Source organism: Podarcis muralis, chromosome 13 (genome assembly GCF_964188315.1).
Source record: "Podarcis muralis chromosome 13, rPodMur119.hap1.1, whole genome shotgun sequence".
NCBI lineage: Eukaryota > Metazoa > Chordata > Lepidosauria > Squamata > Lacertidae > Podarcis > Podarcis muralis.
This window is the reverse complement of record NC_135667.1, coordinates 35,854,695-35,998,021: the sequence shown is the minus strand read 5'-3', so window position 1 is coordinate 35,998,021 and position 143,327 is coordinate 35,854,695. Positions and strand designations below refer to the sequence as shown.

General features: G+C 46.7%; 3 protein-coding genes across 6 annotated transcripts; all 3 read left to right on the top strand.

Moving 5' to 3' along the window:
* Positions 1-17,337: 17,337 nt before the first annotated feature.
* On the top strand, positions 17,338-24,951 carry LOC114582651 (goannatyrotoxin-Vere1-like). The gene is made up of 4 exons (XM_028703839.2): positions 17,338-17,470; positions 18,051-18,238; positions 20,924-21,025; positions 24,401-24,951. The coding sequence occupies exons 2-4, from the start codon at positions 18,051-18,053 to the stop codon at positions 24,423-24,425; spliced, it is 315 nt and encodes a 104-aa protein (XP_028559672.1). The 5' UTR covers positions 17,338-17,470; the 3' UTR covers positions 24,426-24,951.
* Positions 24,952-33,282: 8,331 nt separating this feature from the next.
* LOC114583732 (goannatyrotoxin-Vere1-like) lies at positions 33,283-40,546 on the top strand. Its single transcript, XM_077917379.1, has 3 exons — positions 33,283-33,414; positions 38,778-38,965; positions 40,396-40,546. The coding sequence occupies exons 2-3, from the start codon at positions 38,778-38,780 to the stop codon at positions 40,493-40,495; spliced, it is 288 nt and encodes a 95-aa protein (XP_077773505.1). The 5' UTR covers positions 33,283-33,414; the 3' UTR covers positions 40,496-40,546.
* Positions 40,547-64,764: 24,218 nt separating this feature from the next.
* Positions 64,765-139,846, top strand: MPP2 (MAGUK p55 scaffold protein 2). 4 transcript variants are annotated; one of them, XM_077917378.1, is made up of 13 exons: positions 64,765-64,919; positions 79,129-79,237; positions 95,161-95,261; positions 106,477-106,629; positions 109,528-109,677; positions 110,670-110,897; positions 126,274-126,405; positions 126,834-126,939; positions 127,919-127,987; positions 128,084-128,245; positions 130,248-130,450; positions 131,002-131,130; positions 132,958-139,846. In XM_077917378.1, exons 2-13 carry the CDS (start codon positions 79,207-79,209, stop codon positions 133,132-133,134), a joined length of 1,641 nt encoding a protein of 546 aa, XP_077773504.1. In that variant the 5' UTR covers positions 64,765-64,919; positions 79,129-79,206; the 3' UTR covers positions 133,135-139,846. The 4 variants fall into 4 exon arrangements, with proteins under 4 accessions (XP_077773504.1, XP_077773502.1, XP_077773503.1 ...); XM_077917376.1 differs by having other exon boundaries at positions 95,161-95,279; XM_077917377.1 differs by lacking the exon at positions 64,765-64,919 and adding an exon at positions 71,108-71,241 and having other exon boundaries at positions 95,161-95,279.
* Positions 139,847-143,327: the final 3,481 nt, after the last annotated feature.

Sequence of the window (143,327 nt, the reverse complement as noted above, 5' to 3'; positions counted from 1 at the left end):
CAGTGTTTTTATCTGTTTACAATTTGTCTGTAAATATTCAATTAACCACTTCCATTCTTCTGGTAAGTTTCGCCATTTCTGCATATTCCACAAGTTTTTGGATCCATTCTTCATTTGCTGGGACTTCTTATTCTTTCCATTTTGGGGCAAGTAACATTGTTGTCACTGTATGAATAAATTTCTAAACAATTTTGGTAGTTCTATCCCTATAATTCCAAAGAGAAAGGCTTAAGGTTTTGGGTTTTTTTTTACAAAAGTTATTTTAAGCATCCTTTTCATTTCATTGTATATCATTTTCCAGTAAGCCTTAACCTCACTACAAGGCCACCATAGCTATCCTGTTTCTATCCTGTCATTTCTTATAGAAATGCTGCATGCTGGTGTGCCCCAGCCCCCTGAAAAAGAAACTAGCTTCAATCAGAATTAAGAACAACCTGGAAAAAGGCAACCCAAACGATCAGTTGGATGCAGCGACTCTCCTATGAAGGTTGCAGTGTTTGGGCCTTTTTAGGTGAGCAAAAAGTGACAGGATAGGAGTTTAGAGGATTATTCATGGAACGGAGAAAGGGGATAGAGAAAAGTTTGTTTTCTCCCATGGACATCCAAGGAATAATAATAATAATAATAATAATAATAATAATAATAATAATAATAATTTTTTTTATTTGTACCCTGCCCATCTGGCCGGATTTCCCCAGCCACTCTGGGCAACTTCCAACACATATAAAAACATCAAGCATTCATAGTAACAATCTGATCCAATGCAAAAAGTCACAATAGCTTTAAAATAAACAACTTATATCAAACAAAGCGACATTCAACAAGCCATCAGAATCTAATAGTAAACAGTAAAATTAAACACCAGCAAATGATAATTAAACAGCTTACACTTATCAGCCACAAGAAAGAATTACCAATCTCTATAATTAATTTTTAAAAACCCAGCAAATCGCAATGCATAAAATACCGCAAAGCACACAAATGGATCAAACTGAGGAATGAGGACACACACAAAACTATTAAAAATGCATCTATCTATCTCTGAACTCCTCTCTTCCCAGCTGCTGCTGCTGTTGCTGTTGCTGCTGTTGTCGAAATCATGGTCAGGGAAAGGCTGGGTCGGGGAAGGCAGATAGAAACGCCATTGCCTGATGAGGACTAGAAGGTCTCTCTCCCCTCACAGTTCTTCCTCTGGAGCAGAACAGCTCTCTTATGAAGCCTCCCGGGGCCGGAAGCTGAAGGTTGGAAAATTCAGGACAGGTAAAAGAAAGCACACAGCACGTAGCTGAACTATGGAACTCCCTCCAGCAGGAAGCAGCACTGGATGGTTTTAAAAGAAAACGTAGCCAGATGAGTGGGGTATAAATATATTATTATTATTATTATTATTATTATTATTATTATTATTATTATTATTATCCACTGTGAGAACAAGATGCTGGACTAGATGGGCCATTGGCCTGATCCAGCAATGTTCTTCTTATGTTCTTAATATCTTTACATTGTTAGCTGTGTTTCACGCTGGTAATGTGCGCACAGCCTTGGTTTTTGGCAGACCTCTTCGCACCCTCTGAATCGGCAGCTTCCCTATTAAAGCGGAACGTCACCAAAACGCTGCACATAGGAGAGCTCTGTTCTTCCAAGAGAACCAGCCAGTTGGCTGGAGAGAAACGGGGATCAAATTCCACGGAGAGCAAAACATCTCCCAATGGCAGTAAGGTAACTGTAGGCTCTGGACATAATGGCCTTATGCCATCCTCCCTTCCATGCACAAATACACTTTGCGTGGCTAGTTCCCGACCCCCCCCCCCCGATGGAAATAAGGACACATGATGCAATTATTAAGGTTAATGGGCTAAAAAAAGGCCACAACTTTATTGGTTACAGGTGATGAGCGGTATTGGCTTAGGCATCGGTCCTAACCAAGTATATCCTAGGGGCTAAGGGAGCTGGGCATGTTTAGCCTGGAGAAGAGGAGGTTAAGGGGTGATATGATAGCCATGTTCAAATATATAAAAGGTTCTCATATAGAGGAGGGAGAAAGGTTGTTTTCTGCTGCTCCAGAGAAGCGGACACGGAGCAATGGATCCAAACTACAAGAAAGAAGATTCCACCTAAACATTAGGAAGAACTTCCTGACAGTAAGAGCTGTTCGACAGTGGAATTTGCTGCCAAGGAGTGTGGTGGAGTCTCCTTCTTTGGAGGTCTTTAAGCAGAGGCTTGACAACCATATGTCAGGAGTGCTCTGGTGGTGTTTCCTGCTTGGCAGGGGGTTGGACTCAATGGCCCTTGTGGTCTATTCCAACTCTATGATTCTATGATTCTATGATATCCAACTTCAGCCCGTCTGCTTGAAGTCCGGGAAGGGTTAACCACCAGTTGGGGGAGTCCTGCTGATGCACATCAACTAGGAACCCCCCTGGGGTCACCGATAGGGGGTATGCCTTAGGCTCTAACCTCCCTAGGCTTCGGATAGGGCCACGCCCCCCGGAATCCTTTAACGGACTGCCCTTCAATATGCGGGGCAGGTGATGGCGCTACCTCCCCTCTTCCATCTACAGAACTATACCAATGCCTAACCGCCAATACCCAGAAAGTTGTGACGATTTGCTACAAGGTAGGCGAAAACCAAGTGGCTGGTGTCAATTTGCCAAGTGGAAAAATTCCTACCAGGTTCCTCAGTGGTGACCAACCAAGGTCCATAGCAAGGTCAAGGAACGAAAACCTACAGGGTGTGAAAAACAGGAACAGCTGGCGGGTGGCAAAGAGGGAGATCACGATTGGCCGGCTAGGGGGGTGACGCGGCCGGGAATCCCCCCAATTGTGTGGGGCTGGCCTCCACCCACCGTGCGCATGAAGGGGCCGTGAAGCCCACAACCCCACCTCCTCCTAAGGGCAGAAGTGGCTTTAGCAGGTACTGTGTACTTCAAGATATGGTAAACAAGCCCTGATGTGTAGGGAGGGGCATCCTCATGCTGCTGAACGGGGGCCCTGGGCTTCTGCCCCACTCCCAAGTCCTGCCCTGAAGCTGCCACTACTCAGTAGATGTTGCAGTCATGTTCTGCAAGCTTTCAACTGGCATATTTGAAGGCAAGAGGGCCTTCTCGGCAGTGGCGCCTTCCCTGTCAAGGAGATAAAGAACTACACAACTTTTAGAAGACATCTGAAGACAGCCCTGCATCGGGAAGTTTTTAATGTTTGATGTTTTATTATGCTTTCATATGCACTGGAAGCTGCCTAGAGTGGCTGGGGTATAAATAATAAAATTATTCCTCTACCTGGGACGCGGGTGCCGCTGTGGTCTAAATCACTGAGCCTCTTGGGCTTGCCAATTGGAAGGTCGGCGGTTCAAATCCCCACGACAGGGTGATCTCCCATTGCTCTGTATCAGCTCCTGCCAACCTAGCAGTTTGAAAGCACACCAGTACAAGTAGATTAATAGGTACCACTGTGGCAGGAAGGTAAATGGCGTTTCCGTGCGCTCTGGTTTCCGTCACAGTGTTCTGTTGCACCAGAAGCGGTTTAGTCATGCTGGCCTCATGACCCAGAAAGCTGTCTGTGGACAAACGCCGGCTCCCTCGGCCTGAAAGTGAGATGAGCACCGCACCCCATAGTCGCCTTTGACTGGACTTAACCGTCCAGAGGTCATTTAGCTTTACCTTTTACCTATAACTCAGGTATGCCTCAGAACACGGGAAAGGTGCCCATTGTTCACTCGCTAGCCTAGCTTAGGGTGACCAAATGCCCAGAATCAGGGGGGCCAACTTGAATAAAATATTGGGGGCCCCAGGTATGACCCACCCCACATAACCAATCACATGACATGGTGTACACACACCATTTGAATGGCAATTCCCATCAACGTTTTTTTGGGGTGGGGCTGACCACCTCAAATATTTTATTGGGGGATCCTACACCCAGAATGGTTGCAAGCAAGTTAGATGGTGTTGTGTGCCTTTAATACAGTGGTACCTTGGAGGGACGCGGGTGGTGCTGTGGGTTAAACCACAGAGCCTAGGACTTGCCAATCAGAAGGTCGGCGGTTCGAATCCCCGCATTGGGGTGAGCTCCCGTTGCTTGGTCCCTGCTCCTGCCAACCTAGGAGTTCAAAAGCACGTCAAAGTGCAAGCAGATAAATAGGTACCGCTCCAGCAGGAAGGTAAACAGCGTTTCCGTGCGCTGCTCTGGTTTGCCAGAAGCGGCTTAGTCACGCTGGACACATGACCTGGAAGCTGTACGCCAGCTCCCTCGTCCAATAAAGCGAGATGAGCACCGCAGCCCCAGAGTTGGCCACGACTGGACCTAATGGTCAGAGCTCCCTTTACTTTTTTACCTCGGGTTAAGAACTTAATTTGTTCTGGAGGTCCGTTCTTAACCTGAAACTGTTCTTAACCTGAGGTACCACTTTAGCTAATGGGGCCTCCCACTGCCGCCACGCCGCCAGAGCACGATTTCTGTTCTCATCCTGAGGTAAAGTTCTTAACCCGAGGTACTATTTCTGGGTTAGTGGAGTCTGTAACCTGAAGCGTCTGTAACCTGAAGAGTCTGTAACCCGAGGTACCACTGTAATTAGATAGAAAGGAGAATTTAACAGCAGACAAGCTGCATTTCTGCCACTTTGCCCTCCTCCACAGCCATTAGAGGCACGAGCCCCCAGCCATTCCCATAACACAATCCTGAGCATCTGGTCACCCTAACCTTCCTGGAACGAACTAAATCCCAACCGTTTGTTGTAGCTCTGTTCCTCTTGGCTGTTCCCCCTGCCACCCACCGCCTGCTTTTGCAAATGAGTTTGGGGAGGGAGGGCGGCTGAAGAAATGCAATACTAGGAAAAACGAGAGCCCCAGCGGGAGGTTAGATTGAGAGCCAAGCCATGCTCTGATTGCCTACCTTTATTCCTCAGTACCTGGCCTGCTCTCCTGCCATGCCTTGGAGAATAAGGCTGATTGTGTTAGCAGCTTTCATTTAGCCACCCTCCTGCTAATACAGACACACCTGAGCGACTAAATGGGCTCCCTGCTTTCTGTACTTATTACTCAGAATGTTTTGCAACTGAGCCGCCACGCTTGGCTTCGAGAGAGAGCTCCAGAGGTGGATGTGCCTCGCACACGGATGAACAGACACTAGTCTTGTTTACGCTGCCTGTTCTCCTGGGTACAATATGGGGGGGGGGGTGATGTGCGGCAGAAGGACACAGCAGGAAGTGCAGAGTTCTTGGCTCAGGGCTTATGCACAGACAAGAGGGGGTAGACTGCACCCATCCTTTGTGCTCTTCCTTCCTGGCCTTGGGTTGCAGGCAGCCAGAGAATCAGGGAAGAGAAGAGAAGAGAAGCCTCTCGATTTCAACCTCAGCTGCTGCTCTCTAAGCCACGCCTCTTTCCGTTCCCAGCCTTGCTTCTCTGTTCACCTTGCCCCTAGATTACAGAGTCGGAAGACACCCTAAGAATCATCTAGTCTCTGCAATGCAGGGATCTCAGCTAATGTCTGAGCGTCTCACCAGACACAGGAGAATAATTAAAGCAGGGGTCAGCAACCTGCATCCTGTGGGCCACAAGCAGCCCACGGGGGTCGTTTAAACGGCCCCCGAACTGAGTTGCCCGCTCGGCAAGTCCCCATGCGCTGTGGTAAACCAGTGCAGCGCGGACTGGCAACTTGCTTCCGCGGCGCCATAAATCGCATCTGCGCAGACACTAGAAATCACATCTGTGCAGACGTGATCCGGCGCACGGAGCGATCTCCGTGGGAGTGAACCGTCCCAGGCGAGGTAAACCTCGCTGACCCCTGAATTAAAGGCACAACGAATAGAGACACCTTCACAACAAATGCGAACCTATTTCTTTAACCATGTTGATGACCAGAATCAGGACCCTTTTATACCAACTGCTCAAAATTCTCAGTGGAGGGGTTACATTAAGTAGTATGTTTGGATGTTGAATGTGTACGTCTACGTCGAGAGACAACGGATAAAACAAACACCATTAGCTGTACTGCTGGATAAGGGTTTAATGGTTATTGTATTTGTTTAAAAACAAATAATAGACTTGGATTTTGATTTTTTATTTAAAAAGGAACATGTAGCTGTCTCATGCAGGGATCAAACCTGCAACCTTGGTGTTATCAGCACCATGTTCTAACCCAGGCAAAGGCAAACTCCAGCCCTCCAGATGTTTGTAGCTGAATGGGAATATGTTTTCCCCTCCCAATGTTTTAGAGTAAGCCTACCTCTTGCTTTTGCAACAGGGAAGTCCCTCCCTGCTACAGCATTAAAAAAACAACCTGTACTGCAAAGAAGGATCCCATCATTACTGTGCTGGGCCCGGGTGTAACCGTGAAACATGGTCCAGGACCAGTTCAGAATCCAAAGATTCTGCTAGGAGTCAGTCTGACAGGGCCAAGGAAGGACACAAGGCACGAAACCAGGCAAGGACAGGTACAGGATCTCAGGCAGGATCTAGCATACAGCAATGTTGCTCCTGCAACCTGGGGCAGGGTCTGACAGCCTTTTATCTTTGTCGGGGTAGTGGCCGGTCCTCATCCCCCAGCGACTCACCTCCCTGTTTCACCCGAAGGCGAGCACTCCTCCAGGGAGTACTCAGGTCTCTCCTTCTCTCAGACCTCAGTCTCTGCAGCTCGGGAGACATCGGTGGGTTACTAGACCCAGGGGCCGCCTCAGCCTCCCCTGACCCAACTGGTAGTGGAGCAGCTGTAAGTGATGGCCCAGCTGAAGGCAACGAGGTAATCCCCGCATCTGGAGCCAGGGCAGGCTCAGGCCCCTGACTTGGCCCAGCTGGTGTTTGTTGCAGGGGAAGCTGTGCAGGCTGGGACTCTTTAGAATCAGGCCCCAGACTAGGTTCAGATGATGCCTGAGGCAAAGGATCCGGTGCAGACTGAGACTCCTCTGGTTCCGAGTCCGAGCCCAAGTCCCAGGCCATCACAATTAAAGTATCTAAGGAACTTGGAGGGGGACTTGTGGGGCAGGCTGTTGAGGATACTCACAATGTGGTGCCTTGCCTGTAGGAATGAGTGGGTATATCAGGTTCAGCTTCTCTCACTGCCACATTGCTCCCATTTTAAGTTCAGTTTTCCACATTTCTGCATCCGCTGGTGAATATTTTCATGAAAATTCATCAGTCTCCCCCAACCCACATTTTTACATGCCCCATATACTTTTGCAATAATGTTGTTGTTGTTTAGTTGTTTAGTCATGTCCGACTCTTCGTGACCCCATGGACCAGAGCACGCCAGGCACTCCTGTCATCCACTGCGTCCCGCAGTTTGGTCAAACTCATGCTGGTAACCTCGAAAACACTATCCAACCATCTCGTCCTCTGTCGCCCCCTTCTCCTTGTGCCCTCCATCTTTCCCAGCATCAGTGTCTTCTCCAGGGAGTCTTCTCTTCTCATGAGGTGGCCAAAGTACTGGAGCCTCAGCTTCACGATAATAGAATGCAGTATTACATGTCATTCCCCCCCCACACAAATACATGCATTTATAGGCACACGTGACCTTATAACATGGATTTTTATACACGTTTTGTGGCCAGAGACCTGAATTGCAAAATTCGGAGAATTTGAAGAATGACTTTGCATTGGTTCCCGTGTTGTTTTGGAAATGGCTCCTCCATCCCTGCTTGCCTCTCACACACCATGCAATGGGAGCTTACAAACACTACAGTGAGAAATGATTGTGTGGAAGATATGTGCATGCGTGAACATAGATCAAACTAGGGAAATACTCACCTAGGGAGAAATAGCACATTTTGTGCACATGCGGAGGGCTTCTGCTGCTGGGCTGCTTCTAAAGAACTGCCAAGAATGTGTGGTCAGTTACCTACGCTGGTGAGAAGGCTATGAGCTTATCAATGGCTGCAATGAAGGGATGCGGAATGACTATATCTATGTACGACAGGGTTTCATGGAAAGAAAGGCAATATTTCTGAGGAGCATGGTGGTTAACTGCTGGCGTATGCGCATGTGAGCAGGCAGATGAGTTTGCATTGCAGCCAGTTCTGTGGCTCCCAATGACCTTGAAGCTCATGCACTGCACACCTCCATTGCCTGGGGATACACTCTCCCCGCTGCGCACATGAGTTTTCTTTCGGGTGAGAGGAGGGTCACTTGGCAACAGTGTCGGTGGCATTGGAGGAAGATTTCTGAAAACTGGGTACTCTTCTGAGGCAAGGAAGGGGCATGGCTGAAGAAGCTTTCGATATTAGGAGCTGGCAGACCTTGCTGTACCACAAGGTCTCGGCCCAGTATACCTGAAGGAGCGTCTCCACCCCCATTGTTCAGCCTAGACACTGAGGTCCAGCGCCAAGGGCCTTCTGGTGGTTCCCTCCCTGTGAGAAGTGAGGTTGCAGAGGGCCTTCTCAGTGGTGGCGTCCACCCTGTGGAACGCCCTCCCATCAGGTGTCAAGGAAATAAACAACTATCTGACTTTTAAAAGACATCTGAAGGCAGTCCTGTTTAGGGAAGTTTTAAATGCTTGATGTTTTATTGTGTTTTTAATATTCTGTTGGGAGCTGCCCAGAGTGGCTGGGGAAACCCAGCCAGATGGGTGGGGTATAAATCAATTGTTGTTGTTGTTGTTCCTTTACAGTGATTTCTATCTGTAATTATATCACTTTAAAAGATGCATACAGTTGTGCCTTGGTTGCCGAATTCCTTGGAACTCGTACGTTTCGGCTCCTGAACGATCAAAAACCGGAAGTGAGTGATTTTCAGAAGCCGAAGGTCTGCTGTGGCTTCCGCGGCTTCTGATTGGCTACAGGATGCTCCTGCAGCCAATCGGAAGCCACACCTTGGTTTTTGCACAGTTCTGGGAGTCGAGCAGACTCCAGGAATACATTCTGTTTGAGAACCAAGGTATGGCTGTATACTCAATCATTCAACCATTCTAGAGAGAAAAGGGCTAATTTTCATGAAACATGTTCCTTTTTTTGGGGGGGGGGGATAATTTTTATTTGATTTTACAAGTGTAAGGACTTTTAGACCAGTGGTCAATCTAGCTCAATCTAGCTTACACTGACTGACAGTATCCCTCCAGGGTTTCAGATGGGTCTACAACTAAGCTATGGCCCTTCCCAAGAAAGCTAGCTCAGATGCAGTGAGAGACCCTGTCCCATCACTGGGGTCATCCAGCTTCTAAGCATCATTCAGCTTCTGTGTGTGGAATGGGAAGAAAGCACCATCTTGTCCTCCCACAAGTTTTCTCCAGCCTGATTCACTTGTAGACCCACTTTGTCCAATTCGTCACTTCAGTTTTTGAGGGACTGTTGACGTCTGAGATTACAGCAGCATCCAATTTTCCTTCTTCAGCTGGAGCCATCAGACGACAAGCTGGCAAGTTCCGCGGTGGTTTATATGACTACGACTAAGCGATCCTTTTATTTATTTTGGCGCAGGCTTCAGAGAATGGATTTGTCAGGGCTGTTCTGAGCAGTAAGTGATATCCGTGATAGGATTTGTCAGACGGGCCTCGTCATCTCTCCGAACGGTGCGTCTCGCCCGCAAGGCTGGTTTTCCATCCATCATGGAGGCTGGGGCTATCTCTGCCTTCTGAAAAGACCCCTGGGGGACTTTGTAAGGAGGAGATCAATATTGCATGATGTCCACTTAAAACGACAGCAAGGGAAATGAAAGGAGGACAGGGTGCGCACGATAACCTTCCAGCCGATCCTTCCCTCGAGCAACCTCTGCGCATATGCGCTACTTTGAATCCTGGTCCAGGAGTAACTACAAAAGTGAAACCAGGCTTGCTCTTACAAAAGAATTAGGACAGGCTGAAGGAACTGAAGAGATGTTGCCTGCAGAAAACAGAACTTTGTGTGTGTGTTTCTTGGAACCATGTGGAGAGGTGTGCCCTCTAAGATTTCCAAAGATGTAAAGAAGGAAGTCAAGTTTTGAAATGTTAAAATGACTGTGAAACTATTGAAATGTATATAACTGAAATGTATATAACTGTATGGGCCTATGGCCGTAATAAATGTAATGTAAATATATAACTGAAAATTAAATACTACTACTACAACTAGGGACGTGGGTGGCGCTGTGGGTAAATCCTCAGCGCCTAGGACTTGCCGATCGTCAGGTCGGCAGTTCGAATCCCCGCGGCGGGGTGCGCTCCCGTTGTTCAGTCCCAGCGCCTGCCAACCTAGCAGTTCGAAAGCACCCCCGGGTGCAAGTAGATAAATAGGGACCGCTTACTAGCGGGAAGGTAAACGGCGTTTCCGTGTGCGGCTCTGGCTCGCCAGATGCAGCTTGTCACGCTGGCCACGTGACCCGGAAGTGTCTGCGGACAGCGCTGGCCCCCGGCCTCTTAAGTGAGATGGGTGCACAACCCTAGAGTCGGACACGACTGGCCCGTACGGGCAGGGGTACCTTTACCTTACTACTACTACTACTTTGTTGTTGTTTAGTCGTTTAGTTGTGTCCGACTCTTCGTGACCCCATGGACCAGAGCACGCCAGGCACTTCTGTCTTCCACTGCCTCCCGCAGTTTGGTCAAACTCATGCTGGTAGCTTCGAGAACACTATCCAACCATCTCGTCCTCTGTCGTCCCCTTCTCCTTGTGCCCTCCATCTTTCCCAACATCAGGGTCTTTTCCAGGGAGTCTTCTCTTCTCATGAGGTGGCCAAAGTATTGCAGTCTCAGCTTCAGGATCTGTCCTTCCAGTGAGCACTACTGATGATAATAATTCCTACGGGACTGCCTCTCCTGGTATGCCCCATGGAGGACCTTAAGGTCTGCAAATAATAAGACCCTGAAGATCCCAGGCCCCAGGGAGATAAGACTGGCCTCAACCAGAGCCAGGGCCTTTTCGGCCGTGGCCCTGGCCTGGTGGAACGCTCTCTCACAAGAGACCAGGGCCCTGTGGGATTTGACATCTTTCTGCAGGGCCTGCAAGACGGAGCTGTTCCACCAGGCCTTTGGTCGGGGTTCAGTCTGATTCTTTTCTTTCTGTATAAGAGCAAGCATTAAAGAGGCCTCCTAGCCCACACACAGGTCCTTTATAAGACCAGTGGTAATAGTTGGTCCTCGAGAATATTAACCACTCTCAATTTTACCCGTGGACTGCCATCTGTCCAGATTTTAATTTGCTCTGAACTAATTTTAAGACGTATTTTAATTAATTGTTTGCCTATTTTATGTTTTTATGTTCTTTGTATACTGTGTTAGTTTTATGATGTTAGCCGCCTTGAGCCCAGCTCCGGCCGGGGAGGGCAGGGTACAAATAAAATTTTTAAATAAATTTATTATTGATAATAATAATAAACCTGGCTTATCCAGGTTCAGACCATGTGCATGGCTTACAAGCCAATTTGCAGTTCTAGACCAAGTATTTAGGAACATTTTATCAATTTTTGTAACCTAAGTTTTTCTGCCTGTGTTTTCTTGCTGCTGTGTGGAAAAGCACATGAATCTGACCTTTGAAGAGTTTGTAAGTAACCATTTTTAACTTACCGAGCATGTGCTAAGGGAAGAAAGGGAAACTTTGGAAAGAAACTTAAAAGGGGTTATTTTAAAGGTCCAACAGCCTATAATTCCACGCTTTACTTTGGTGCATGTTTTATGATTTTAAATCTCTGCTGGGGTGCTCTCACCAAAGAGTACTTGCCCCAGACCTGGATCTAGACATCCAGTGAATTCTCCTGTTGTTCTTTTAAAGTAAAAATACCAACAGGCAATAAGTTATTGACTTCTTAGCACCACATCTCTATTCGGGTAAAAATTGCACAGAGCTCCACCATATTGCATAATTCAGGGTGGCATGATAATGGCGCTTGGCCCCGTGGCCTGCAACACCGATGCCCTGAAATATTAACCACTAAAGCTGCAATGTTAATGAAACGAAACCACAAAAGGGTAACTAATCAGTCCATAAAGCGAGGATTTGGATGACTATTGATTAGGTGGGGAGAAATTTCTCTGATGCAATCAGAGTTTTAATGGGAGATTGGACAGCAAAGCAATGATTAATGAACAAATCATCCGTCCTTCTAATTAAGAGGAGTGAGAGGAGGCCGGTTGGCTGCCTGATGACGTACGGAGTTGAGTGCCTCACCGTGAGAAGGTGCACAAGGGCAAAGTTGTGTGTGTGTGTGTGTGTGTGTGTGTGTGTGTGTGTGTGTGAAGCTTTTGTGGATGTCTGAAAACCTGGGGGTCGCAAGCACATTTATTAATTTTTTTACCAACACATTTTAAAATGGGTATTTAAATATGCACTTTAATGCAAATTGTTGTGCAGCTTGGGGGTGGGGGAAGATTCATAGAGTAGTTTGGAAATGGAGATCAGTGGATTTATGTGTAAAAGTAACAAGAACTGGAAGTCAAAAATATCTCCCACAGTGGAAAAACTTGAAACTGCTACTGTGTGCTATATTAATGAATGAAATTTAACTTTCCTTTAGGCACCTGTGATGAAGAAAAGCCAGGCTAAACCTCCAAGAAATGAAAGTAGGCCTGTGTCAAAATGTCTATTCTCACCTGAGCCTTTTCTAGCCACCATCCCCATGACAATTCTAAAACCTCTTCTCTGCTTGCTGTCCTCTGTGTACATTCATTCAGCCATAGCCGGCCCTATCGTTTGATGCAGGCAACTGGTTCATACATTGACCAAAGCAGCCACCCTTTTCCTCAGCTTAAAGGTGTTCAACTGAATGAGAGATGCTCTTGGTTTTCTCGTGAGCCAAAATCTGCGAGGGAGGCCATCTCTGATTTTGCACATGTTGTCCACTTAGATCAGGCTTCCTCAACCTCAGCCCTCCAGATGTTTTGAGACTACAATTCCCATCATCCCTGACCACTGGTCCTGCTAGCTAGGGATCATGGGAGCTGTAGGCCAAAAACATCTGAGGGCCAAGGTTGAGGAAGCCTGACTTAGATAGAAAGATCAATCAACCAGTCTATCCAACTATCTATTCATTTATCTATCTATCTATCCATCCATCCATCCTCTTTCTAGTTTTCTAGTTTGTGTGTCTATATATACTGTAACAGATGGGTAGCCGTGTTGGTCTGCCATAGTCAAAACAAAAAAAATTCCTTCCAGTAGCACCTTAAAGACCAACTAAGTTAGTTCTTGGTATGAGCTTTCGTGTGCATGCACACTTCTTCAGATACCATCAGATACCAAAATATATACTGTATTTTTCTGTGTGTAAGACTACGTTTTCCCCTAAAAAATAATGTCAAAAATTAGGGGGGCGTCTTATACACGGATATATCTTCCCCCATTTTTTGAAATCTGAGTTCCCCAAAATAGGGGGCGTCTTATAGATGGAAAAAATACGGTATTTGTCTGTCTGCCATCTCTCATCTATCGTCTACCTATGTGTATGTGTCTATCTTGTCATAGGTGTGTGTGGTGCTTATGGAATATAAGGTCTCTGCCCTGGGAATCTTACAATCTAAAAGTCAACACAGGAGTAACAACAGAGGGAGAGCAGGGAAGCGGTGGCAGACGTAAACAGGGAAGCTATATGCCGTTGTTTCAGTTGTAGGCTTAGTTACATGCTGAGCTGCAGCAGCGTAAGGTTGCCAAATCCCAAAGGGAACAGGGTGCTCCTGCACCTTTCAGAGTTGCACAGGGAATTTCCACTTGTTTGGCAATTACGTCTCTTGCCTTGCTAACTCATGAATGGGATCCTCCATTAGATTTTGACCCTTGCTAGATCCAGCAATTGGAAGCGACTCAGGCATCATGCACTGTAACTCTCCCTTGCCCAAAAAAACACACAATAATGTTTTGGAAATATGGGGATGAGATGGATGCTTGCCCATCCAGTGAAACTTAAGACAGCGAATGATAGTTCATTAGGTATAGCTGGGCTAGAGAGGGCGTGATTGCGGAACTTTTCAGAAGTACAGTGGTACCTTGGTTTTAGAACAGCTTAGCTTATTAACAACTTGGAAATAGAACGCTGCAAACCCGGAAGTACGTAGGTGTTCTGGTTTGTGAACTTTGCCTTGGAAGCTGAACATGTTCCGCTTCCTGTCGAGTGTCTTCCGTTTGTAAATTGAGTTTTCCGCTGCTAATCAGAGGCTTCCTGTTAAGTCTGTTGGCTGTTGAGTCCCGAAGACCCATGCAACACAAAGGTGATATTTGGAGCTTTTGTTTTTGCTATTTTTTGCATTTTACTTTGCGTGGCTTTTTCGTTTTTGTGACTGTGACTTGTTCTTTGTTTTATGGGACTGACTTGTGCCTGTGGCTTGTAACTTCATTTCTGTGACTTGTTTTGATGACTGTGTGGAACCCAGTTCAGCTACTGAATGATTGATTGTGTGACTGCAGAAATGGATAAAAGCCCCACATCCAAACAATGACTATCATCAGGGCAAATAAGATGTTTTTTTAATCATCTACAATACTGTCTTATTTATTTTATAGTACAGTACATTGATTATTGCTTTCATTTTATGGATCAATGGTCTCATTAGATAATAAAATTCATGTTAAATTGCTATTTTGGGGTGTTTTGAAAAGTCTGGAATGGATTAATCCATTTTGCATTACTTTCTATGGGAAAGCGTGCCTTGGTTTTGGAACGCTTTGGTTTTGGAACGGATTAAGTTTGGGAACCAAGGTACCACTGTATTGGAGACTGCATGTTGTCATTATGCCTAGGGAATAGGGGTGGAAGGATCTCTCAAATTTGATTCTCTCCATTTCTCATTTTTCCAATGTTAAATTCAGTTGTCCACATTTCTGCAGCAATTTGTGCTCCCACCACCGCTCCCCGGGCTCTGAGACTTCTACCCTTGGTAGTTCCCCAGCTGGTTCCTTTTGTTTGCATTCCTGTGGTTTTTTAGAATTTGTTCCTGCAATTGTCAGAGGTTCTCTGTTGCAAATGACCACAGTCTATTGATATTCAATGAGATCCAGCAGTTACTTGCATTTCCAATTTTTCTCCATGGTACAGATAGGTTGGTCTGACACGAGGTAGTGAAGATTATTTGCAAACGCAGAAATAAGTTTAAAGTGTTACAACTGCAGGCAATACATATTGTGTCCCTAGAAAACCATCACCATAAACGGCTTATGAGATGTTGTGAAAGATCTATGTTAATTTACCCCTTTGCCATTCCCAGGAAACAATTTTTCGTTCCTTCGTCAGATAAGGTTTCTGCTAATTAGAAAATGCAAAGGGCGCCGGCCTTTGAAAGCTTCTGTCATGCTTGTTAACCTATAAAGTGCCAGTGCCGTAGCGTGGGGGGTGCAGGGGGGGCCGGCCGCACCGGGCGCAACATCTCGGGTTAGGGCAAATCCACAGGTTAGGGGGCGCAAATCCACGGGTTAGGGGGCGCAAATTACTTGCCTTGCCCCGGGTGCTGACAACCCACGCTACGCCACTGTAAAGTGCCACAATATACTTTTCTTTTTGCTGCAATGGACTAACACATTGAAACCCCTCCTGGGCAATCTTCTAAATGACAAATGCAAGTTTGCAACCTAGGAAGATGCCCAATTTTGCAGCAAAATAATAATCACAGACTGAATGAAATGAAATGCAGTATCTTGTTATAATGACGCCACTTATTTACTTGTTTAGGTGATCTAAATAAATTTATAGATTCATTTATTAAATGTATGGTAAAGGTAAAGGTAAAGGGACCCCTGATCATTAGGTACAGCCACGGATGACTCTGGGGTTGCGGCGCTCATCTTGCTTTATTGGCCGAGGGAGCTGGTGTACAGCTTCCGGGTCATGTGACCAGCATGACTAAGCCTCCTCTGGCGAACCAGAGCAGTGCATGGAAACGGCGTTTACCTTCCCGCCGGAGCTGTACCTATTTATCTACTTGCACTTTGACGGGCTTTCGAACTGCTAGGTTGGCAGGAGCAGGGACCAAGCAATGGGAGCTCACCCCGTTGCGGGGATTCGAACCGCCGACCTTCTGATCGGCAAGTCCTAGGCTCTGTGGTTTAACCCACAGCGCCTCCCGCATCCCATTAAATGTATACCCTCCAACAAATTATTAGCGTAGGTTGTCAACAAATATAAAAAACACACAGTAAAGGGACATAATAAAGTGTCAGGGACTGGGTACTTTTTATCATATGTGGTGGACATGTGGGGAAGTAAAAGCTTTCTGGGAAATTATATATAATGAGCTGAAAAAAATGTTTAATATAACTTTTGTTTTAAAAAAGGAGGCTTTTTTGTTAGGTATTATAGATGGAGAATTACCCAAAGAAAATAAAAGACTGTTTAAGTATGCAACAACAGCAGCAAGGATGCTCCTAGCCCAGGGATGGAAAGAAGTACTGACCAGAGAAGAGTGGGAGACCAAGCTGATGGAATATGCAGAAATGGCAAGACTGACGGGAAAGATCAGAAACCAGGAAGATCAAGTTTTTCTAAAAGACTGAAATAATTTTTTTGGCACATTTGAGAGACCGCTGTAAATAGTTGAAATCATTGGCAGGAATACAAGGACTCTTGTAAAGTAACATGAACTTTGGAAACCATGATTATATAATAGATAGATTACATTAAAAGATGCAGAAACAAAATATAGAAATGGAACCCATGGAGGGAAGGAAGGAGGTCTGAACACTGAGTGCATATAGAAGCTCAGAATATTCGCACAGCATCCTACTGAAATTTTCCACCAACCCCCTATATTTTGACATGGCCACCCTAGCCAGATAGAAATGTGGCAAGTCTGTGGCTGATGGATTTCAGCACCCTCTCTTCTCCTAGTAGACAGCTAGACACCACGGTGAAGTTTACAAGCGGGGCAACGTCCCTCTCCTCTCATCAGACAGATCACCGGAAGAATCCCGGTCCTGAAAGTTAAACTTTGCTTATCAAGGCAACAGAATACTTGATCTGAACCGATCCTTGCCTCCCAGCTCTTTCATATGCTTGTGCATGTCACAATATTCACCGGCACTGAGACCAACAGGCTTCTTCTTTCCCTGTGTGAGTGAAGCCTGTCTCCTAAAACTTTGCATCTTACCAGTTTCGGGGGATGAGCACAAACCTGAAGCATATATATGCCTTCCTCCTTCAGTGTGAGATCTTAGGACTGTGTGAAGCCCCATTATCCTAGTCCCCCCCATCAGAAGCTCCAGTGATTTAATCGGACAAAGAGCTTGGCTCAGGTCCACAGTCGCTGCCTCTCTAAATTCTGCCCCCCCACTGTCAAGGTTCACCCTGTTCCCCGTTCAGCTTCCCCCTCCCTTAGCAAGTGCAGCGCCTGTTCGCTCAGCAATCAAGGTGGCTGATTCAGAATCGCATCGATCAACACATGATGGGTGAGTGAATGACTGAACGAGGAGGGAGGGGAGGAGCCTCCCCCTCCTTAATTTACCCACCTAGCAAGGATATAAACCCCTGGCTGAGAGAGAGCTGCTAACAGAGGCATCAGCAAGAAGCAACTTGAAACTTGCAGAAGGGCTGGCTGAATCCTACTTGCATCCCTCTACATCTAGCTTTGCACCTGTTCCTACCTCTTTTTGACAGTGAGTATCTGGGACAGGAAATTGTTGGTTTGGATGGGGGGGGGGAGTCCCTTCGATCTGCTGCTGCGCTTCTTTTCAGGGAGGGAAATAAAGTTGTGGGGACTAGGGAATAAAACCGAAGCATGACTTAATTTCTAAAAGCCGAGGGTTGCTTGGGGTTCCTGAACACAACAGGATGGCAGGTGTTCTGGGGGCACATGCTCCTCTTCTGTTTGCTGTTTCCTGACATTTTAGTAGCAGGTGCTTCGAGAGACCGAGCTGCTATGCTGAGCTTTGGGATCAGGGGTCAAAAGGGAAAGAGGCTGTTTCAGGGAACCGGACATTCTTCTGGTTGAACATTTGACAGTGACGTGTTTGTACGCAGTTATGTCCACACTGAGCATCTGCCGGTGTTCTGTTTTCCGGGCAGTTTAGGAAAGGCTGATGGCCATGCCAGATCTCAACAAGGTGGCAATGTATTAATGTAAAGCTGGCCTTTCCACAAGGGACTATGGGATGCTTTTGCAGGGCTCACCTGGCAGCATTGGGTTAGTTCAGGCTGCTTAGCAGGCTTTGTGCGTTCTCGTCTCTTTCCTTCCAGATGGTGGCCTCTCTGAAGCCCTGGCCTCTTGTGATCGCCGTGACCCTGTGCGTCCTGTTCTGCCTGGGGACCTTAGTGGATGCCTACCCTCCCAAGCCGGAGAGTCCCGGAGAAGATGCTTCCCCAGAAGAGATGGCCAAATACTTCTCAGCTCTCCGGCATTACATCAACTTGGTGACACGGCAGAGGTGAGCAGGGTCGTGTGGGTCTGGGTGTGCAGTAGTGGCTTCTTATGTACCAGGGAAATGAACACACATAGACACACCCACACACCACCCTGCTGCCTGCCTGAATGTTGGTGGGGAATGGGCATTGGGTGAAGAGGTCCAAAGGAATGGAGGAAAGGCTTTAGCTCCCTGCCAAGTAGAGCACACATTCTTAACATTCCCCAGGTGAAGGCAGCAGAGGGAGGGAGTCAGGGCAAGGCTGCTGTCTGGGACTGTATCCAGCTCACTAGCATCCTTGTCTGTCATCATTTGTGAAGCTGCAAGGAAGCCACAGTGAACCCTTTCGAAAGATGACACCTTTCTTTAACCTTAGACTGTTCCTGTGCCAGGTTTCATTTTTTCTGTGTTGTGAAAGCATGCTAACAGCATACCCTCCAACATTTCTCCAATGAAAATAGGGACGTCCTATTTACTACTACTACTAATACTAATACCCCTCCCATCCAACTGGCTTTGCCCCAGCCAATCTGGGTGGCTTCCAAAATACAGTCATACCTCAGGTTGAAGTCGCTTCAGGTTAAGCCCTTTTGGGTTGCACTCCGCGGCAACCCGGAAGTAACGGAGTGCGTTATTTCCGGGTTTTGCCACTCACGCATGCGCAGATGCTCAAAATGACGTCACACACATGCGCAGAAGTGGCGAATCACAACCTGCGCATGTGCAGACGCAGGTTGCATTCACTTCAGGATGCGAAGGGGGCTCTGGAACGGATCCCGTTCGCATCCAGAGGTACCACTGTATATAAAAACATAATAAAACATTAAATATTAAAAAAACCCTTCCCTATACAGGCTGACTTCCGATGTCTTCTAAAGGTTGTATAGTTACTTGTCTCCTTGGCTCGAGGGGGGTCACATGACTCCATACCCTCCAACATTTCTCTGATGAAAATAGGGACGTCCTAAGGAAAAGCAAGACATTCTGGGTTCAAATCAGAAATCGGGAAGGCTTCTGTAAATCTGAAAAATAGGGACACTTGGAGGGTCTGCAAACAGTTTTTATCTTCTGATGAGTGAGTGTGTAAGTTAAGAAGGCCCACGAAGCATGTTCTTAAACCTTATTTGCCTATGCAAATTATCACTACTTTGTCGAGTACGTTAACTATGGTCTGTGCGCCCACAGAGTGTAGCTTTTCATTTGCAGAGATTGCTGAGCCCTGCAGCTTTTAAAGGCAGCCAATCAAATCAGCAGCCCAGCTGCTTAAAAAAAAAAAAAAAAAGCCCATTTCAACACCTCCACCATTAGCACCAACTGCCTGGTACAGCCCATTAACTGTCATCTCCTAGAAACTTAATTGGAAATCCGACCCAGGAGGCGATTAGCAAGCCCTCGCCCCTCTGGGTTGATTCATTTTGTCTCCATGTCCTTCTTGAACTCCTGACCCAGTTCTGAACCCAGGGGAGCTGTGGATCTGATTTCTGCAAACCACGGAACGGCAGCGCATATATTCCTGTGGGGGGAAATGCACAAGCCTTTTAGAATCCACTGATAAATGCCCACCTTTGCAGGGAGAGTCACACCCTAAGGGTCAGCTCATGTAACCAATCTTCTCTGTTGTTCTTCTCTGACCAGCCTTCTTTGGGGATGTTCAAACACAGGCAAGATTTGCAATGCAGGTTTTGCATTTGAGTTGCATTTGAGTGCCCAAATCATTGTATTGGGAAATTTTTAATGTTTGACATTTTGTGAAGTCTTTATACGTGCTGGAAGCTGCCAAGAGTGGCTGGGGAAACCCAGCCAGATGGGTGGGGTATAAATATTATTATCATCATAATCATTTTTAATTTGAATACCGCCTTTCTTACAATACTCAAGGCGGTTTACAAGCTGAAGAAACAAAAAATGTACATCTTATAACAATCTAATGCAATATTATTATTATTATTATTATTATTATTATTATTATTATTATTAAAGGTTGTTTGGGGCTACCTGAAGTTTCTACCCTCTGCTTTGAAATTCCTTGCCAATAATAATAAAATAAATAATAACAATAAAATTATTATTATTAATAATAATAATAATAATAATAATAATAATACAACAACAACAACAACAACAACAACAACAACAATTTCTTATTTATGCCCTGCCCATCTGGCTGGGTTTCCCCAGCCACTCTGGGTGGGTCCTAACAGAATATTAAAAGCACACTAAAATGTCAAACATTAAAAACTTCCCTAAACAAGGCTGCCTTCAGATGTCTTCTAAAAGTCAGATAGTTGTTTATTTCCTTCACATCTGATGGGAGGGCGTTCCACAGGGCGGGCACCACCACGGAAAAGGCCCTCTGCCTAGTTCCCTGCAACCTCACTTCTCACAGGGAGGGAACCGCCAGAAGGCCCTCGGAGCTGGACCTCAGTGTCCAGGTAGAACGATGGGGGTGGAGACGCTCCTTCATGTATACTGGGCCCAAAGGTGTAGACGTGAGTGGTGATGCCCCAGTAGCTCATTCTGTACATGCTTAGAGGCATTCCTTTCTTATCCTTGCTCCATCTGTTGCAAGTGCAGTGTGGGGCTCCTGCCTTGTAGCTGCTGAAATTAGGTGACGGGGAGAGGAAGAGCAAAAATCTGGACATCTCTCCAAGGGAACTTCTAAGATGGCACTAACTCAGTCCTTCCTCTCCATCCCTTTCTCTACACAAGGTATGGCAAGAGATCCAGTCCAGAGAGCTTGATGTCTGAACTCATTTTTGGAGACAGCAGCAGCAGCAGTAGCAGCAACAGTGACCACAACATGAGATCACGGTGAGTCCTCCTAGCATTGCAGGGCATAGCCCTTTTTAGAGTACCGAAAGCCACTTGTACCTGACATGGGTCCTATTCTTTCTAGAGGAGCGGGTGGCGCTGTGGTCTAAACCACTGAGCCTCTTGGGCTTGCTGATCGTAAGGTCGGCGCTTCAAATCCACACCACGGAGTGAGCTCCCGCTGCTCTGTCCCAGCTCCTGCCAAGCTAGCAGTTCGAAAGCACACCTTTGCAAGTAGATAAATAGGTACCGCTGTGGCGGGAAGGTAAACGGCGTTTCTGTGCGCTCTGGTTTCCGTCACGGTGTTCCATTGCATCAGAAGCAGTTTAGTCATTCTGGCCACATGACCTGGAAAGCTGTCTGTGGACAAAGGCTGGCTCCCTCAGCCTGAAAGTGAGATGAGCGCTGCAACCATAGCTGTCAACTTTCAGATTTGAAAATAAGTGATCAGCAGCCTCGAAAATAAGGGTTCAGCAGCCTTACCTGTCCTGGGGACAGTCTATGGGATATCTAAAAATCCGGGATAGCAGCGGGAAGCAGCGGGAAATGGCGCTGGAATAAGGGAATTTCCCGCAAAAAAAGGGAAGGTTGACAGCTATGGCCACAACCCCATAGTCGCCTTTGACTGGACATAACTGTCCAGGGGTCCTTTACCTTTCATTTTTACCTATTCTTTCTAACCACGACAACTTTTAAGGATTGCTAAATAGGAAGGAAAGAACATGCTCTAAATGCTCAGATACTTTTCTGTGTGATTACTGTGATGTCTAATCTGTAGAAGCAAAGGTGAGTTTAAGACTCAGACTTGCTTGGAAGCCACCTCCATCTTGACCCAGTGCAATGTTTCCCCTCTGCCCCCCCCCCCCACAACCCCCCTGAAAGATTACTCATCACTAGGAAAGCAGCATTCTGCACTTATCCAAACGAACCTCCCTGCTACCCCATGCTAAACTATAATTATTTATTATGCTTATGTGCCACCTTCACCTCAAAGCTGGTGCATGTGATTCAATTTTATCCTCACAACAATCCTGTTAGGTAGGTTGGGCTGAGAGGCAGTGACTGGCCCAAGGCCACCCCAACAAGCTTTGTCGCTGAGTGGGGATTCGAACCCGGGTCCTGCTCCAGCATTCTGACTGTTACACCATGCTTTCTCTGAAGTCAAATGTGGACTAATCCCAGGAATCATGCACTGCGGATTCAGAGCCGTGCGTGATCCAGTGCAATTATTCCATCCGTTTATCTTTTATGGCCCTTATTTCAGATCTAGCACATCCAAGGGCAACACTGAAAAAAGGTTTATATGAAGCATATACAGTGGTACCTCGGGTTACAGACGCTTCAGGTTATGCGATTTCGGGTTGCGCTCCACGCCGAACCCGGAAGTACTGGAACGGGTTACTTCCGGGTTTTGGCACTCGCACATGCGCAGAATCGCTAAATCGTGCTTTGCGCATGTGCAGAAGCACTGAATCACAACCCGCGCATGTGCAGATGTGGCGCTGTGGGTTGTGAATGCTGTGGGTTCTGAACGCGCCTCCCGCACGGATCACGTTCGCAACCCGAGGTTCCACTGTATTTAACAATGCAATATCATTTAAGCCAGGCTTCCTAAACTAGCTTCTTTGGGGACTGCAGTTCCCATCATCCCTGACCACTGGTCCTGCTAGCTAGGCATGATGGGAGTTGTAGTTCAGAAACAGCTGGCGACCCAAGTGTCAGGCGTCAGAGGAACCAACCCCCACGGCAGGTTGCCAGGAACGGATAAGAGAAGGAAAAGTCCTTACCATCTGCTTCTCATTCAATAGTCACAGAGAGAGGCTCTTGGAATAATGGCGTTGCCCCGAGTAAATCTCCACCTCCCTTCTCTTCCACTTCCCCATTCATCAACAGCACTCCCCCCCCCATGGTCTCCAAGACCTTTGCTCTCCTACTTTTAAGGCCTGCCAGGTTCTAGGAGGTTGTGGGTCTGGAATGCTTTCTGGTGATAATCCCACACTTGCCTATTCAGAATCAGAAGTAAGTCATAGTTTAGTGGAGCTTACTCTCTGGAAAAGGGGTATTGTCAGGCAGCAGAGGAACCAGCCCCCTCGGCAGGTTGCCAGGAACTGACAAGACAAGGAAAAGTTCTTACCATCTGTTTTTATTCAATTTTCACAGAGAGAGGCTCAGGAATGTTGCCTCTCAGAATTATGGTGTTGCTCAGAGTCAAACCCCACTCCCTCTGTCCCTCACACTTCTCATGAGTCATCACTACGGGTGCTGAAAAGTGCCTTTGGCCAATAATAATAATAATAATAATAATAATAATAATAATAATAATAATTTATTTATATCCCACCCTCCCCAGCCAAGCCGGGCTCAGAGCGGCTAACAACAGTAAAAATAGCACCGTTTACATAAAAACACAGTCAATTAATTGAAATACATTCTAAAATCAGTTCAGAATCAAATTAATGGCAACCGTTGGGCTAGAGTTCTATGAAGATTGCAGAAGAAGAGAGGGGGTCAGACTGTGCCTTGGCCAGAGGCCTGGTGGAACAGCTCTGTCTTGCAGGCCCTGCAGGAAGATGTCAAGTCCCGCAGGGCCCTAGTTTCTTGTGACAGAATGTTCCACCAGATTGGGGCCACGGCTGAAAAAGCCCTTGCTCTGGTTGAGCTCTTTGCTCTCCTACGTTCAAGGTCCGCCATGTTCTGGGAGAGAGAGAGAGAGTGTGTGTGTCTTGAATGCTTTCTAAAGACATGGTATCCATGAGCTGTCACCCTTCTTCTTCTTCTTCTTCTCCTTCTCCTTCTTCTTCTTCTTCTTCTTCTTCTTCTTCTTCTTCTTCTTCTTCCTCCTCCTCCTCCCCCCCTCCCCTCCTCTCCCATTATTTCCCAACTATCCCCCTCATCTGCCTCTGAGCTGTGACCTCCCTCAAACCCCAGTTGTAATTCTGAGAGCCAGTGTGGTGTAGTGGTTAAGAGCGGTAGACTCGTAATCTGGTGAACTGGGTTCACGTCTCCACTCCTCCACACGCAGCTGCTGGGTGACCTTGGGCCAGTCACACTTCTTTGAAGTCTCTCAGCCCCACTCACCTCACAGAGTCGGACTTCTGGTAGTCATAAAGCGGGATATCAAATCCAAACTCTTCTTCTTCTGAACTGTCTTCTTCTCCTCTGGAAGGGTCAGGCTGGGGAGGCAGTCTCCACCATTCTCCCTCTTCCCAGTCCCTAACACCAAATTTTGGGAAACCCTGGTTTAAAGCACCCACCCTGTGATGTGCCATTGCTCTGGATGGATTTGGAAGGGTGGGTGGCCTTGTTTTTGGGACAGGAGCAGCGAACCTCATTTCTTCCCCTGCAATTGTGTGATTCTGCCTTTGCTTCCTGCAGATTTGATGATTCCTATGGGTGGTGACGACCTTCGCACACCTCGGCCGATGGCCCATCGGCTGCCACTTTTTAGACGTTCCAATTCTGTGGTGTCATTTTGCGGTTATTTTATTTTAAAGAAAAACAATCAACCCGTGACGAGAGCCGAAACTTTTCTTTGAAGAGACCCTCTCCTCTCCCCCACTTCGATTTTCTTCACCTCATACTCGTGAGGCTTGGGGAATCATTTCCCCTCCCCAGACAACACTACAACCAAGCCATGCCTCCGTCTTTCCATAAGCCAGCAGGGGGCGACACAAGAGATCTTCGTGTCTGGGGACAAGGTGGGGATGGGGGTGGGCTGCCTTTGTGGTGACCTAGGTTGTATTCGTAGTGACGTCTGTGTTGACTCACCAGTGCAAGAGCCTACTATGTCTACTCTGGGTTGATCTTTTATTTTATACACCATTTGTGCGCGCGTGTGTATGTGTGATTATGGGTGAATGTATGTAAATGTATGCATTTTCAATGAATTTTTCTCTGTATCCACAATAAAAAGCAAGTTTAATGGAGACTCCTCCTGGAATTTTCCCTTTTTTATGCTCTCTCTCTTAAAAAAATATTATTTTGATTACATTTCCCCAATTAACTTCAAATCAAATAATTACATAACATCTTTGTTTCACGGATGGGCTTCCCACTCCCACTCCCATAGTGTTTTTATTCAAACTCTTTTCTTTCTTTCTTTTTTGAAATCTTTTTTATTTGATTTCCCCCCAATACAGAGTTATAAGAATCTAAATATATATCCATATATAGAGATTTCTCTTAATCTCAGGACTCCCCCTCCCTGGAGTCCCATTTTAAACGTTTAAAACTGTATCTTTTCCCAAACTCTAAGTTTTATATCAATCCGTGTTGTCCATGGTAATTGTTACACTACAAGTGAAATCAAAGTCCTGCCAAGGTTTCCATCTGCTTACAGTGGTCTCTTAAATAACTTATCATTTCCCCCCATTCTTTTGTAAAAATGTTGTCCTCTTGCTTCCTGAGTTTTCCAGTCAGTTTTGCCATCTCGGCATTGTCCATCAGCTTAGTTTACCATTCCTCTCTGGTAGGGACTTGGTCTTCTTTCCATCTCTGGGCTAGCAGCATCCGAGCGGCTGTTGTTCCATATATTAAAAGTCTTTTCTGCTCCTTTGGGATGTCGGCACCTATAATTCCTAATAAAAAGGCTTCTGTTTTTTTTTTTAAAAAAATAAAAGTTAATTTAAACATATCCCCCCCCCCATTTCATTATATATCATCTCCCAGAAACCTTTTACCACTTTACAGGTCCACCACATATGATAAAAAGTGCCGTCTTTTCCTTTACATTCCCAGCTGGTATTTGTACTTGTCCTATACATTTTTGCCAGCTTAGTTGGGGGTCAAATACCACGGTACAACATTTTCATATAGTTTTCTTTCAAAGTACAATGCTACCTCGGGTTACATACGCTTCAGGTTACATCCGCTTCAGGTTACAGACTCCGCTACATTTCAGAGCATCCTTAACAAACCACAGTCCCTGGGATTCTCTGGGAAGCTGCAGGTAGACTCAGGGGCTAACTGATGGTTGCCATTTTATCCATGAGCATAGGAGCCAACTCCTAGGGGCCGAGGGATCTTTGCCCCCCCAATAAAATATTTGAGGGGGCCACTCCCCAAAGTTGAATTGCCATTCAAATTGTGTGTGTGAAACCGCATCATGCAGCCAGTTATGCAGGGTGGAGCTTACCTGGGCCCCCCAATATTTTGTTCAAGTTGGCACTCCTATCCATGAGGGAGAGACAGAGGTACGATGAGGTTTTAACAGGATGATTCCAGATGAGTGTTTTAATGTGGGGTCAATACTCCTCAGGCAACCTCCCCCTGCTATAATTAGATTTTATTCTATTTCTTTCAGACACATATACTCCACTCAAACCCATTCATGACGATAGTTGCTAAATAAATACGCCGTGTATTTCTATAATGCCCAAAGAACAAGTCTTTACGAGTCAAAACACGCCTGTCATGTTTTCTGAAACACATCTTCAGAGAACAGCCTTCGTCCTCAGGATAGCAAGGTTTGGGGCAACCATATACAGTGGTGCCTCACAAGACGAAAATAATCCGTTCCGCGAGTCTCTTCGTCTAGCGGTTTTTTCGTCTTGCGAAGCAACCCTATTAGCGGCTTAGCGGATTAGCGCTATTAGAGGTTTAGCGGCTTAGCGGCTATTAAAGGCTTAGCGGCTTAGCGGCTAAAAGGCTATTAGCGGCTTAGAAAAAGGGGGGGGGGAGCGGAAAAAATCGCAAGACTCGCAAGACGTTTTCGTCTTGTGAAGCAAGCCCATAAGGAAATTTGTCTTGCGAAGCAACTCAAAAACGGAAAACCCTTTCATCTAGCGGGTTTTTCGTCTTGCGAGGCATTCGTCTTGCAGGGCACCACTGTATTTGAATTTCATCACTGTGGTCCAGCCAGTGTTTGAAAGACATATATCCAGTTAGCACAGCATGATATTTCGGAATACAGCAGCGTCACATTATACACATTGTCTGCATTTCAGCGTTGCGAAGCCACACACGATGGTTTGTTTATTACGGTAACTGTACAGCCTATTGGCCATAGGCCAGGGATTTAATCTTTGTGAAGTTTTTACATCGTTTCATATCTATGTTGTAGACATACATGATGTTTATTTAGTACCTTGACTTTATTTGCTCTTTTGTATCTATCGATCGGTTCAGGAAGGTTTGCCTTACAATGACAGAGCACAATACAACAAGCAAGAACCAAATGCACCCAAAAAGTCATAAAACATCATTTGGTGACATAAGAGTACCAGCTGCTGGTAAGGGAAAATGTCATCAGCTGTGACATTTCCCATCACAATGCCTGTGATGCAGAGTTAAGTCACCCTGGGTAAAATTTCCCCTTAAGGTTACAGGATCCTTTTAGGGTGCGAATATTTATTAAATTTAGGGATGCTGGAGAATTCTGGAAGGTTCACAGGCTATGAAGGGCTTGCTCACCAATTTATTGGCAGCTAGGAACGGGGCAAGCAGAATATAAAATGGAAGAATGACATAAAGAGGTGTGGGATATAGCTATTCATTATAAATTAACATGTGCCATTAAGGTAAGACGAGGAATATGCAGGAGAAATGATTTTGAGGAAATATGGAGGGGTTTTTTTTTAAAGAATTTGTACTGTTAAAACAGAAAGGGGTCAAACCATCGCAAGAGGTGTTGAAATTTTGGGAGGTTGGATAGTTACAACAGAATGATCTCAGTGGTGGGGTGCACATTTTTGTTCTTATTTATGTATGCTTATTACAGTGGTGCCCCGCAAGACGAATGCCCCGCAAGACAAATGCCTCGCAAGACGGAAAACCCGCTAGACGAAAGGGTTTTCCGTTTTTCGATGCGCTTCGCAAGACGATTTTCCCTATGGGCTTGCTTCGCAAGATGGAAACGTCTTGCGAGTCTTGCGATTTTTTTCACTTCCCCCCCTTTTTCTAAGCCGCTAAGCCACTAATAGCCTTTTAGCCGCTAAGCCGCTAAGCCTTTAATAGCCGCTAAGCCGCTAAACCGCTAATAGCGCTAATCCGCTAATCCGCTAATAGGGTTGCTTTGCAAGACGAAAAAACCGCTAGACGAAGAGACTCGCGGAACGGATTATTTTCGTCTTGCGAGGCACCACTGTACCTTGTCAAAATAAAAGAAGAAGAAGAATTCAAAAGAAAACAGAAACAGGGACAGGAATGGCTGATGCTCGCTTACTCAACCCCTGTCCAGAATCAAAATCAATCCCGCAAACGCAATCGGTATTTGCTGTTGCTGCTGATTTCATCTCACAAATTATTCACAATTAATTATGCCTTCCTCTGCATTTGGATCATGTTTCCTTGGCATTGAGATGAGCAGGGGTGGAGCAACATAATGATGACATAATTTACATAATGAAGCTGAGGGGGTTTATAGCAAGACCTGCATTCATGGCCACATGGAACTGGAAGAAGGTTTGAAGGCTTTGTTTAGAGGTTATGGTATTCCCTCACATAGAGGATGTGGACAGGACAGAAGAAACCATTTTTTAACCACTGTACACAGATTATAGGATGATTGGAAGGGAACAGACATAGGAGTTATCAGAGACTGGGATGTTCCCTTCAGGCCAAAGTATGTTCTAGCGCATGAAGAAGAATTCAAAGACTGATGCTGCTGCAACCAAACACCTTGAAACTTTATTTAGATGGTAGATTGGGAAAGGTTATGGAACCACCATGCAACGTTTTGTCATATGTGGTGGAATTGTAAAATAATAAAATTATTGGGAAATGATTTGTAATGAAATGAAGAAAATGTTTAAAATAACTTTTGTTAAAAAAAACCCAGAAGCTTTTCTTTTAGGCAATACAGGACAAGAATTATCAAAAGAAATGAAGAACTCACTTATGTACGCCACAACAGCAATGATATATAATGAACTGAAAAAAATGTTTAAAAGAACTTTTGTTACAAAACCAGAAACTTTTCTATTAGGAATTATAGGTACAGACGTTCCAAAGGAGCAGAAAAGATCTTTTATGTACGTGACAACAGCTGCACAGATGCTACCAGCTTCGGGATGGAAAGAAGAATGGCAAACTAAGCTGATGGACTATGCAGAAATGGCAAAGCTGACTGGAAAGCTCAGGAACCGAGAGGACAAAGACTTCAAAAAAGAATGGGAAAAATTTATAATCTATTTAGGAGACCATTGCAAGCAGATGAAAACATTATCAGGATTTTGATCTCACTTGTAATGTAACAAATATTATGGACAATATGGATTGATAGAAAATATAGATTACAGAATAATATGCAGTTGTAAATGTTGGCAATAGGACCCGTGGAGAGGGTGGGGGGAAGTAACGAGAATCAGAGTAATCACGAGTAATTCAGAGTAATGGATGGATACTGTCAGAGCTGCCCCTGGTCCCAGCTCACAGAGGACCAACGCCAGTCCGTTGTTATATTAAATAGTTTTTATTGAAGTTCAGTTTCTCATTTACAGCCACGGCGCGCAGCTCTACGTCTTAAACCCTAGACCGCCGAAGCTCCGTCTGAGTCTCCTCCCCCCAGACACCAGTTTAAGACCCTAGCTTTGCTCCACCTCTTTCTCTGCTCCCTCTTCCTCTGGGTCCGCCTGTCCGCCGGGGTTTTCCCCTTTCTAGACTCTTCTGACGCTGACTCCCCCGAGTCTTCCCCCTCCCTCCGGTGGGCTTTAGGACCTGGTTCCCAATCCGGGCTTTCTGCTGTCCCGCGCGCCTGTACATTTGAACTTGGCGCGCGCGCCCAGCCTGCCACCTTCCTTCTGACCATTATACTGCTCCTGTCGCTGCTTGCCGGAGGAGACGCTGACTCTGACCTATGGGGCTCTTCCCCCCCACTACGCTCTGGTGGGGAAGCTGGCCCTGATTTCCAGCTACTGCTTTGGGAGTCTCCGCTGGCCCCCTGCTTCTGGTGTGTCCCCCCTGGGACCCCCCTTGCCCTGGCCATCGGCGCACCCTTCTGGCAATCTTCTGATTCACTGGAGAGGCTTATGGAATCTCTCGGGTCACTGTCATTCTGCCCTCCGCTGCCCTCGGATTCTTCCCCTTCGCTCTCCATTTCCTCTCTCCCCTGCGCCTCTGCTCCTGAGCCCCTGACAGATACGTATTTGCATTGTTATAATTTTATATTTGTAAAATCAAATAAAAATGATTTCAAAAAAAGAAACTTTAGAGGAAGGCTGGGGAAATTCAGACTGTCTAGTCCTCTAGTCCAGTGTTTCCCAACCGGTGTTCCGCGGCACACGAGTGTGCCGTGAGACGTTGCCTCGTGTGCCGCGAGATGCCTGGAGGGAGGCGGGCGAGTCGGGCGGCGAGAGGCGGGGCGGCGGCGGCAAGGAGAGGCCGCGCCTCCTGCTGTTGCCTGGCGCTCCTCCTCGCAGCCGGAAGCGCTGCCTGGGTGCCTCCGCGCGACTCTGCCTCGCTGGGTTTGGTCTCCCAGCAGAGACGGGTCACACGCGCCCCTCCCTCCCTCCCTCAGCCTGCGCGGAGGGAAAGCCAGAGAGAGGCATCGCTCCTGCGCGGCGGGAGAGGGAGCAGCCGGAGCGATGCCCCAAACGAACGCATGGGACCGGAGGGGAAATCCTCTCCGAGGCGGATTGAGCGCAGCTGAGAGAAGCCTTTCGAGGAGCTGCCGTGTCCCCTGGAAACCCCCTTCCCAGCTCTGCCTCAGCCGCCGCCGCCTCAGTTGCCGCCGTCCCTCAGTCCCTCGCTCTGCTGCCTCCTCCCACCCCCAAAGCTTGGAGGTTCCCCAGCAAGGGGGAGGGAAAAAACTTTCACTTTTGTGCGTCCCTCCCGGCGTGACGCTGCGCGCTGACGTCACGGGGCGGGGCTTTAATGGTGGTGTGCCGCGAGATTTTTTTTCAGTAAACAGGTGTGCCGTTGCCCAAAAACATTTGGGAAACACTGCTCTAGTCCTCCCCAGACCACATCTCTCACCAGCCCTGTTCCAGTACCCACTTAAAGTGCTTTTCATTGGCTGAGTCCTTGAACTGAATCAGGCTGATCTGGGGCAATCCAGGCTTTGCTAGGCAGCTAGACTGGTGACTGGGAGTGGCCGCTGAGACCATATAACACCAGTCCTGAAAGACCTACATTGGCTCCCAGTACGTTTCAGAGCACAATTCAAAGTGTTGGTGCTGACCTTTAAAACCCTAAACGGCCTCAGTCCAGTATACCTGAAGGAGCGTCTCCACCTCCATCGTTCTGCCCAAACACTGAGGTCCGGTGCCGAGTGCCTTCTGGTGGTTCCCTCATTGCAAGAAGTGAGGTTACAGGGAACCAGGCAGAGGGCCTTCTTGGCCCTGTGGAACGCCCTCCCACCAGATGTCAAGGCAATAAACAACTATTTTACTTTTAAAAGACACCTGAAGGCGGCCCTCTTTAGGGAAGTTTTTAATGTCTGACGCTGTATTGTTTTTAATATTCGGTTGGAAGCTGCCCAGAGTGGCTGGCGAAACCCAGCAAGATGGGCGGGGTATAAATAATAAATTATTATTATTATATTATGTGGGGAGAGCCCTGGACCACTTCAGTACAACACAGTCAAATTCTGCATAGACCACTTTCTTTTGATGCTTCTAGTCAGTGCTTTTTTTCCTGGGGGGACGCATACCCCTAAACATTTTCTGAATCTAAGTTTGGCCTCATTGAGGGGCAGGAAAATGAGAGTACACCTAAACAAATTTTTTATAGAAAAAAAGCACTGCTTCTAGTGCCCTTCATCTGAGCACTCAATGTGTGCAAAATGTTGTAGCTCATGGAATCTTGGAAGAATTCATTCTCCACCTTTGAAGTATTTCTTCTGAGTAAGAATTGCTCTCTTTGGCCACTCAGCATCTTCTCTCCTAGGGCTGGACAAATTGGTCCATTTCAGGTTTTCTTACTTTCTCATCTTCCCAGTCTCAAATTTGGTTTTTATGCATTTACACCGCAATCTGCCAATAATTTTTTTTTTTATTTTTTTAAAAAGCAACCTTCATGAAAATTTGCCAGCATTTTAGGGCAAATTCCTCCCAATATACACATTTTTGTATGTAGCCATGAATAGTATATGCATTTCGGCAGTTATCTTCACAAATATATGCATTTTTGTACGTGTTGGACAACAGCACCACAAAATTCGAAGAAGTGCAAATTTCAGTGGATAGTTGTGTTTCAGCTTCAAAAGCCAGGTAGTGTTACCATGCCCTTTGTCAGGGAACTGCCATCGCAGCCAGGAGTGGAGGAAGGGCCCAGCAGGGAAAGAGGGGACTCAGCGGCCGGGGAAGGAAATCAGCGTTACACCAGGGAGAAAGGCGGGCAGAGGCGGGCTTCGGAGAGATGGCTCCAGGACTCTTCGCCAGAGACCAGCAGGGAGAGCAAGGGTCCTCCACTGCCCACACCCACCCTGCACAGAAGACTTCCGCGCAGGGAGGCTAGGCGGAGACTATCCGTCAAGGAACTTTTATGTTGGAAGAAGTTCAGGAAACGCCCACCGACGGATTCTGCCAGTGACTGAGACAGACGCGGAATCAGGACTGTCCAACCAGGGAAAGGTTTATCCAGGCAACCTCGCCGAGAGTGGCGGCAACTTACGCACGAGCAACCCCCAATTCCCATTACACCCTTCACAATGTGCCTGTCACAAGAATTGTCGGCGCTGAGACTAACAGGTTACTTCTGCTATGATGTAAGCAAAGCCCACCCGCCCCCTTTAAACATTGCAGTTGATCAGCTTATATTGATGCTTCTCTTAAACTTTGAGAGTACAGTGGTACCTCGGGTTAAGAACTTAATTGGTTCTGGAGGTCTGTTCTTAACCTGAAACTGTTCTTAACCTGAAGCACCACTTTAGCTAATGGGGCCTCCTGCTGCTGTCGCGCTGCCGGAGCACGATTTCTGTTCTCATCCTGAAGCAAAGTTCTTAACCCGAGGTACTATTTCTGGGTTAGCGGAGTCTGTAACCTGAAGCGTCTGTAACCCGAGGTACCATTGTATAGCCCCTAACTCTATAACCAGAATCTCTGTATGAATGTATAAAGAGCTATCATCCTAGCTCCATCAATGTTCCACAAAAGTTCCAGTTATTCAATCCTGCAAAGAGCTCGGCTCAGGAACACAGTCGCTGTGTCTATACATCCCCACACCCTGCCTGGGTTGAACTGGTTCTCCTTCCTGCTCCCCCCCCTTTACTGGACGCAGCTTCCTTGCAGAGTAATCAAGGTGCCTGATACAGAATTGCATCGATCAACAAAAGATGGGCGAGTAGGATGGGGAGGGAGGGAGGAGCCACCCCCGCCTTAGTTTACTTACCTCCCAAGGATATAAACCCTCGGCCGAGAGAGCGCTGCTAGCAGAGGCACCGGCGAGAGGCGACTTGAAATTTGCACCCCTCGGCATCCAGCTTTTGCACCTGTTTCGACCTCATTTTGACGGTGAGTACAGTGTGGCAGGAAAGCAATTGTGCTTCAATGTGTTGCGCTTCTTTTCAGGGGGGAAAAGAAAGTTGTGGGGAGTAGGGAATCAGAGGCTGGCTGAAGCACGACTTCATTTCTAAATTCTGGGGGCTGTTTACGGCTGACAAACACAAGATGCTCTGTGCGTTTTGGGGCAGCCGGTTCCACGTTTAGATGTGAATGGGAGGAGATCTGATTTTAGAAGCAAAAGAAAATAGCAGCTGAGGAGTGCAGATCGTCTCATTGATCTTCTTCTCCTTAACTCCCAGAAGCCCCTCTTTCTAGCCATTTTCAACCAGTGGAGGGCTTGGATATTGGAACTGATTCTGGCTTAGGGGAGAGGGTCTTGGGGAGAGAAACTGCAAGGGAGAGGAGACCAAAAGAGGGAGGAGGGATATCACTGGAGTACCATTACCATCAGCCTCAACCAGCATAGCTTATTGCCAGGGATGGTGGGAGCTGCAGTCCATCAAGATCAGGAGGGTCACAGGTTCCTCATCCTTGTTTTAGGTAAAGGTAAAGGGACCCCTGACCATTAGGTCCAGTCATGACCGACTCTGGGGTTGCGGCGCTCATCTCGCTTTATTGGCCGAGGGAGCCGGCGTATAGCTTCTGGGTCATGTGGCCAGCATGACTAAGCTGCTTCTGGCGAACCAGAGCAGCACACGGAAACGCTGTTTACCTTCCCGCCGGAGCGGTACCTATTTATCTACTTGCACTTTGACGTGCTTTCGAACTGCTAGGTTGGCAGGAGCAGGGACCAAACAACGGGAGCTCACCCTGTCGCAGGGATTCAAACTGCCGACCTTCTGATTGGCAAGTCCTAGGCTCTGTGGCTTAACCCATAGTGCTACCCACGTCCCATCCTTGTTTTAAGGATGCTTAAAAGTCCAGTATGGAGAGGGTTTGCCGTGGAAAAGTATTCTTGTCTCCACTACACTGTACAAGGAGCTATTGTCTGGATAGGTAAATCTCCAATAAACTTATGGCCAAATGTGATTTGAACTCTCCCACGCAGGAAGGGAGAGAAGGTCAATTCAGTTTGTACGTCAAGCTGAATCAATCAAATCCACACTTTCCGAAACAATGTGAGACTCAAAACACAGCCACCCTTCAAAATCCGTGCTCTTTTAAATTTTGCGATTCAGTTCTAGAAACAAGAACCAAAGTTTGCCAAAATGGAAATATTAGGTAGGAAAATCAACGTATTTGCGGAAATGAAATGTGTAAATGCATTCTATTAGGAGAAACTGCTTTTATCAAAACCGCTTACCAAAATACGTTTTTAAGGCTTCATTTGCACTAAAATCTGAATAATTTTTATGAGGGGTTTTTTAAAAAAAAATGCTGCAGAAACATGGGGAACTGAATTTAAGATTAAGAGAAACTGAGAAATGAGAAACTCAGGAGGACTGAAATCAACAGACCTTTCATTCATACTCCCATCTGAACCCAACACACTCTCTCTATTATCCAAGTGCTTCCTTCAGATTCTGCACTTTATATCCTCCTGTTCTGCTCGCTTTCAGTCCAGTCTGCTTCTTGAATATTAGCAGCAGATGCTTCAAGACACGGAAACCTTAACTGCTATCTATGCTGAGCTTCAGAATTGGGGCAAATGTGTAATGAATGTAGAGAGAGGGCATATCCATAGGCGCCGACTCCATGGGGCCTGAGGGGGCCCGAGCCCCCTCAAAAATTTTATTGGGGGGGCAGAGCCCCCCCAATAATTTAAGAAAATTATTCAGCAGCGCCCGGCAGAGCAGCCCTCTCGGCCACGGCAGCCCGGCTCTCCCAGCCCCCGGGGGCCGCCCTCCTCCCTCGCCTTGGCTCCCGCGGCCGGCGAGGGGAGCCCGGGCCGCGCGCGGCTGCTGCTGCCGCCGCCTCTCCTGGGGGCGCCGCCTCCCCGGGCGGGGCCGCTGCAGAAGGGTGAGTGGCGAGGGCGGGACAGGGCCGCACGCTCCTTTCCTTGGCTGCCCTCGTCGCGTGCCTTGGCTCCCCGCCGCCACCGCCAGCCTTGCGCCCTAGCGCGCGCGCGCCCCCCACCGCCGCTGTGGCTGCGCTCCGCAGACTGGCCGTTTTATTTGGCTTTGAAAGCCCAGCAGCTGCAAATCAGGTGCTCTCCCCCGACCCGCGCCCAGCGCCTCTCCCCTTTCTCTCCCGCTTCTCCCTTTCCCAAGGAATCTGAGAAGACCTGCGTTTAATGAAACGTGAAGTGTGAAAACTTCCTGAGCTGCAGAGGCGACTCCTTAATGATGTTCCCAGATGTGGCGGGGCTGGAGAATGGGGTGAAGGCGCGCAGAGGCGCATGCCGGAGAGGGAGAATCTCACCTTGCCGCGGGCACCGCTAGGGCCCGGGTAATGGGGGGAAAAGAGCTCTCCAAGCCGCGCGTAATTACGCACCGCAGAGATTCTGCCCTTGCAATGGCCAGCTTCCACCTCGCTCTGGAAAACAACCAGTCCTTGTTATCTTTTTTTTTTTTAAATTATTATTTCTTTTCGCGCTGGGGACTTGTTTCATGGGGCTGAGGGGAGGGGAAGAGTCCGATCACTTGTTTAGAAAACGAAAAAGCGGGGGGGGGGGGGGAGCGGGCTGCCAGCACCTCCGAGCTATTCCGGTGAAATTCAATTTGCACTGAATTCTAAAGATCCTCTCGCCGATTCTCTTCCAGGCTGTTACGCGCCGCAAAGACAGCTTGGAGGAACAGCCCACAAGGCAAAGCTGAAACTCCTTCCCTACCACAAAAGTACTTTGTATTGGACTTTGTGGTTGGAAATAATTTCACTGGGTGCCCACCGGATACCCGAGCGGTTGCAGGGAGAATGGGGCTTTGGTAATCCTGGTCCCTAGTTAATTCTGAGAGGGTGTTTTTCGGTTTCCCATGTGAGGGACAGAAAGGATGAAATTTCCACCCTATCTGACACAGCCTCATAGAATCATAGAATCATAGAGTTGGAAGAGACCACAAGGGCCATCGAGTCCAATCCCCTGCCAAGCAGGAAACACCATCAAGCACTCCTGACATATGGTTGTCAAGCCTCTGCTTAAAGACCTCCAAAGAAGGAGACTCCACCACACTCCTTGGCAGCAAATTCCACTGTCGAACAGCTCTTACTGTCAGGAAGTTCTTCCTAATGTTTAGGTGGAATCTTCTTTCTTGTAGTTTGGATCCATTGCTCCGTGTCCGCTTCTCTGGAGCAGCAGAAAACAACCTTTCTCCCTCCTCTATATGACATCCTTTTATATATTTGAACATGGCTATCATATCACCCCTTAACCTCCTCTTCTCCAGGCTAAACATGCCCAGCTCCCTTAGCTGTTCCCAGTGGCGTAGCGTGGGGGGTGCAGGGGGGCCGGCCGCACCAGGCATCTAGGGGGGGGGGCGCTCGCACTCAAGTGCTAAAATCCACGGGTTAGGGGGAGCAAATTACTTGCCTTGCCCCGGGTGCTGACAACCCACGCTACGCCACTGCTCTGCTGCTATAGCTATTCATCAGTATGAATATTTAACTTCAAATCGCTATTAGCATGCCACATTTTCCATGCAGTCATTTTAGCCTGCATTTTGGCAGAACAACACGACTTGCAAAAAAACATAAGATTCTGGGCATGTTATGTAGATGGCATTTAGTCCTTAGATGGGCCTTATCAGGGTGAGTTTCGTTTCTAAAACCTGCTTTACGATAAAGCTTATTCTCTCAAATATTTAACCCAAAATCCAGAGGGCAATGAGATCATCACTTCTCCATTCTCATCACCTTCATTGCCATCTAAAGAGCTGCATGTTCCAGGTGTTTTGCGTACATTTAGTAAAGTGTAGCTTGTTTTCCTTTTTAAAAAAGCAAGGTGAAAATAATACCCCATGGCATCCCTCGCGCACCCGCAGCGTTCCTGTCCGGGGAGGCGGCACCCCCAGGAGAGGCGGCGGCGGCAGCCGCAGCCGCGCGCGGCCCGGGCTCCCCTCACCGGCCGCGGGAGCCAAGGCGCGCGACGAGGGCAGCCGAGGAAAGGAGCGCGCGGCCCCGTCCCGCCCTCGCCACTCACCCTTCTGCAGCGGCCCCGCCCGGGGAGGCGGCGCCCCCAGGAGAGGCGGCGGCAGCAGCAGCCGCGCGCGGCCCGGGCTCCCCTCGCCGGCCGCGGGAGCCAAGGCCCGCGACGAGGGCAGCTGAGGAAAGGAGTGCGCGGCCCCGTCCCGCCCTCGCCACTTACCCTCCTGCAGCGGCCCCGCCCTGCGGGGAACTTAGAAAACTTCCCGGGGCAGGACCCCGGTATGGGCCCCCCCAATATTTTTTATGTCGGCGCCCCTGGGCATATCTGTAAGCAGGATGTTCTGGAGCAGGGCCTCTGCAGCATGAGGTGCTTATTCCCACACGGAACATCTGCTTACGTTGTGCTTTCCAGGCAGTTTAGGTAAGCCTGATGCTTAGTACAGTGGTACCTCAGGTTAAGAACTTAATTCGTTCTGAAGGTCCGTTCTTAACCTGAAACTGTTTTTTTTAATTGGTTTTCGCATATTACATGACAATACAGATGTACCAAAGCCAACACCATTTCTTCCCCATCCCCCCATACATTTACATTTATATTTCCTCAATCCATCATATTATTCTTTTCTCCTTCCTCCCACTTCCCTCGATTTCCTCCACATTATACAATTTACAATAATCTTTGCATTCGGCAATATTCTCAAATCGTCTATATATTCTTACTATCTTTCCCTACTAATTTTTCTTCCATCCAGTACTTCACATTTTAATTTAGGCATATTAGCATGTCTTTTCCCCCAGCAGTATTTTGCCATAAATTCACCAAAACATTTCCACTCCTTTTAAAATTTTTGATTCAACTGATTTCTTATTATAGCAGTTAATTTTAAAATTAAATATTCATTTAGTTTACAAATCCATTCCTCCTTTGTGGGTATAATTTGTGACTTCCACCTAGCAGCAAGCACTATTCTAGCAGCTGTACTAGAAACTGAAACTGTTCTTAGCCTGAGGTACCACTTTAGATAATGGGGCCTCCTGCTGCCGCCACGCTGCAGGAGCACAATTTCTCTTCTCATCCTGAAGCAAAGTTCTTCACCCGAGGTACTATTTCTGGGTTAGCGGAGTCTGTAACCTGAAGCGTCTGTAACCTGAAGCAAAGTTTTTAACCCAAGGTACCACTGTACACCAGATCTTGACAAGTTGGTGACATGTAAGACCGCTAACGTAATGTAAAACTGGTATTTCCACAAGGGACTGGAAGCACGGGGAGCTTTTGCAATGCAAACCTGGCAACCCTCAGTTAGCTAAGGCTGCTTTTCGGACTCTGTACATTCTTGTCTCTTTTCTGCTAGATGGTGGCCTCCCTGAAGTCCTGGCCTCTCATGATCGCTGTGACTCTGTGCATCTTGTTCTGCCTGGGAACCTTGGTAGAGGCCTATCCTCAACAGCCAGAGCACCCTGGAGAAGATGCCTCCGCTGAAGAAATGGCCAGATACCTGTCAGCGCTCCGACACTACCTTAACCTGGTGACAAGGCCAAGGTGCGGGTTGCTTTTAAAGTGGTGCAGTGATGGTCTCTGGAGTGGTGTCTGTGAGCCCTGTCTACACACACACACACACACACACACACACCTCCTGCCTGCTGAATGTTGGTGGGGAATGAGCATTATGCGCAGGGCTCCCAAGGAAGGGAGAGAAAAATTCAGCCTTCTTCCATCCTGAGCACATTTATTTAACATTCCCCAGGCAAAGCCAGCAGTGGGAGCGACTCCCTATGTGGGTGAGTGCATGAGTCAGAGCAAGGTTAGCGGCTGAGGCAGTACAGGTGTCCCTGGGGATGTGGGTGGCGCTGTGATCTAAACCACTGAGCCTCTTGGGCTTGCCAAGCGTAAGGTCAGCGATTCGAATCCCTGCGACGGGGTGAACTCCCGTTGCTCTGTCCCAGCTCCTGCCAACCTAGTAATTCTAAAGTACGCCAGTGCAAGTAGATAACCAGGTACAGCTGTGGCGGGAAGGTAAACGGCATTTCCTTGCGCTCTGGCTTCTATCACGGTGTCCCGTTGCACCAGAAGCGGTTTAGTCATGCTGGCCACATGACCTGAAAAGCTGTCTGTGGACAAATGCCAGCTCCTTCGTGAGGCCTGAAGCGAGATGAGCACCACAACCCCATAGTTGCCTTTCACAGGACTTAACTATCCAGGCGTACTTTACATTTTTTTTACCTTATAGGTGTCCCTCCACATACGCAGGGGTTATGTTCCAGGCATCAGTGAAATTGTGTAAAGTGGGGAGCACTCTTTAAACACCTTTTAAACGCTCTCTTGGCCACTCTCCCTCAAATTGATTCAGTAGATTTTTTATTGTTTATTACCAATGGCCATCACAATACAACATAAGCACAAATCGCACAACTACAGAATGAAAGATCCTGTGTGCTCCAGACCAAGACAAACCTAAAATGCCCAGATTTTAAATCCAGACCAAATGCAGACCAAAAAACACTGCATCCAAAAATATCCACAGCTAGAACTGAAGCTCTGGGTTGGCAGGAGGCTAGAAGACACATGAGATAGCTGCTGCTGTGATACCCCGCACATCAGCTATGGGGCGGGGAGGCTAGGCAGCCTAAACAAAGCCCCAGTGGTCTCTTCTCTACCCTCACTAATGTCCTCTTCAGGCTCTGGGGAAAGACTCCTCACCTCCCTCCCACAATTTTGGGGTTTGAACTGAATTTTTAAATTATTTCCCAGTGGCCGTGCATGAATAAAATGCGTATCAGTGTGTGTGGGGGGGTGCTAGCGTTGAATTCCTTGCCATGTATGTCTGCTGTCATTAAATAACAGGAAGGGGGGGGCCTGCCTCACGGCTGTGCAAATCAGAGGTAGGGTGGGGAGGAGTAAAAATCCCTTTTTCTGTCTCCAAGGGAACAAATAGGATGGCATTAACTCAGTTACTCCTCTCCCAACTGAAGGTTTGGCAAGAGGTCCAGCCCAGAGACCTTGATGTCTGAGCTTATTTTTGGAGACAGCAGCAGCAACAGTGGAGCGAGCCATGATGGCCGGTCAAGGTAAGTCCTAGCAGCAGAGGGTGCAATCATTTTTGCAGCAAACCTACCCAGGACCTGCCTGTTTCTGACCCGGAGCCAATTCTCTCTAACCACCACAACCTTGCTAAAGGGAAGGGCAAGCTCTAGGCTTGGAGACACATTGTGTTTTCTGTGTCATCTACTGGGATGGGGAGGAACATCCCAAGGGCCTCATAAATAGAAAGAAAAGTGATTCTCAAGAGATTGGAAACCACCTTGTCTGCTCCAGGAGCAATGTGTTCTAGACCTAGAACGTCAAGATTACCCAGCAATGGGGAAGCAGCTTTCTGCACATATGTAACCCTTTTCCAAGCTACACTGCAGACACATAGAAGAATCCCAGGAATCATGTAATATAGATTCAGGGCCATTCATGATTCAGTTTAAGCATGGTATCATGGTATCTAGCATGGTACCATCCGTATTTTATGACATTGGTTGAGATCTAGAGCTTATCCTAGCCCATATGCTCAAGCAAATCATGGAAGCATAGAGTTGGAAGGTACCCTGAGGATCGTCTAGTCCAACCTCCTGCAATACAGGGATATGCAGCTGTACCTTAGAATCATAGAATCATAGAATGATAGAGTTGGAATAGACCACAAGGGCCATCGAGTCCAACCCCCTGCCAAGCAGGAAACACCATCAGAGCACTCCTGACATATGGTTGTCAAGCCTCTGCTTAAAGACCTCCAAAGAAGGAGACTCCACCACACTCCTTGGCAGCAAATTCCACTGTCGAACAGCTCTTACTGTCAGGACTGAACCTACAACCTTGGCATTATCAGTACCATGCTCTATCCAACAGAGTTATCCAGCTGATAATGCAATGCAATGCAATGCAATGCAATGCAATGCAATGCAATGCAATGCAATAAAATAAAATAAAATAAAATAAAATAAAAGGTGTTGTTGTTGTATTTGTTAGAATTTATGTACTGCCCTATACCCAGAGGTCTCAGGGTGGTTCACAAAACAATTTTTTTTAAATTACTGGAATCAGTTAATCATGGGAGTTTCGCTATCATCTATCTATAATTTGCTCATGAGTAAAAACAATATTTCTGAAGCAACCAGCATTTTTGAAGCCACAATGTATGCAAAATATATGCTTGCTAAGAAACCATTTTTTAAGCAGTTTGTGCACGCCTGGTACACCAACGCTCTGGGTTCTGCAGGTAAATGGTCTTGGCCTTTAGGACAGGGAGCAGCAGCGGATTGTACTTGAGCTTCTTCCTACAATTCCCTGCGTTCACAACCATTTCTTCCTTTTTTCCAGGTTTGATGACTCCAACATGTGGTAATGATCTCAATGCTTCTCAGCCAGTGGTCCATCTGCTGCTTCTTTTTAAACAGGCAAATTGTTGTGTTCATTCTGCATTTCTCAAAACCAATTAAGCTGTGATGATTTAAAGAGTCCATTCCCCACCTCAACTTTCTCCATCCAATACTGAAGAGGCTTGGGAAATAAACTCTCACTGCACCCCCCTTTTCAAGACAACAACATTGCAATGAGCCAGGCCTCTTTCTTCCTACAAGCCAACAGGGGGTGCCAGAAGAGCGCTTTGTGACTGGGGGCACAAAGGTTGCCCCCAGCCCTTGGCAGCAGCCAAGGTTGTAAGACCACCCCCCCCCCAGTGCAAGCCCTCATTATGTCTACTCTGGGTTGTCCTGTGCATCATGTGTGCAGGTGTGAATAGGAGTATGTGTGTGTGTAAATGTATGTATTTGAAATTATTTCTGTTTGTCTCAAGAATAAAAAATCAAGTTTGATGGAGAAGCTTATTGCATTCCTCCCTTTTTTCCCAACCAACTGAAGTGGGACAGTCTTTGGGTGCTGGGGTAAAGAAACTGCTACAGCAAATATACTATCGGCAAAACCAATTTGGTGTTTCGCAACTTTCTGACTAGTTGCAGGACTTTAGCCAGACCTAGCAGAGTACACGCAGAATCCACGGAAGCAATTGGCGACTTGGCTGCAGACAGGATGGATGAAGCAGGAACCAGGAACTTGTAGTTAGGTGTTTATTATATACAGCGGACTACTTAAAGGAACAGAACATGGATCTTAAGCTATCTCTCTCTGACACGACTCACAACTCCTACACTCACTGACGCACTGAACTCTGAACACGAAACTCTGAACTAACACATTCCAGTTAGTAGGCCATTAATTATCACTCCCTTGAGAGAGCTTGACCAATCAGGGAACGGTCTCCATGTCTCTGTTATCACCAGGCAGACTTACTCCTTCAGATTGCCTTCTGGCTGGCTGCCAAACCTTAATTGACTCTGTGTGAGTAGCTGCACCTACACAGTTTCCCAACATATACTAGAGAATTCCAACTGGGAAACAGAATCCTGGGATACCATTTTCCAAGTCATGCCAAAATGTCCTCCAAGGAGAACCCTTTCTCTACTGCAGAGAAAGCCTCCGGTTCTACCCTTTGCTTTCTGTGCCCATTTTCTATGTCCAGAGAAGCTTCCGACAGAGGAGAGCATTAAAAAACACCATTCCCTGCTTACTGTCTGAAATAGAATGAACCATCTATTCTGACATCTCGTTCTGGTGACTGGGTAGGCCGGGTTCTGTCCTTCATGTATGGCCTGAACAATGGTCCCCTCTCTACTTCCCCGCACCCCTTTAAATATTAAAATCGGTCACCTTTCCCAGTGGTGTAGCGTGGTTTGCCAGCACCCGCAGCTACACAGAGGGGGTGTGTGGGATGGAAATGGTCTCGATTGGTGTTTATTCCCCTTCAGCACTAAAGCTCAAGTTTCCTCAGGGGAAAGCAGCCGGGCAAATGGAGGTACGCAGAAGCCCAAAGTCAAGATTGGCTCCCAAGGTGGCCTACACAGCTCTACCACAAAAACACACACAATCTAATTTATGCCAAATGGTTATAACCAAACCGTTTCCAAAAGGTGGCTTAGAATATCATATTCTAAGACATGCAACCAACCAGCAAACCATGGAAGAACAGCAACATCATCAAAATCAGAGGTCAGCAAGTTTTTTGTGGCTTGGGTCGGTTCATGGTCCCACTAATGTCGCAGTGGGCCGGAGTGCGCGCGCACGCACACACGCTATTTCCGGTGCTTCTTCCGGTGCGGAGGAGGTGTGTACAGCTTCCCATTGGCTGCAGGAGCTTCCTGCAGCCAATGGGAAGCCAGCTAGCATCGTGGAGGGTGGTCCCCGCTCTGCTCCGTGCCGGTTTAGCGAGGTGTATGGGAGTCGACTGAGCGGGCGGTAGGGGTCCCTGAGAGGGTGGCAGGGGCCCATGGTTAAATGATCCCCCGTGGACCGCTTGTGGCCCATGGGCCTTATGTTGCCAACCCCTGATCAAAATATAAGAAACTCAGTTAAATATCTAGAATTAGTACTTTATAAAATAGTGATTAAAAGGGAGCAGCATTGGCAGATTAAGTTGACAGATTATGCTGAAACGGCCAAAATGACCAGAAGAACCAGAAATCAGGAAGACCAGAATTTTAATAAGGAATGGGGAAAATTCATAATTTATCTTAAAAACCATTGTAAACAGTTAAAAATCGTCAGCGGGATTGGAAAATCACTTGTAGTTTCATGGTGAATTTTGGATATAATGGAGATGCAAAAGTTTTGGATTATTAGAAAAGATGCAGGAGGAAATGATTAATAATAGGACCCCCACAAAGGGGAGGAGGGGAAAGTCCAGGTGGTTCTTTGGAATCTTGATTTTATGCTGTATGTTGAATACGTGATTGTAAAATTGTAATCTGAAAAATAAAATAAGATAGATAGATAAAGGTAAAGGGACCCCTGACCATTAGGTCCAATTGCAGATGACTCTGGGGTTGCGGTACTCATCTCGCTTTATTGGCCGAGGAAGCTGGCGTACAGCTTCCGGGTCATGTGGCCAGCATGACTAAGCCGCTTCTGGCGAACCAGAACAGCACCCAGAAACGCCGTTTACCTTCCCGCCAGAGCGGTTCCTATTTATCTACTTGCACTTTGACATGCTTTCGAATTGCTAGGTTGGCAGGAGCAGGGACCGAGTAACGGGAGCTCACCCCGCTGCGGGGATTCGAACCGCCAACCTTCTGATTGGCAAGTCCTAGGCTCTGTGGTTTAACCCACAGCGCCACCCGCGTCCCTAGATAACAGCAAAATTCACAACTATTAATGAAAGGTGCAGGAGCCCTTTTGCATCTGTCCACCCCAGAGGTTTGAAAAGAGATGTCCTTCCCAAGGGTGGAGGGCCAAAATTCTGAACCCTTGACACTTACACTTTCGTAACTTTGGAGTCTAAGTTTATACTTGCTAGACAGTTGACGCAAGGGGAGAAGAAAGAATCAGACAGTTGACACCTGCTGGAAATCGGACAGCTACTGCAAGGACAAAAAATAAAATAAAATGCCCTTATATTCTGGATGCACTGCTGGGATTCTGGGACTTCATGAATAACTGGGGTGCCACCTGCTGGATGCAGGCAGCAGCAAGGAAGTTCCATTCAGCTGCAGCGTAACATCTTATTCTTAGAAGAAACAACACTAAAAGTCACCAAGAGGGCCAGGTTGCAGCAAACGGAAACAGATGTTTCTTAGCATGACGTAAGCCCAATTCTGTGGTCTGTTGCAGTCTCAGACTGGAATTAAGGAGGTGCGATGGAGCCATGATTAATTTTAGACGATGCTCAGATTGCACCCAAAGTCTACTGGGGCAAAGTCGCGGCGGCTGGTCTCCTTCTGAAAACACAGCAGCCAGCCAGCAGTTATTTAAATCTGCCTCTGGCATTAATCAGCTTTCAGGTCATAGATAGCAACATCTGTTTCTCTCCCTTTCTTTTGTTGAACCCGAAGAAGTACACCCCCGCTTGGACCGCTTCGTTGGTCCTGTTAAAGATCTGTTCTGCAAACACCTTTCCGAAGATGGAAGGGAAACTTAGATGAAAATTGCGTCAAAGGTCTTTCTCTAAAGGATCAAGGGGTGGAGGGACCCCAAACAATCCCCCCTCAAAGTCCGTCTTGCTTTCTTGGAATCCGCTGCACATGTTGCCAAATTCAACGTTGCTTTCTCCATTTTTCACCCAATGTGTTTGTCTTCAAGGTGTTTAATAGACAGACATTTAGCACACCTTGACCTAAGTGAAATTATTGCATGTGTGGAAAGAGGTTTCCATGCAGGGATCCGCTGCGCTTGACGTGGGAATGGGAGAACTGGTCAGTTTTGGTCTCTCTGTTTCTCATTTTTACAATCTTAAGTTCAGTTCTGTGCATCTGAACATCTGTTAACTTTTTTAAAAAATTCATTACAAGATTTGGATGGCTGTGTTTGTGCATTGTTTCAGAAATTGAAAATTATTTACGTAGGCTTGCTTATATATGTGAACTGAAGTGGATTTCTCCGCCCACTCCTACTCCATATATATATATATATAGAGAGAGAGAGAGAGAGAGAGCGCACCTCTTTCACAGGGAGCAAAACCCAGAAACCTAGCAACACATGCATAATTATACAAGTAGCTCATAGATATGTTCACGTGGAAGTTTTTAGGTGAAGCACTATGCACTTCCATATGCTCAGCTTTATGTGGTTTATACAGTTCTCTGAATCTTAGCACTGTGGATCCCTGGTCTTAGTGCTGTGGGAGTCCCAAAATACAAAGGATTTTTTAAAATATAAATTTTATATATATATATATATATATATATATATATATATATGCAGGTTTTGGTGTCCTCGGGTGTCTTCCCGTGTAAAAGTTGGGGTGTCTAGGCGACGTTTCGACGAGGTCTCACTCGTCATCTTCAGGCTGGTGCTTTCGGCTTCTTGTTACTGGAACAGAGAAGCCGAAAGCACCAGCCTGAAGATGACGAGTGAGACCTCGTCGAAACGTCGCCTAGACACCCCAACTTTTACACGGGAAGACACCCGAGGACACCAAAACCTGCATACCTATACCCGTGAAAATCTACGAAAGCAAATATATATATATATATATATATATGAATGGAAATGGTTTATTGAATATTTACAGATAAATTATAAACAGATAAAACATTGGCAGGATTATTGTAACAATCTGCAGTTTTATAAGAGTATATATTTAAAGAATATGAATAAATGAGCAAATTAAGTTAATTTGGATAGGCAGAAGATATTAAAAAATAAATTTAAGGACCTGCAGAAAGCAGGGACTGGAAGTCAAGTTTTGAAATGTCAAAATGAATGTAAAACTAGTGAAATGCATAAACTTGAAAAGTATAAAGAAAGAAATAAAATGGAAGAAAGTCAGACATATTCATATTGAAAGCACATTCATTTCTCACCCCCTTTAATATATAGCAAAGCAGAGTCTTTATTGGCACCAGGATATCTTTCTCTCCCAGGGCCATCTGGATTGCAGCAGGAGAGAAAAGAATTAAACCAACTGCTGCATTCTAAAACCAGAAAGATTGCCTTGTAGAAATTAATTGTTCGATTAAACCAACACAGCCCCCCTAAGTGACCCATATCATCACATATAAAAAGCTGTAATCCTGTATATGCTAAGGTAAAGGGACCCCTGACCATTAGGTCCAGTCGTGGCCGACTCTGGGGTTGCGGCGCTCATCACACTTTTTTGGCCGAGGGAGCCGGCGTACAGCTTCCGGGTCATGTGGCCAGCATGACTAAGCCGCTTCTGGCGAACCAGAGCAGCACACGGAAATGCTGTTTACCTTCCCACCGGAGCAGTACCTATTTATCTACTTGCACTTTGACGTGCTTTCGAACTGCTAGGTTGGCAGGAGCAGGGACTGAGCAATGGGAGCTCACTCCGCCATGGGGATTCGAACCCCCGACCTTTTGATTGGCAAGCCCTAGGTTCTGTGGTTTAAACCACAGCGCCACCCGCGTCCATCAGGGGGTAAATCTCATGGGACTCAAATGGAAGAGGTTTTAGAGGTTGTGACCTATGAAGCAGATCTCTTTGGTTTTATTTCATTATTTGCCTTTGGTTAGCTACACCCAATGTGTGTGGGCAAGTTGGCCCTGAGACTATTATCAGTCTATTTTTTTGGTAATAGATCTAGCAGGACCATGAAGACACGGTATGATGAAAGCTTACCTTTCCCTCTTCCAGTCTAAACAGAAGTTGTCTGTTTTGTCGTTACTACTCTATGGACCTGAAGAACAGAATAAAAGTCCAAACCAGAAATTTGCAGGTCCTGCTGTGAAAACAGCTTTTGAGGAATGAAGTTGAGGGAAGCCGTAGGCAAGTGGTAGGAACTGAACATTTCACTTTGCACCAAGAAAGAGAGGTTTGCTGAGGGTGAAGGATTTGGCCTCTGAGACTTAAAAATAGTAGCCCTCTCTGAATGATTACCACCTGGCGGATTACTGCAGGCAACATATCTCCTACTTAGGCTTGGGGAGGAAATTCAATTCCATTTGCACCCCACCTATCAAATGTGCCATTTCCAAAAATTAATGAAAACTGAAACACAGCCATCTTTCGAAGTTTTCACTCCTCTGAATTTTGCGATGCAGCTCTCCAACCCAACAATGTTTGCAAAAATGCAAATACAGTGGTACTTCGGGTTAAGAACTTAATTCGTTCTCGAGGTCCATTCTTAACCTGAAACTGTTCTTAACCTGAAGCACCATTCTAGCTAAAGGGGCCTCCCACTGTTACTGCGCTGTGGCAGCACGATTTCTGTTTTCATCCTGAAGCAAAGTTCTTAACCCGAGGTACTATTTCTGGGTTAGCGGAGTCTGTAACCTGAAACGTCTGTAACCCGAGGTACCACTGTATCAGGAAGGTGTAAATAAAAATTGGCATATTATTGAAAATAACATACAGTGGTACCTCGGGTTAAGTACTTAATTCGTTCCTGAGGTCCGTTCTTAACCTGAAACTGTTCTTAACCTGAAGCACCACTTTAGCTAATGGGGCCTCCTGCTGCTGCCGCACCGCCGAAGCATGATTTCGTTCTTATCCTGAAGCAAAGTTCTTAACCTGAAGCACTATTTCTGGGTTAGCGGAGTCTGTAGCCTGAAGCGTATGTAACCCGAGGTACACACCAAGAGCTATAACACTAGATGCTTTGTACTTCTGTTTTTTTCCCCTTTCCCCCTTTTAAAGGCGATTCTTTCCATTTTATCTTCAGGTGGACCAAAAACAAATAAGTAATTAATCATTCGCATTTGGGGGGGGGAACACCCACAATCTAGTTCTTGCCAGCAAAATGTTTTCAGGAAGGTGAACTGTCAGGGGAGGGACGGAACTCACTGGTTGCAAAGGGCTATTAAGAGTGTCCCCTTTACGCTGTGAGGGGGAGGTGTGAGGGAAAAATAAAGGTATAAAAATCCCCCAGGAGCTGCCACAGATTGAGACCGAGAGGAAACACAGAAGGACCCGCCCAGCCCAGCACATTCCTGTTTCCAGCTTCCGAAAGGCTCAGGGTAAAAACTTGGTGTGGTTGTGATGAAGTGCCTGGGACCAATTTCTCTATTCAGTTGTCTTGCTTGGAGGAAATTTCCTTTCAAGGCTCTTGAAATCCTGCTGTGCAACCTGATATTTTCCTGGTTTGTAGGACAGGAGGGAACGACTACAGTGGTACCTCAGGTTAAGAACTTAATTTGTTCCGGAGGTCCGTTCTTAACCTGAAACTGTTCTTAACCTGAGGTACCACTTTAGCTAATGGGGCATCCTGCTGCTGCCATGCGATTTCTGTTCTCATCCTGAAGTTCTTAACCCAAGGTACTATTTCTGGGTTAGCGGAGTCTGTAACCTGAAGCGTCTGTAACCTGTTTGGGTTTTCTCTCTCCTTTCTTTGTAGCTTCTGCTGGGGAAACGAGTCCAAGTAAAAGCGGGGAGTGTTTGGCACTAGTGACGGAAAGGTCTTGAAAGGTGATAAAAGTATTTTCTTTTTCAAAAAGACCGTATTTTTCGCTCTATAAGACACACCAGACCATAAGACGCACCTAGTTTTTGGAGGAGGAAAACAAGAAAAAAAAATTTCTGAATCCCAGGAGCCAGAACAGCAAGAGGGATCGCTGCGCAGCGAAAGCAGCGATCCCTTTTGCTGTTCTGGTTTCTGGGATAGCTGCGCAACCTGCATTCGCTCCATAAGATGCACACACATTTCCCCTTACTTTTTAGGAGGGTAAAAGTGAGTCTTATAGAGCAAAAAATACTGTAATTTTTATTGCTTTTCAATGACAACAATCCAATAATAGCCTCATTATAACAATGCCAAATTATAACACAATTCATAATACCAATCATTGAGGTGCCAAATTATGCAAATTAGGTTGCCCCCCCGCATGCTAGAATTAACGGTTTGATGGTTTTCTTTGTTTCTGCATTCCAAAATCTTATAAATTTCAATTACGCTCCAGTCCAAATACCAATCCCTTATATCGCAACTGCAGTTTTATCGACCTCCATTTGTATTGACACATGGAATGATTTCTACAACTACAGTTGAAGCATTCAAACTCTCTCCTTCCTGTGGGTGACAATTATTCTGTCCGTAATGTTTCTTTCTTTTTTTTCTTGAAAAGTTTTTATTGTTAAAATAATTCAGCATTAATGCACACATATTGCGAATATACAAACGTACAAACATACATTTCATACAATCCTTAAAAATGTTCAAACATACCTACACTCAATCCCACAGATAATTCCTTTTCCCTTCACCATCCACCACCCCTCACCCCACCTTTGTGTTAGACTTCCAATCTACTCAATTGCAATTTATTTCCACTTCTATTACTTTCTTTCACACACCTTTAACCTAATTTCATGCTTCTTTTTCTATTACACATTGTTATCCATCTTATTTAGTATTCCAGTATTTAAAACGGAACTTGTTTATTCATATTGATTTTTCAATATGGTTTTGCATGTATCCTTTAAACACCTTCCAGTCCCTATCTATCTTCTCCTTTGAGATCCTTCCAATTTCTCCCATTGTTTGGATATATTGTAGTACTCCAACATTCTACAATACAATATTCTGTCCGTAGTGTTTCTTCCTGTCCTTGTAATATATTATCTCTATCTTTTGCCAGCCGTTGCTGCTCTCCATCACGCCTTGGGCGGTGCTACTTATTGTTTCGGAAGATCTCCTTTGCGCCGTCCCTGGTTCGTTGCTTGCAGTTACAAAAGTCATACCGTCCCAGTGAATTTTCTGTTTTCGCCATCTTTCTCTCAGCTAAAAGTGTCTTGCTTGGAGGAAGTTTCTTTCCAAGGCTCTGTCACCTGCTGTGCATTCTGATACTTTCCTGGCTTGTGGGGCGGGAGGAGATGACTATAGGATTTTCTCTCTCTTTCCTAAGCTTCTGCTTGGGAAACAGGTCCAAGGAGAAGCTGAGAGCATTTGGCACTAGTGATGGAAAAGTCGTGGGAGGTGATAAAAGTATTTCCGACCATTGTGAACTATCAAGTGAAGCCTGCTGAGGGTGGAGGAAAGGCTTCACAGACAAGTCTGTGGGCTTCCATGAAACCTCTGGCTAGCCAGAGACGTGAACAGAAGGATGGGCTTTGATCTGGTCCAGGATGGCTCATAGCTCATCCTTTTGCACTGCATTTTCAGAGCACAGGTCCACGCTTGGAAGCTTTGTGTCCAGGCGGCATTCCCACCCCCCAGGGAAAACCTATCTTTTACCGCTAGATCTGAGAAAACACCATTCTGCGGAAAACCCAGTTGCCATTTGCTCTAATCAAACGTGGGTTTTTCTGGAAGAAAGAAAGAAAGAAAGAAAGAAAGAAAGAAAGAAAGAAAGAAAGAAAGAAAGTGTTCAGACACAGAGCTTTAAAGCCTGCAACTGTGCCTCAAAACATAGCACAAAAGTCAGAGTGAGCCCTTAGGTTCACTGTATCAGATGCAAAAGGATAAGGTTGCCGTAATGTTTATGAGTCTTAGAACGGGTACCGAGAAGGAGGCTCAATGCTGCAGAACATGTCCAGCATTCGGGTCAGCACTCATGTGCATCTGCCTACCTTGCTTCACACGGTTTCCAGACCCTCCAAGTGTCCCTATTTTCCAGGGACAGTCTCAGATTTACAAAAGCCATCCTGGTTTCTGATTTGATCCTGGAATGCCCCGCTTTTCCTTAGGACGTCCCTAATTTCACTGGAGAAATGTTGGAGGGTAGCCAAGGAGATAAGTACCGTATTTTTCGCTCTATAAGACGCACCAGACCACAAGACGCACCTAGTTTTTGGAGGAGGAAAACAAGAAAAAAAAAAATCTGTATCTCAGAAGCCAGAACAGCAAGAGGGATCGCTGTGCAGTGAAAGCAGCGATCCCTCTTGCTGTTCTGGCTTCTGAGATAGCTGTGCAGCCTGCATTCGCTCCATAAGACGCACACACATTTCCCCTTACTTTTTGGGAGGGAAAAAGTGAGTCTTATAGAGCAAAAAATACGGTAACTAGACTGCCTTTAGAAGACTTCTCAAGGCAAATCTGAAGGGTTTTTTTTTTAAAAAAAATGCTTAATGTTTTATTAGGTTTTCATATATGTTGGAAGCTGCCCAGAGCAGCTGGGGCAACCCAGTTAGATGGGTAGGGTATAAATAATAAAATTATTATTATTATTATTATTATTATTATTATTATTATTATTATTATTACAGTGGTACCTCGGGTTAAGTACTTAATTCGTTCCGGAGGTCCGTACTTAACCTGAAACTGTTCTTAACCTGAAGCACCACTTTAGCTAATGGGGCCTCCTGCTGCTGCCATGCCGCTGGAGCACGATTTCTGTTCTCATCCTGAAGCAAAGTTCTTAACCTGAAGCACTATTTCTGGGCTAGCGGAGTCTGTAACCTGAAGCGTATGTAACCTGAAGCGTATATAACCCGAGGTACCACTGTATTATTGAATAGGATGTCCCTATTTTCATCGGAGAAATGTTGGAGGGTATGAGTTCCCCGTACACTAGCTCATGTTGAACTTACACAATTCCATGGACATAGCAACGTGTGGTTAATAAAACAATCTATGGCCTTTTAAACTGTTTTTCATGTGTACTGTTTTTGTTAGTTACTATTTATGTATTTTTGTGTTTTTATAATGTAAACTGCCCTGTGATCCTCGGATGAAGGGTGGTATAGAATAATAATAATAATAATAATAATAATAATAATAATAATAATAATAATTTTTATTATGAATAGTAGCGCACTAGTTTGTTAGCTACATATTCATATACCATAATAAAGCTTAGTGATGTTGACATCCATTGCCTCTCAAGACGCCTTGGTATCATAGGGACTTTTCCTGCCCTTTCCCAATACAGATGATCGCTCCACGGAGATTCCGTCTCTCCTTCTTCACCTTCGCTTGCTGTCTGGCTGTGTTTCTCAGCCACATTGGTGACACGGCACACATTGCTCCCGAATTCCCCGGTGAAGATGCTCCACTCGACCAACTGGTTCAATATTACAACGAGTACCAGCAATACCACAACTCAATCAACCGTCCCAGGTTAAGTGAAATGCATTTAATTCTTCATGTAGACTGTCTTGCCAGAGTGGTGCATGCTTTGCTTATCTCTCGCTTGGACTACTGCAATGCGCTCTATGTGGGGCTACCTTTGAAGGTGACCCGGAAACTACAACTAATCCAGAATGCGGCAGCTAGACTAGTGACTGGGAGTAGCCGCTGGAACCACATAACACCGGTCTTGAAAGACCTACATTAGCTCCCAGTACGTTTCCAAGCACAATTCAAAGTGTTGGTGCTGACCTTTAAAGCCCTAAACAGCCTTGGTCCAGTATACCTGAAGGAGCGTCTCCACCCCCATCGTTCTACCTGGACACTGAGGTCCAGCGTTGAGGACCTTCTGGCAGTTCCCTCACTGCAAAAAGCCAAGTTACAGGGAACTAGGCAGAGGGCCTTCTTGGTAGTAGTACCCGCCCTGTGGAACACCCTCCCACCAGATGTCAAAGAGAATAACAACTACCAGACTTTTAGAAGACATCTGAAGGCAGCCCTATTTAGGGAAGTTTTAATGTTTAATGGATTACTGCATTTTAATATTTTGTTGGAAGCCGCCCAGAGTGGCTGGGGAAGCACAACCAGATGGGCGGGGTATAATAATAAATTATTATTATGTAGATCCCCTTTATACCTTGTAGAGCATTTTGAGAAACCAGGGCCGTCTTGAGCATATGCAGTGCCGCTGTGGAAAGATCTGCCCAGCACACATCCCGGTCACACATCCCCGGCACACATGCCGGGGTGGAAAGATCTGCACCCACATCCCGGTCACCCCCCTTTTTTAGAGAGTTGACACCATGCTTATCTCTGCTCTAGAAAAGAAAACAGGAAACATAAGGAGCCCAGCACAACAAATCAGACCAAGGCGTTGGAGACTGAGTGAAGCTGGGCGCCTCATGGTGTAAGCAGCATGCACTGGGCAGGCCTCTCCACAGCACTACGCCAATCCCAAGCACGCAGGAGGGTGGAGCCAGTTGGCCGCCTCAGTGCCTCACTGGCTCGTTCGCCCCCGAACTCACGGCGCAAAGCCACCCGCAGCAGCAGAGCCCACCGCGGTGCTCCAACCGACGGGCGGGCTCTTCCCCGGACTCCAACTCTTGGGCCCTGGACTCTTGGCCTGGCGCCCCTGAGAGGCCAGTGCCTGGGTGCCCCGCACCCCTAGCACCTATGGTTAAGATGGCCCTGTGAGAAATGCTCCACAGGACTCGCTAGTTCTCATTAAAAGCCAGAATGCAGAGAGGGAGAGAGAGATAGTTTGTGGTACTGCACAGGAATGAATTGTTGTTGCTGATGGTAAAGACAGTTTGACAAACCAGCTTTCCATCTTTACCCAGATTTGGTAAGCGATCCAGCAGCCAGGCACTCTGCGGAGATCCAAGCACCAGATTGGACTGTTCGAACTGACAAGTAAGTTTTATTTTTGGAACCGGTGCAAATTTCTCAGATGCATATCCCAAGGTACGTTCCATCCATACGCACATTTCTGCAAGCAGTTTCCCCCAATTCTAACACACTTTCCTGGGTTATTTTTGCTAATATGTTGGCACACGTTTTGCTAAGGCACACATTTTTGCACTCATAGCTTTGGTTGGAGAACTGCATTGCAAAAAATAAATAAAATAGAAATAAAAATAAAAACAACCTCCCCAGAGATGTGTGAATGTCAGAGGATGGTTGTGTCTCAGCCTGCTTCTTGGTTTGAGAACTGCGAATTAGGTGGTTTCTCATTAGAATGCAAACAAAGTTGAATTTCTCCCCATGCCTATTCGGTAGTGAACAAATATGGCACGCTGGAAGGTGGTGTCCTTGGTTTTTGCCTTCAGTGTGTTCGAGGATATCCTTTTGCTGGAGTACTTTTGTCCCCGATATAGGGTTGCCATATTTCAAGAGGTAAGAAGCCAGACAGAAAAAGTCGTTAAGCTGTCAGCTGCTTCCCGTGCTGGAGCCAGAGCCCAGGCCCATTGCACCAGAGCCCAACCCTACACCCGAATCGCAGGTGCACAAAATAATATTAAACAAACAAACAACCCCCCCCCCAAACCCAGACAATTGCTATAAATTGTAAAACACCCCCCCCCCCCGGATGGGCATGTAGCCCCCCCCACCCAAGGGGATAAGTCTGGGATTTCCTGTATGTATGGCAACCCTACCCAAATGTCTGTCAACACCAGGCTCTGACAGTTGGGACAAACATTGTGGTTTGCAACACAGGAGGTCGATCAGGAGTATATTACAGTTTGCATTGAGCTGACTGGGCCTGTGACAGATGAAGACCCAGATGACCTTTCTGGGTGGACAGGGGCTATAACACAATAGGATTCACAAGTGTAGCCTCAAGGTGCCAGGATGCTGTCGGCAGCTCCTGGCTGGTTGCCCAGGAAAGTATAAAGACAAGGAAAAGTTTCTTGCTGTCCTTTTTTATTTCAGTCTTTACAGAGAGAAGCTATAGAACCCAGCCTCTTGGATAATGGCATGGTCCCGAGTGAATTCTCCACACCAGGTCTCTCCCACTTCCTCATTCGTCATTCTCATCATCTCCCCTACTGTCAGGGACTGTGCTGAAGAGGGCTGCACTGAGGAAGAATGGTGGGAACCTCCTCCTCCCCCTCCTCTTGCTCCTGAATCTTCCCAGGAGCAGGAGGACAGTATAGATTTGGAACCGTGGTTTGCAGAGGGACATAGTTCAGAAGGCAGAAGCTGAGAAATACTGAATGGGGAACAGCTAAGAAAAGAAACATTGGAGAGAGAGGGTTAACAGATTCACGGTCTCAGGACAGCATTCCTCCGCTCAGCCCAAGGTCAAGAAGAGCTCAGAAAGGGCCAGAACAGAAAGCACAAGCTCAGGTTGCAAGACGTGGGAGTGACGTAGATGAATAGAGAAGGAGGGGGTGTAAGCCTTTATTGGGAGCACTGCCATTCTGGGTAGATGCATCCTTTTGCCCTGCGCTGTGTTTATTAAAGAAACTAACTGGTAAGAATTCCCTTATATTTGATATGCTCATTTATGGCAATGGGGCAGGAAGCCGATTTCCTGAAGCCTGACGTCTACGGGTGCTGAAATGTGCCTTCTGTCTTTGAGCTCTTTGCTCTCCTACTTTTAAGACTTGCCAGGTTCTGGGAGATGGAGGGGTAGGAATGCTTTCTAAGGACAATGTGCCAGCTGGGTGTTGTTCCGGCTCTCCCATGATTTCCCAGCTTTCCCCTTCATCTGCCTCTGAGCTGTGACCTCCCTCAAACCCCTCTTGTAAATCTATACTGTCTTCCTCTTCCTCCTCCCTGGAAGGGAAGGCGGTCTTCACCATTTCTCCTCCTCTCTCCAGTCCCAGACATAAGGAGAGATGAGGAATCTCCCACTCACAGCTTCTATTGGATTCTTCCATTGCTTCTTTCAGGGACATGTCCACAAGGAGGACGTCTGCAAGCCTTCCAGACTGAACCCTGATTGCTCCTTGATCCTCTTCACTTGACTTTTTCTTCATCTGATGGCCGCCAGCTTCCAAGCAAGACATTCCCTACTGGGCATTCTCCTTCCTCTCCTCTTCAACTAACTGTTGAATTTAATCATTATAATAAAGCAAGATTCTCGTTGCAATCTGGTTGCCTTTGAATGTAAAACCACTGAAATCAAATGCAGACACATCTCACAGTATCTGCTGTTGAATTGCTTTGGTGATATTTTAAACCCAGCTTTGCAGGAGGTATCAGTGGTCATGGGACCAATTCACATCCACATCATACATTTACAGCACAATGAATGCACATTCAGTGGCTGTGCTGGTCTGGGGGGGAGGTTACCGTGAGGCGTGGTCAGAGTCCGGTCCTGGGTTGAGGGTCTGGAGACTGTCCACCAAGGGCGAAGCAGGTTGCAAAAAAAGAAGCCGGGTGTGGTCGGGAACTCTGGAAGAACAGGTCTGGATGCTGGCAGAAACAGGTTTCCAATGATGTTGCTCCTGCAACCTGGGACCAGGCTGACTGGCCTTTATCTTCTCTGAGGCCAGGGGCGGTCCCGGCCCACAGGTGACCCACCTCTCCTGGCCTTAAGGCGAGCACTCCTCCTGAGAGAACCCAGTTCCCTCCGCCTCTCTGCCCTGAGCCTCTGTAGCTCAGGAGAGGCTGGAGGGTTACTGGACCCAGGGGGAGGCTCACCTTCCCCGACAGGGCTGGGAGAGGCGCACCTGTAGGCAATGGGTCGTCAATCACCTCCGGAGCCAGAGTGGATTCATCTGGTGCCTGCTCCTGAGGATCCAGCACAGGTGCAGGCACTTCAGATTCAAGGCCCTGCCCCGGCTCAGCCAGCCCTGGAGGCGGGGACTCCTGTGCAGGTTGGGACTCCTCAGGTTCAGATTCTGAATCAGATTCCCAGGCCATCACAGTGGCTGGTGGTGGTTGGAGGATGGATGGCGGCTAACAGATTGAGGCTGAATCCAGACAAGACAGAAATACTGTTTTGGGGGGTTAGAGGGGCAGGTGTAGAGGACACCCTGGTCCTGAATGGGGTAACTGTGCCCCTGAAAGACCAGGTGCGTAGCCTGGGACTCATTTTGGACTCACAGCTGTCCATGGAGATGCAGGTCAGTTCTGTGTCCAGGGCAGCTGTCTATCAGCTCCATCTGTGATGCAGGCTGAGACCCTACCTGCCCACAGACTGTCTTGCCACAGTGGTGCATACTCTGGTTATCTCCTGCTTGGACTACTGCAATGGGCTCTACGTGGGGCTACCTTTGAAGGTGACCCAGAAACTACAACTAATCCACAATGCGGCAACTAGACTGGCCACCGAGACCATATAACACCATTCCTGAAAGAGCACAATTCAAAGTGTTGGTGCTGACCTTTAAAGCCCTAAACGGCCTTAGCCCAGTATACCTGAAGGAGCATCTCCACCCCCATCGCTCAGCCCAGACACTGAGGTCCAGCTCTGAGGGCCTTCTGGCCGTTCCCTCCCCGCAAGAAGTGAGGTTACAGGGAACCAGGCAGAGGGCCTTCTCAGTAGTGGCACCCGGTCTGTGGAATGCACTCCCATCAGATGTCAAGGAAATAAACAACTATCTGACTTTTAAAAGACATCTGAAGGCAGCCCTGTTTAGGAAGTTTTTTATGTTTGATGTTTTATCATGTTTTTAATATTCTGTTGGGAGCTGCCCAGAGTGGCTGGGGAAACACAGGGAGATGGGCGGGGTATAAATTATAAATAAATCATCATTGTCATCATCATTATCGTCATAAATGAATCATGGGAACTGAAACTTAGCCATCACAGATCCACAATTCACAGCACCAATTTAATTTTTTTATTCATCGTCCCCAATAGATTCACAAAATGTTTAGGGGTATGCGTACCCCTGCATCCCCCTAGAAAAAAGCACTGACCTTAACAATCTACAGTCCACACATTTTGAACCATTCCTGGAGCTTTCTTGAGATTCACTAAATCTCACCCACACCAGTACATGCAGGTAGAGTGTTCACAAGGTTTTCTTTGCGTTCAATCTGCAGTCCTGCGTGGTGTAGTGGTTAAGAGTGGTAGACTCGTAATCTGGTGAATCGGGTTTGCGTCCCCGCTCCGCCACATGCAGCTGCTGGGGGACCTTGGGCTGGTCACACTTCTCTGAAGTCTCTCAGCCTTGCTCACCTCACAGAGTGTTTGTTGTGGGGCAGGAAGGGAAAGGAGACTCTTAGCCGCTTTGAGACTCCTTAGGGCCTTGGTCCAGTATATCTGAAAGAGCGTCTCCTCCCCCATCATTCTGCCCGGACACTGAGGTCCAGCTCCGAGGGCCTTCTGGCGGTTCCCTCACTGCGAGAGGCCAAGTTACAGGGAACCAGGCAGAGGGCCTTCTCGGTAGTGGCGCCCGCCCTGTGGAACGCCCTCCCATCAGATGTCAAAGCGATAAACATCTACCTGACATTCAGAAGACATCTGAAGGCAGCCCTGTTCAGGGAAGTTTTTAATATGTGACATTTTAGTGTATCTTTCATCTTTGTTGGAAGCCGCCCAGAGTGGCTGGGGAAACCCAGACAGATGGGCGGGGTACAAATAATAAATTATTATTATTATTATTATTATTATTATTATTATTATTGGGTAGTGATAAAGTGGGATACTGAATCCAAACTCCTCCTCTTCTTCTTCTTCTTCTTTTCCAAGCTAAACTGCAGACACATAGAAGAATCCCAGGAATCATGTAATATAGATTCAGGGCCATTCATGATTCAGTGTAAGCATGGTATCATGGTATCTAGCATGGTACCACCTGTATTTTATGACATTTGTTGAGATCTAGAGCTTATCCTATATGCTCAAGCCACGACCTCCTGCAATGTAGGGATATGCGGCTGTACCTTACAGGGATCGAACCTACAACCAGCTATCCAGCTGATAATGCAATGCAATGCAATGCAATAAAATAAAATAAAATAAAAGGTAATATTACACTGGTCAACAACAAATTTGTTGTCTGCGTTTTTTCAGTTGATTTAGGACGAATCTGATGCGCTGAATCCAAAAATCACATTGGTTTTGCTAAATCAGGTCAAAACAAAAAAAATTCCTTCCAGTAGCACCTTAAAGACCAACTAAGTTAGTTCTTGGTATAAGTGTGCATGCACACGAAAGCTCATACCAAGAACTAACTTAGTTGGTCTTTAAGGTGCTACTGGAAGGAATTTTTTTGTTTTGACTATGGCAGACCAACACGGCTACCTATCTGTAACTAAATCAGGTCAAGTTTTTGAGTTATGGCCACATGTCTTTTTTTACATTTTTGTTCACATGTACACTTGTGTGGAGCATTTTAGAAGAAGTTGGTGAGGGTAAAATGCCATGTCGAATAATTGTTTTGATTGGAAATGATTATTTTAATGACAAGAAGTATTCAGGTCCGATAGTTCTGGGTGATTATGTCGAAAAGGGATCAGTTTGAAGTCATAAAACCTCGAAATCTTCCATAAATTGGTGCTGCAAAGCATAAAGTTGGGGGATCAAAACGAAGCTAATGGGGCAGCCGCCCCACAAAGTGTATAGGAAACTCCACCCGCGCCAAAATGTCTGAGTTCCAGGGTGTTGAGATCCAAGGTACGACTGTATAATAACCAAATACAGTGGTACCTTGGTTTTCGAACGCCTCCGTAGTCAAACATTTTGGAACTCGAACATCAAAAACCTGGAAGTAAGGCAGGTTTGCTTTACTCCTTTGTAAAGTCTTTGCTCCCCCCTGCCTTCCCAGGAGAGCGGAGAAACGCAGCGTGTTTCTCCGCTATCCCGGACGGCTTTTGAAGGCAGGCGGGGGGCAAAAGTCTTTGTCCCCCCTGCCTGCCTTCCCGGGGGCTTTTAAATCGCCCCGGGACAGCGGAGAAGTCCTCCGCTGTCCCGGGGTTTTTTAAAATGCTGGGGGTGGGAAGAAAAGCCCTTGTCCCCCCCCCCCAGCCTTCAGAAGAGGTCGGGGGACAGACTGTCCCCGGACCTGGTCTGAAGGCGGTTTCCATAGGAACGCATTGATTGATTTTCAATGCATTCCTATGGGAAACCGTGCTTCGCAAGACGAAAAACTCGCAAGAAGAAAAAACTTGCGGAATGAATTAATTTCGTCTTGCGAGGCACCACTGTAATAACAAAATACAGTGGTACCTTGGTTTTCGAACGCCTCCGTAGTCAAACATTTTGGAACTCGAACATCAAAAACCTGTAAGTAAATGCCTCAGTTTTCCAACGCACCTTGGAAGTTGAACAGGAAATGCGGCTTCTGTTTTGAGCTTTCTGTATTGACGCTTCCATTTTGAGGCTTCCGCTTTTAGTTTTCAAACATTTTGGAACTCGAACGGACTTCCAGAAACCGAGGTACCACTGTACTTTTTTTTTATTTCCAGAAGATGGAAACGAGAGCAAGAGCATCGCGTGATACTGAGGACAATCCTAGGACGACGGTAGGAGTTTTCCCTTTTTGTTTTCCAATGTATTTCTTATCAATAATAATAATAATAATAATTGGTGTGGAGTGAGCAATTTTTCATTCTGATAGTGTGGCCCAGAGGAAAAAGGTTTGAGAACCACCAATCTATATGCTAATTCTAAGCCTCTAAGTTCTGTTCAAGATATAACCGCATAAATGCACACGTTCATATGCAAGATGGTGCTGCTTACTTGATAAGTGAAAGTGTTGTTGTATATAATCGGAGCTCGACAAGGAACATCTGGAGTTGCCCCAATGATGCATCATCACCCGGGTATTTCGGAGGCACTGGTTTGTCATCATTAGCATAGCTGAGGAACACGGCTGCACAGCAGGTTAGGGCAAAGAGAGATACCCAGCTGCTTCGAGGAAAGACCATCTGTTGCAGGGAGGAGATAGAGGAAATTCAGGGCACTCTCATGATTTGGGGCAGGCAGAAAATTGGCAGTGAAACAACAACAACAACAACAACAACAACAACAACAACAACAACAACAACAACAATGTATTTATATCTCACCCATCTGGATGACTTTCCCCAGCCACTCTGGGAGGCTCCCAACAGAATATTAAAAACACCATAAAACATCAGCCATTCAAAACTTCCCTAAACAAGTCTGCTTTCAGGTGACTCCTAAAAGTCAGATAGTTGTTTATTGCCTTGACATCTGATAGGAGGGCGTTCCACAGGGCAGGCGCCACCACTGAGAAGGCCCTCTGCCTGGTTCCCTGTAACCTCACTTCTCGCAGTGAGGGAACCGCCAGAAGGACCTCAGCGTCCTGGCTGGATGATGGGGGTGGAGACGCTCCTTCAGGTATACTGGGCTGAGGCCATTTATGGCTTTAAAGGTCAGCAGCAACACTAGGCTCTGTGGTTTAACCTACAGCACCACCCGCGTCCCATGTGGGATCTCTACCAAGCCCCCAAAAGAGGGTCAGGATCTTCCCAGGAACCAACACAGAGTTTCTTCCACCAAGCCTCCCGTCCCACTTTTTCACCAGAAGCCCAAGATTGCAGTGTTGATGCAGAAACTGCTGGCCTGAACAGGTTGTGCTCTCTCTCTCTTCCTTCCCTGAGCCTGAAGTACATATGAGAACATTTTATACCCCCTGCTTCCTCCGCCCCCAACCCAAGTGCTTTCTCCACCCAGATTCAGCTCAGCTTGAAAGATTTTATGCATGAAACTAAGGGCACGCAAACATTCCGGCATGAGTCAAGAAATAACAATAACATGTCCTCCAGCATCTCTCTGATGAAAATAGGGACGTCCTATTCCATTATTGGGATGCGGGTGGCGCTGTGGGTTAAACCACAGAGCCTAGGACGGTCAGAAGGTCGGCGGTTCGAATCCCCGTGACAGGGTGAGCTCCTGTTGTTCGGTCCCTGCTCCTGCCAACCTAGCAGTTCGAAAGCACATCAAAGTGCAAGTAGATTAATAGGTACTGCTCCGGTGGGAAGGTAAACGGCGTTTCCGTGCGCTGCTCTGGTTCGCCAGAAGCAGCTTAGTCATGCTGGCCACATGATCCAGAAGCTGTACGCCGGCTCCCTCGGCCAATAAAGCGAGATGAGCACCGCAACCCCAGAGTCAGTCACGACTGGACCTAATGGTCAGGGGTCCCTTTACCTTGTCTCATTCTTTTCAGTTCCATTTCCCACAAATGCCCACTAGATGGAGCTAAATGATTTTTTTAACCTTTGCTGTGTAGTGCAGAATGTTCTTCATCTGCAGCTCCACTGACCACCAATTTTTAAGAATTCATTGCTTGGCTTTTTTAATAAATCTTTTGATATTGCTTTTGATATTAATTTTTTGGAGGTGGTGGTAGAGGCTGGCAGGTCGTTCCTGGAAATGTTTTTACATGGAATGGGGGCGGGGCGGGGGCAGGGGAGTCAATATATATATATATATTTTGGGAAATATTGGATTGTTTTTATGTCAAAATTTCTCTGAAAAATAATATTTACTTTTTTAAAAAATCAAATGTTTTTACACTGAAGCGGGGAATGAGGTACAAATTCATAAGCTAAATAACTATGTACAGTGGTACCTTGGTTCTCAAACTTAACCCATTCCGGAAGTCTGTTCCAAAACCAAAGCGTTCCAAAACCAAGGTGTGCTTTCCCATAGAAAGTAATGCAAAATGGATTAATCCATTCCAGACTTTTAAAAACAACCCCTAAAACAGCCATTTAACATGAAATTTACTATCTAACGAGACCATTGATCCATAAAATGAAAGCAATAAACAATGTACTTTAGTCACACAATCAGTCAATCAGTAGCTGAACTGGGTTCCACACAGTTAGAAAAAAAGAGCCACAAAAACAAAAAACAACAACAAAATAAATAGCAAAAGCAGACAGACCTCAGCGTAATGCTCAAAATGGAAGTGTGGCACTCAAAACGGAAGCGTAACACTCAAAACACAGCATGTTTGGCTTCTGAAAAAAGTTTGCAAACCGGAACACTTACCTCCGGGTTTGCAGTGTTTGGGTTCCAAGTTGTTTGAGTACCAAGGCATTTGAGAACCAAGGTACTACTGTATGCGTATGCACCATGTCTTTAAAAACACATTCAAAGCACATCCTTTCCCTCAAAGAATTCTGGGCCCTGTAGTTCACCCCTCACAAAGTTACAACTCCCAGTTACCCTGAACAAACTACATGGCCCAGAATTCCTTGGGGAGAGGGAAAGCATGCTTTGAATGTGCTGTAAAGGTTTATTGTGCACGCAGCCAACATTAATCGTTCACTAGACTTTCATTTTTTTCTCCAGGTCTGTGCCAAGAAAAGTTGGACTACATTACTGCCATAGTGGATATGTTGGAAAAGTGATCTCTTTTCGATTTTGTCCAGTTTCCTTTTCCACAGATGCGAATCTGCGTTGCCCACAGAAACCCTTTCTGTCTTCCTCACTTAATTATGGCTCAATCAGATAATTAGAATTTCAATGAAGTGAAAACTGCATTTTGTCGCTTCTTTTATTTCCTCCCTTTTCAGATTGTTAGATCTGAAATCATATCCAATGGGGATTATTTTCCATAACGGGAATAAGAAATCCCTGACCTACTAGATAATGTCAGCCATGTGTTTGACAGCTGCAAACCCCCCCCCCCCCACAAATTCCATGCTATAAATCATTAGGAAAAGTATTGAAAACACTTATCAAAATGAGGATAAGTCTGTTTTAGACAGAGGATAAGTCTGTTGTTGTTGTTTAGTCGTTTAGTCGTGTCCGACTCTTCGTGACCCCATGGACCAGAGCACGCCAGGCACTCCTGTCTTCCACTGCCTCCCGCAGTTTAGTCAAACTCATGTTGGTAGCTTCAAGAACACTGTCCAACCATCTCGTCCTCTGTCGTCCCCTTCTCCTTGTGCCCTCCATCTTTCCCAACATCAGGGTCTTTTCCAGGGAGTCTTCTCTTCCCATGAGGTGGCCAAAGTATTGGAGCCTCAGCTTCAGGATCTGTCCTTCCAGTGAGCACTCAGGGCTGATTTCCTTAAGAATGGATACGTTTGATCTCATTGCAGTCCATGGGACTCTCAAGAGTCTCCTCCAGCACTAGAATTCAAAAGCATCAATTCTTTGGCAATCAGCCTTCTTTATGCTCCAGCTCTCATTTCCATACATCACTACTGGGAAAACCATAGCTTGAACTATACGGACCTTCGTTGGCTTTGTTGGCCAGGTGATGTCTCTGCTTTAACCCAAACCCTGCTTTTGCACAAATAAAGGCTGGTGGGACCCAGAGAAATCACGTTTACCGGGAGCGTCGCCCTTTTAAGGAGGTGCTGCCCCCTAGAGGCCGCTCCGAGGAGCGACGCCAGCCAGTCCTGAGCCTCGCCTCGCCAGATCCAGAGCCGCGGGAATTCGCAGCGGCTTCGGAGCGCAGCGACTCCATCCATCCATCCGTCCCATCGCATCCCAGCCTCGCTCGCTTGCTCGCTCCTCCGGCGTCTCCGTCGCCTGTGCACCGAAGCAGGTGAGCGGCGGCCGCGTTCCTTTCCCTCTTTGCCTCCCCTATTCATTCACGCCGTTTCCCCTTCCTACACGCCATGGAGCGCGTTTAATCAGAGCGCGCCTAACAACGTGGGAGTTTCCCCCCTGCTGGGTCTTTGATCTTCCTCCCCTCTTCTCCGTTCTACCCCCGCCCCCGCCTCCTCTAAACACACCGGTCAGTTCCAACGCCATCAATTCCATGCTTGCATTACGCGACCCCCACCCCCACCCCCAGTTCGGATTTTAACACCCCCCTCTTCTTGTGTGGAATAGACCTTCGTCTTTGATGGCGAAGACGCGCCTCTTCATTTTCAAGCTCTCGCAGACCACCCCACCCCCTAATTCTTGCCCCTAGGTCGCGGGGGCGCCTTTCACACAGCCCACCCAACCCCTTTATGATCTGAATATTTGCAATGGGTCCCTTTCCTCTTCATTGCCTCTTCCTCCCCGCCCCCCACTCTTGCTTTACTCCTTGCTTTTGATGATGGCTGCTGCGCGCGTGGAGATCCGGCGCTGCAATTCATTCCCCACCCCGGAACAGGAGGAGGGTGATGCCCTGGGTGCTACTGAAGGCTTTTAATCCGTTTTCTCTTTAATTATTTTTATTTCAACTATTTAATTATTTGATTTAATTATTTTTAATTAATTATTTTTTATTTTTATTATTTTTATTATTAATTAAATTTGTATACCGCCCTATACCCCCCCTGCAGGGCCGGGGCGGGAGAGTGCTAGAGTTCTGTCTAGTCAAGTTGAGTGGGATCAATTCCAATCTGTTACCTCCGAGGATGTGGACAGGCTGCTTGGACGAGTGAAACCAACCACCTGTCTCCTGGATCCTTGCCCATCCTGGCTTATAAAAGCTAGCCGGGAAGGACTGGGCAATGGGCTTCGTGGGGTGGTGAATGCTTCCCTCCGTGAGGGAGCCTTCCCAGACCCGCTGAAAGAGGCGGTTATTAAACCGCTTCTTAAAAAACCATCTTTAGATGCGGCCACGATGGCCAACTATCGCCCAGTCTCAAATCTTCCATTCCTGGGCAAGGTGATTGAGCGAGCGGTTGCCGAACAACTCCAGGCACGCCTGGAAGAAGCGGACCATTTGGATCCCTTCCAGTCGGGATTCAGGCCTCATCATGGGACTGAAACTGCCTTGGTCGCACTGGTTGATGATCTCCGGCGGGCTAGGGACAAAGGTGAGAGCTGTTTCCTAGTTCTGCTGGATCTCTCAGCGGCGTTTGATACCATCGACCATAGCATCCTTCTGGACCGTCTTGAGGGGCTGGGAGCTGGGGGCACTGTTATACAGTGGTTCCGCTCCTTCCTCCTGGGCCGTGTTCAGAAAGTGGTGGTGGGGGATGAGTGTTCAGACCCCTGGGCTCTCACTTGTGGGGTGCCTCAGGGTTCTGTCCTCTCCCCCATGCTTTTCAACATTTACATGCAGCCGCTGGGAGAGATCATCAGGAGGTTTGGGCTGGGTGTTCATCAGTATGCGGATGATACCCAGCTCTACCTCTCTTTTAAATCAGAACCAGTGAAGGCGGTGAAGGTCCTGTGTGAGTGTCTGGAGGCGGTTGGAGGATGGATGGCGGCTAACAGATTGAGGTTGAATCCTGACAAGACAGAAGTACTGTTTTTGGGGGACAGGAGGCGGGCAGGTGTGGAGGATTCCCTGGTCCTGAATGGGGTAACTGTGCCCCTGAAGGACCAGGTGCGCAGCCTGGGAGTCATTTTGGACTCACAGCTGTCCATGGAGGCACAGGTCAAATCCGTGTCCAGGGCAGCTGTTTACCAGCTCCATCTGGTACGTAGGCTGAGACCCTATCTGCCTGCGGACTGTCTCGGCAGAGTGGTGCATGCTCTGGTTATCTCCCGCTTGGACTACTGCAATGCACTCTACGTGGGGCTACCTTTGAAGGTGACTCGGAAACTACAACTAATCCAGAATGCGGCAGCTAGACTGGTGACTGGGAGCGGCCGCCGAGACCATATAACACCGGTCTTGAAAGACCTGCATTGGCTCCCAGTACGTTTCCGAGCACAATTCAAAGTGTTGGTGCTGACCTTTAAAGCCCTAAACGGCCTCGGTCCAGTATACCTGAAGGAGCGTCTCCACCCCCATCATTCTGCCCGGACGCTGAGGTCCAGCGCCGAGGGCCTTCTGGCGGTTCCCTCATTGCGAGAAGCAAAGCTACAGGGAACCAGGCAGAGGGCCTTCTCGGTAGTGGCGCCCACCCTGTGGAACGCCCTTCCAGCAGATGTCAAAGTGATAAATAACTACCTGACATTCAAGAGACATCTTAAGGCAGCCCTGTTCAGGGAAGTTTTTAACATGTGATATTTTATTGTATTTTTGGTTTTTATGGAAGCCGCCCAGAGTGGCTGGGGAGGCCCAGCCAGATGGGCGGGGTATAAATAATAAATTATTATTATTATTATTATTATATTGATTGATGGATTGCGTTTGACCCCATCCTTTTCCCCTCTCCACGGAGCTCAAAGGGGGCATACATGGTTCTTCTCTCTCCCCTCATTTAATCCCCACAACAACCCTGCGAGGGAGGCTGCGAGCGAGCGAGCTTCACGGCCAGTGGGGATTTGAAACCTGGCCTCCTAGGTCCGAGTCCGACACTCTTAACCCATTTTAATGTATTTTTAACCTTTGTTGGAAGCTGCCCAGAGTGGCTGGGGAAACCCGGCCAGATGGGCGGGGTGCATGTTACTTCCGGGTTTTGCCGCTTGCCGCATGCGCAGACGCTCTAAATGACACCACGCGCATGCGCAGAAGCGTCGAAAAGCAACGCGTGCGTGCGCAGACGTGCCATCGCTAGTTACGTTTGCTTCTGGATGCGAACGGGGCTCCAGAATGGATCCCGTTCGTATCCAGAGGTACCACTGTATTTTAAAGAAAAAAGGGTGACGTATTCAGTCCTTTCCTCCCTGGTTTATCCTCACAACAGCCCTGGGAGGTAGGTTAGGCAGAGAAAAAGGCAGGGACAGAGGCAGACGGACAGAGAGGCAGAAAGAGATATTGGCCCAATGTCTCCTAGTGAACTGAAATGTCTGAGTGAGGATTTGAACCCAGGTCTTTCCAGTCCTAGGGCAGATTCACACCATGAATCTAAAGCACATGAGCAACCCTCCACCCCCAAAAAAATCCTAGGAACAGGGTAGGGGTGGGACTTTGGTAATACAGCACCCTGAACAAGTTGGTGCCCTCCCCTCTCTCACCTTCCATTCTGCGCATGCTCTCAGTGCCCTGTGCGGGGGAACTGAATCCGGCACTGCTGAGAACTACAGTTCCCTGAATTCTTGTGGGGTAGCCATCTGCTTTAAACGTGTGTTGGATGTGCAAGGTGTAAATCGGCCTCTAGTCTGTCACCCAAACCACTCTGCTGCCCTGGTTCCTGCTGGTGAGGGTGCCATTGTATCAGTATCATACTTACTATCTGGGTCTGGACAGGAACCAGTTGTCCACCAGATGCCCTTATTCTCCAGCTCCAGGGGTCAGCAAACTTTTTCAGCAGGGGGCCGGTCCACTGTCCCTCAGACATTGTGGGGGGCCGGAATATATTTTGAAAAAGTAAAATAAAAATGAAAGAATTCTTATGCCCCACAAATAACCCAGAGATGCATTTTAAATAAAAGGGCACATTCTACTCATATAAAAACACACTGATTCCCGGACCATCTGTGGGCCAGATTTAGAAAGCGATTGGGCTGGATCCGGCCCCCGGATTTGCCTACCCATGGGTTTGCCTACCCATGTCCAACTCCCATCTGCCCCAGTGAGCATGCTCATTGGTCAGGGATGACTGAAAACAATAGTGTGCGGACATATGTGTGAATTAGCCAGGTAGATGCACGAGAGGCAAAGAGGGAACTGGGTTGGTGCGACTCTGTAGCAAGAGAAGGGAAACTGTGGCCCATCAGTGCTCTCTAGGTAAGCCTCAGATCTCCCCCCCGCCCCTCAGGTTACAACCCTCACTGGTCCTGATTTGCACCCCCAAATATTTTTGCCTAGTTAGAATGAAAGAGGCGCACATGACTGTGTGTAGAAATGAGCCTACTTACATGGGTAAAAATTGCAATTATTACTCCACCCACTTTCGGCCCCTGGCCCCGCCCACCACTGACAACGTGGCCCTCAAACGGTTGCCCAGAAGGGGCACGTGGCCCTTCAGCTGAAATCCTTTCCCCACCTCTGGTCTTGACATGACAAGTTTCATCAAAATTCCCTCTACTGCAAAATTTTCAAAGTTGCAGATGTCCTAGCCCCTGTTGCGGTCCAGGCACAGACATTGCATACTTTTAGAAAGTTGATTAGCGAAACGCGGCGTTACTAGGAACCACCCCCAGTATTTTGTGTCTATTTTTGATTTGTCGGGGTTCTAATACGGTAGAAAATAAAGCGCCTCTTGGCTTGCCTTGTGGGCAGAAAGTCTTTAGTTTTAAAGAAAAAAAAAGGTAAAGGACCCCTGACAGTTAAGTCCAGTTGCAAATGACTCTGGGGTTGCGGCGCTCATCTCGCTTTAAAGGCCAATTAAGCTGGCGTTTGTCCACAGACAGTTTTTCCGAGTCATGTGGCCAGCGTGACTACGTCGCTTCTGGCGAAACCAGAGCAGTGCACGGAAACGCCGTTTACCTTCCCGCCGAAGCGGTACCTATTTATCTACTTGCACTTTGATGTGCTTTTGAACTGCTAGGTTGACAGGAGCAGGGACCGAACAACGGGAGCTCACCCCGTCATGGGGATTCGAACCACCGACCTTCTGATTGGCAGGCTCAAGAGGCTTAGTGGTTTAGACCACAGCGCCACCTGTGTCCTATGCTTTTAAAGTAATAGTTTTTAAGAACTACAGTGGTACCTCGGGTTACATACGCTTCAGGTTACAGACTCCGCTAACCCAGAAATATTACCTTGGGTTAAGAACTTTGCTTCAGGATAAGAACAGAAATTGTGCTCCGGCGGCGCAGCAGCAGCAGGAGGCCCCATTGCTAAAGTGGTGCTTCAGGTTAAGAACAGTTTCAGGTTAAGAACGGACCTCCGGAATGAATTAAGTACTTAACCTGAGGTACTACTGTATTAAATTCATAATAGCTTATATAGCTTTGTATATAACTCAGTTGGTAATCTCAGGGTTGTGGGTTCGAACACCATGCTGGGCAAAAGATTGCAGGGGGTTGGACTAGATTACCCCCATAGCTGTCAACGTTTCCCTTTTTTTAAAGGGAAATTCCCTTATTCCGAATAGGATTCCTCGCAAGAAAAGGGAAAAGTTGACAGCTATGGATTACCCCTGGGGTCCCTTCCAACTCTACAGTTCTTTGATTCTATAATACAGTGGTACCTCGGGTTACATACGCTTCAGGTTACAGACTCTGTTAACCCAGAAATACTGCTTCAGGTTAAGAACTTTGCTTCAGGATGAGAACAGAAATCGTGCTCCGGTGGCACGGCAGCAGCAGGAGGCCCCATTAGCTAAAGTGGTGCTTCAGGTTAAGAACAGTTTCAGGTTAAGAACAGACCTCCGGAATGAATTAAGTACTTAACCCGAGGTACCACTGTACGCAAAAGTGATTTACCATGATTTCTGCATTTTAGAGGCGAAAAGGGTTAGAGCGGGGCAGCGGCGGCACAAACTCTCCTTCCCTACAGTTTTCTTGCAAATCAAAGCTCATACTCTAATTGCAGTTTCAAGATTTATAGTGCTAGGAATGGTTGGACTGGGAGGGGGGTTGTGGCAGGAGAGGGATGAGTTGCACGCTGACACCTAAAACGATTACTAAAGAATTCCCAAGAATAAGGGGACTTTAAAAAGAGAAAAAAAGCAACCATTTAAGTATGGTGTTAACAAAAGTGGAAAAATAATGGAAACTAAATCTCGGCGGTTCTTTTTTTAAAATGCGTATGAAATTTTGTTTCAGCTGCGCTCTGCTCATCCTCAAAATGGCTCTCTCCGTGGTACCGCTTCTGCCCGTTTCGAAAACCGCTGACAATAAAGAGGGCATTTGTGTGTTTTTCTTTGAAAACAAAGAGCCGCAAACATTGGGAGCTTTCCGTCAGCCTGAGTGGAGCAGGGTCTTACATAAGGGGGAATGTGGTGATAGGCTGGCAGCACAGAGCAGCTCAGCAGCCTACGATTCCCCCCTTTCCCCTCCCTCAGCCCCATGGCAGGTCCTAGCTTGTCACGTGAAATCAGGCTCCTATAATCCAGAAGGCTTCTGCTTTTGAATGGATGATGTCGGAATCCTTTTCAGCTGCTGGGGAGGGGGAAAAAGGCTGGCGGAGGCTGCTGAGTGAGTAGGTAGGATTTGTATCTGTCTGTGTGTGAGAGAGAGGGAGAGAGCTGTTTTACGATGAGATTGATGCTTCCCTGGAGACCATGGCGGCGTAGGCACCAACCTGCTTGCAGCACAAAAATGTCATTTCCCCCTCAATCCGGAATCGTGTATGGTTATCCTGAGTGCGCTGCTTTCAGCCTAGATTGAGTCTGGATCATAGCTGTCAACTTTTCCCTTTTTTAAAGGGAAGTTCCCTTATTCCGAATAGGATTCCTCACAAGAAAAGTTGACAGCTATGGTCTGGATCCTGCCATCCCCAATGGTTGGGGTGGATTCAAGTTTCAAGAAAGGGGATTTCGACTAACTACCAGGTGGCGCTGTGGGTTAAACCACAGAGCCTAGGACTTGCCGATCAGAAGGTCGGCGGTTCGAATCGCCACAACGGGGTGAGCTCCTGTTGTCCAGTCCCTGCTCCTGCCAACCTAGCAGTTCAAAAGCACCTCAAAGTGCAAGTAGATAAATAGGTACCGCTCCGGCGGGAAGGTAAACGGTGTTTCCGTGCACTGCTCTGATTCGCCAGAAGCGGCTTAGTCATGCTGGCCCCATGACCCGGAAGCTGTACGCCAGCTCCCTCGGCCAATAAAGTGAGATGAGCGCCGCAACCCCAGAGTCGGCCACGACTGGACCTAATGGTCAGGGGTCCCTTTACCTTTACCAGGAAGAACTTTCTGGTGGTGGAAGTTGTTGGACAGTGGAATGGACTCCTTTGAAAACTGGTGGGTTCTCCTTCACTGGTTTGTTTTTTATAGCAGAGGTTCATGAATCATGGATGCTTAAGTTTGAGATTCCTGCATTGTCAGGGGCTGGACTGGATGACCCTGAGGGTACCCTTGCAACTCAATAGTTCTGTGATTCGATGGTTCCTTGAGACATGCTTGAAAATCCACTTTTAGATGAGGTTTTCCTTTTCCTCCATGCTCGTGGCCCAGGTGGACAGAAGAGGAGGAAGCAGTGATCAGGATGGATAAAAATCAATGATATTTTTTAAATCAATCAATCAATCAGATTTTAAAAATTCATATTGGATTTAAAAAAATAATAATAATTGGGTTTTTAAAAATAAAATCCTTTTGGAGGAAAAAATCTTTCTAAAGATAGTTTTCTATTTAAGTTACATTATAGTCCAAAGGCTATGTATCAGGAAAGAAGGATTTGTTTTAAGTTTTTCATGTGTGCTAAAACTCAGTCTAAGTTTTTTTTAAAAATTGTTTAACCACAACAGTTAACAAACATGGATACATACGCTATAATGTTACTGTTGTAGTTAAATAAATTGTTTAAATTGTTATGACGGAAATGATTGTTTTTCTCCTTCCAATAAAGTACAGCAGAAAAGTTAAAACAGTTAACTTATTAAACCTCGCAATAATTTTATAATTATCGATCTCTGTATTTCTAATAGTATAACCAAGTCAGTAATTTTGGATATAACTTGTAAAAACTACTCTGAAAATTTATTAGTCCAAAAATGAAACCTTCATCTGGTTGTAAATATTAAGATTATACCAGCAAGAATGAGTCTTTCTGTAAAAACAAACAAATAGATTTAAATCAAGTCTTACTGACTAGTGATTTAAATCATGATTTAAATCGATTTGATTTAAATCAAATCCACCCTGGCTGTGATTGTGATCTTGGTACACACCCAGCCATAACATCGTGGGGCAGGTATGGATACACACACACACACACACACACACAATGCACAGACCACCTTCATCTGTTTTCAAATGTACACATTGTGGGGTAATGCAGAATCAATCTGTAGTTTTTGGAACAGAACCAGTTCCTCAAGAAGCACTATTCAGGGACTAAAAATACGCAAGATCTCGATGGTGTTTGGACTATGTGGAATAAACAAGTACTCAATCTCCATTGATTCTAAAATAAAATGTCTCAGCCTGCAACAAATCTCTCGCCAAACCTGGACCGCTTGTAAGTATGCAGACAGGCAGGTGGGAACTGGCTGAGAGCAGACTGACGTGGTGGGGCAGTGCCCCATTTGCCGTAAAGAACCAACCTCCACCCTACCCACCCACTTTCCAGTTCTCCTTGTACTCCTCCTGTCCCTTAAGCACAGGTAAGGGCCTTACCCTGCCAGCATGCTGCTCACAGTTGTGCAGTCAATCGTTCTTAATTCTCTTTCCTTGACAATCTTCTTGTCCACTGGCAAAATTCACAAGCTCTGGTTTATGACTGGCACATGGCATCAGAAAGCTTGCAGACAATGTCACGCACTATTAAGGAAATATGTTGGGGTTTTCCTGACACCTGGCTTTGGCTGTCTGCCCCAGAAGCAATAAGTGTTCAAAATTAGCCAGGTGCCAGGTGTATTTTATACCTGGCTATCAGGCACCTGGGATGCGGGTGGCACTGTGGGTTAAACCACAGAGCCTAGGACTTGCCGATCAGAAGGTCAGTGGTTTGAATCCCTGCGATGGGGTGAGCTCCCGTTGCTCGGTCCTTGCTCCTGCCAACCTAGCAGTTCAAAAACACACCTGTGCAAGTAGATAAATAGGTACCGCTCCGGCGGGAAGATAAACGGCGGAGCTGGACCTCAGTGTCTGGGCTGAATGATGGCAGTAGAGATGCTCCTTCAGGTATACTGGGCTGAGGTCTCTGCCTTTCACACTGTCTTTCGCTACCCTGATTTCCAGCTAACCTCCCTGCCATCTCAGAAACCCTCTGGCTTTCTCCCCAGGCTCTCATCCCAACAATAAATGCCATTTCTTGTTAGACCAGAGATGGGCAACCTTTGGTCCTGGAAGCCGAATGTGACCCCCAGGTCTCTCTGTCTGGCCCTTGGAAAATACCCCAGGCGATATTTTCCCCAGCGTTGCTCCATACCCTCTTTGAGTGCTTTTGCCTGGCTAGCAGAACGCACCTTTGACCTGCTGTAAAGAATATTTCTTGCTCGGCTGGCTAGAAGATGGAAAGACGGTGTGAGCTGATGTGTACTGTATGTAGAAACCTTTGGATTCTGTGTGTGCCTGTCACATAGCCTACTTTATAAAGGTACTTCCTGCAGCCAACCTGTTTCTTTCTGTTCCTTCCTCCAGGGATGCCTTGCCACTGATCGTAAATAGCCAATTGATTTTATTTATATGCTTGCAAGAATTTTAGAAGGAGGTTGACCTCCATTTCCAGCTCCAGACAGATTAAAACATTCTATTGCAGGCAATTTCCATGATTGAACTACAGTTGTACCTTGGTTCTTGAACGCCTTGGTACTCGGATGTTTTTGCTCCCGAACGCCGCAAACCCGGAAGTGAGTGTTCTGGTTTGCGAACGCTTTTCGGAAGCCAAAAATCCAACGTAGCTTCCTCGGCTTCCAATTGAGAGCAGGAAATTCCTGCAGCCAATCGGAAGCCGCGCCTTGGTTTTTGAATGTTTTTGGAAGTCGGATGGACTTCCGGAATGGATTACATTTGAGAACCTAGGTACGGTTGTATTTATGTATAGCCCAGATCATCAAATCAGTGCAGAAAAAGTGTTCTAGAAATTTCCTAGCTTCCTCTGCTGCCAGAAAAAGTTTTGCTCTTTGCTTTTTAGTTTTTCCCATTGGGATTTTAAGATTTTATAAAACTGGCATCTTTAAAACGCTTACAAAACATTTGCAAAATGTTGTAACGTTTTTAGCTGCTTAGTTCAGGCAGCAAGGATGGAAAAATACCTGCTCAGGATATTTACGCAGTCTTTAGACTACAGATCCATGATGCAGCGTAGCTGGAGATGGAATATGCATGTGTGATTATATCTGAGGCCCCACTGTAATGGAAGCAATCCTCTGATAATTCAAGGCCAAAGATCAAAAAGGGTTTCCAAAAGAAATCCATTGTGCTCCCCCCCCCCACTAGATCGAAAGACAAAATTCTTCCTTGCGGGTTTCAATATCCCTAATTTAAGTGGCTGAGGATAGTATTCAGGAAATGTTCATCAGGGTCCTGCCTTGGAATCTAGCTAGCCTAGGAAGCTGTGAGTAAGGAGGTGATATAGGTGCCTCTGGGCATGTGCAGAAGGCCAGCTCCAGGAGGGGGGCATTTGCCAGACCTCAGTCGGTAGAATATCAATCTCAAGGTTGTGGGTTCGAGCCCCATGTTGGGCAAAAGCTTCCTGCATGGCTGGGGGTTGGACTAGATGACTCTTTTGGCCCCTTCCAACTCTACAATATGGAGAAGCTCCGAAACGAGTGGGGCTCCTGAAAGCAGCTCAGCATTTCAACTTTGCACAGAGTATCCCAATCAGATAAGACGCAGCCCGAGAGAATTCTCATTTTGCACATTCAACCTATTCCAGTTTAGCCGGGTCGCTTGACTCCCTGCCTCCCAGATTCTGGATCCGGATCTGCCTTCAGGCCCCACCAAACATCTACGAGTCCATTAGCAAAAGGGATGTGACTCCTCCATCCCCCGAGTACTATTGATCCCTCGCTTATTGATGGAGCCCCTGCTCGTGGGCATGTTGGCTGTGTGATGGATTATTTCCCTCTGCTGCCAGAAGACCAGGTTGAGATTTCTCTTGCGAGCTGTCAGCGAGGGCTGCATTAATAATGGAGCGTCTTAGGGGTGACCGGCCAGGGCAATTTCCTTGGCTTGTGTTTTTATTTATTTTTTAAGTGGCTTCCTTGGAAAGAGAAGCCTGCAAATTGCGTGGCTTCTGTTTGCTGAAACCCTGGAAGGTGTAGAAGTAAAACCTGAAGCTCAGGAGAAGCTCATCATTGCAGCCCCCATAGCCCCCAAATACCAGCAACTATGTTGATCATGTGGTCATTGTTGTTTAGTTGTGTCCGACTCTTCGTGACCCCATGGACCAGAGCACGCCAGGCACTCCTGTCTTCCACTGCCTCCCACAGCTTGGTCAGACTCATGTTCGTAGCTTTGAGAACACTGTCCAACCATCTTGTGCTCTGTCGTCCCCTTCTCCTTGTGCCCTCCATCTTTCCCAACACCAGGGTCTTTTCCAGGGAGTCTTCTCTTCTCATGAGGTGGCCAAAGTATTGGAGCCTGGAGAGCCAGTGTGGTGTAGTGGTTAAGAGCAGTAGTCTTGTAATCTGGGGAACTGGGTTCGCGTCTCTGCTCCTTCACATGCAGCTGCTGGGTGACCTTGGGCCAGTCACACTTCTTTGAAGTCTCTCAGCCCCACTCACCTCACAGAGTGTTTGTTGTGGGGGAGGAAGGGAAAGGAGAATGTTAGCCGCTTTGAGACTCCTAAAGGGGAGTGAAAGGCGGGATATCAAATCCAAACTCCTCCTCCTCCTCCTCCTCCTCCTCCTCCTCCTCCTCCTCTTCTTCTTCTTCTTCTTCTGCTTCAGGATCTGTCCTTCCAGTAAGCACTCAGGGCTGATTTCCTCCAGAATGGAGAGGTTTGATCTTCTTGCAGTCCATGGGACTCTCAAGAGTCTCCTCCAGCACCATAATTCAAAAGCATCAATTCTTCGGCGATCAGCCTTCTTTATGGTCCAGCTCTCACTTCCATATGTTGATCATATGTAATACAAATTGGGATGTTCAATTGTTGTACTACATCCTTTGTCATCCCTGACCATTGGCTGTGCTGACTGGGGCTGATGGGAGTTGGAGTGCAATGACTGCAGGAGGGCCACAGGTTCGCCTTTCCAGATATAATTCTGAAAGAGTAGTACCTGCTCCCCAGTTTATTATGTTCCACTAACAGTTACAAGATGGCGAGCTGGCAAAGGGCAATGCAGTGGTTAACATGTGTCACTTTGGCTGGGGAGAGCTAGGCTCATGTGCCCTAGTTGCGGAATATTATCCTGACAGAGAAGGGGTTGGGAATCTTTTTAGGTTCCCTCATGGTCTTCCTGGGACCGCAATACCTCAAGGACCGCCTCCCCCCATATCAACCGACCTGGACTCTGCAACCATCCTCTGAGACCCGTCTTTGTGTGCCTTCTCCACAAGAGGTTCAGAGGGCGGCAACACAAGAGCAGGGCCTTTTCTGCAGTGGCTCCCCATTTGTGGCATGCTCTCCACAGGGAGGCCTCCTTGCTGTTGGGAGGGGGGCGAGATTCAATTCAGTTTGCATTTAAATGCAAACAACTCAAATAATTTGCAAACTGATGCAGAAATGTAGAGAACTGAACTTGAGATTGGGAAAAAGAGAGAGAAGCCAAGTTGACAGATTCATCTATCCCTTGCCTGGAGATGGCATGTGGTCCCCTCTGGAGGTGGGCCTTTGCCCCACAGTGTCCTCAGTGTTATACTCCCAAAGGATGTGTAAGTCTGGAAATGGATTTTTGCTCTTCCCATTTTAATCAAAGTGGGAAGACTATCTTGGAGGGCATCTAATGCTCACCTCTTCTTCTAGGAGGCAAGCATTGCCAAGCCCACAACACTCATTTCTGGACCTGAGCCTAGAGAACACAAGCATCTCATTTGAACCATGGGCCTCCCTGACTCAAATTCAGCACTGTTATTGTACCCCAGCCTCCCCACTCTGGTGCCTTCCGTATGCTGTCAGACTACAACTCCCATCATCCCTGACCATTGGCCAGCTGGGAGCTGGAATCCAAGAATATATTGAGGGCAGCATGTTGGTGCAGGCTGCTCAACCCCTTGTAGCAACCTGGTTTTAAATAGGTAAAGCTGCACGAGGTTTGAAAAGCCGCTTCGCCTGCTTATGGTTAGTAGCTAGCTTAGAACTATTTTTATGCTTTGAGTGTGAGCATCTGTTGAGCTGTTCAGCTCCAGTTTCGAGAAGGGAGAGGAAGCAACAAATAAAGCCCATCCTGTACAGGGAAAGCACAGGGAGCAGTCCAGGAACTGCCAAGAGATGCAAAAAGAAAACAATCCAAAAATCATAAGCAGTTTAGTGAGAAGCGCTGCAGCAGGCAAATCCCCTGCGATGGAGTCGAATGCCTTATCCCGAGCATCCTGAGTCCACTGCTTCCGTCAGAAGCGTCTCCATAGGCTTGCAAGCAGCAGTCTCAACTCCGCAAATGGAATATACCCAAAAGGACAGCATCCCAAAGCAGAATCAAATGGGAGGGGGGAGATGCAGGAGGCAGACTTATGAACTCATGTCTTATAACCCCCACCCATGTGTTTTGAACAATTAGGTCTCCATAAGATGATTGTCTCTGTTGAGATTTCTTAGCTGACTAGTTTCTAAGGAGCTACAGATTCCTATGGTTGTAGAGCTTAGAAAGGTTAAGGGAAGAAAGTGTTCACTCCCTTTCCTGGAGTGCTGATCTTCCAAACATAGGTAGGGGGTACACTGGGAGGGGTGTTTTGCCAAGAGCCCCCTGAAACCTAGGCCTGGTCCTGTTAGCAGTGTGGGTAGACCATCTATTTCAGAACAATCTCAGCCTGCTTTTTAGTGCTTTTAAAAAGCTCTTACAGAGGAGCTTTTCAACACCAAAGCTTAAGCAGAGAGACCTACCTGCCTTTAATTCTGGCTCCGCCCACCACTGACATTGGCTCTGCCCATTATGGACATTAGGTCCTCGACCAATTACCAGTAAGGGGAAGTGGTCCTCAACAATGAAAGCTCAGAGACCAGGGCATGGTCAGGGAGTCAGCCAGCAATAAATCACACAGAGTAAGTGAACAAGAAACAGGGCCTGCAGTTGGCAAATCTTGTGGTTGTAGGCACAGACAAGACAGGCTGGAAGCTGCCCTCCTCATGCCCTAGACTAGGCATGTCCAACAGGTCGATCTGTGGTCTCCTAGTTATTTCTCTCCACAAAAAAAGCTCAAGAACTTTGGCTCCCTAAAAGCATAGATCACTGTCAGTTTCTTTTATACTGTGAGTAGATCGCAATCTCTTGGGAGTTGGACATGCCTGCCCTAGACCATCTATCAGTTGTTCCATTTCTCTCCTCTTCACAGCACCGCCAAGAAGTCTCATCAGAAGGAACGCCAGCCACTTGAACTTCTGACACTGTGCAAACATCCCCAGCTGCTGAGATGCCTGTTGCTTCCACCGACTCAGAGACAGGTAATGACTCGCTCCTATCTCAGCATCCCCAAACCTGCTCCACTCTGAGTACAGTCGTACCTTGGTTTTCGAACAGCTTAGTTCTCAAACGTTTTGGCTCCCGAACGCCGCAAACCCAGAAGCGACTGTTCCGGTTTGCGAACTGTTTTTGGAAGCTGAACGTCCGCCGGGGCTTCCGATTGGCTGCAGGAGCTTCCTGCAGCCAATCAGAAGCCGGGCTTTGGTTTCCAAACATTTTGGAAGTCGAAGGGACTTCCGGAACGGATTCTGTTCAACTTACAAGGTACGACTGTGCTACGGATTATTCCTCAAATATCTGCTTTGTACCATTTTACGACTGCCTGCAAGTATGCGGGGCTACGGCTGGAACCAAACACTTGCTTGCGAGCACACCTTGGCAGACGAATCCAGGTGGGAAAAGTTTCCTTGATGATGGGGGGGGGGGGACAGCTCGCAAAACCAGCTATAGAAAACAAACGTGCCTATATGTAAAGGTATATAAGAAAATTCTAAAATCCACGGTAGGGCGCCACCTTCAATTAGGCCAACCAAAATATCACAAAGCAGTGGGAAAGCTGTTGAGCTCTTCATCAGATCAGGTGTGGGGAAGACCTCAAGATGTTGCTGAACTCCAGCTCCCATCAGCCCCAGAAAGCATGACCAATGGCCAGGGATGATGGGAGTTGTAGTTCAGCCATATCTGGAGGGCCACAGGCTTCCTGCCCCCGGGCTAGATAGTAAATGGAGAAATGTGAGGTGGAAGACTTCATTGTCGTTGTTTTTTGGGGCTGATGTTGAAGCCAAGGAGTCTGGGCAATATACTGTCCAAAACTGTTTTGAAGTCCATATCAAGATATTGGTTTCATAATTTTTGACCCGGCGATATATATCGCCAATCATGATGTGTGTTTGCTATGCAAAATTCACCATGTGGGAGAGGGTGATCCAGCCACGCTTCCGAAGGGTCCTGCTGGCTCCTCCATTCATGAGCATCCCGCTGGCCCTCAATGCCTCTTACCCGGTCTACCCTGCAGGGGTGGCAGCGGCGGCGGCTGACACGGGCTACTACTGGCCCTCGGTGAAGGAGGAGATGGAGTCGGGGAGCTGCTCTGGGGGGTTCCCTGCCCCCGAGGCTGTTAACGGCCCGGAAGGGAAGGGCCCCAGAAATAACCCAGATCTCTCCCTGTGGTCTTGCAGCTCTGGGATATTCACTTATTATACACCAGATTCTGCAAACAGCCCCAACAAGCCGCCCCCTCCCCAGATCTGACTTCTACTCCCCAGCAGTGCAAGGAGGAAAGTAAAGGAGGCAAGAAGAGCAAAGCTTGCACCGCTTTCTCTCAAAAGCAGCTGCAGATCTTGCACCACAGATTCCAGATGCAGAAATATCTCAGTCCACAACAGGTCCGAGAACTGGCCTCAGCCTTGGGACTCACCGTGTGGGAGAAAGCGTGATAGCTCCATCCTTGTTCCAGACATTGTGATATATCAGTATATTGCGATATTTGACTGGTGATACATTGCGATGTTAGGGACGCGGGTGGCGCTGTGGGTAAAAGCCTCAGCGCCTAGGGCTTGCCGATCGAAAGGTCGGAGGTTCGAATCCCCGCGGCGGGGTGCGCTCCCGTCGTTCGGTCCCAGCGCCTGCCAACCTAGCAGTTCGAAAGCACCCCCGGGTGCAAGTAGATAAATAGGGACCACTTACTAGCGGGAAGGTAAACGGTGTTCCGTGTGCGGCTCTGGCTCGCCAGAGCAGCGATGTCACACTGGCCATGTGACCCAGAAGTGTCTCCGGACAGCGCTGGCCCCCGGCCTCTTGAGTGAGATGGGCGCACAACCCTAGAGTCTGTCAAGACTGGCCCGTACGGGCAGGGGTACCTTTACCTTTACCTTTACATTGCGATGTTGAAAACCATGTACAGTACTACCCAGCTCTGGTGATTCAATGGGGGGGGGAGAAGGTAGCAGACATCAAAATGTGGTCCTGTGCAGGTATTTGCTTTCCTTTGCCCTTGCTTTTGTTGCTGCGAAGCCGAGTGCACTTTCCCATGGTGTAACATGATCCTGACTCATTCTGCTTTTTGTATCAGGGTTTGCGTGGCCTTCTTTTTCCGCGGTGTTTTGCATCAAAAGTTCTTATTGTTGCTGGGAAATATAAGCAGGAGTGTGAACAGTGCTGAGTATCTTAATTTCCCTCCAGCTTCTTTGAGGTGTTTAGTCTAAGTGGGGCTCTCAGAGTTTGTTGTCATTCCTACGAGTTTCCCATAAACTATCTTTTGTGCTTTTGTTTTCTTGGTGCTGAGGACAAAATCATAACATCGTTTTGGAAGTACTTGATAGTCAGGGTGCTGTGTATATGGCACAGACTTCTTGTCAATAACTTTTGGGATTTTCACCATTCCAAATATTCCGACACTCATCTTGACTCAAAAAGGTGCATATTTTGAGAGAAACTGCAACTCCATTCACACAGCATTTTGTTCCATGTGGTCTTTGTTTCAGAAATGCTGTTGGGCTACTTCAGTTGCTTTTGTTTGATTTGGAAACAGCCCAAAGTCTGTGAATTTTGATAACAAATGTGGTTTGCGAGGGGAGTTGAATAACTTCGAACGCAGCTGTACATCATAACGTGGTTTGTCGCTTGACGACTTGACGGAGGCAGCCTTTGTTCTTTCAAATTTCAGTGGTGCCTACAAGAAATATGCAAAATAACTAAGCAAGTATTAGAAGTCACCCCAGAACTGGCCCTACTAAACATCTTCCAAGATAATAAGGCCCACTCAATCATAAAGAGCTCATAACCCACCTACTCTCAGCAGCCAGAAACATCAAAGCCAGACACTGGAGAGACCTGTCAGGAGTAAGCATGGATCATGGATAGGCAAACTAAGGCATGAGGGCCGGATCCGGCCCAATCGCCTTCTAAATCTGGCCCATGGATGGTCTGGGAATCAGCATGTTTTTACATGAGTAGAATGTGTCCTTTTATTTAAAATGCATCTCTGGGTATTTGTGGGGCCTGTCTGGTATTTTTACATGAGTAGAATGTGTGCTTTTATTTAAAATGCATCTCTGGGTTATTTGTGGGGCATAGGAATTCATTCATTTCCTCCCAAAAAATATAGTCTGGCCCCCCACATGGTCTGAGGGATGATAGACTGGCCCCTGGCTGAAAAAGGTTGCTAACCCCTGATGGATCAATGGTACCAAATAGTATGGGAAACAGCCTTATTAGAAAAACTAACCAATAAAATGAAACTGACATGGCGACAAATAGAAGAAGATGCCTTTACCCTGGTATGGTTCCCCTTTATCACATATGTAGTCCAACAAGACAACAACAAGAATCCCCTGGCAGCATACGGGTCAATCTGGCTAACCTGATCCAAACACCCACCCCTACCCCCACCCCCACTCACACACAAAAACAAACCTCACTACAGCCAACCAAAGACAACCAACCACATCCTAAGCCACCACTAACCTCTCTTACCGTTTAGTTTAGTTAAAGCTATGGTTTTCCCAGTAGTGGTGTATGGAAGTGAGAGCTGAACCATAAAGAAGGCTGATCGCCGAATAATTGATGCTTTTGAATTCTGGTGCTGGAGGAGACTCTTGAGGGTCCCATTGACTGCAAGAAGATCAAACCTCTCCATTCTTAAGGAAATCAGCCCTGAGTGCTCACTGGAAGGACAGATCCTGAAGCTGAGGCCACCTCATGAGAAGAGAAGACTCCCTGGAAAAGACCCTGATGTTGGGAAAGAGTGAGGGCACAAGGAGAAGGGGACGACAGAGGACGAGATGGTTGGACAATGTTCTCGAAGCTGCTAACATGAGTTTGACCAAATTGCGGGAGGCGGTGGAAGACAGGAGTGCCTGGCGTGCTCTGGTCCATGGGGTCATGAAGAGTCGGACACGACTAAACAACTCAACAACAGCAGCCTCTCTCACCACCAAGGAAATACAACAAGCCAATAGTAAGAGAACCCACACAAGTGACGCTGACAAAAAAAACCAAAGAAAAAGAGGAGCTTTCACACAGCTTTGGGGACATGAGTGCGCTGGAGGTGCAGTGATGAGCTGCCGTGCACGGGGCTGGTGGCGAGAGCCCCCCATCGTGTTCCTTTTTGTCACACCCCCTCAGTAATGGCCCCCAGGCCCCCCCGCCCCCCTTCGTATGCCTCTGCTCCCAGGGGGCACATCTCATGGACCACAGGAGCCATTTGGTTTCAAGTCTCTGCACTCATCCTCAGCATCTACCTGCTAGCTCTTGTCTCAATTTCTAAGCTCTTGCCTGTCCAATTAGATCTCCTCTCTGAATTTTCTGATTACACAGGGAGCGCAGCCTGTAATCCTCACAGCTCTGCATAAGCCGGTTAACCACACATGGTAGTGAAAGTGTCAGGTCTTGCCCTAAGCTGAGAGCTACCACAACGGTGGATGAAGTTTGCAGGCTAGACTTCCAAACAGCCTTCATACATACCCACAGCCCCTATTAGACTGGGTATTAAAGGTAAAGGTAAAGGGACCCCTGACCATTAGGTCCAGTCGTGACCAATTCTGGGGTTGCTGCGCTCATCTCGCTTTATTGGCCGAGGGAGCCGGCGTACAGCTTCCGGGTCATGTGGCCAGCATGACTAAGCCGCTTCTGGCGATACAGAGCAGCGCACGGAAACGCTGTTTACCTTCCTGCTGGAGCAGTACCTATTTATCTATTTGCACTTTGACATGCTTTTGAACTGCTAGGTTGGCAGGAGCAGGGACCGAGCAACGGGAGCTCACCCCGTCGCGGGGATTCGAACCGACGACCTTCTGATCGGCAAGTGCTAGGCTCTGTGGTTTAACCCACAGTGCCACCTGCGTCCCAGTCTGGATATTAGGCAGCCCCTATTTCCTCTCTCCTTTCCTTTTCTCTAGCCAAGTACAAAAACCCATCTGCTAGGGTAAAGCGTGGCTCTGTGTGCATATAATAGGGGTACAAGAATGTTTTCTATTGGGGAACGTGGGTGGCGCTGTGCTCTAAACCACTGAGCCTCTAGGACTTGCCGATCAGAAGGTCAGCGGTTCGAATCCCCGCAACATGGTGAGCTCCCATTCCTCTGCCCCAGCTCCTGCCAACCTAGCAGTTCAAAAGCACACCAGTACAAGTAGATAAATAGGTACCGCTGCGGCAGGAAGGTAAACAGTGTTTCCGTGTGCTCCGGTTTCCGTCACTGTGTTCCGTTGTGCCAGAAGCGGTTTAGTCCTTCTGGCCACATGACCCAGAAAGCTTTCTCTGGACAAACGCCGGCTCCCTCAGCCTGAAAGCGAGTTGAGCGCTGCAACCCCATAGTCACCTTTGACTGGACTTAACCGTCCAGGGATCCTTTACCTTTTGCCTTACCTTATATTAGGGGAAATTGCTTTGCAGAAAATGTGCGCATCAGGCAAAATTGCATATTTAATATATATATATATGGAGAACTTCGCACTAAAATGCTGATGAATTGTCATGAGGGTGCTTTTATTTTTAAGTAACACATTGCAAAACTGACATGGACATGCCGAGAACTGAATTCAGTATTGGATAAATGAGAAATTGGGTTTATTTGCCCATTCCTGTTTGTGACTTCTCCTATTCTGAGAGACTTGATGTGCTGGCAGGATTTGGGTTTGGGGCTGCAGCCAGAGTTGTGCTCCCTCTGTCTGTCTCTCTGTCTCTCTCTGTCTCTGCTTCTCTCTTTAAATCTTTCTTTCATCCATCCCTAGTTTTAGCGTAACCTTGGATGCAAATCTCTTTCCCCCCCGTTGCCACAGAAACGAGGATGTAATAGAGCAGGCTCCGGGGAAGGGGAGGAGTAGGGGAAAATCAGGGAGCATCTTAAAGAGATTAGAAAACTGATGGCTTCCTGTGCAAAAACCCTGCATCAGGTGGAGCTCATGAGGGAGGCAAGGGGGGAATGAACAAACACCCCCCCCCCAAGCATCTCGGCCTCTTTTCAAAGCCTCAAGAAGTTGTTGTTGTTGTTGTTGTTTAGACGTTTAGTCGTGTCCGACTCTTCGTGACCCCATGGACCAGAGCACGCCAGGCACTGCTGTCTTCCACTGCCTCCCGCAGTTTGGTCAAACTCATGCTGGTAGCTTCGACAACACTGTCCAACCATCTCGTCCTCTGTCGTCCCCTTCTCCTTGTGCCCTCCATCTTTCCCAGCATCAGGGTCTTTTCCAGGGAGTCTTCTCTTCTCATGAGGTGGCCAAAGTATTGGAGCCTCAGCTTCAGGATCTGTCCTTCCAGTGAGCACTCAGGGCTGATTTCCTTAAGAATGGATAGGTTTGATCTTCTTGCAGTCCATGGGACTCTCAAGAGTCTCCTCCAGCACTATAATTCAAAAGCATCAATTCTTCGGCGATGAGCCTTCTTTATGGTCCAGCTCTCACTTCCATACATCACTACTGGGAAAACCATAGCTATAACTATACGGACCTTTGTTGGCAAGGTGACGTCTCTACTTCTCAAGATGCTCTCTAGGCCTCAAGAAGTACAGTGATTCAAATGATTGCCATGCTTCAGTGAAAATGTTTGAATATATATACAGGCGTACGTTGGTTCTTGAACAGAATCCATTCCAGAAGTCCATTCAATTTCCAAAATGTTCGGAAACCAAAGCGCCGGATGTTCGGCTTCCAAAAATTGTTTGAAAACTGGAACAGTCACTTCCGGGGTTCGATTGTCTGGGAGCTGATGTTGGTTGGTTAATATGAAGGAGACACTGTGGATGATGCTGAACTTGGCAGGGTGGTTTTCAGGTTCTCAAGTTTTGGTTGTCTTCTCAGCACCTGCAGGTGAAAGAAGTAGGTCTTGGGGTGATTGGTTAGAGCATGGGTAGGCAAACTAAGGCCTGGGGGCAGGATCCGGCCCAATCGCCTTCTAAATCCGGCCCGCAGACGGTCCGGGAATCAGCGTGGTTTGACACGAGTAGAATGTGTGCTTTTATTTAAAATGCATCTCTGGGTTATTTGTGGGGCATAGGAATTCATTCATTTCCCCCAAAAATATAGTCCGGCCCCTCACACGGTCTGAGGGACTGTGGACCAGCCCCCTGCTAACAAAGTTTGCTGACCCCTGAGTTAGTGGCAGCAGCGAAGCTGTTATCTGGTTGGCTTTAGCCCTTTTTTCCTTAGCTCTGCCCATGCTGATCAAGCCTCGCCTCTGAGCCTTAAGGCTCTAATCCCAACTCCAAACCCTGGCAGTGCCTTCCCACCAGCTATGGAGGGACCATAGCTCAGGGGGAGTGTGCATAAAGTCCCCCATTCATTCCCTGGCACTTCCAGCTGAGAGAATCACATAACAGGTGATGGGAAAGACGCTCTGCTGTAGTGGAGACCCATCTCCTGGTATGCCCCACGGAGGACCTTAAGGTCTACAAATGACAACATTTTGGAGGTCCCAAGTCACAAGGTGGTTAGGTTGGTCTCAACTAGGGCCAGGGCCTTTTCAGTACTGGCCCCGACTTAGTGGAACACTCTGTCACAAGAGACTACGGCCCTGCAGGACTCGACATCTTTCCGCAGGGCCTGCAAGACAGAGCTGTTCCGCCTGGCCTTTGGTTTGGACTCAGTCTGACCCTTATGTTTCCCTCCCCTTTATGGCTTTGACTTTTAAAATGAGGCTGCATTTTAAATTGCATTTTAACCTGTATTTTAAATTGCTCTTTTTCTTTTTTCTTATTATGTTTTTACTGAAATTTTATTGGTGCTAGCCGCCCTGAACCCGGCTCTGGCCAGGGAGGGCGTGGTATAAATATTTATTATTATTATTATTATTATTATTATTATTATTATTATTATTATTTAGAGTAGATGGTCAAAATAGCTTGGCAAGACAGCTACTTCTTATGCCCTGCTCCATATATGAATGCTAACCAGGCTTTGCCCCAACCTCACCAGGCTCCACTTCTCAGTTTCAGAATCTGAGCCTCTAGAGTCCTAGCAAACCGGCTTGAGAGGCGGCAGGAATCAAGACCACTCCTTTCTTCAACAGTCAAGATAAATTTGTGTTACATCCGTAGTTGGCACCTGGAATTCTCCATCCTATCCATCAACTGTTAAAATATAAGCCAGGCTAGCTTTCTGGCAAGGCGATAGCCTGGGTGATGGGCCATTAAGGGAACAAAGGAAGTGGGTCTGTGCCAGATGCCAAATGGGTGGGGCTCCTCCCTCAACTCTCAAATAGTGAGACAGACAAAGGGCAGAGTGGAGAGAGTTGGGTGGTGTGAACTAAAAGCTAGAAGGAAAGTGGTAGATTAGGAAGTCAGAGGGGTGCTTGATTTCTGTTTGAATCCAAGGCTGTGACTATGAGGGAAGCAAGTTATTGCGGGAGTGTTAATGCTGTGACCCGACCCCCCCCCCCCCGTTGTAGGCCCAGGTTGTGTGTGTGTGTGTGTCTGTGTGTGTGTGTGTGTGTACAGGCTGGGGGAGGCATTTTGCCAAATTTCCCCCTGGGTGCTGATACTTTCCCACAGTTTGAGGGGAGACTGAAAGTTCTTTGGTAACTTTTGCTAATAAAGTTTGGCTCAACTCCAGCCTGAACAGGCTTGATAGATTCAAGTGCCCTTTATAAGATTTAAGTACCCTTATAAGATTTAAGCACCCTGTAGCTGGAAGTGGCACCCAGTTCCTAAAAAACACTGGCAGCAATCTTTTAAAGAGACAACATTATAATTTTGAGAACCAAGCTGAATAGATAATTATTCAATTTCTGGCCACTTTGGGAGGGTTTGTAGCCTAAAAGTGGGATGCATGTACATAAAAATAGATTTCTGGGCTGCAAGTGTTTGGGAAGGTTCCATATTTGGTTTAAAATCTGAGCAATCTTTTTAGCTAGACATTCAAGGTGGTGAAAGCCCATTTTTAATGTACAGTAGTAGTGAGGGTTCATGGCAGCAAAGCACATTTACAGTGGTACCTTGGGTACATATGCTTTAGGTTACATACGCTTCAGGTTACAGACTCCGCTAACCCAGAAATAGTACCTCGGGTTAAGAACTTTGCTTCAGGATGAGAACAGAAATCGTGCTCCGGTGGCGTGGCAGCAGCGGGAGGCCCCATTAGCTAAAGTGGTGCTTCAGGTTAAGAACAGTTTCAGGTTAAGTACAGACCTCCAGAACGAATTAAGTACTTAACCCGAGGTACCACTGTATATCACATTTAAAGGGTGGTAGCTGCTGGTCCAAATCCATTAATCAGCCAGTTTCACTTGTTGAAACTTTTGCATCTCATTGTCTGGCAATTCTTTTTTGCCTCATTTGAGACTGTTAGAAAAGAGGTGGGGAAGAACTGCCTTCCCTTGCCTTCGGTTCCGCTGCAAAACTGAGCTGAGAGCAATCTTAACAGGGCTGTGGTACCCTGAGACGGTTGCCACGGCAGCAGGAAGAAGTGCCCTCAGCATCTTTCCAGAAGACAGCTGTGAATGGCAGCCCAGTGAGTGACCTCTTTTCGGAAGAGAGGTTCCTCGTTCCCTCTCTGAAATCGGAGCTTCATAGAGGAGGTAGGAGATAGCTGTCCCCGAGGCAAGGGACTGTGGGGATGATAATGTTGCCCACTTCCCTGGTGTTCCAGATTAAGGCTCTGGCCTAGATATGTGTGAAATATTTAGTAGGGTTAATTCTGTGGAAGCTGCTTTCTGTCTACCCAGGGGTGGAAGCAACAGCAGCCAGTTGAGAGACAGAAAGAGAGAGGTGCAAAGCCAAGCCACACATTCTGCTATAGCATAGATGACCTGGATAGCTCAGTTGGTTAGAGTGTGGTGCTGATAGTTTGAAGGTTGCAGGTTCGATTCTTACATGGGACAAAATGCATATTCCTGTCAGTTTGCATTTCTTAGTACAGAAAGTGTTGTTCTGATGTGTAGATATCTTTCCTATTCTACTTAATTCAGGAAGGTTGTGGGAGCTTCTCTGTGTGACAGAAGCAAGCAGAAGGTTCGTGAAGCTTGGGTTATTCCTTCAGAGAAGCTGAGTACAGCAGGCTTAAACTGGCTCTCTTATCCAGGGGTCTCTCTTATCCAGGGGTCAACTTTTTCAGCAGGGGGGTGGTCCACTGTCCCTCAGATCTTTGGGGGCCCAGACTATATTTTGAAAAAAAAGGAGGAACGAATGCCTATGCCCCACAAATAACCCAGAGATGCATTTTAAATAAAAGCACACATTCTACTCATGTAAAAACACACTGATTCCTGGACCGTCCGTGGGCCTGACTTAGAAGGCGATTGGGCTGGATCTGGCCCCCAGGCCTTAGTTTGCCTACCCCTGTTCTTATCTATATCTCTCAAGGTCATGTTGACTATAATAGAAAGGCCAGAAGGAGCCTGGGTTTCACTTTCTCTTTCTGTCCCTCTTACTTCTGGTGTGGTGGTCTGTATGCTTAGTGTTAAGGTTTACACTTCTTATAAGTTATTGGAAGTTTAAGATGAGCCTGCTACAACTGGATTTCTTATAGACTGTGCCAATCCTGAATGTATTGGATTTGTGACCATCAGTGGCGTAGCGTGGGTTGTCAGCACCCGGGGCAATGCAAGTAATTTGTGCCCCCTAACCCGTGCATTTGCGCCCCCTAACCCGTGCATTTGCGCCCCCTAACCTGTGGATTTGCCCTAACCCCAGATGTTGCGCCCGGTGCGGCCGGCACCCCTGCACCCCCCACGCTACGCCACTGGTGACCATTATGCTTATATGCCTTCAGTAGCGATGAAGCTCTGCTGGAGGGAATACAGTTGCCTCTGTTCTATTTGGGGGGGGGGGGATCCTGCAATGTGTTTAAGTTGTTACTCTGTTACACTGGACTCTACTCTGGATCAATCTTGAGTCGAATTCCATGACAATTCCTGCAATGGCAAAGGGTTGGACCAGTGGTGGGCTTGCACCTGGAGGGAGGGGCTAGTGTCCCGGGGGCGCGCCGAGCATCCCAGGGGGGTGATGTCACCCCCCCTCAGGGATGACACCCAGGGTGGGCCACACCCACTGCACCCAACTTGCTCTGCCTCTGGGTTGGACTCGATGATCCTCAGAGTCCCTTCCAACTCTACAGTTCTGTGATTCTATGTCAGCTTTCAGATGGGCAGCCATAAATGCTGGGGCTTGAACCTAGGAGCTTCTTCATGCAAAGCAGATGCAAAACCGCTGAGCTATACTTTTTCATCTAGCCTTTGTGCAAGGAAAGAGTTCTGCATGACCTGGAAGCTATGTGAATGTTCTGAGTGGCATTCGTGTAGGGAAAGATGCCATCATGCCTGTTTTGGTTAAACTGAAATAAGAGTCCGCTTTCCCCTCCTTTCTTTGCACTCATGGAGCTGGAAGGGATCCTGAGGAATAATTATTGTTATTTAGGGAAGTTTTTTAATGACTGATGTTTTAATGTATTTTTAATCTTTTGTTGGCAACGAAGATCATGGCCACTGGTCCCATCACCTCCTGGCAAATAGAAGGGGAAGAAATGGAGGCAGTGAGAGATTTTACTTTCTTGGGCTCCATGATCACTGCAGATGGTGACAGCAGTCACAAAATTAAAAGACGCCTGCTTCTTGGGAGAAGGGCAATGACAGGCCTAGACAGCATCTTGAGAAGTAGAGACGTCACCTTGCCAACAAAGGTCCGTATAGTTAAAGCCATGGTTTTCCCAGTAGTGATGTATGGGAGTGAGAGCTGGACCATAAAGAAGGCTGATCGCCGAAGAATTGATGCTTTTGAATTATGGTGCTGGAGGAGACTCTTGAGAGTCCCATGGACTGCAAGAAGATCAAACGCATCCATTCTTAAGGAAATCAGCCCTGAGTGCTCACTGGAAGGACAGATCGTGAAGCTGAGGCTCCAGTACTTTGGCCACCTCATGAGAAGAGAAGACTCCCTGGAGAAGACACTGATGCTGGGAAAGATCACACAAGGAGAAGGGGGCGACAGAGGACGAGATGGTTGGATAGTGTTTTCGAGGTTACCAGCGTGAGTTTGACCAAACTGTGGGAGGTAGTGGAGGACAGAGGTGCCTGGCGTGCTCTGGTCCATGGGGTCACAAAGAGTCGGACATGACTAAACGACTAAACAACAACAACAACAACAACAACTTGCAGCCGCCCAGTGTGGCTGGGGAAACCCAGCTAGATGGGTGGGGCAGAAATAGCAAATTATTATTATAGAAATTATAAATGATTATTAAAATATTATTATTATTAAGTAGTCCCATGGTTCCCAACATGGGGCACATGCCCCACTGGGGAGCAATTTGATTTTTGAGGGGGGCAATTTGGAAGCTTGCTTAGACCAAGCCAATGGCCTTTTAGGCTTCCTCCATGTGAATAGGAGTTCACTTTTTGACTAATAAGAATTATATGCCACCGGTGGGGGGCGGGCGGGCGGGCAGTGCATGAGGAATTTAGAGATGCTTAGGTGGGGCATGGCCAAAAGAAGGTTGGGAACCACTGATCTCATCCAACCCCCTGCAATGCAGGAATATGCAGCTGGACTGAACCTGCAACCTTGGCGTCATCAGCACCACGCTCTAAGCAACTGAGCTATCCAAATACCTTTTCTGACTCTTTGGCTGAACAGCTTCTGACCTCAGAGCTAACATGGACAATAGGGGCCCAACCCCCTGGTTAGGATGTGCTAATGCATACCTATCTACACTTCCCGTTTGAAACTGGGTTGACCCCAACCTCGCATCCCTGGCACCTCCCCACACATCCATGATTGAACATGGTTAATATGTACCTATGGCACTTCTTTTGTCACTAAGTGCTGCTTACTGGTGGCTGCTAAATTCCTTCACAAATACTGTTACCCACCAGCTGTCCTTTGAGCTATTGCAGGTGGCACATTCCTATCTTGGTAACAGACTCTGACAGCTCAGCCTTCTGTAAGTTATCGGGAGTGTGTGTTGACAATGACAAAGAAGTGGTAATTCATAGCTTCTGGTTGTGGGAAAAGGGGGGCGGATTTCTGCGCTTTAGGGAAATGTACAATTTTGGGTTGATCTTTCCAAAAGTGCTCCTGGACATTTTGGAAATGGCATTTGGCTTCTTTGGAACCACGCTTTGAATCCTCTTGTCCACTTAATGCACAATGAAGAGTGCACATTTCCCTCCGTCGGATGGGGGAAGGAGTAGATTCAAAAGCATTCAAAAGCATTGGTTGTGGGTGGCGCTGTGGTCTAAACCACTGAGCCTCTTGGGTTTGCCAATCAGAAGGTCGGCGGTTCGAATCCCTGCGGTGAAGTGAATGCCCGTTGCTCTCTCCCAGCTCCTGCCAGCCTAGCAGTTCGAAAGCAGGCCGGTGCAAGCAGATAAATAGGTACTGCTGCGGCGGGAAGGTAAACGGCGTTTCCGTGCCCTCTGGTTTCCGACACGGTGCCCCGTTGTGCCAGTAGTGGTTTAGTAGCAGTTTAGTCATGCAGGCTACATGACCTGGAAAGCTGCCTGTGGACAAACGCCAGCTTCCTCAGCCTGCAAGCGAGATGAGCGCCGCAACCCCAGAGTTGGCCACAACTGGACCTAATGGTCAGGGGCCCCTTTACCTTTATTCCATATCTTCCAACATTTCTCCAATGAAAATAGGGACATCCTATTCCATACCCTCCATCATTTCTCCAATGAAAACAGAGACATCCTAAGGAAAAGTGGGACATTCCTGGATCAGATCAGAAACTGGGACGGCTTCTGTAAATCTGGGACCGTCCCTGGAAAATAGGGGCACTTGGTGGCCTGCTGGATCCAGGCCTCCTGCCAACAAGGAGGAAGCGGTGGTAACCCAGCCCCACCCCCCAAACCTGAGCATGCAAGGCAGCCTCAGAAGCCTGGTCTGTTACAGGTGCAGCAGAATATGGCAGCAATATCCCATTGCGGAAATAATAATAATAATAATAATAATAATAATAATAATAATAATAATAATTTATTATTTATACCCCACCCATCTGGCTGAGTTTCCCCAGCCACTCTGGGCGGAAAGATTGTGCTGTTTCGGAACCTTTCTCCCTGGTGTGATAGTTTTTATTTTCAGGATTTTGGTTGTTTTTAATCGAGGGAGCAGTGTTTTAAAAGATGCCATGCGGAACCCTGCAGTCTGGAGTACAATGGAACCTTGGTTCTCAAACGTTTGGGCTCCTAAACGCCGAAAACCCGGAAGTAAATGCTTCCGTTTTCGAACGTTTTTCGGAACCCAAACGTGCGACGCGGCTTCCGCTGAATGCAAGAAGCTCTTGCAACCAGTGGGATGCCAAGCCTCAGTTTCCGAACGTTTTGGAAGCCGAACGGGCTTCCGGAACACATTTTGTTCGAGAACCGAGGTTGCCACTGTCGTACGGTCTAAGCTGCCCCCTCAGGGTTAAGAATCCTGAAACTCCCGTCAAAGGCTGGCAGAGACTCCAGCTGAGGCAAAAACCCCTCATGAGGAGAGGGAACTGCTGGCTCGCTTCTCCCTCTCCATCTCCTGCCTCTGCCATGTCCCCTCATAACTCACAGGGACAATTAGCCACTATAGTGGGGGGTGGGATACACGAGAAGAACGGCTGTCCGTCTCTGGGAGAGCCTCACAATTCTCAGCAGTTAGTGCCTGGTGTTTGCGTGTGACTATTTCCGTCACAATGTTTTCAACAGCCTCTCAAACGTTTGCCCCACAGCGGTCAGTCATCTTCAGAGGCCTCTCTGCCTGCTCTGTGGACTGACAGGCAAGAGAGGAACTCCAGTTATATCCTGTATTAATGAATTTATCATCTGGGGATGAAGCAGATGTTTGTGGCTGTCTGCCAAAACCCACAAATGCTACTTGTTTGTTTGTTTGCGCTCTGTGTGCGCATGTGGACAAAGGCACAAAGGCTGCAGTCTGGTTTTTCCTTCCCTCTCAGGGAATGCAAATATGAGGGGGAATTCCGCCTCCCCCCATCGAACACAGCAAATGAAGTAGGATTGGTGATCCAGTCAGTAAATTGATCAACAAAAGCGTCCGTCATTAATGAAACGTTCTCCTCAATTAGCTAGTGGGCCTGGAAATATAGGGCACACTACTGACTAGGCTGTGCCAAATACCTCCCCGTTTGGTTAAATTTTGTGAAGGGAAATGGCTTCCCCCCCTTCCTATTTGTATTCCGATGAAGCAAGATTATTTATTTATTTAGGGCATTTGTCTAAGATAAAAGGGCCCCCAGAGCAGCTGAAAACAGACCCTCTTTTCCAGGGACAGTTTCAGATTTACAAAAGCTTCCCTGGGTTCTGATTTGATCCCGGAATGTCCCGCTTTTCCTTAGGACATCCCTATTTTCTTCAGAGAAATGTTGGAAGGTATGGAGTTATCCGACTGCGGAGCCAAGGAGATAAGTAACTATAAAACCATTAGAAGACATCTGAAGGCAGCCTTGTATAGGGAAGGTTTTTTTTATGTTTTTTGTTTTTAAAAAAGTTTAATGTTTTATTATGTTTGTATATACAGTGGTACCTCTGGTTATGCACTTAATTCGTTCTGGAGGTCCATTCTTAACCTGAAACTGTTCTTAACCTGAAGCACCACTTTAGCTAGTGGGGCCTGCTGTTGCCGCCGTGCTGTCACCGCACGGTTTCTGTTCTCATCCTGAAGTAAAGTTCTTAACCTGAGGTACTACGGGATTAGCAGAGTCTGTAACCTGAAGCGTTTGTAACCCGAGGTACCACTGTATGCCAGAAGCGGCTGGGGCAACCAAGTGAGATGGGTGGGGCAGGAATAGTAAAATTATTATGGGATAGGACGTCTCTATTTTCATTGGAGAAATGTTGTAGGCTATGGTGGGGAGGTAGTTTACATTTTGTGGCTTGCCTCAGGTGCCGGAATGTCTTGGGCGTGCCCTGATTGCACCTGTTTTGTTATGATTTCTGTCCCCACCCCAATAAAAAAATGAAATAACATCCCTGTTGTTTCTCTACACAGCAATGCAGCAGGTCTTGGACAACCTCAGTGACCTCCCCAACTCTATGGGAGCCGGAGACCTGGACCTCATCTTTCTCCGTGGCCTCATGGAGAGTCCAATAGTAAGATCATTGGCTAAGGTACAGTTACGTGGGGTAGTTGGGAGAGGGGCAGTTTGCTGCAACAGACCCTGCTTCTCCAGTTCCACCTGCATCGCTTACTCCTTCTTAATCTTGCCCTTAACGCTTTTGCCAAATAGATTAGCTGACAACCTATTCTCTGCTCGCTTTATTTCCCCTTTACCTGGATACACAATCCGGCCTTCACACTGCACACACATAATACAAATGCACACACACACAAATGCACACACATATATGACTTCTTCCGTGTTTTTTAGCTGAATGGGTCCCATGTGGTGTGACAGAATGGATGATGGTGTCTTGCCAAGTGCAAGGTGGTTCTTTTAAAATGAGATTCAGGAGGAAAACACAGCAGAAGCGGGTGAGAAGATTGAAGATTCCATTCTAAATTGGTTACGACACATCCAGATAAATGAATGATTAAAAAATGATAAGGGAAAAAGAGATTTGCTCACGGAATCTCAAAATTCCAAAGAGAAATAATAGAATGTGATATCAAAGTAAACGTCCTCGGTCCAGTATACCTGAAGGAGCGTCTCCACCCCCATCGTTCAGCCCAGACACTGAGGTCCAGCGCCGAGGGCCTTCTGGCGGTTCCCTCACTGCAAGAAGCCAAGTTACAGGGAACCAGGCAGAGGGCCTTCCCAGTAGTGGCACCTGCCCTGTGGAACACCCTCGCACCAGATGTCAAGGAAATAAACAACTATCTGACTTTTAGAAGACATTTGAAGGCAGCCCTGTTTAGGGAAGCTTTTAATGTTTAACAGACCACTATATTTTAATATTTTGTTGGAAGCCGCCCAGAGTGGCTGGGGAAACCCAGCCAGATGGGCGGGGTATAAATAATAAATCATCATCATCATCATTATTATTATTACATTATAAAGTACTGTCGAGAATGTACAACTTGTTGTGGGAATGGGAAACCAAAGATGAAGAGGTCAAATGTGTCATGATAAAGGGTGCTAAAGATGTGGGACATAATATCGAAATGTCAGATTGGGAAAAATTACGGAGAAACCATCTGAAATTTACGGCCTGTACACTGATAAAAGGAAATTACGTGAAAATGATGTGTAGGTGGCACTTAACACCAGTCAAGTTATCGCAAATGTATAAATCAGAAGATAAGAAATGCTGGAAATGTGAGGAAGTAGAAGGTACATTTCGTCATATGTGGTGGCAATGGAAAGATATAATATTTTTTGGGGGGGGGGGATGATATATACATACCAAGCAAACACTTAACCCTGCAATTTGGAAGCCCTCAAGAAGTGGTAAAGTGACTCCCCCAGTTTGCACGGCCCCACGGCTGAGCAGTCCATGCACGAGCTTCTCTCTAAAACTCTGCCCACAACCACCCGATTTATAGATAGCTAACCTGTGTGGTTTGCCCGACTGGCTCCGTGCAGACCCCTAGTTCCATGCAGATTATTCATTAGCCACCCACTGCCAACGCCTCACTTTCTCCCAACAATGTCCAACGTCAAAGAAGGTACCTAGCCCTATCGCCTCCTTCCAACAGATTAGGACATTAAAGGCTGTTCTTCATGCCATCAAAGAACTTAAGAAACAAGGAGAAGGGGAAGGAACAGAGGTCAGGAAGAGGGCAACCGAGTCTCCGGATTGATTGATGGTTTGTTTGATGATTATGAAGCAATAGGAAATATTTGAAGGAGTGTCCCAAAGGAGCTGGAGCAAATTGGGTTTTCTGTTGCTCTAGAGCAGGGTTTCCCAAACTTGGGTCTCCAGCTGTTTTTGGCCTACCCATCATCCCTAGTGGCCAGGAGTGATGGGAATTGTAGTCCAAAAACAGCTGGAGACCCAAGTTTGAGAAACCTTGTTCTAGCACAGGCTTCCTCAACCTCAGCCTTTCAGATGTTTTTGGCCTACAACTCCCATGATCCCTAGCTAGCAGGACCAGTAGTCAGGGATGATGGGAATTGTAGTCTCAGAACATCTGGAGGGCAGAAGGTTGGAGAAGCCTGTTCTGGCAGGTATGATCTGAACCAAATGGGTTCAGATTACAAGGCGGAGAGTGGGGGGAGATTTAGACCAAACATTAAAAAGGTAAAGGGACCCCTGACCATTAGGTCCAGTCGTGGCTGACTCTGGGGTTGACTCTCGCTTTATTGGCCGAGGGAGCCGGCGTACAGCTTCCGGGTCATGTGGCCAGCATGACTAAGCCGCTTCTGGCGAACCAGAGCAACGCACGGAAACGCCGTTTACCTTCCTGCCGGAGCGGTACCTATTTATCTACTTGCACTTGACATGCTTTTGAACTGCTAGGCTGGCAGGAGCAGGGACCGAGCAACGGGAGCTCACCCTGTCGCGGGGATTCGAACTGCCGACCTTCTGATGGGCAAGCCCTAGTCTCTGTGGTTTAACCCACAGCGCCACCCACGTCCCTCCTAGACCAAGCATTAGGAAGAGCTAATAGGCATGGGGACAGACCATCTCTGAAAGTGAAGGACCTCTCTCCATAATTTTTCCTATGCTGCAAGCTGTATATTATACCCAAAATCTTGTATCACATTAACAGTCAGGGCTCTTTCCCCCACCCCCCAGAAAAGAATCATGGGAACTGTAGTTTGTTGTCGGTGTCGGGGACTGCAGTTCTGTGAGAGGGTCTCCTTACAACTGCCAGCCCCCTTAACAAGCTACAGTTCCTAGGATTCTTTGCGGGGGGAAGCCCAGACAGATAAAGTGGTCCGATGGTTCTTTCAATTCTTCATCTTCACCAGCACATCCCATTTGGGAGATAACCACTTCTTGTCTCTCTGCAACCTGGCTGCAGTAGAAAGGCGCAGCGCTTGTGGACTCAAGTTGTCCTTGGATTGTGTTTGACCAAGGCAGTGAGCACATTGAGTACATTCCAGGGTGGATTTGATTTAAATCAAATCAATTTAAATCACAATTTAAATCACAAGTCAGTAAGACTTGATTTAAATCATTTTTTATTTTTATTTTTATTTTTTACAGAAAGACTCATTCTTGCTGGTATCATCTTAATATTTGCAACCAGATGAAGGTTTCATTTTTGGAATAATAAATTTTCAGAGCAGTTTTTACAGTTACTGATTTGGTTATACTGTTAGAAATAGATAGATAATTATGAAATTACTGAGAGGTTTAATAAGTTAACTGTTTATATTTGGACAACTTTTCTGCTATAGTTTATTGGAAGGAGAAAAATAATCATTTCCTTAATAACAATTTAAACCATTTATTTAACTAAAACAATAACATTATAGCGTATGTATCCATGTTTGTTAACTGATGTGGTTAAACAATAAAAAAAACAATAAAAACTTAGACTGAATTTCAGACATGAAAAACTTAAAGCCAATCCTTATTTCCTGTTGAATAGCCTTTGGGCTATAATGTAACTTAAATAGAAAACTATCGTTAGGCAGATTTTTCCTCCAAAAGCATTTTATTTAAAAATCCAATTTAAATAAAAAAAATCTGATTTAATTTTTTTTTAATCTGATTTATTTATTTTTTAAAAAATCATTGATTTTTATCCACCCCATTGGTGACCATACACTTCCCTCCACCCCAGCCTATTTCTTCTATTCCAGACAACTTCATTTCAGCCATAGTTCATCACAGCATAGCTCCAGCTTTGGATTATACAGGACACAGACCTGAGACACATGAACTGCCTGTATGCAGGCTCAAGATTTTCTTTCCCCCCCCATACTCCAGGAGAGAGCTGGTGGTCAAAATCTGCAGAAATATAAAACTCTGGCAATTTGGGGACAAGACATTTTAAGTTTAAAAGTGCCATTTTAAGCAGGGAAAACTTCCTCCTCAAAATTCAACCTCTTTAAGCTGCTAGTGTCTCTCAGGGTAGTTTTTCAAATAACAAATCTCTTAAGTTATCCAGCTGCCTAACGCTGTCAAGTACTAACTACCATTGCATGTTCTCCATCATGTGGGCTGGCTGGTATTTTTGTTTTAAAAGCCATTGCATATCAGCTGGGGACCTCTGCCTGATTCCCCGCTGCTAAGTAGTTTTGTGTATTATTTACTCTCCTCTGCTTGTTCATATTCTTTGTTTTTGTTGATGTTTATTGATCAGACTTATTGATTTTGCTGCAAGCTGCCTCAAGCTGAGGCAGAAAGGCCCGGTTATAAATGGGTTTTTCATTTAGTGTTTTTATAAGAAAAAATGTTACAAACAAGGTGTAACACAGTTAGGATAAACTGCAGGGTGGGTGGGGGGGCAATGCTAGTCTTACTCAAGAGTAGACCCATTATAGCTGATGGGCATGACTAACAAAATTCATATTTTAATTTGTCTACTCTGTGTAGGATTTACCGTATTTTTCTGTGTATAAGATGCCCCCATGTATAAGACGACCTTTATTTTTCGAGCTCAAAATTAAGAAATAATTAATTGCAACATTCTGTGTATAAATGACCCCCAATTTTAAACTTAAAAAAGGGGGGGATATAGTCTTATACACTGTTATTCTGTTATTCCAAAAATGTATAAAGCCCACATTTCTAGAAATTTGCTTTCTTGAATACAGTGGTGCCTCACAAGATGAAATTAATTCGTTCCGCAAGTCTCTTTGTCTTGCGAGTTTTTCGTCTTGCGATGCACGGTTTCCCATAGGAATGCATTGAAAATCAATTAATACGTTCCTATGGAAACCGCCTTCAGACCAGGTCCGGGGACAGTCTGTCCCCCGACCTCTTCTGAAGGCTGGGGGGGGGGGGGACAAGGGCTTTTCTTCCCACCCCCGGCATTTTAAAAAACCCCGGGACAGCGGAGGACTTCTCCGCTGTCCGGGGCGATCTTAAAATGCTGGCGGGCGGCATTTTAAAATCGCCCCGGGACAGCGGAGGACTTCTCCGCTGTCTGGGGCGATTTAAAAGCCCCTGGGAAGGCAGGCAGGGGGGACAAAGACTTTTGCCCCCCGCCTGCCTTCAAAAGCCTTCCAGGACAGGCTTCGCGGACCTCTCCGCACGCCGCCCGGCTTCGGAGCATCGTTCCGAAGCCGGGCGGCGGGAGGAGGTGTTCCCGCCCCGCCGCCCGGCTTCGGAGGAGGTCCAAGGACAGTGGGGAAGACGCACTGCGCTTCCCCGCTGTCCCGGAGATTTCCCTATGGGCTGTCGTCTTGCGAAGCAAGCCCATAGGGAAATTCGTTTTGCGAAGCGCCTCCAAAACGGAAAACCCTTTCGTCTAGCGGGTTTTCCATCTTGCGAGGCGTTCGTCTTGCGGGGTACCACTGTATTTATTCCAGCTGTTGCTTGGTGTGCCAGTTTAAATAACAATGCTGATTCCCACGTTTTTTTCTTAACAACTCTGGGATGGAAAGTGGGTTTTTATTTTTTCTAGTATAAAATGTTTTCATTTACTTTTTCTTATTTAAAATATTTACGGATCACCCTTCAGTAGGGCTTCCCCAAAAGAAGATAATAACCATCTTATTAGTAGATATAATCAGCAATCAACTGAGTGTGGTTTTTGGATTGAAGCTCAATAATACAATTTGTGTACTTGCTATCTGTCCTGCCTGCACTATCAAACACAATTGCTAGCATCAACCAATAAATTATTGTCAAAACCTGTCAGGCATCAAACAACAAAATTCAGTGTAGCTGGATGTCAAAAGCAGCCATCAAATATTCAGCCACTTAGAGAATAGCGGGAGAGTATTTGAGAAAAGCATTCACTAGTTAGAATTTGGAGGGGATCATTTTGTCTCAGCACACATTGCGGTGCAGAGCACTTCTGTTCAGGCTTCCAGCCAGCAATGTGCTTTCCAGAATAATTCATTCCATCCTCCCTGTCCATAGTTTTCCTTTTTCTTCCCTAAACAGTCAAGCAGTATTCTGCACCTACTGAGCATGCTAATTCCTCCCTATTGGGCTGTTTTGGGTACTTCCGCAAATCTTGGAGTCCCCACACGCCCATTTATCCATCCCTCTTCTGGTTGGATGGCATTGTTTTGGCGGCACAAGAATGCACACTCGAAGAATGAGTTCCCTGTTAGAATATGGGATACCATGGAAATAGCCTGATGAACCCGCAAGGGCTTATATATCCATAATGGGAACGGGTGGCACTGTGGTCTAAACCGCTGAGCCTCTTGGGCTTGCCGATCGGAAGGTCGGCAGTTCAAATCCCCGTGACGGAGTGAGCTCCTGTTGTTTGGTCCCAGCTCCTGCCAACCTAGCAGTTTGAAAGCACACCAGCGCAAGTACAGTAGTACCTCGGGTTACAGACGCTTCAGGTTACAGACGCTTCAGGTTACAGACTCCGCTAACCCAGAAATAGTACTTGGGGTTAAGAACTTTGCTTCAGGATGAGAACAGAAATCGTGCGGTGGCAGCAGGAGGCTCCATTAGCTAAAGTGGTATCTCAGGTTAAGAATAGTTTCAGGTTAAGAACGGACCTCCAGAATGAATTAGGTTCTTAACCAGAGGTACCACTGTAGATAAATAGGTACCGCTGTGGTGGGAAGGTAAACGGTGTTTCCGTGCGCTTTGGTTTCTGTCACAGTGCCCCGTTGCACCAGAAGCGGTTTAGTCCTGCTGACCATATGACCTGGAAAGCTGTCTGTGGACAAACGCTGGCTCCCTCAGCCTGAAAGCGAGATGAGCACTGCAACCCCATAGTCGCCTTTGACTGGACTTAACCGTCCAGGGGTCCTTTACATTTTTACCTTCATATATAAAGGTAAAGGGACCCCTGACCATTAGGTCCAGTTGTGACTGCTTCTGGGGTTGTGGCGCTCATCTCACTTTATTGGCCAAGGGAGCCGGCGTACAGCTTCTGGGTCATGTGGCCAGCACGACTAAGCCGCTTCTGGCCGTTTACCTTCCCGCCAGAGCGGTACCTATTTATCTACTTGCACTTTGACGTGCTTTCGAACTGCTAGGTTGGCAGGAGCAGGGACCGAGCAACAGGAGCTCACCCCGTTTCGGGGATTCGAACCGCCGACCTTCTGATTGGCAAGTTCTCAGCTCAGTTGTTTAACCCACAGTGCCACCCGCGTCCCTTTACCTTCATATTGAGTAATAGAATTGTAGAGTTGGAAGGTACCACAACGGTCCTCTAAGCAGGAATCTTTTGCCGAGACCTGGGAGAAGAGACAGTGGAAGAGGACTGGAAGAAATTTAAAGACTATTTACAAAGATATTGCAAAGTGACTGAATGTGAAAACGATGCAGGAGATAAAGATAATATGGCATTAGTGATAAAGTTGAAAGGAATATGTAAAAGTATTGTACAAGATATAAGGGTGAAAAAAAGTCAGAATAACATTATGTCAGAACTAAATGAAAGGGTATGAAGGGAAAAACTGGTGACATAATGGTTGAAAAGTATAATATATAATAAGATTTAAAAGAGGGTAAGATATTGCTGAATATGATTTTGTAAGAGAGAACACAGAAAAGGGAGATGTGAGGAAGTCAGGAAAGAGGGTTATGAAGGTAACAAGCTGGAAACAGGATTTTTATGTTTTTCTTTTCTTTTTTATGTATTTCTATGTATTTTCTTTTGTACTCTTTATGTTTGTGAAATCTGTTTAATTGTTCAAAAAATTTTAATAAATAGCTTTTTTTTTAAAAAAAAGCAGGAATCTTTTGCCCAACATGGGGCTCGAACATACAGCCCTGAGATTAATGTCCTGCCCAAAGTATCCATGTGTAAGCCGGACTCTGTTGAGGATTCTAAAAGTTCCCCCAGCGACAGGCAGAGGAAGATGGGGTGTGTGAGAAGTGCTCACAGTTGCGGGTGCACACGCACTCTCAGAGACATTAATCCCTGGCCACCTTTCCGTTGTTTACCTCTGCTTATCTTTCTTTTGGCAGCTAATTGTCCCTCATTCTCTCCACTGCAGCCACTAGGGAAAATTAGCCATTAAAATGAAAGCTAATATAAGCAAACAACCCAGGGAGAGTAGACAGCCAACAGCGCCTGCTCTCAAGTGTGTTCAGTCGTTATTGTCATGGAATTCTACTCAATGTTGATCCAGAGCAGAACTCCAACGTATAGTTAGCAGAGTCAAAACTTAACAGACCAGAGGCAGAGCTTTACTGCTGCTGAAGGCAAATGAGAACAATGGTCACAAATCCAATTCATTCAGGATTGGCACCGTCCGTAAGAAATCCAGTTCCGAGACAATACCTACAAAAGATGACTGGCTACACAAATTAAGCGAATTTCTAGAAATGGCAAAGCTAACTGCAAGTATAAGAATGCAGTCAAAACTTAGACAAGAATGGCAGTGTTTTGAAGAATATATGGATAAACACTGTTCAAAAAAGAATATGCTGATAGGTTTAGATTAAAGGAGTAAAGTGGAACAGAAACCATTAATAAGTCATGTCATAAAGAGATCAAAATATAAAACTTAAAAGATTGCAAAGTTTTATACGAAATTCAAAATATATGGTAGTCGAGGTGTGGCGGAGGGAAGCGGTGGGGTGGGGTGATGGGTAGTCACGGGGTGGGAATGACTTTTGTTTGTGTAAATAGTAATTTATTTTTGTCTTATCTATGTATTTCCTTTTCTCTCTTTTTTGTTTTGTTTTATTATTTTCCCCCTGTACCATTAAAATTCAATAAAATTAAAAAAGAAATTAAAATAAAAAAAGAAATCCAGTTGCAGTACACTTAATTTAAACTTGCAATAACTTATAAGAAGTCTAAACCTTAACACTCAGCATACTACGTACAGAACACCACACCAGAAGGAAGAGAGACAGAAAGAGAAAGTGAAACCGAGGCTCCTTCTGGCCTATTATTTTAGTCAGCATGACCTTGGCAGAAAGAGATGACAGAACCAGTTGAAGCCAGCTATACTCAGCTTCTCTAACCCAAACTTCAGAAACCTTCTGCTTGCTTCTTTCACACAGAGAAGCTTCCAGAACCCTCTTGAATGAATTAGAATAGGAAATATCTCTACTAAACAGATCAATGCTTTCTGTACTAATAAATGCGAACTGATCTCTGTTATTGTTATTAGCGATGACCATTTTAGGTCCAAATGACATGTCATCACCATTAGGCGAGTCCTTTTGGACCCGGAAGAACAGAGGCAGAATTATGCACACACTGCTGACAGGTGTGGGGACCCAGAAACAGACCCCCGTGTGAAATGGTTGCCGCCTAGATCATTAATATACCGCCCTCCGTCCGAAGATGGCAGGGCGGTTCGCAGCAAACCTGTTTCTGGCTTCGGAATTTTTAGTCATTTGGAGCCAGGTTGCTTTTGAAATGGGGAATGCATAAGCAGGATCTGAAACATATATTTTATTGCAACCAAGTTCAGATAACGAAATTTAATTTATTTATAATCAAGTAACAATAATTGAAATAGTAATTGAAAATGAAATGGGCAGCATCTCTCTGTCTGAAATGCTGAATTTATTTTTAACCAAGCCAGCTGTAACACATAGTCTCTTGATGGAGGCTTTCAATTCTCTTGATTTCTCGCTTTTCAAATCTTAATTTCAGTCCTTCGCATTTCCACTTCAGTTTGATTTTTTAAAATGTCCTCATTAAAATTCACCAGCACTTAAGATACACATTTTTTTAATGTCATATACCCATTTCTGTAAAACATATTTGTCTTCGTTTGTATGCTTTCACAGTTAATATGCATTTTTACTCACACTTTACATCAGTTGTATGCATTTTTGTACACATTACTCGGCTGGAGAATGGCAGAATTCAGAGAAGTGCAAATCTCGAAGGATTGTTGAGTTTCCGTTTACATGCAGTTTCAGGAAACTGCACATTAGGTAGATCTGCCTTTTGATGTGAATCGAATCAAATTTCTCTGTCTCCTCTCCTGCCACATCCCTATCCCAAACGGCTTTTCTCCATGAGGGGGGAAAAGATACCGGGACCACATACAGTATCTTCCAGCCGCAGGCTGAAAAAAGAGCTTGGGGAGTGATTTTGAGCAGGGAAATGGCCGGAAGGGTAAGGGTTAAGCGGACCCTCCCTCATGCTGTACCTCTGATCCCAATCACTGTATCCGGAAGCTTCCCTGCCTTCCACACCCATTTTCCCCCTTTTAATAGTAGTAATATGATTTATTATTTATACCCCGCCCATCTGGCTGGGTTTCCCCAGCCACTCTGGGCGACGCCCAACAAAGTAATAATAATAATAATAATAATAATAATAATAATAATAATAATAATAATAAATAATAATAATTAATAATAATAATAATAATAATAATAATAATAATAGAGCGATAAAACACCAAACATTAAAAACTTCCCTAAACAGGACTGCCTTCAGATACTGTAAGAAAAGTGGACATCTCCTGTTTCTCCTTTAGTTTAGCCCTGAGCTGGCCGCAGAAACCTAGCAAAACTTGTATGTTAATGTTTCCTGGATTGAGGGCCCAAATGCATTCTCGCTTCTTGCCAACCCCTGTCAAATAGTGGAGTCTGTGAAAGTTGCTCTTGAGAGGGCTAGAGTCAGGATTTTTTGTCCCATTTTCCAGCTAAAGCTACACCCCACCTCGCTATTTTCCAGTACTAGCCCTGGATTCCAGAACTGGCTCATATTAAGCTCTCCTTCCCACCCCCCTCCTGCTGACTCCAGGCAGGCAACGCTAAGCTTCTCCTTGAGAGCCTTCTTATTTTTAGTTCCTTCTCTTTTGTGTCTGCCTCCCTTTGGACAGCCTTCCTCGAGGCTCCTTCAGAGCCAGCGAATCATCCCTTTTGCAGCAAAGACCTGCTTGATTTCTGACTGCGCTCCCTGTCAAAGGCTGGGAGAGGCTCTGATCTTTCTGGGGATGCTGCTCTGAGCAAGTGGGCTGTGTGTTTGTGTGAGAGCGGCATGTGTGAGTAATTCTTCCAATCCCCTTTCCTTTACACAGTTCACAACACACCCTCTCTTTCCCCCCCCAACCTCACCCTTTTGGCTCTGGAAAGTGCTGATGAGTTTTCCCAAGCTCCGCAGGCACCCATATTTAAAATTTGGAGAGCTCTATCAACCACACAGACATGCTTTTGGTTTAATTTGAGGGACAGGGCCGTGGGTTTTTCAGGCATCCACAGAAACATAACCCCGTAGGTCTCCAGCATCCACAGTGTCGGAAGGACAAAGGGTTCGCGGGGCTTTATTGGTCTGTTGGTTTATTTACATGTGCCTCTCTAATCCACCCCCCCTCCTTCGCCCTTTTGCCACCCGCCCACCGTGCAGGCTCACGAGCGACTGGAGGAGACAAAGCTGGAAGCCGTGAGGGACAACAATCTGGAGCTGGTCCAGGAGATACTCAAAGACATCACTCGCATCGCTCAGCAAGACAGCACGGCCGCCGAACTGGCTCGCATCCTCCAGGAGCCCCACTTCCAGGTAGGAAGCAAATGGCGAAACTTACCAGAAGACTAAGAAATCAAGATAACAAAACTTTTCATAAAAGAATGGAAATGGTTTCTTGAATATTTACAGATAAATTGTAAACCGAAACATGAGCAGGATCATTGCAATAACCTGCAATTTTATAAGAGTGTACGTTTACAGTAGACAATTAAACGAGCGAGTTAAATGAATTTGGATCTTAAAAAAAATAAATTTTAGGAACCGCAGAAAGAGGGGGAAGGAAGTCAAATTTTGAAATGTTAGATTGGTTGTAAAACTAATGAAATGTATAAACTTGAAAAGTATGAATAAAAAATTAAAATCAACAACAACAACTTCCCGATACAAGGCTGCCTTCAGATGTCTTCTAAAAGTTGTGAAGTTTTTATCTGAAGGGAGCCTCACTTCCTGGTGAGAGGCAGCTGTCTCTCAAGATCTGGGGAGTGAGAAAAAGGTGTCACTTCCAGACCTGAACTGGGGTCCTTGATGCCACATGGACCACGGAGCCCGGGGCTCGTTGCAAGTAGCCCAGGAAGGAGGACAGACAATTCACGAAGGGCTCGTTTCTCATAAGGAGGTGTCAGCAGGAATCCCAGCGCATATCAGCTTGGTCTGTGTGTGACACACACAGAGAGAAAAGTGTCGGGAGAAGTGCCCTTTCGCACAAAGACCCACAGGGCCAGGATATTAATAAGGGACATCTGTGGATTTGCCCTGTTTGGCAGCTGGAGTTGGGGGGAGGGTGCCGACTTGGCGATGGATAAAGCTTTCTGCTTCATGCCAGGCTGAGGGGCGAGGTGCCTTTGCTCAACAACATGCAACAGCGAGATGTATTTTATTTTCCCCCGTGTGTATAAGAAAGACATGGTTTATGTCCTCTTTTTTTGCAGAGACACCTGAGGCATCTGGCTTAATGCTGTTGGTTTAATGCTTGTTTCCTTATTGCATTTGCATCTGTTCTTTCTTCTGTATGGGCTGTGTGGTGACACACCGGGAGTTCCCAGGTGTTTTCCCACTTAGGAACTGACCAGATGAATACCTGCTTAGCTTCGGCAAATTTGCTGGATCGTGTAATTTCAGACTGTTGGTGTATATACGCAAAGTATAGATTCTCTGTGCTAGTGTTGCCTCTCTGTATCTATGTCTAAGGTGCCATGAGGGAGGGGTTTAAATTCTCGCAAGGATTTGCCTGTCTTGTTTTAACTGGTAGGTTTATGCATCATCATCATCATCATCATCATCATCATTTATTTATACCTGCCCATCTGGCTGGGTTTCCCCAGCCACTCTGAGTGGCTCCCAACAGAATATTAAAAACACAATAAAACATCAAAGATTAAGAACTTCCCTAAACAGGGCTGCCTTCAGTTTTCACAGGAAACTGAAGTAGAAGCTTATTAACAGTGAAAGTTTCATTTATTGCCCACCCCAGTTAAAAGCTTAAGACAATATTTAAACAGCCTTGGCCCAGTATACCTGAAAGAGCATCTCTACCCCAATCGTTCAGCCCAGACACTGAAGTCCAACTCCGAGGGCCTTCTGGCGGTTCCCTCACTGTGAGAAGTGAGGTTACAGGGAACCAGGCAAAGGGCCTCGGTAGTGGTGCCCGCCCTGTGGAACGCCCTCCCATCAGATGTCAGGGAAATACATAACTATCTGACTTTTAGAAGACATCTGAAGGCAGCCCTGTTTAGAAGTTTTTAATGTTTGATGTTTTAACGTGTTTTTAATATTCTGTTGGGAGCTGCCCAGAGTGGTTGGGGAAACCCAGCCAGATGAGTGGGGTAATAATAATAATAATAATAATAATAATAATAATAATAATAATAATAATAAATTTAATAGTCAGGTATCAGAAGCCAAGTTGTAATACACTTGGAATGCTGCTCTTTAGATTCCGTCCACCTCCCAATGTCATTCAGATGTTTGATCCCACCTCCGTCTAAAGAGTTCAAGGTGACACACATGGTATTATCTCTGCTGTAATCCTGTGGGCTCAGAGAGAATGAATGACCCACAATTACCCACAATTACCCAGGATTTGAAGCCTGGTCCACTCCCTAGTCCCAGCTTGATAGGCACCTCTACACCTGTTGTACTATATATCTAACCATTGATATATGGCTTAATAGTTCCCCAGGGCGCTGTGCGTTTGTGTATGTTCTTGCTGGACTGAATCTAGCAATTTCGGAAATCACCGTGGAAGAGATCCTATTCTGATCAAGAACATACCATAATTTTCCGTCTATAAGACACCCCCATGTATAAGACCCCCCCCCCCTATTTTGGAGGACTCAGATTTAAGAAAATGGAGGGGATGTATCTGTGTATAAGACACCCCTTGATTTTTGACATTCTGGGTACGGCTTGGAAGATTTGCCCCTGCTTCAAGTGTTGTGACTAGGGACTTTAAGGTCTCTGGACACAGGCCCATGGCACAAATTTGCACAAATTTTCATATTAGCTGCAGAGGGGTTATAGCTCAGTGGTCGAGCACCTGTTTATGTGCACGCAGAAGGTCCTGGGTTCATTCATGGGCATCTCCCAGTGGGAATGTCTGAATCCCTGGAGAGCTGCTGTGAGTCAGTGTAGCCAGTGCTGAGCTAGATGGACCAAGGGTTTGACTCAGCATAGGGCAGTTTCTTAGGCTTCCTATATGAAGGGATGCCTCTAGGCAAGCCATCACTGTGCTTTCTGGGGGTATCATGAGTGTGCTGTTTGGAGAGCAAGGCCTGGAGATCCAGGACCTACTGCAAAAGACTTGATCCTCATGACCCCCCGTAACGAGGCCCGTTCCCCTCCTTTACGTTTTACTTAATCTGTCTCTGGTCTTAGCTGAGCGAGTCTTTCTGCTGTCTCCTTTTTCCCACCCCTGCCGCGCCCCTTTCTCAGTCCCTCTTGGAAACCCACGATTCCGTTGCCTCCAAGAGCTACGAGACGCCACCACCCAGTCCAGTCCTGGACCCCATGTTCAACAACCAGCCGGTGCCACCAGATGCTGTGCGCATGGTGGGGATTCGTAAGACTGCTGGGGAGCACCTGGTGAGTAAAGTCTTTTTCCACTGTCATTGGCCTCACCATATTTTAGTTTAAAAGCCAGTGTACTGAGCAGACCTGTAACTAACTAGCGAACGAACTAACTAACTAACTAACTAACTAACTAACTAACTAACTAACCAGCCAGCCAGCCAGCCAACTAACTAACTAACTAACTAACTAACTAACTAACTAACCAGCCAATTAACCAACCAACCAACCAACCAACCAACTAACCAGTGCTGAATTTATGTATAAGCTAAACAAGCTATAGCTTAGGGCCCCACTCCCTTGGGGGCCCCAAAAAAAATTAAAGGAAAAAACCTGGATGTAGATTTCCAAAATATAAGGTATAAAACAAATGAAATAAAACCTACATACAACAACAGTGTTTTGTGTTGTGTAGGCTCCTGTTTGTTATGTGCAAATGGCTTTAGATACCTATGAGGTCCAAAAATTACCATATAGCATATATTCAACATAAAAAGCAGCGACAATTTGTTGTTGACAAAGGACAGCTGGACATATAAAGGGCCCCATTTCCTTCAGTAGCTTAGGGCCTTGTCAAACCTAAATCTGGCCCTGTAACCCACCAACTAATCAACTAACCAAACAACCTGTCACTTACCGTATTTCTCGCTCTATAAGACGCACCCGACCATAAGACACACCTAGTTTTTAGAGGAGGAAAACAAGAAAAAATATATATTCTGAATCAAATGTTGTTGAAGAGGCTTCGCAGCAATCCCTCTTGCTGTTCATTGCTTCAGCGATAGCTGCACAGCCTGCATTCACTCCCTAAGACACACACACATTTCCCCTTACTTTTTAGGAGGGAAAAGGTGCACCTTTTAGAGCGAAAAATACGGTGCATAGCAGTAGGGTAGCCCAGGTGGAACAGCTGCTTCAGCCTGCCTCACGGTTGGGCTGGACCTGTCTCCATTACCCATAACTGCTTTGCATTGACTCTGCACTCTTGCTGGTTTCTCTTCCCTCAGGGTGTGACGTTCCGGGTGGAGCGTGGCGAGCTTGTCATTGCCCGCATCCTGCACGGTGGCATGATTGACCAGCAGGGGCTGCTGCATGTGGGTGACATCATCAAGGAGGTGAACGGGCAGGAGGTGGGCAGTGACCCGCGGGCATTGCAAGAGGTGCTGAAAAACGCCAGCGGAAGCGTCGTACTCAAGATCCTGCCCAGTTACCAGGAGCCACACCCACCTCGCCAGGTAGGAGGCGCCATCATTTAGTTACTTGTCTCCCCTGTGCTAAATAAGGTCTTGCTAATTGCCCCCCCCACCTCTGCCTGGAACAAAGATAAAATGTGATCGTCATCTCTTGACTGAAACAGGCAGGCTTTCCACTTTATTCTTTCATTTCTTTCCCCACTCCTTTCTTTCTTCTCTCTTCCTTTCAGAAAGATTCCCCATCCTAAAATCATCATGATTACGCTGTCGGCTGATTAAAGAATTCATCAATTATTTATCTATTTTCTTTTTTTGGATATTATCAGAACATCCGTACTGGTGCCTTTCTGAGCTGCTGGGGGGAAGTCTATGATAACGTCCCAAAGCTCTTTTTCCAAAAAGGAAAGGCTGTCCGCCATATTTTCTTCTGCATTCCCTGTGGCAGGAGGAGCACACTGAGAACTAAAATAGCCCATGAAAACAAACAAGTTACGTCCTCTTAACTTGCAGGGCCACCAATTTAAATTTGGCCACCACCACTAGCTAATCAACAAAACGTTGAGTCAGTACTGATTAAACATTTGAAAGCTCAAAGTGCTTTTAAAAGCCCCCCTGTTTTCGGTAGCTGCATGTTTGGCATAGGCTGATAATTATTTAGGTCATTGGAAATTGCCGGATAAGAAGACTCTGTAAGAACTGTGCATGGAGACTTTCTTGGCATTTGCAAGTGTTGCTCAGATGCTCTCGTGTTCATAGCGGGTGCCTACAAGAGAGCCACAAAGGACCCTTTATGGCCCTCCAGCAATATCTGCAGCCTTATAGCATGAATATCCCCCCCCCCCCCTTGTGACTGTTTTGAACGCTGTGATGCTGTTAACTACTGTGATATTTTTTTGCTGAAAGATTCAGAACAGATAAAAGAAAGTACTTCTCCATGCAGCACATAGGAAGCAGTGATGGCCACCAACTTGGATGGATGGCTTTGAAAGAGGATTAGACAAAATCATGGAGGAGAGGGCTATCGATGGCTACTAGCGGGTGGCACTGTTGTCTAAACCACCAAGCCTCTTGGGCTTGCCGATCGGAAGGTCGGTGGTTTGAATCCCCACAATGGGGTGAGCTCCCATTGCTCTGCCTCAGCTCCTGCCAACCTAGCAGTTGAAAGCATGCCAGTGCAAGTAGATAAATAGGTACCACTGTGGCGGGAAGGTAAATGGTGTTTCCTTGCACTCTGGCTTCTGTCACAGTGTCTCATTGAGAGAAGTGGTTTAGTCATGCTGGCCACATGACCTGGAAAGCTGTCTGTAGACAGACACCGGCTCCCTTGGCCTGAAAGTGAGATGGACTACTGCAATGCCCTCTGTGTGGGGCTACCTTTGAAGGTGACTGGAAACTGTAATTAATCCAGAATGCGGCAGCTAGACTGGTGACTGGGAGTGGCCACCGGGGCCACATAACACCGGTCCTGAGAGATATGCATTGGTTCCCAGTACATTTCCGAGCACAATTCAAAGTGTTGGTGCTGACCTTTAAAGCTCTAAACGGCCTCGGTCCTGTATCCCTGAAGGAGTGTCTCCAACCCCATCGTTCAGCCCAGACACTGAGGTCCAGCACCCAGGGCCTTCCGGCGGTTCCCTCATTGCGAGAAGTGAGGTTACAGGGAACCAGGCAGAGGGCCTTCTCGGTAGTGGCACCCGCCCTGTGGAACTCCCTCCCATCAGATGTCAAGGAAATAAGCAGCTATTTTAGAGTGCCTGGCGTGCTCTGGTCCATGGGGTCTTGAAGAGTCGGACACGACTAAACAACAACAACTATCTTTAAAAGACATCTGAAGGCAGCCCTGTTTAGAGGAGTTTTTATTGTTAAATGCTGTATTGTTTTTAACACTCGATTGTGAGCCGTCCAGAGTGGTTGGGGAAACTCGGCCAGATGGGCGGGGTATAGATAATAAATTATTATTCTTATTATGAGTGCCTCAACCCCATAGTCGCCTTTGACTGGACTTAACCATCCAGGGGTCCTTTACCTTTTACCTTTTTACTAGCCACAATGGCTATGCGGTGCCGCCACAGTTGGAGGCAACCATGTTTCTGAATACCAGTTGCTGGAAACCGCAGGAGGGAAGAGCGGCGTTCTTCTGCTCTCGTCCTGCTTGCTGGTTTCCCACACGGTGAGAACAGGATGCTGGGGCAGGTGGGCCTGATCCTTCTTACGCTAACCTCCGCAAGCTGCCCAGCTTTCTGTTTGCAGCTGTTGCCAGTGATTTCTTCATTTTGTTTTATGTAATTCTGTATTGGGAAAGTTGGCCAAACTTTCTATATGCTGTATCTAAAACGAGCCGTCGCCAGGGAGGTCATCTGGGGAACAACCATCAGTCTCAACCGAGGATGGGTAATAGGTTCTGACAGGCAGGCAACAGAGTGGAATGAAATTCAGCACCTTGGTCAGCGCACTTTGGAGTCAGAGACAAGATTTTGCATTTGCAAGCAGTGCTCCCTCAGCAAACTGAAGTCTTGCCCCAGCGCCAGTCCGAAGCCTAGTGACAACTGATATAGTCTTGTTCTTTAGTCAGGGGTGCAAAAATCCCAGGTTTCACCTCCCTGAAGGAACTCCGTCTTCAACCGAAGGGGCCACAGGCTGCAGTATCTCTTGTCTCCCTGGAACTTGCATGCTTTATCATCATTATCATCATTTTTAAATTTGTATACAGTGGTACCTTGGGTTACATACGCTTCAGGTTACACACGCTTCAGGTTACAGACTCTGCTAGCCCAGAAATATTACCTCAGGTTAAGAACTTTGTTTCAGGATGAGAACAGAAATCGTGCTCCGGCGGCGTGGCGGCAGCAGGAGGTCCCATTAGCTAAAGTGGTGCTTCAGGTTAAGAACAGTTTCAGGTTAAGTACAGACCTCCGGAACGAATTAAGTACTTAACCTGAGGTACCACTGTACCATCTTTCTATCTTACAATACTCAAGGCGGTTTACAAGCTGAAGAAACAAAAAATGTACATCTTATAACAATCTAATGCAATACAAAAATGTGGTAATAAAACTTTAAAATAGGCAACCTACATAAAAAAAACAAACCAGTCAACAATCATTAGAATCGTATTAAATAATAATAACATATAAACGTTAAACAGAAATCCATTCAACAGTTACAATAAATAATTTCTAAACTATAATCAATAAAACAACGGCAAGGCACAGTGCATAAAATAATACAATACAAATTGAGAAGCAGAGACTAGAGGGTGGGGCTAGACAGGTGGAAAGAGGCCTTGCCTGATGGAGCCTCTCCCCTCACAGTTCTTCCTCCAGGAACAGCTCCCTTATGAGGACTCCTAGGGTCGGAGGGTGGGGTGAGGCAGGTGGAAAGAGGCCTTGCCTGATGGAGTCTCTCCCCTCACAGTCATGGAAGACAGGGTGTCCAGAGGGAGGTTTTTTTTGGAGAAGAGCTGTTAGTGTTACAGCCTGTAGGCAAGGAAATCTCAGGAGCAGGGGGTGGACTCATCGCAGATCCTTTGGATTTCTCCTCCTGGAAGTACATGCCAAAGTATTTGACACTCTGGCTGCTTCCTGAGATTGTCCAAGGAGAGGATCGCTCCATCTTCCATGACTCTTGGTGCATAAAGCATTTCTCGTGTGTCCTGAGTTATGACAGATGGCCTTGGGCAGAGGCTCCTGCTGTCAATCTCACAATGGACTCAGGAGAAGATTTCTTCATAACCAATGCATTGTTGTGTTCGCATCTCAGATTTTCAGCTCGCCTGAGATGGTGTGCAGATTCCAACTTAAAATAAAATAAAATAAAATAGTGAATCTAAGGAACCTGTAATGTTTATAGGGGTTGCTCGTGCGTAAGTTGCCGCCACTCCTGGCTAGTGTGCCTGGTTAAGCCTTTTCTGTCTGGACAGCCCTTCACTTCGTGGCTGTTTCAGTCGCTAGCAGAATCCGTCAGTGGGCGTTTCTTAAACCTTTTCCAGCATAAAAGCTGTTTGACGCCCAGTCTCCTCCTACTCTCTCTGCGCGGAAGTCTTCTGCGCAGGGAGGGTGTGGGTAGCGGAGGACCCGTGCTCTCCCCGCTGGTCTCTGGCGAGGAGTCCTGGAGCCCCCTCGCAGATTCCCCCATCTGCCCCCCTTTATCCCTGGTGTTACGCTGATTTCCTTCCCCAGCTGATGAGCTGCCTCTCTCCCTGCTGGGCCCTTCTCCAGCATCGCTTGGGAGCCTTGCCTCTGCCTTGGGCTCCGATGTCAGTTCCCTGACAGAACCCTATAGAAACCATCCCCATTCCAGCCACAGTTGAGCACATGGCTCTTCCCTGAATGCTCTCTCCCTGTTCCTCACTTTTCTTTGAATTATGATCTGGCAACCATTACTTCTGGCAGCGTTCTTACACAGTTGGACATACCACCTCCTGGTATATCTTCTTAGATGTTCCTAATCCCTATCTATATTTATTTATTTATTTATTTGATGGCCACAGGGGTCGCCAGCCTTTTCGGACCAGGGGGCACATTTTGAATGTTGAGAGTTCTGAGGGCACAAGTCACAAAATGGCTGCTGTGGGGGCACAAAATTAGAACGTGTGCAGTCGGGGAAATGCTTTCCTCATAACTGTATTTCCATATGAGAGCAAGCATAAACTGTTGAATTTCTGCCTGGAAAATAAGACAAAAGCAGGGGAAAAAATACATTAAAAAGGAGAAAACAGCAGGCCTTTAAGACCCCAGGAATTCCTCTTGCCTGTTGGCTCAACAATTCACTTATCAACCACAGCTCTGACTTCACTCATTGGTTAAAAAAACTAGCAAGCTAGATCAGCCGGGCTTGCTCATTTAATAATAATAATAATAATAATAATAAATTTTATTTATATCCCGCCCTCCCCAGCCGAAGCTGGGCTGAGGGCGGCTAACAACAATCAAAATAGTCCAACATTCTAAAAACATTCATTATAAAATTAATTAAATCAAATTAAAATCAAATTAATGGCAACCATCAAGCAAAATTCTGTGCAGATTGCCAGAGGAGGGGGTCAGGCTGCGCCCTGACCAAAGGCCTGGTGGAACAGCTCTGTCTTGCAGGCCCTGCGGAAGGATGTCAGGTCCTGCAGGGCCCTAGTCTCTTGTGACAGCGTTCCACCAGATTGGAGACCGCGGCCGAGAAAGGGTATCTGCATATTTTTGTTTCAAAACTTTCTTTCTAGGAGAAAGCTCAAAAGACTGGGGCCGCTGTGCAGGGGTGCAAATGAAGACCCTCATGGGCACAATGGCTCCTACAGGCATGAGGTTGGCAGCCCTTGAATTGCTGCATTGACTAGAACCCTCAATCTTTGCAGATTCCTGTACAAAATTAACACCTCTTGGTTTGATTTCTATCTCTTGGACAAGTGTGCAGATTGCATCTACCCAACAGATTTCATACTTCTCATAATGTTTGTGCATTTATTAAAACAACTCATTCGCCACCTTTAAACCAGAAGTTATAATGTTGCGACATAAACATATCAAAATACAGCCATACCTTGGTTTTTGAACTGATTAGTTCTTGAATGTTTCGGCTCCCGAATGATCGAAACCCGGAAGTGACTGTTCTGGTTTGCAAACTATTTTTGGAAGCCGAAGGTCCGATGGGGCTTCCGCGGTTTCCGATTGGCTGCAGGAGCTTCCTGCAGCCAATCACAAGCCATGCTTTGGTTTCCAAACGTTTTGGAAGTCAAACGGACTTCCGGAACGGATTCTGTTTGACTTCCAAGGTACGACTGTACGTATTTAAATGCTTTATTGGAGATAAAAAAATATGCATTTTTGAATATTAAAGGAAGTAGAAATTTAAATGAATACTTACATGGAGAGTTTTTGGTTTTTTTTAAATCACAGATTAATTCACAAATGGCACAAACAGATTTAATGGGTAAAAACAGAAATACTGATTTGTCCCTCCCAGGCTGAGGGCTGTAACTCCTCATCTCTCACAACCCCTTGGGAAGGAAAGAGAGAGAAATCTGCTGCCTCAGCCAATGTCCGTGTCCCTCTCTGTTCCATCCCTCCTTTGCCAAGTGACTTTTCCATTCTGCTCTGTCACACGTCTCCTCTCTTTGTCTCATGCGGCGGAGTTCAGAAGTGACTTAATGCTTGGGTGCTTTGGGTATAGTGGCGTAAGAATTTAATGAGCAGGTGTCAAATCAATTACACATAGCCGTCTCAGGCTCCGAGCATGGGAAGCTGTGTAGGTGTGTTACACAGCCCTTTTTTTTTGGCAACCTGGTTCTGGGTGAGGCCTAAGTCGACGCGAGCAAATTTCTGCTCAGGAGGTAGCGTGCTTTTCTACCTCAGGCATTCGTCTCTGGCCTAAACCAACCTGGACTTCACACCTTGGAGGGGACCCTGGCGCAGCCATTAGTCCTTTGGGGTGCAAGAAAAGGATGGGGAAAGGTTTTCTGCTTCTTAAGACCACCCCATCTCTGCTTCCCACATAAGATTGGTTACCTGAGACCTGCTCTCCAGGCATCCTGCTACGGTGTATAGCAGGAACGCCTGAGGCAGGGGGAGCGGAGGTGAACAAGTTTCTCCCTCCTCTCCTCAGTGTCGTTCTTGCCATCTTCCGTGAGTCGGAGGGTGCCTTCATGAAGCGCAGTCACTCCCCGTGCAAGGTACTGAACGAATTGTAGGTACTGAACGAATCTGCAGTTACAGAAGATTCCCCACTTCACTGTCTCGCCAGAGTGGTGCATGCTCTAGTTATCTCCTGCTTGGACTACTGCAATGCGCTTTACGTAGGGCTACCTTTGAAGGCGACCCGGAAACTACAACTAATCCAGAATGCGGCACTTGCTCTGGGGGGCTCCCAGCAGAATATTAAAAACACGATAAAACATCAAACGTTAAGAACTTTCCTAAACAGGGCTGCCTTCAGATGTCTTCTAAAAGCCAGATACAGTGGTACCTCAGGTTACATATGCTTCAGGTTACATACGCTTCAGGTTACAGACTCCACTAACCCAGAAATAGTACCTCGAGTTAAGAACTTTGCTTCAGGATGAGAACAGAAATTGTGCTCCGGTGGCATGGCGGCAGTGGGAGGCCCCATTAGCTAAAGTGGTGCTTCAGGTTAAGAACAGTTTCAGGTTAAGAACGGACCTCTGGAACAAATTAAGTTCTTAACCCGAGGTACCACTGTAGTTGTTTATTTCCTTGACATCTGATGGGAGGGTGTTCCACAGGGTGGGTGCCGCTACAGAGAAAGCCCTCTGCCTGGTTCCCTGTAACCTCACTTCTCGCAGTGAGGGAACCGCCAGAAGGCCCTCAGAGCTGGATCTCAGTGTGGAGGTGAAGATGCTTTTTCAGGTATACTGGGCCGAGGGCGTTCAGGGCTTTAAAGGTCAGCACCGACACTTTGAATCATTCATATATACAGACACAGCTGAGAAGTAAGGTCCATTGCGCTGACCGAACGGGAGTTAACTCCCAATTAAGCAGTTATTGTTTTTCAGCCAAAGTCGGGCCACACTCTGCATCAAATTGCAACCAGCTGCTGAACACTTAAGTTTAAGGTGGGCAGGGTAAAAGAAAGTCAAACAAGCTTCACAGTAAGCAGAGTGGAGGTGCTGCTTCTGGAGCCTCCAGCATTTAACTGGAAATGCCTCAAAAGACTCCTGATCTTTGCGAGTTTTGATGGGAATCAACCTGCTCTGTACCTCTTAGACTAATGTTCAGGTTGGAGCATGGCAGAAACCAAAATACCTTTAGAAAACCATATGGAATTGTGCATGTCGAGTGAAAATACATATAGGGATGTGTCTTTTGAGAGGAAATGTGTCTATTGCAAGGGGAAAGATGTTTAGTATTGCATATTTAAATGCAGAATTTTGTGCAGATTTTTAAAAAAATGTAGTTTAATGCAGGAATGGGGTAGAGTGGAGCTATGGATTAAGAGAAGTGAAAGTGACATGGAGCAGAAGTAAACTGATACTCTTATCCTTATCTCCAACATCCTTATTCTCATTCCCACCCTGTGGAACGGCCTCCCTTCAGATGTCAAGGAAATAAACAACTATCTGTGACTTTTAGAAGACATCTGAAGGCAGCCCTGTTTAGGGAAGTTTTTAATGTTTGATGTTTTATCGTGTTTTTAATTTTCTGTTGGGAGCCGCCCAGACTGGCTGGGGAAACCCAGCCAGATGGGCGGCATATAAATTTTAATTTTAATTTTAATTTTAATTTTAATTTTAATTTTAATTTTAATTTTAATTTTAATTTTAATTTTAATTTTAATTTTAATTTTAATTTTATTACAGGACCAGTTAAACCTGGTATGCACCCCTGTTTGGCCCATGAGGTTATTTTTCCAAAATCAGTCCCATCTGCCCCTCACCTGATATCATACGTGAGGCGGGGAGACATATAAGAAAGTAGCTGCAATTGGGAGCTTGAAAGGAGCTCCCGATTATTTCCAAGAGGAACTCCCCAGTGCAGCTGAGTGAGGCACAGCCCTTTGCGAGTCCCGACAATCCGCTGATCCTCGGTGCCTGCAGGGCCCTGCGCTGTGCAAGTGGGGGGCTTGCAAAGTGCTGTGTCTTTGCCTACAGCTGTTTTGATTTCAGACTGCGCAGCCAAAGGAAAATGGGTCACCCAATGTCATGGTGACATCAGGTGATTGACAGGTGGCTGGCCCTGCAAGGGGAGAAGGGGGTGGAGATAAGAATCCACCCGCCCCCCCACCAGCTGCATCCAGTTCCCCACCCCTTCTTTATTCCATAGAATCTATGCTGTGTTTTGCAGCCTTTTAAAAGCAGCCTTCGCAGCTGATGTTTGTTCTTTTGGCTAAACTAAAGCTGTACAAGGAAACATCATTTCCCTACCCTTCTCGGTAGTGGCGCCCGCCCTGTGGAACGCCCTCCCATTAGATGTCAAAGAGATAAATAATTACCTGATATTCAGAAGACATCTTAAGGCAGCCCTGTTCAGGGAAGTTTTTAATATGTAACGCTGTACTGTTTTAACACTGATTGGGAGCCGCCCAGAGTGGCTGGGGAAACTCAGCCAGATGGGCGGGGTATAAATAATAAATTATTATTATTATTATTATTATTATTATTATTATTATTATTATTATTACTACTACAGTGAAGCAGTTCCTCTTTAATACTTATAATAATATTGGATTCTTTTTCTGTACAGAAAGTTACATTTGCTACTCTGTATTAAAAAATACTATTGATTTCCCGCTCTGCCAGCATCAATGCTTATAACCCAAATCACATACAATTGCCTTTTAGGTTTCCTCTTTATCTGATTCCATCCTCTGTGACATATTTCTCAATATGTTCCGCTGTTTTCTTACACTTCAGACACCGCTGTGGTCCTCATGTGTGGAAAATAACTTTTTATATAGACTAGGAAAGGTTTCCAGTCATCTTTAAAAGATTCTAAATTTAGACAGCATCTTAAGAAGCAGAGACATCACCTTGCCGACAAAGACCCGTATAGTTAAAGCTATGGTTTTCCTAGTAGTGATGTATGGAAGTGAAAGCTGGACCATAAAGAAGGCTGATCGCCGAAGAATGGATGCTTTTGAATTCTGGTGCTGGAGGAGACTCTTGAGAGTCCCATGGACTGCAAGAAGATCAAACCTATCCATTCTGAAGGAAATCAGCCCTGAGTGCTCACTGGAAGGACAGATCCTGAAGCTGAGGCTCCAATACTTTGGCCACCTCATGAGAAGAGAAGACTCCCTGGAAAAGACCCTGATGTTGGGAAAGATGGAGGGCACAAGGAGAAGGGGACGACAGAGGACGAGATGGTTGGATAGTGTTCTCGAAGCTACCAGCATGAGTTTGACCAAACTGCGGGAGGCAGTGGAAGACAGGAGTGCCTGGCGTGCTCTGGTCCATGGGGTCACGAAGAGTCAGACACGACTAAATGACTAAACAACAACAACAAAAAATTGTATCTTTCATCAGTGCTGTCAGTTTTGCCATCTCTGCCTGTTCCAAGATTTTCATCAAACGTTCTTCCTTGGAGGGTGTTCTCTCTTCCTTCCATTTCTGTGCGTGAATCCTTGCTGCTGTAGTCACATGTGCACATAAAATACTGTTGAGGCTTCTTTTGGGATTTCACCGTCTACTCTCCCAGTGATGCAGTTTTCACGTAATGCTAAGCCAAACCGTAGCTTAGCCAAATCAAAAATTGTGGCTGTCCTCAGTCCTGCTGTGCCAACTAAGCTATGGTTTGGCTTAGCATGTCTTCCGGGCCCAGTCTCATGGTTCTGTTCTCTGCAGACAAAGATTTCTTCTCAGTTTCCTGCCTATGGGTTTGTCTTGCAGATGCAAGCCCAGGTTTAGATGTAATGCTCAGTGGTGGACTTGTAAAAGGATAAAATGCTTCTTAGGCATTCAAGTAAGCAAAAAAACCCAACATTTTCCTGCTCCTAGCAGACTTGTTAAAATATATAAGTCTAAATCAGATAAGTGCTGGAGATGTAACAAGGTTGAGGGTACATTTTATCATATGTGGTGGACTTGTAAAAGAGTCAAAGAGTATTGGGAAATGATATATAATGAATTGAAAAAAATAACAATGTTTAAACGTACCTTTCCAAAACAAACTAGAGTCTTTTTTGTTAGGAATAATTCAAAGGGAAATTCCCACGTGTCAAAAAAGACTACAGTGGTACCTCAGGTTACAGACGCTTCAGGTTACAGGCGCTTCAGGTTACAGGCTCCAGTAACCCAGAAATAGTACCTTGGGTTAAAAACCTTGCTTCAGGATGAAAATAGAAATCATGCAGCGGCAGCAGGAGGCCCCATTATCTAAAGTGGTGCTTCAGGTTAAGAACAGTTTCAGGTTAAGAACAGACCTCCAGAACGAATTAAGTTCTTAACCTGAGGTACCACTATATTTATGTATGCTACAACCGCGGCCCGTGTTTTGTTACCCCCAAAATGGAAAACGAGCGAGGTCCCAACCAAAGAAGAATGGCAACTTAAAAATTGATGGAATACACGCAACTTGCAGATTTGACATATAAGAATAAGAGAACAAGAAGAATGTATGTTTAAAGAAAACTGGAAAATGTTTACTGAATATATGGGTGAAAATTGTGTTCATTCAAAAATGTTGGTAGCAGTAAGATAAATTCAACAGTGAAAGCAAGTTTTAATGGATGTAACAATGGATTACTGAATGGTTTAGTTCATGTAAAATATGCAGGAATGTGTGGTATGCAAAATGAACCGCGGAAAGAGAAGGGAAGTCATGGATTTAAGGTTGTTTAAATGAATATTTTGAAAAACTATAGATAGATAGATGATAGATAGATAGATAGATAGATAGATATAGATAGATAGATGTAGTGCTCAGCCAGAGCATGTCATAGCCCTGGATAGCACAGGTCATGCTAAACCATGTTCTGGCATGGTATATCACGTCCAAACATATGGAAAAACCAGTGCATGGTGCCTTGCTTTCCCAGTATAGGATGATATGCATAGACTCATCCACCGGGAGACTGAATTTCTAGATGCCACTGGAGAAAAACTAAACTCTGAAGAACGATGCCAATGCCTCACCCTCACAAAATGTAATGAATAGAGATCTATTTACAGGGGAACTGTTCCTGGTAAACATGGAGACTTGATTCTAAAGTCTGGAGCAAATTTCAAGCCCTGCTTGCAGGCCGCTGTGTCAGAGGTGTTATCCTCCGAACATGGGTAGCAGAATGCTCGCAGCCTCCCTCTGCTATCCACCAGTCTTCTGAGTACATCTGGGATCGCTCAGTGGAATCACTTCAGCATGAAACGTGAAACGCAGGGAATAAAAAGTAAGGGGGGGGGACGATTTGAAGGCATACGTGCGTTCTGTACGGAATACTCGAGTGTTCTCCCTGTTGCGATGGTGCAGGCGGGGATTTGAGAGTAACGTCTGGCGATGCTAGAAGCATTCCAGAGGGAGGGATTGTGTAATGAGTTAGCAACAGCTCCTTGTCACAAAGCCCATGCTGATTCCAAAGCGAGCGGCAGAGGGGTGGGGGAAGTATGACGTGAGTGGTGGTGATGGAGACGAGCGCTGCTTGTTTTCATGTGAATATAATCCTGCTGCTTTGTGGAAGCAAAGAGGATTATTTCACACCACCAAGCCCAAATAGCGGCCTAAAAAAAGACAGCAGGGCATGTGTGTGTGTGTGTGCGCATGCATGCTTGGGAAGACACGTTAACTTATTACACAATCCTCCTCTGCCTCCCCACCTCAATCTTTCCCTCTATCTGGAGAGATAATATATAACTTGCTCAAGGGCTTTGGGAGGGAACAACTTAGAGCGGAGAAGCAACAGGAGAAGGATGTATTCAGGGCCGGCCCTGCTGTTGGGTAGAATGAGGAGGCTGCCTCAGAAGGCAAATGCTGGGGTGTGTGTGAGAGATAGCAGCATTCTTCCCTCAGGTGACAGTGGAAGACACAGTCCACCATCAGCTGTCAGGTTTCCTTGTGGTCCATTCCAACTCTAGGACTCTATTACCCTAGATTGCATTTACACACATTTGCGGGACTGTACTGCAACATTCGGGACTCGGGTGGCACTGTGAGTTAAACCACTGAGCCTAGGGCTTCCCGATCAGAAGTTTGGTGGTTCGAATCCCCGTGACGGGGTGAGCTCCTGTCGCTCGGTCCCTGCTCCTGCCAACCTAGCAGTTCGAAAGCATGTCAAAGTACAAGTAGATAAATAGGCACCGCTCCGACGGGTAGGTAAACGGCGTTTCCGTGAGCTGCTCTGGTTCGCCAGAAGCAGCTTAGTTATGCTGGCCACATGACCTGGAAGCTGTACGCCGGCTCCCTCGGCCAATAAAGCAAGATGAGCGCTGCAACCCCAGAGTCGGTCACGACTGGACCTAATGGTCAGGGGTCCCTTTACCTTTACCTGTTACTGCAACATTCAGGGACGCGGGTGGCGCTGTGGTTTAAACCTCAGAGTCTCATGGGTTTGCTGATCAGAAGATCAGTGGTTTGAATCCGCTTGACGGTGGTGAGTTCCCGTTGCTCTGTCCCAGCTTCTGCCAACCTGGCAGTTCAAAAGCACACCAGTGCAAGTAGATAAATAGGTACTGCTGCGGTGGGAAGGTAAACTGCATTTCCGTGCGCTCTGGTTTCCGTCACTGTGTCCCGTTGTGCCAGTAGTGGTTTAGTAGCAGTTTAGTCATGCGGGCTACATGACCTGGAAAGCTGCCTGTGGACAAACGCCAGCTCCCTTGGCCTGAAAGCGAAATGAGCACCGCAACCCCATAGTCTCCTTTGACTGGACTTAACCATCCAGGGGTACTTTACTGCAACATTCAGAGCAGTGCACATTTTAAAGGACGGCTGGGTGTCACTTTGCATATTGCTTCCTGAAAGTGCAAGTGATTTAAGTTCTCCAGACTCACAATGCCTATGATAGCAATTTCTTGCTCCAAATGTAACTGAGCTGTAGAAAAAGTCTCTACAAACTGAAGGCAAAGATGCTCTATGTGGCTTTGTTATCCATGAAAATGTTTCAAGGAAAACATTTTTAATGGAATCGCATTTCTCCCACATCCCCGGCCAGCCAGTGCCTTAGCCCATTTCCCCTGATCTGTGAGAAGTGGAGCTGAGTTTGATCTTTGACAACATTTCATTTTTGAGACTCAATGGGGGGCTGCAAGGGTGGGGATCGAGAGAGCCTGAACTGGGGTTCTCTTCTCCCTTTGCTACTGCTCAAGCGCTGAGCCCCTGAGTTTCTTTGCAAACATCCTTCTGTGTTTTCGTCCCCGCAAGCGTTCGGATTGGGCAGGGAGGGGGACGAGTGAAAGGTCTCAACAGACAGGCTCAGATATGATCCGTTTCCCGGGAGACGTCAGCAGTGTGTGTCTCCTGCGAATGCAAATAAAAGGAGTCTATAATGAAGAGAGAGAGAGGCTAGTGTTTTTTCCTCGCTGCCTTCCACCACCAGGATTTATTGTTCGAAGATAACAGGGCAAAATGAGTACTGTACTGGCCAGGCTCTTGCTCTGCAGTCTCTCTGGCAAATTGCTGGATTCGTCTCCTGACTACCGGATTGTTCTTTTCAGTCCACAAGGAGGGAGGAGGTGTTTGCAGTTAGAGCTTTGCAATGAAAACCAGCAATTTATTGCTAAAGAAAAGGGTGCCAGGCCTCAGTTCGGTTAGGAAACCTCGTGTTGCCAACTCCCCACCTCCCCCAAGTTTGTGAGTTGTGGTTTAATTTGCAAAAATGGGCAGGCTAAGTTTGCTCATCTCTCTGCTGCAAGTTATTTATTTCACTGGTTTCTGCAGGTCAAGCTGATGTTCAGGTGTGTGTGTGTGTGTGTGTGTGTGTGTGTGTGTGTGTGTGTTGTTGTTGTTGTTGTTGTTTTTTGCAGCTAGTCCTAGATGGAATTGCACTCCTGAAGGACCATTCCAGCTGTTTGGGAGTTCAGCTGGACCCAACATGCCCGGGGATGCCAGGGTGGTGGCAGGGCCTGAAGCACTTTTTACCAGCTTAGGCTGGCACACCGATACCTGATGCTACCACTTCTTCTTTTGCCCTGCTATAAGTTTTCTGGGAAGGTTTAGGGGTTGGTGGTATGGGGCTACCTTTGAAGGTGACCCAGAAACTACACTTAATCCAGAATGCGACAGCTAGACTGGTGAATGGGAGCGGCCGCCGAGACCATATAACACCAGTTCTGAAAGACCTACATTGGCTCCCAGTACGTTTCCAAGCACAATTCAAAGTTGGTGCTGCCCTTTAAAGCCCTAAATGGCCTCGGCCCAGTATACCTGAAGGAGCGTCTCCACCCCCATTGTTCAGCCTGAGGGCCAGCTCTGAGGGGCTTCTGGCGGTTCCTTCCCTGTGAGAAGTGAGGTTACAGGGAACCAGGCAGAGGGCCTTCTCGGTAGTGGCGCCTGCCCTGTGCAACGCCCTCCCATCAGATGTCAAGGAAATAAACAGCTATCTGACTTTTAGAAGACATCTGAAGTCAGTCCTGTTTAGGGAAGTTTTTAATGTTTGGTGTTTTATTGTGTTTTTAGTATTCTGCTGGGAGTTGCTCAGAGTGGCTGGGAAGACCCAGCCAGATGGGTGGGGTATAAATAATCAATGATAACAAATTATAATCATAATTGTTACTATTTTATTATTGCAGGGTTGGGACAGGCATAGCTATCTCCCGCAGAACTGGAGACTTGAGATGGGTAGAACTGTCCTAATACGTATCTTTCATCCCTTCCTGTTTTCAATTCCATGGTTTCTGGTGTCAATGCCACAGTCTACCGTGACCTGCAAGCCCACTCTGTTTCAATCTTAGCTGGCTCATGATGTCAACCCCTCTCGGATCGGTCCTTCTGAGTCTCCTCTCCCACTCCAGAGCCTCCCCGCTCATCTCACCTTGTTTCCCCTTCCGTAGGTGTTTGTGAAGGCCCACTTTGACTATGACCCAGCCTCTGACAACCTCATTCCATGTAAGGAAGCCGGGCTGAAGTTCATTGCCGGAGACCTCCTCCAGATCGTCAACCAAGATGACCCCAACTGGTGGCAGGTATGGACCTTGTGTCAAATAAATGAGCCATGGGCAGGATCAGGCCTGGGTGCATGTTCATGGGATTAGGCATGGGTGGCGTTCAGGGAGAGCTGTTTGCTGCCAAGAAATCAGTTTGTAGGGCGCTAGGCCAGAACTAGCCAGGGAAATCAGAGTGGCTCCATGCAAGACAGAATAGGACATCTGCACATTTAGGTGTCCTGGAAAGGAATGCAATTTCTAGGCAAAAAAAACAGAAGTCTGTATGAGGGGGTCTCCACCTCTACTTTACTGCGATTCTTTTATTAATACTGCAACTGCTAAAAATGTCAGAATGAAGAAAGTGGGTTGCGTGTCCTTGTGGGAGGGGGAAAGCTTTTTACGTGATCTCGGGTCCCGCAATTTATCTCCCTGCCCGGGTGCTCAGAACTAACCTTTGGTTGTTTCAGGCCTGCCACGTGGAAGGCGGCAGTGCTGGTCTGATCCCAAGCCAGCTGCTGGAGGAGAAACGCAAGGCCTTTGTGAAGCGAGACCTCGAAGTCACCCCCTCATCAGGTAAAAGGCACAGCCCCTCCCAGAGCCTCAGTTCTCAGAGTTCCCTGGGAAGAGAGACATAGATTGTGAAATGGTTTGAGGAGGGAAATGGGATTCTCCTAGCAACTCTCAGCACTTTAGACAGTCATGACTTCTTCCCCCAAGGCAGCCTTTCTCAACCTGTGGGTCCCCAGATGTTGTTGAACTACAACTCCCATCACCCCTAGCTAGCAAGGCCAGAGCTCAGGGATGATGGGAGTTGTAGTCCTACAATATCTGGGGACGCACAGGTTGAGAACCGCTGCCCCAAGGAATTCTGGGAGCTGCCGTTTGTCAAGGGCGCTGAGAATTCTTAGGAGACCCTCTGTTCCCCTCCCAGAGCTACAATTCTCAGAGTGGTTTAACAGCCAATCTGTCTTCCCGGGGAACTCGGGGAACTTGCTCTGAGTGGGGAATAACAGTGGTATCTTGGTTCTCGAACGGCTTAGTTGTAGAACAACTTGGAACCCGAATGCTGCAAACCCGGAAGAAAGTGTTCCAGTTTGCAAACTTCTTTTCGGAAGCTGAACATGCTCCAATTTGAGTGCCACACTTCCGATTTGAGGGCCACACTTTTTTTCTGAGTGCTACATTCAAGTCTGTCTGTTTTTGCCATTTATTTTAGGGGTTTTTTTTTAAAGTGTGGAACGGATTAATCCATTTTGCATTACTTTCTATGGGAAAGTGTGCCTTGGTTTTGGAACGCTTTGGTTTTGGAACGGACTTCCGGAACGGATTAAGTTTGAGAACCAAGGTGCCACTGTAAAGGGTCTTCTAATAACTGTTGACAATCTGCGGCTCCCAGAATTCCCTGGGGGAAGCGATGGCCATTTAAAGTGGCATTGTGGTGCTTTCAAGGTGCGTCGTGTGAATGTGCCCCTACTCCCACCTTCTTCCACACGTGCGATAGCTTTCTCTCTCCGCAGCTTTGCTTAGTGCCTCCTTTTCCCCCTCCTGGCAGGTGCCTTGTGTGGAAGCCTCAGCGGCAAGAAGAAGAAGAGGATGATGTATCTGACCACAAAAAATGCAGGCAAGGGATCTCAGTGTGCCTTCACATTTCTACATCGCCTGACCGCGCTTCCTCTGCATTAATGGCTGATGGCGATTTCTTTCCCTCCCTCTTCAGAGTTTGACCGGCACGAGCTGCTGATCTATGAGGAAGTGGCTCGCATGCCTCCGTTCCGCAGAAAAACCTTGGTGCTGATCGGGGCTCAGGGGGTCGGCCGGCGCAGTCTTAAGAACAAGCTCATCATGTCTGACCAGTCACAGTATGGAACCACCATCCCATGTGAGTCTTGCCGATTGCAGACGGGGTGTCAGGAATGAGCCAGCTCCCAGCGAAGGTTTGCAGCCAACTGCAGAAAGCAGCCAGGAACAGAGAGGCTTAGATGTTAGTCAAGGCAGGGGAGAGCCAACAGCTGCAGACTTCCGCTCTTCCTGACCTTGATGGGACGGCTGATAAGACAGTAGCTAAGAGCAGCCTAAGTCAAAGCTTGCAGGAAGCACAAATAGGCACGAATAGACTCAGCCTCTCAGACCAGGAAGAGGTTGGAGCTGACCCACTAAGTCCAAGGAGTCGGTGAATGGGAGGGTTGCTAGACAGGAAGCAAAACAAGAGGTGTAAGAGCCATAAGTTCAATATCTTCTGTCGTGGCCAGAAGCAGTCTTCAGAAGGGTCATCTTGAGTAATGATGCAGGAGCCGTCCGGAGCTCTCTGTTTGTTTTTGCAATAAATCCTCCTTTTTCATTACCTACACTTACTGTGTTATCAAGCTGGGAACCTGGACTCCTGACACGGGGGCACGGAGGGCATCTTAACATCCTGGCAGATCCTAGTCCTGTTGTTGCACTCTGCCCTCGGTCTGTGTGTGTATGCGAAGGAAAGTCCTGCATTGTGTGTTAGGAATGGATGAATCGGTCTACTTCCGGGTCCGTTTCACGTTCGCACACCTTGATTTATTTGTAAAATAATATTTGTGGTTGTGTGTGTGTGTGTGTGTGTACACACAAACATTGTTTATTTGGTTTTTCAGATTAAAGTTTTACAGCCACATATCCAACATACAACATAAAAACAAGATTCAAAAGAATCTCCTGGACTTCCCTCCTCCCCTTTGCGGTTCTTATTATTAATCATTTCCCCCTGCCATCTTTTGCAAATCCAAATCTTTTACCTCTCCATTGTGTCCAAAATTCACCATTAAACTACAAGTGATATTCCAATCCTACTAACGATTTTAACTGTTTACAATGGTTTTTAAGATAAATAATCAATTTCCCCCGTTCCTTATTAAAATTTTGGTCTTCCCGATTTCTGATTCTTCCGATCATTTTTGCCATTTCGGCATAATCCACCAACTTGATCTGCCGTTCTTCTCTGGTCGGGACTTTATTTAAAATCCCTGTTTGTGAAAAAAATATTCATATACTACTGTATCATGAAAATACATCACAGTGGTTTGCAACAATGGAGATATATAAAACTGTAAAGAGTTAACAAAAAGAGTTGAAAGCAAAAGCAATATAAAAGCAAACATTAGTGGACCCTTCTGGGGGGATGGACTCTTAATTTTCTGCAAAAATAGATATAGAAAAGTTTTCATCAGGCAAACATTTAAAAGTTGGCACAGAAAGTGCCCATCGAATCCCACTGCCACGATCTTTACTTAAAGTTGTGTCCCACTTTGTTTCCATCATGGAATCCAGATACTTGTTATCTTTTATTCCTTTATTTTTACATTTATATATTACCATTCTTCCTAGGATCTCAGGGTGGCATTTATGGTTCTCTCCCTCCTCGTTTTTATCCTCACGACAACCCTGTGAGGTGGGTTAGGCTGAGGGGCAGTGAACGGCCCAAGGTCGCCCAGCGAGCTTCCTGGCTGAGTGACGATTTGAACTCAGGTTTCCCAAGTCGTAGTTGAATACTTCAATGTGCACTTTTTAAAAAATCTATATGTGTCAGTCTGTAATTTTTCACAAAACGTATTTTCTCACAGAATGCGCAATTATAAACACACTTTCACTTGCGATATGCATTTTTAAATGCATTTTATCTGGGACTATGAAATGCATTTTGATACGTTTAGAGCCAAGAACTGCGTCACAAAATCTGACAAAATGCATACTGTAAGTTTCCATCCACACTTTAGTCTGGGTGGTGCAGATGAGGTCAGTCCCCACCGGAAGATCAAATTTCGAATTATTATTCTGTTGGGAGCTGCCCAGAGTGGCTAGAGAAACCCAGCCAGATGGGTGGGGTATAAATAATAATATCTGTGCTTCTGCAGATACTTCGCGGAGACCCAAGGAGCACGAGAAGACCGGGCAGGTGTACTGCTTTGTGACCAGGAGTGAGATGGAGGGAGACATCAAAGCAGGCCGCTACCTGGAACACGGCGAGTATGAAGGGAACCTCTATGGGACCAAGATTGACTCCATCCATGAAGTCGTAGAGTCAGGCAAGATGTGCATTCTGGATGTGAACCCCCAGGTACTGCTTCTTTTCTCACTCCAAGGGTTGGGACCGAGGGAGGAGTGGGGAGAGAGTCTTCCCTTGGTGGCCTGTGCCAGGAACCTTTCCTGGTTGCAATGCGAGGTCTTGGATTGCATAATTTATTCAGGTCACATAATTTGTAAGTACAGAATTGCAACTCGACTCTCATCTGTGTTGCAGTACTGGAAGTCAATCTCCCTTTCTTTCTTTCTTTCTTTCTTTCTTTCTTTCTTTCTTTCTTTCTTTCTTTCTTTCTTTCTTTCGTTTCTCTCTTTCTTTCCTCCTTTCTCTCTTTCTTTCCTCCTCCCTCCCTCTTTCTTTTTTCCTTCCTTCCTTCCTTCCTTCCCTCCTTCCTTCCTTCCTTCCTTCCTTCCTCTCTCCTCTCTCCTCTCCTCTCTCCTGTCTCTCTTTCTTCTTTCTTCTCTCTCTCTCTCTCTCTCTCTCTCTCTCTCTCCCTCTCCCCCCCCTCTCTCTCTCTCTCTCCTCTCTGTCTTTCTTTCTCTCTTTCTTTCCGCTTTCTTTCCTCTCTCTCTCGGATGTGTCAAAAGGCTGTGAAAGTTTTGAGGACAGCGGAGTTCGTCCCCTACGTGGTGTTCATTGAGGCACCGGATTTTGAAACCCTTCGAGCCATGAACAAGGCAGCGCTGGAGAACGGTGTGGCAACCAAGCAGCTTGCGGTGAGTCCCCTCAGCGCCCGCATGGCAGGCAAGCGGGCAGAAGCAGTGGCGAGGAAGAGGGGTAGCAGCAGCAGCTGGGGCTAGCGGCTGCAAGGAAGGAGGCCTCTGGAGGTGGCCTTGCCAAGCACACCTCCTGCACAGAACTTGGCCTGGGCAGGGAGCCAGTCCCTCCACAATAACCCCTAGCGTAACACAGAAGGGTTGTTAGAATCTAAGCTAAATACCATCATTTTGATATAAGGTGTGGTCCTCATAAATATATCAGCTATGTTAATGGAAGTGCTATTAATGAGAGACCTCCAGCCATCCACTTAGGGGGAGAGACTATGACATGGAAATCTTGCTGATGTATTCAATGGTCCAGTTATTTGACAGTGTTCCTGATCAATTTTCCTTTCTTCTCCTCCTTCTCCTTCTTCTTCTTCTTCTTCTTCTTCTTCTTCTTCTTCTTCTTCTTCTTCTTCTTCTTCTTCTGCTGTCTTTAATAATAATAATAATTCAATTTATATACCACCCTTTATCAAAAGATCACAGGGTTATGTAGCATATTATTATTATTGTTATTACTGTTGTTTTACAATAACCTCTCTATTCTTTATATTCTAATAAAACTTATTCAAAAAACCCACACAGAGCATAAAAACAAAAACATAATAATAGACAGCATAATAATAAAATAATCATAATAACAGCCTCCCGCTGCACAGCTTTAACAGGCCATAGATTATGCAATGGCCAAAGGGCTGGGTTAAGAGGAATGTTTCTGCCTGGCTCCTAAAGACATGTAATGATGGTACCAGGCGAGCCTCTCTGGGGAGAGCATTCCACAGATTGGGAGCCGCCACAGAGAAGGCCTGTTCTCTTGTTGCTACCTTTCAAACCTCTCTGGGATGGAGGGAGATAAGATAGCTATCTTCAAATATCTAAAGGACTCGTTGTCACATGGAAAATGGAGCAAGCTTTTTTTCTCATGATCTGGAGCAGGCACCCCCAACCTTCGGCCCTCCAGATGTTTTGGACTACAATTCCCATCATCCCTGACCACTGGTCCTGTTAGCTAGGGATTGTGGGAGTTGTAGGCCAAAACATCTGGAGGGCCGCTGGTTGGGGATGCCTGCTCTGGAGGGTAGGACCTGAACCAACGGCTTCAAGTTAGAAGAAAGGAGACTTTTTGGGTTACAGTGGACGCTCGGGTTGCGAACGTGATCTGTGCGGGATGCATGTTCGCAACCAGCAGCGTTTGCAACCCGCAGCTGCGCGTCTGCGCACACGCGGGTTGCGATCCGGCACTTCTGCGCATGCGCAAAGCGCGATTTAGCACTTCTGCACATGCATATCTGTCGGAACCCGGAAGTAAACCGTTCCGGTACTTCTGGGTTTCTGCGGTCCGTAACTCAAAAAAACGCAACCTGAAGCATCTGTAACCCGAGATATGACTGTATTGGGTTATTGTTTTTATTTTGAGGTTTTATATTTTGAGGTTTTATATACAGTGGTACCTTGGGTTACATATGCTTCAGGTTACAGACGCTTCAGGCTGCAGACTCCGCTAACCCAGAAATAGTACCTTGGGTTAAGAACTTAGCTTCAGGATGAGAACAGAAATTGTGCTCTGGCGGCGCGGCGGCAGCTGGAGGCCTCATTAGCTAAAGTACTGCTTCAGGTTAAGAACAGTTTCAGGTTAAGAACGGACCTCCGGAACGAATTAAGTACTTAACCCGAGGTACCACTGTATTGAGTTTGTTCTTTGAACCGCCCTGAGACCTCCGGGTATAAATTCAATTAATAATACTACTACTGCTAATAATAATTTGCATGTCCTGCCAGGATGCCGACCTGAAGCGGACGGTTGATGAGAGCTGCCGGATCCAGCGCGGCTACGGTCACTACTTTGACCTCTGCTTGGTCAACGACAACATGGAGCAGACATTCCAGCAGCTGCAGGAAGCCTTGGAGAAGTTGCACAGCGAACCGCAATGGGTCCCCGTCAGCTGGGTCTACTAGAGGGACGCCCTACCTCTCCTCCTCCTCCTCCTCCTCCCCACAGCCTCAAGAGTGTCGGCTTTGTCCTCCTCACTTGGCCAAGAATCCCAGATCTCTTAACCTGCAGCACCCAGCACATGCCCCCCCTTGACGTCTTTCTCCTTTTCCCAACCACCGGGCACTACCTGAATAGCCCAGGCAAATCAGTTGGCTTTATTAGATCCGAAAAGCAAAGGTGCTTCCTTGACGGTCCGGCCCCAGATCACCTCCAACCAGCCAAGAACTCTGCCACAGATGTGGGGGGGGGGCTGCTGTCCCCCACCCTCTCCTACCATTGCTGGCAACGCAGGAAGAATTCATCTCATGGCGGACGTGGGGGTTGGTCAGAGGGGTCGAGCCAGGCTACCAGTTACCCACAATGCCTTGCCCCGTCGGCTCCACCCAATTGTGTCCGGCTCCTCTGATTGGGTCAGGCGGAAGAGGGATGGGCGGGAACACAACGCCTCTCCAGTCACAGCTAACTCACTGCCAAAATCACTGCTTTGTCGATGGACCACAATCTCAATATTGCCAAAAGAACTGGTAGCCTGGGGTGTTGCCCCTTCCCGCCCCCCTTGCCCCCACCGAACATACCACACTGAGTAGATTGGAGGAGGGAAGGCGCGAATGCCTTGCCAACCTTGGTCAGCATGAGATTTTGCGGGGTGTTGGGAAAATGGCAGAGGGACGCCTGAAAGGTTTGTAAGCGAGGCATGGAAGAATGTGATGCAAGATAGCCTAGTGGTGGGGACATTGCACTTGGACTTGTTCCCCTGGGCCGTGGCGGCCGGCGGCTGAACGAGATCCTCCGGCCTCAGTTTAGCTGTCTGTAAAATGGGGCTATTTAATATGGTTTGTTTTTGTTTTACGCTGTTTGCAGAGGCGGGCTCCTTCGCCGCAAATATCCCCAAAGAGCTGTTGGGCGCATAGTGTCTGGTACAACCTGGGTCTCCCTCGGCCTCCCCATAGACCCAAAGACCTCTCTCCCTGCCCCAAGCTCTTTCAACTCTCCTAGGCAACACTGGCCAAGGTGGGCTTATGGTTCAACTCTGCAAAAGGCAGCGTCGTCGTACCAGCTAGGAAGTCGTTCTTCTCCAGCCTCCGGGAAGCTGACCCGCTAGTAGGAAAGCAGCGTAGGGAGGCTGCGAGGGAAACCCAGGGCTGGCATCAGGCATTGCTGGGCACCTGCCAAGGCCCACACCTTTGCAAGGGGGGCACCACTACCTCCCTGCTCCTCAGCTGACTTCTTGCCTCCAAGCATGTAAACATTAAGAGCATAGAGTTGTAGCATGCTGCTCCACCTGACGTATGTTCTCCCTGTAGGTGGATGCATGGATCTAGCCCAGGGGAGAGTGGGCACCTTAGAGGGAGACCCATTGTCCAAGGTGCCCCACCCCTTGCAAACAAACCCCTAAAAGCACCACCAGAGAAAGCAATAGCAATTACAGTCATCTGTGATCCTAATCCTTGCTGTTCCTGCCCACAGCTCTCTTTGTCCCTTTTTACAACATCAAAACGCAAAACAGATGATCAGGCGTTTAAAATCCGTAGGGCAGAAATGCGGGCTGCTTCTCGTCTGCGCCTACGTGAGGCCCACTCCCCTCGCGGATTCCGCTTCCCGGATTTTCCGTTACCTGCAGTTGCTTCCCTCGAGTTCCAGGGTTCTCCTTTTCTCCTGCCAAGGACCAACAATCACTACCTCACAACTCTATGGCAGCTGTTAACTGGTGGGACTACCCGCTGCAGGGCAAGGGCAGAACCTTGGACTTGGGGAGTTTTTTTATCGCCAGGTAAAGAAAAGAAGCTTCTCTGCAGTGCTTCTCCCACATGCCAATTTCTTTCTCCCCCCACCTTAAAAAAAACAAAACCCGATTTCCTCCCACCCATCACCCACCTCTGAGATGATGCTGAGTCCATGGGGAGCTGGTCAGCAGGGCAACATGGGGCAGAGCCCAACCAGTATATTTGCCACTGTATCTTTGCGAAAGAGGAGGATAGAGAGAAACCCAGAACAAAACGACCCCATCTCAGGCAGACCCACACTTATGCATCGGGTCCAGCGGTTATCAGGCTACACAGCCAGTGTGGTGTAGTGGTTAAGAGTGGTAGTCTCGTAATCTGGGGAACCGGGTTCGCGTCCCCGCTCCTCCACATGCAGCTGCTGGGTGACCTTGGGCCAGTCACACTTCTCTGAAGTCTCTCAGCCCCACTCACCTCACAGAGTGTTTGTTGTGAGGGAGGAAGGGAAAGGAGAATGTTAGCCGCTTTGAGACTCCTTCGGGTAGTGATAAAGCGGGATATCAAATCCAAACTCTTCTTTCATGGGGTCAGGAGAGGGAGGAGGTTACAGAGCTGGGATATTTTCCTTTATAAGTCAGGAGAGAGGATAGCTGAGTAACTGCCCCAACTCTCCCCCCCCCCCCCACTGTATTATGAACATTCCTCCTAATTCGTTCACAGAAAGTTTGTGGGGGAAATGTAGACACTGTTGGTTATTTATGGAGCGTTTTTTTGTTTGTTTGTGGAAAGGTTAGGCCATGTTTCTCATGCATTTCCCCATCCTGGTTGCAAGAAGTCCAGTTTTGGGGAGAGGGAAGGGGCAGTGGGTTTGTTGTGCATGAACACAAATCAACTGTAAGAGTGTGCTACCTGAATTTGCCAGGGGCAGCCTGGTAGCGCCTGAAGTCCCTGGCCAGGTTTCCTGTTTCTTGCAACACCCAGGGTTAATTTGAAAAGAAAAAAATAGCAATAACTCCACCTGCTGGTGATCAAGTGTGTGCTTTCCCAGTAACTATAAAACCCACTTGCTCACGGACAAAACTGCATGGAGAAGGCAGTGCATTGATACTGTTGGGGAAAATATTGGGATTCAGTACCCAAGACCCTGGACAGCCAGTAAGACGCAGAGTCCAATTGTCCGTCAAACAGAACATTTATTTATTAAATCACCGCAGTGCATTCTGGCTTACTCTCACCGTGCTGATGGGGCAAGCGAGACCCTGAGAGCTGAAACACACTGCTATTTCTACCAAACATATATTAAGATGTAATTCAGACATGGCGAGAGTCAGGATTTTCCACTCCACAATAGCAAGGCTGCGAAACAGGATCTTCTGATCTTCATTGTCCCCTCATTGTTTGCTCAACAACCTTCCTTGGGAGATAAGCAGGTCTGGAGATAAGGGCTGTTATCGGTTTATGCAGACCTCACATTCCACCCAGCCCAGAGTTGCAGGCGCCTCCTTGCTCACAAACACGTTTCTGATTCTTACATCTGTTGATAACTTCAGATTTTCAATTCTCACCCACCCACTGCCCGGCAATACTCTGTGAGTGGTTGCTGTTGATGTGGTGGGAACTGTCAGGAGCTTGTCCTACTCTTGAGTAGGACCCTGGCAGAGACACATGCCCGACTGGCATGTTCCCTCCCTCCTGGTCGATCGGGAGCTTCAAAAGCTTTCTTCTGCCCAAACATGACAGCGACTGATGCCAACAGACATTGGCACACTTAGGGATCCGCAGTCTTCGCAGCTTGCGTAACAGACCTCAGCAACTCAGCATTTTGGCTAATCTACTTAATTTACATATAAATACACATGGATAACTGCAACATGGCTCCTTCTCTCTCGCTGGCATCAGACAGCAAAGAGAAAAAAAACAAAGGACAATAGTCCCACTTCACGGAACACAGTAACACAAACATCCTGTCTCTGTCACTTCCCACTCTGTGGAGTCAAAACGTACACCATCATGTGATAGACAAAAATCCCATGACTGCAATCATGGAGCAGGAATTCTAACAGGGACCACTTCTTCTGCTCCATAAATATAAGGAGGGGACGATGCAGAAAGCTGCTGCAGACTGCACACCCAGTAACCTCCCCCCCAGTAGGGGTCTAGATAAATTGAAATGGAGAAGTTGTGGAACAAGGAGGCAAAGCAACCCCGCCCCCAGAACAATAAAAGGGGGGTTTCAGAATAAACCTGCTCATCCCCAGGAGGAGAAAAAGCACAACTCTCTGGCTTTGGAATATTGGTAGGCGTCTCCTTCGAAACTGCCATCATATAATCATAGGAATGAGGAAGCCGTGGTTCTCTGGATGTTGTCAAAACCCAATTCCCATTGGTTCTGGCCACCATGACCAATGCTGAGCAGTGATGGGAGCTGAAACCCACCAATATCTGGGAATGCCAAGCCTTCCCCCTTCCCTCCTTGGATCCCGAACGCCTTGCGAGTCAAACGTTTTGGCTCCCGAACGCCGCTAACCTGGAAGTGAGTGTTCCAGTTGGCGAACGTCCTTTGGAACTCGAACGTCTGACGCGGCTTCTGGTTGGCTGCAGGAGCTTCCTGCAGCCAATCTGAAGCCATGCCTTGGTTTTGGAAGTGGAATGGGCTTCCGGAATGGACTCCGTTCGGCTTCCGAGGTACCACTGTACTTGCTTATCCAGAAGGAAGGGAGCCTTGTTGAATGTGGAAGGACTTACTTCTCAGTAGACATATTAAGGATTGTGCTGCGGCGTGGATGCAAATCTGGCAAGATAAAATCAGTGCTGGATTACCAAACGGGCATCGTAGGCACCGGCCCATTCCTTTTAGGGACAACGGATCAAAATAATATTGATTTGATCTTGAAAGAAAATTACGATCAAACTTTCTTAGTTCCGTGTCATCCCTCTAAAATCAGAAACGTGTTAGGAGATAATTTGTGAGGGGGACCCTGAGATTTCAATTCCCTAGAGGCCTCCACAGGGTTTAATCCGGCACGGGCTAAAATCCTCATTTGAATTTGCCTTATGGCAATGCCTTCTCTCCAGAAACAGTGGGAATGGTTTGATCTGCGGCCCTTACCTTCTTGCCACCCTCCCAAGAACCACGCCTTATTTATTAGCTTCTCAAATAACCACTCTTTGGGATCTTAACTCTCTTGTGATCAGTGGCTTCCAAATCTTTCTCATGTGCTTTTGATATCCCACAAAATGTATGCGTGCATGAGTTTTTAATTTTGTACAGATAGCTAAAATAGAGGAGAGATTTATGTACCTTTATTTGGGGCGGGGAAAACATGTATATTTAAAGAGGGAAAAATCTATATAAATTGGTAGCAGTTACGGGTGCGCAAAGAGAAAACGAGTATTATTAACTGTAGCACCCTGGCTAGAAATGGCCAAAAGGACATGCCTGATGTTATAGCAAATCAGGTGTTAAAAATCAAAGCAGATTTTTTTTTTTGGGGGGGGGCAGTAATTTAAAAGCAGTTATGCTGTTGTTTACATGGATTAAGTCACAGAGCGGGTGTGTGGGTGTGTGGGTGTGTCTTTTCCTCTGAGGCCCAGCTGACACACACACGTAGCTACGTAGTGGTCACTCAGAATCCAGACGTGGGTTTTCTAGAGGTTGTCTGGCAGAAACTTGCCAATTATTACACTTCCTTGTGGCTGCAGTGGCGTAGCGGAATTGCTGGATTTACAGTGGGGCCAAGGCACCCACTGAACTTAGTGGGACTTAATTCAAAGTAGATACATGCAGGGGTTGAGCTGTTGGTGACATTAATTGCGCGCATTCCCACCAATGACTCCTAGGTTCGTTCTTAATGGGGTTTTGCTTATATTCGCATTTCTGCTCAGAATCATTTAAATTTTTAATTTTTTTACTGCAAATGCTCCTGCGGTTTTGTCCTGTCACCCACTTCTCATGGTTTGGATCTTTGTACCTGCCCATCTCTCCGTAGTACTTCTGTGCCTCTATTCCCTTTTTCTTTCTTTTACACGTGTCTCTTAGCTGGGAGAAAGATAAAGCCAGGGACTTGCATCTAAATGAGGCCACAAATACCATTTTAAAGCTTTGGGCTTAGTGGGGATGGGGCACCTTTGGGGTTCAGGCAGTGAAATGTCTTGGACAAGCACCGACCCTGTTTTATTCCTTTTTGGCCACATTCGCACCATACTTTTAAAGCACTTGTTGCGACGTTAAACAGTCATGGCTTTCCCCAGAGAATCCTGGGAACTGTAGTTTATCAAGAGTGGTTAGAAGACTCCCTCAGCTACAGTTCCCAGAATTCTCTGGGAAGAGGGATGGACTCTTAAACCACTCTGGGAAGGGAACCGGGGTTCTCCTATCAATTCTCAGTGTCCTTGACAAATGTCAGTTCCTAGAATTCCACAGGGGAAGCCACGACTATTTAAAGTGGAATCCTAGTGCTTTTAAATGTATGACATGAATGTGTCCTTGGCCTCCTCCATCTCTTTTTTAAACCTTTCCCCTGTTTCCAGTTGGGCTGACATTCCCCCTAACTCATTCTCTCCATCTATCTCTGGTTTAAAAATAATAACTGCGGGTTTTGCCTGGGGCTCCACTCACATGTCTTGCTTCCAGTATTATATCAACGACTACAAGGGCTAAAAATGTTATTAAAGTGGAACTTTAGGCATAAAGAACACCACATGCTTAAAATGCACGATGAAATCGCAAGAAGTGGAAAGTCTGGAGAACAGCCCCACTTCACGGACCTGGCAGCATATAGTGGCTTTCTTTCCCCTTATTTATTTTTACAAACTGTTTATACTGTGCAACAGAGTCTCATACTGGAAATGTCACATTCTTAATTTCTCTCTTTCTCCCTCTCTTTTGGAAAGGGGTGCACTCTGCTGTCATGTATTTTTACCGTTACCTTTACTTTAAAGAAGATGAACAGTTCAGTATCTTGTCTATTGTGTGTGTGTGATAGAAAAGTCGTCTCTCTTGAGAGTGTCGTGTTATTTTCAGTAGCGCCACATTTTAGATGGTGTTTTTGTCCTGGATGTTTCGAAAGCTCGGTAGGTTCTCTTCTAACTTTCCTGTTGTCATTGCTATAGGGTGGGGGAGAGAAGCATTGTACACGTTTTCCTGTTCTGAATTTTTATTATGGTTATTATCTATTTATTTATTTATAAAGAACTATAAGAACGACACTTTCCGATTAAGAGAGTTCGGATTTTTCCCTTGCAGTTGCTGCAGGCAAACTCAAGAGAGTGCTGTGGCCAGAACAATACCTAGGTACAAACGGGACCAAAACAGAGGTTTAGATTCCAATACAGTGGAACCTCGGTTTTTGAACATAATCCATTCCAGAAGACCGTTCGACTTCCAAAACATTTGAAAATTGAAAGAGGAAGCCTCAATTCAATAGGGAAACTCAAAACGGAAGCCGCTTCTGATATTCTGGTTCGAAAACCGGAGCATTTACTTCTGGGTTTTCATCGTTCAGGAGCTGGAACGTCCAAAAACGGAGCCGTTCGAGAACCGAGGTTTGACTGTACCTATTTTATTTTACTTTATTTTATTTCAAAGCATTTCTACAGCTCTCGCTTGCAAAAGCAAACAAGCCTCAAAGCAGTTAACGAACAGATAAAAACAAGAAAACCAGGGGAAAAATACGACACTTTAAAAGATACAAAACATTAAAATGCTAAAGCAGATGAAACTTCACGTCACCTATGAGCTATGGCAGCTACCCTGCCACCCTAGTTTTGGTGTTAGTGTTCAAGTTATTGCTGTGCTGCGAACCCCTTGGTTTTGTTTTTTTAGCAGGTCACCAAGGAGAACTTTGAAGGAAAGCTTCACATCTGAGGTGGCCAGGGGGTTGTAGCTCTTACTCTCCTGTCGCACTCCTGAGGAGATGAGCGCCGCAACCCCAGAGTCGTTTGCGACTGGACTTAACTGTCAGGGGTCCTTTAAACATCGCAATATATCAATATGATATCTGAAATAAGGATGGCTTTGTGTTGCATTGGCTGGCTTCACAGTTTTCCCCACATTGTGATTTTTGCACAGTGCACACACATACACACCATGATTTGTGATATATCGCCAGGTCAAAAATTATGACACTGATATGACGATATGGACTGGTTTTGGACTATAGAGTGTTACCTTGGTTCCCGAACTTCATTCGTTCCAGGAGTCCATTCGACTCCTGAAAACGTTCGAAAACCAAGGCGCGGCTTCCGATTGGCTGCAGGAGCTTCCTGCACTCAAGCGGAAGCCGTGTCGGTCAGACGTGAAGCATCATCATGACACGTTTCTTCCTGGAATGACAGTGTTTCACCACCTCAGCAGTGTCAGGTCACGGTGCCCTCTTGGCATCTGGCCTGATGTAGTTGGTGACAAGCTTGTTGCCATTGCCACAGTGCAGTCCAAAGAGCAAAAAATTGCTGGCTGTGAAGCCAGGAAGGAAAGGACTCCAAGCGAAATCAGGGTGTGGCAGACCCAGGCAGTGGGCCAGGAATTCCATGCGGCTGAAAACACAGGAGACGATGACCTATTTATCGACACCCTACATTTTTCCCTGACAGAGACTCAAAGCGGCTTACAGTCAAATTAAGAAGTGCTGAAACCACACACAGAGAGAATCATTAAAAAAAAATAAAATAGAATTGTTATACGTATGCATAATGTATATGCAGGGATTTTTTTCCAGCCGGAACTGAGCTCCTGTCTCAGGTGGGTGCCGTTGCCATTCTAAGAGCTGCAGCACCTCTTTTCCTAGAAAAATAGGATTGGAAACACAAGAACCAATCTAACTGAGTTTGAGAAATAAGTACACGAATTTTAAAAATAGGAAAGGATTGGTGTGTGTAACACTGAAGGAAATGGACCGACACAGCAGAAGTTTTAATATCAGAACAGACACGGAAGGTCATATTTATACAGAAGTTCAAATGTACCGTATTATGTAATGTTGTGACATTAGTTGTGCGGGCGGTATATTGCACAGAATTGCAATGCCATTGCTTTTCCAAAGAGGCTCTGCAGCCCCCAAATAAGACACACATTTGCGTAAAATTTGCATTTGCTAATTCATACAGAGTTGCCGTATTTCAAAAAGTGAAAATCCAGACACAGAAGTTGCTGAGCTTTGTTTGGCAAAGTTTGTGGCTGTTTTTTTCCCATTTTATTTCGGGTGGAATAAAGGTAAAAGTGGTGCTGTCAGCTACAGTGATTGCAGCAGCAGATAATGCGCCCTGGTGGTGGTGGGGAGAGATTTGATTTCCCTTTGCATTTTAATGCAAACCAACCAAGCTGGCACCTCCCCAAAACAATTCTTCGATCGAAATGCATATTATTCAGAAACTGCACTTCCTTGAATAAACAATATAGCTCTCCAACATGAGTATATATACAAAAAGGCATCTTACAGGGGAAAGTATTTGCGAAAATGCATGAATTAGTGAACGCAGCATACAGAAATGCGTTATCCTAGGGGAAATCGCGCCCATCAGTAGGTGCACTGGTTTAAGGTAGGCGGGAGCCATGTTTATACAGTGGTGCCCCGCAAGACGAATGCCTCGCAAGACGGAAAACCCGCTAGACGAAAGGGTTTTCCGTTTTGGAGGTGCTTCGCAAAACGAATTTCCTATGGGCTTGCTTTGCAAGACGAAAATGTCTTGCGAGTTCCTGCGGGTTCCCCCCCCCCTTTTCCCCAAGCCGCTAAGCCGCTTAACAGCTGATCGCTAAGCCACTTATCAGCTGATCCGCTAAGCCGCTTATCAGTTGATCCGCTAAGCCGCTAATGGGCTTGCTTCGCAAGACGAAAAAACCACAAGACGAAGAGACTCGCAGAACGGATTCTTTTTGTCTTGCGAGGCACCACTGTATTATGTGCTCACATGCAACGAAATGTGGGAAGAGCAACCTATGGAAGAATGGTTTCTTAAAGGTAAAGGTACCCCTGCCCGTCAGGGCCAGTTGTGTCCGACTCTGGGGTTGCGCGCTCATCTCGCTCAAGAGGCCGGGAGCCGGCACTGTCCGAAGACACTTCCGGGTCATATTGCCAGTGTGACGAAGTGGCATCTGGCGAGCCAGCACCAGCGCCGCACATGGAAATGGCATTTACCTTCCCGCTATAAAGCGGTCCCTATTTATCTACTTGCACTTAGGGGTGCTTTCGAACTGCTAGGTTGACAGGAGCTGGGACCGAACGACGGGAGCTCACCCCGCCGCGGGGATTCAAACCGCTGACCTTATGACCAGCAAGTCCTAGGCACTGAGGTTTTACCCACAGCGCCACCTGCGTCCCTTTTAACACTTTGATCCATATGCCTGAGATATTTGGAATTAATCTGGGTCTGGCCCTTCTGTTAGGCAGAGTGAGGAGGATGCCTCGCGTGAAGGATGCTCACGGGCAGCAGAGGGCAGC

Coding starts and splice junctions, on each gene's coding strand:
- MPP2 (XM_077917376.1), top strand. CDS start 79,207: ATGCCTGTTGCTTCCACCGACTCAGAGACAG. Junction 79,238..95,160: donor TTCCACCGACTCAGAGACAG/GTAATGACTCGC, acceptor TTCTCTACACAG/CAATGCAGCAGGTCTTGGAC. Junction 126,406..126,833: donor ATGACCCCAACTGGTGGCAG/GTATGGACCTTG, acceptor TGGTTGTTTCAG/GCCTGCCACGTGGAAGGCGG.
- LOC114582651 (XM_028703839.2), top strand. CDS start 18,051: ATGGTGGCCTCTCTGAAGCCCTGGCCTCTTGTGATCGCCGTGACCCTG. Junction 18,239..20,923: donor AACTTGGTGACACGGCAGAG/GTGAGCAGGGTC, acceptor TCTCTACACAAG/GTATGGCAAGAGATCCAGTC. Junction 21,026..24,400: donor GACCACAACATGAGATCACG/GTGAGTCCTCCT, acceptor TGCTTCCTGCAG/ATTTGATGATTCCTATGGGT.
- LOC114583732 (XM_077917379.1), top strand. CDS start 38,778: ATGGTGGCCTCCCTGAAGTCCTGGCCTCTCATGATCGCTGTGACTCTG. Junction 38,966..40,395: donor AACCTGGTGACAAGGCCAAG/GTGCGGGTTGCT, acceptor TCCCAACTGAAG/GTTTGGCAAGAGGTCCAGCC.